This window comes from Armigeres subalbatus, chromosome 2, assembly GCF_024139115.2.
Source record: "Armigeres subalbatus isolate Guangzhou_Male chromosome 2, GZ_Asu_2, whole genome shotgun sequence".
Taxonomy (NCBI): domain Eukaryota; kingdom Metazoa; phylum Arthropoda; class Insecta; order Diptera; family Culicidae; genus Armigeres; species Armigeres subalbatus.
In genome coordinates, this window is record NC_085140.1 from 235027401 (window position 1) to 235171579 (window position 144179).

The 144179-nt window shown below is 40.6% G+C and overlaps 3 long non-coding RNA genes across 3 annotated transcripts; 1 reads left to right on the top strand and 2 right to left on the bottom strand.

The window, feature by feature from the left end:
• Positions 1 to 4858: 4858 nt before the first annotated feature.
• On the bottom strand, positions 4859 to 6261 carry LOC134216033 (uncharacterized). The gene is made up of 4 exons (XR_009980445.1): positions 6204 to 6261; positions 6062 to 6139; positions 5932 to 6002; positions 4859 to 5859 (listed from the first exon to the last, which is right to left on the bottom strand). It is a non-coding gene; the product is annotated as an uncharacterized LOC134216033 (long non-coding RNA).
• A 34058-nt stretch (positions 6262 to 40319) lies between these two features.
• Positions 40320 to 110469, top strand: LOC134211911 (uncharacterized). Its single transcript, XR_009979148.1, has 4 exons — positions 40320 to 41049; positions 54069 to 54289; positions 61003 to 61925; positions 110342 to 110469. It is a non-coding gene; the product is annotated as an uncharacterized LOC134211911 (long non-coding RNA).
• On the bottom strand, positions 48461 to 54053 carry LOC134211913 (uncharacterized). Its single transcript, XR_009979150.1, has 3 exons — positions 53916 to 54053; positions 53234 to 53730; positions 48461 to 48574 (listed from the first exon to the last, which is right to left on the bottom strand). It is a non-coding gene; the product is annotated as an uncharacterized LOC134211913 (long non-coding RNA).
• Positions 110470 to 144179: the final 33710 nt, after the last annotated feature.

Sequence of the window (144179 nt, forward strand, 5' to 3'; positions counted from 1 at the left end):
CGCCCTATGTCTTCAACATTCCACTAAAAGCTCAAAATAATCTTCTTATCGTTTGATTTATGATCAATCTTATTATTGACAAACAATTCATTCAGGTTAGTTATGAAATAGTTAGCGGTTTCTAATTTCTATGAAAAATACCAAATAAGTGCAGATAGAAATAATGATCTGAAATGAAACATGTTAAAGTTCAAAACATATTGCTCATGTGGATTGATTGTACAGCTACTTACGGAAGCTATGGGGCAATACGACACTGTAAAACATCCCATTGCACGAACTTCTGTTCTAACAGTCCTTAACTGATAAATACAACACATTGTCTATTTGAAAATTAAACGGTTTCAAAGAATCAATTCAGGTACAGGTTTTTATCTTCATTGTATAACACTTACCAATTGGTTTAAGTAGTCTTTAGAAGCTCGTGGTTTAAATTGTTGATCCTCGATTTTTATTGTAATCAGTTGATGAACGTATCTCAACTGCTCGCAAAATGTATGCATCAGCGCCAAACTCAGGAAATTACTTGCTAGAGGGAGGAATTGAACTATTGAAAAGCTTTAGCAAATTTATATATTTTAAAATAAATGTGATAAAAACTTACGTATCGTAAAACCTCTACCGTATACGGTTATGGAGTATATGAACCAATACGAATTTGCAAGCATATCAAAATGCCATACTAAAAGAACTAAAAGGAGTGATTTATTGAAAATCTTTTGAAATAAATCCGTTATAAAAAACAGTTGCAGATGCATTTTCTTAACACAGTGCAAATATATTTGCTGGGTATCTTTAGAAAGTTGTGATTCAATTTCGTTCAAAAATATTGTGATTAGTTGAATATACATTATTATATGAAAATGGCGAATTCTAATAAAAATTTTGAGAATAGACATCTCTAATATAGCAATGGCTGTAACGTAATCACTGGCAACAACCACCAAAATGTAAACGACGTTTAAAATGAAACCCAGTGGAACAACACAAGCGAAAAGATAGAAATATCGTCTACGAAACCTTCTGAATATTATACACAAAAGCTTTTTTCGTGATTTTCGAGGCATTTGACTATACAAAACATCAAGTTTCGTCCAAAAGATTTGAAAACGTGAACGGTTGCACAACGATTCAACTAAAATGAATATAAAAGTAAAACTGTAGGCAGATAGTTTGCAGAAATCGTTCCATCTACCAAAGCTATCGTTCAGTTGAGAAATTCGTATGGCAAAAACGATTATCAAAATTAGTAAGTATATCAACAACTTCAACGACAGTTTTAACTTTCTGTGACCATGACTAATACTGTAATCGTATCCCAGCCAGGCGTATAGGCGAAGGTACTCCACGAAAATATGCTGCATTCTTTTAATGAGCAAATGGAAACCGTTTGTAATTTTGCACACCCCATAGCCAAGTATATTTGTTTGAAAAATATAATCGCTATTACATCTATAGAGGCATGACAAATGATGCTGTTAATATGTACTCACATTATATAGTGGATCACAGACGAACAGACATGACATAGACCAGTAGTACGAAGCCTGATTTGACGCTAGTTTCGCAGACTTCGAAAATGACCTCAAAGAGCATTGGAACATTGGAACCGTTTCAAACACTCATAGTCGGCATACTGTTTAAGTCTATAGTTTTTTGATTCAGTAAAGATAAATAAGGAACGGCCAAATCCTTGACCAAATCCGTTCTTACTCAAAAATAATTAATCTTTGGAAATACAACATTGCCCTTGACCTTGACCTTTCTCTATTAATAATAATTAATGCATCGGAATTTGCTCCGCTCGTTGAGACCATCGCAGACAGATGGTTTTGGATGACTTTTTACCAAGTAGCTGGGTTGTATTTTGTACACCACGTTAATCATTGTCGAAAGCCTTCTCGACATCGAATAAGGGCAAGGTAGAGGTTTTTGATTCAAACTTGTTCCGTCTGAGGACGTAACTCGGGTCAGTTGGTGCAAGGTTGATCGACCGACGGAAATTAAACTGGGGCCTCATTGTGCATCTTGTACCAGTCAGGAAAATTGTAAATAATTTTGTATATAGTTTATTATAAGGTAGATTATAAGCATTTCCGTCTTTCAATCGCCAATAAAATGTTCATAATTATCCCTTGACGTAGGCAAGCGGGCATTGGTTGAGTAACCGAACTCTCCAAGGTCGAGGCCGTTTGTTTTCCGGATAAAGTGGGAAAGGGATAGCAGTGCGACTATCTTGTCAAATTATCAATCGTGGCGATAAAGTCACGATTGTACACAAAAGGGGCGGGAAATGATGTACTTCCGGTTGTGTCCGAGTTACACCTTCCTTAAAATGAGGATTCACAGACTCGATCATTTTGTCCGTGACTTTCGTGAAGTTAGAAGTGTTCGTGTTTGTTAGTTAGTGTTTCGTTTGCCAAAAGTAGGTCCTATTAGTGACGTTAAATATAATTGATTAATCAAATAATTGTTCGTTCAACAGTAGGTTAAAGTTAAGTGTGCGGTGTGAAATTGTGTGCGATAGTGGAAATCAAAGCCAAGATAGAAGGTAGTCCATGGTTCTCTAATTGTGCTAGTTGTGCCTGTGCTTATTTGTTTCGTCTAGCCAGATTGGCTTGTGCTTCTCACCCGCAGAAATTCCACGCACCAAAGCGCGATACCTGTTCCCCCAACGGAAGGAAAATTCCCGACCATCGACTACCCGTCAGAAGTAGACTGGTCCGTCACCATACTGGTCTAAGGGAGCTCTGGGACTTCCACGTGGACGAAGTCCACCAGCCGGTTAGGGTTCTTTCGTAAATTACATAACGCTGAAGGGGGAGGGAGGGGGTCAAGCCGAGCGTTACGGTCCATACAAAAATATTAAACCTTAAACCTTCAAAGCAAGCAACCGTCATCGCTTCATTGAGTAGCGATCGCCAGAAGCATCGACCCCACCCCGTAGGTCATTGACTGTAGTAAGTCGTATCGAATCGGTGAGTCTCCAACCTATTTTTGCATGGAGTGCGGCGTGGGAGAAGGGCGCCCCGGAGGGATATTTTTTGCCAGTCGTAGACTGAAGAGCCATCAAATGTGCTACTAGGGCCGCCAAATCATTTTTCGCGAGTCGGAAAGCCTGCCGACTATTGTTTGGGTCCGCCATCACGGACCCGTGAAAATATGGGTGCGTGAGCCGTTTTTCGCCACCACCTGAATTTTCAGGAGCGCAGACTTGATAGAAGGTTAGGGGCTATCCATATACTACGTGGACAGTTTAGGGAGAGGGGGGTGTCTACGGTTCATACAAATTGTTGAAAATTCATATGAGCAGTTGTCCACGCTGGGGGAGGTGGTATCCTAAACTAATTAATTGAATTTAGATTTACGCTCTTTTTGGCATTCCCTTTATGTGCATTACTTTCGTGTAAATTTCAACAACTTTTTCTATCTGTGTAGGGAATAAAATCATGAACGAACACAAACACTAATACCGAAAAGCCGGAGGCAACTCTGTTGAACATGCCATCCTGTTAGTATTGAGACAATAAATGTGCCATTCGTTAATCATAAATAAAATGTTTCTCTATAGTCCCCCTAGCCATTTGATTGATTAATTGTGTTTAACGTCACAGCGCGATATTGTTTGTTAGTTTTCGAGTCCCGTCCTCTCTGCGAGTTTGACTGTGGTGTGTTATGTTGCTTCCAACTCATTGATGGTTGTTGGTGAGAGGAGAGAGTCTGCCGATGATGAGAGTGGCACTCAAGCTTAGAGTGTATTAGGGGCCGTACACATATTATGTAAGCACTTATGGGGGGAGGTGGGGTCCGTCATTATCTTACGCACCATATAAATAAAAAATCATTTGTATGAAAAAAATCTTACATGGGGGGAGGAGGGGTCGAAAAACTCAGAAAAAATGCTTACGTAATATGTGTACGACCCCTTAGGTTCTGGCTCTAACCGACTCTTTGAGTGTATGAGGTGACACCTTACATATTATAGATAGATGGAAGATATGGTGGACCCAATTTGGCACGTTTCGTTGTTGCTGGCTGGACCGATCCATAAATCCTATCTGGGAAAATTTAAATGGACTCGCCTTGAAAGAGTCTCATCCGGGCAAATTAACTTCTGTTGCCACACTTGGGCTAATTCCATCTTGTCGCACTGGTTGGTGAGGCGAGGGTCACCACACTTGTTAAAACGTGGAGTCATATGGCGATTCCGGGTACCATGTTTAAAACAGCGTGATCTAGCGAACACAGGCCTGTATCGTACCCAGCTGACGACGATGTTATTAATTACCACGACCAGCTTCAGATCCTTAAAAATGGTAGAGCCTTGCTCCAGATGGACGTCGTGGCAAACGAATTTGTGGACGGCTACAGGTTCGAGACCACGCCATTTCGGCGATAATCTCCTTCTAGTACATCTAACAATCCGTTTAATCCACCCCAGCAAGGCCTTGAACGGTTGAAACGGTGAAAAACTCATATTTTTGGACCTCGAGAAACTCTACGATGAATTGATGATGGTCATTGTCCCTTTGCAATCAGCTAACAGATTTTCGGGTGCAAATCCGGCGAATCGCTCCTAACCATTGCGTGGCCGGCAAAAAACACCCTTAACAGACCGACAGGGTACCCGGTTACCGACAAAACTAAAATGCTTATATCTCAGGCAACTTTTAACCACTCGCAACAATTTTGAACTCGTGCGATCCGGTCACTCTGTTCAAGACTTTTTCTCGGGAAGCTCTCCAGGGATTCCTCTGGAAGTTTTTAGGAATCATTTATTATAGCAATCTGAATGAACTACGGAAAGTAATAAGATCTATAGAACACTATCACATGCCTGCGAATTGGTAATGTATAACTCCTTTGTAACGTTCCTTGATTCAAATGTGAATCGGAAACTCCCAGGGTCGTTTTATGCGAATTGTTTACATTTAGGTACAGGGAAGCCTCAGCATAATCGCAACATAATTTCTGATGAACTCTCGAGGTTCATTTACCAGGGTTGAAACCAACTTGCTATCTCGATCTTACCTTTTCTACCCTCTGAAAGATTTCAGGAAACGAGGGGTGGGAAACTATTGGATTAAGAAGTTTGCATCGAATTTAGGACGATATTAACCAATAAGTGTGATTTCTAAGAGCTTCAAATTTCCTTTTCTAATAGAGTGCTAGGTATCCTTGGGTGAATACAATTGGTCTACAAACGACATGCTATTTATTATGCTTTCAAGTAACTAGCTATTGTAGCCTAACCTCGTGATCACGATTTCCTTATTTTCTATTGCACAAATGTGTTCCTAATAAAAAATTAACCAGCGCGACTTACGGTTTTCCTGTTGCTGTGGATCGTAGGCTCACTTACGGTGATGGTGGGGAACCTCTGGATCGATCTGCTACACATAAAAGTCGCCCGAATGAACCAATAGTGATTGGCCAATCAACCGACTTGACGGTGGAGCGATGGTGGAGAACCTCTGGTGCGAAGCGCAACAATTATTTTCTCTGTCGCTGCGTGGGGGGTGGATCGGGCCTATTATCGCCGGGGGCCGGTTCACTTCCAAGATATTTCAGCGATCGATTCGGCCTGTCGATTCAAGATGGCGTCTCCAACAATGGCGTCGAACTCCGGATCCGAATGGCCTAACAAAAGTCCCGAAAAACGTGGTTGGACAATTGTCGTGTCGAGAATCCCTCTTCTGCTGTTTACCCCAAAGGAGTACCAGCAGGGAAGATTTCTGGCTCAGGGATTTGATTTGTTCCGTAAAATTCCAAATAAGATGCAAGTGGGGCGTTTGGGACCAGTTTCTCCCGGAAATCCAAACGACTGGCCTAAACAAACGGAAAAAGGCCTCGTTAGGCCTGTTCAGGTTGATATTAGTGACCTGATAAGATTTCATTCGACGACTTTTACAATCATTTTGATCCATTTACCTTTTTCCACTAGGTTCAGTGGCACGCAATTCCCTTGGAATGCGAACCGCTTTTATTAGCCACACAGCACCCTGTATATAGTACATTTATTTTAGGTTAAGTTTCTCTAACACTATTAACATTTCTTTACCTTTAATAATTTACTAACTGCACTACTAACACTTTATTTTAAGCTTTTTAACAATTAGCTTTTAAGGAATAACTATAACTAAAAGAATTAGAAACAAGAATTACTCAAAAATCACACATGCTTTTTAAACAATTTTCACTACCTCGACTTTTAACACGCGCCGCGCACTTCTAACTTTCTTGAAGTCTTGAGCCAGAAAGAAAGAATTAGTTCAATCATGCTAGCAAGAAGTCTATATTTTATAAGTATTGGTAATTCATTTGTATTGTATAATGATTTTGACAGTCCCTCTAGTGTCCATATCGAGAACCATATTGATTTTATGAACTAAAATTCCCATATACGGTTTACCTTAAATTTGTTTCGAAAATGAACTCCCGCGACCTCAGGCATAGATGGCAGCACCTATTCCATTAGACCAGTGGCGTATAAAGGAGGTCGCCCAAATTCCCGCATTTGGTGGAGCCAATGCGATAATTTTGAAACCATCGGTTACAAATGATAAAGCGCACGTTCATATCGATCGCATAGGCACGACATACAAGGGAACATGGCAAACACACACCAATTATCAAGCTCTTGTTCCATCTCCCTCACTCAGTCCCTCGTTCTCTCCCGTTTAGTAAGTGGCGTATGAAGCCGTTCATTTATTCTCTCAATTTTTCGCTAATGCTGACCGAAATGCTACACTGAACTTTCCTTAGGGACTGTATACTTATTACGTAAGCACTAATGGGGGGATGGGAAGTCTGTCATTTTCCTTTGCCTCCCATAAATCAAAAATAATTTGTTCGAAACAAAAATCTAGTGTCCTGTAACTAGATGCACTCTCACACTGGATGTAGAAACTAGCTATTCTAATCATTTTCTTCGTTCCAATTTTATTATTTTATTTAAAAAAAACTCACAGCTTTCTAGTACGTTAAAAAAGTCGCAATTTTCTTGGGCGAAATTCCAGAATTGAAGTCTAGAACGATTTCGGATTTGGTTACTACTCCGGGAACTTCCATAGGACCACTTTATGGCCAATCGGGATCAATTCGTTGTCCTTGCAATGATTTTGCTCTCACAATGCTGCAATAATCGATGTTTGAAGTCGTAGTTTACTAGGACGGAATTCCAGAATTGTTCACTTCTTCGAATGTTCTGAAGCTTCCTGAGAACCACTTATCGGCCACCCGGAGTCAATGAGTGTTCTATGCATTGATTTTTCTCTCACATTACGTCAACCAATCAATTAACAAACTTTTTCAACTGACCATTTCTCCGGATGTTACAAAACTTCCAAAGAATCACTTTGTGGCCATCCGAAATGAATGAGTCCTTGTATTGATTTTGCTCGCTTATGGCTACAGCACTCAAGTTTTAGAAAGACGCAGCTTTCTAAGACAAATTATTGGAGTCGGCAGGCAACTTCTTCTGATGATTCGGAACTTCCGGAGCACCACTTAATGGTCTTCCGGGATCAATGGGAGGTCCTTGAAAATGATGTTGCTCCCATATTGCTTTTCAAAAAATGAGCACTGCCTCGGATGTTCACGGAGGACCTCTTGACGTCAATGAGTGAGTGACTTTGCACTCACATTGCTACAACAAACGGATTAGAAAAAGTCCCATCTTACTGGGGCAAATGGGACGAATGGACCATCATTATTGCGGATCTGACAGAGTTTCGACGTCCTACCATGACAAATCAATTAGGTATCGTGAAGATATCGAAATGGAAGCCAGCCACATAAGGGTTAACAAACACAGGCGGGCACTTCTCCTTCAGAAGATGCTTGGAGGGACTTCCATCGCTCTCATTGTGGTGCGCTTTGACTCCTTTCCTGCGATCGGGTTGGTCTTCGAATTTCCCATACTGAGACCGGGAGAGAAAATGCCTAAGAGAGAACGGGATCGCGCGAAAGAAGGAACAGTCGGAAAAACTTGCGGCTGATGACTTATCACTGCATTAGTCCGGTGAGATGATCTGCAGGCATTTTCGAGATGAAGTGCGCGAAGTCCGGCTGCATCAGGGCTCGGCCACCGGCGGAGCATTCCTACGCGTTCGAGAAATCTTCCACCAGCAGGTGTGTCAGCACGTGCACGAAGCAATCCCAGAGAGATTCTTTTGTAATGTTAGTCTGCTGTCCGGGAAGTTCCTCCAGTCACATGGAAAAGTGTTGAAATCCCCGATTAAAATGTATCTTTTCAACTAATGTTGAAAATGCCGGGCGTACATGGCTGGTGAACAAGGTTAGAATGCCGGTTAGGACAGCCGGAGAGTTCCGCTAGCGGAGAGTGCCGCTTGTGTATGCAGCAAATGTGACCGACAAATGTATCTCAATAGCCACATATGTACTTGGTACTAATAAACGGTTAAATAGACACTTTCTTGTGCATTATAAAAAATATATAATTTGGCCATAACTTTTAAGCCGATCGGGCCAATATTCAATACGGAACTTCCCATCGTTCGAATAAATATCATTTGAAGCGATATTTCCTAGACCAGACCGGCAATCGAATTTAGTCAACTTTAAGGTTCCCCCAAACACACGCGACGCGACAGTCGCGACGCGGTTCTATCGCTTGGCGACAGCGATTCTGTCGCCGTTAGTATGGAAGCGTAAATAGAACATTGCCTGCAGCGAACCAACGATAGAATCGCGGCGACTAGTTGTCGCCGTCGCGGCGATGTAATCGCTTAGGTCTGGGGGAGCCTTTAATCTTAGGATTCTTTCTAAAATTACGTAACGCTAAATTTGGTGATTTTGTGCCCCCACCTTCCGCCTCGTAACACTTTTTGTATGAAAGGTTTAATTTTTTTGTATGGGAAGATCCATTAATTACGTAACGCAAAAATTGGCCATTTTCAACCCCCTCCCCCCTATGTCACACTTTTTGTATGAAGCATCTAAACATTTTGTATGGGTCTTCAAACTTCTGGTAACCCACCTCTCCCCTCTAAGCGTTACGTAATGTATGGATGTTCTCTATGGATCGTAACACTCGGCTCCTACAATGAATCCATAATGGATGCTTTTTCTTCATCAGAAATGCTTTTGAACCGCTAGTTGTTTTAGTTGTATTATTGTGAATTTTTATAAAGTTATAAGTTCATGACCTTAAGCCTTAACCCTTAAGGATTCACAAATATATTAATTTTTCATGGAATGTTTGAATAATAAATTTGATGGACTCATTGATATTTACAACGATAGCAATCTTTGGACACTTTCCATTTTCTTCTTTATTTTTTTTTATTTTCACGTCTTTTGCCTAGTACAATATTCATTGTCAATCAGGAAAACTAGTTATTACTCTGGTGCGTAGTTAGTCTGGTTATTACTCTGCGCATAGAAGGGCAGATACTGAAAAATGAACCATTTGAAAGCTCTCTGCTCCTCGATGAATCAATCAGATCGCCTTATCCTGTTAGTTTTCAAATTGATTGGCTTGATTCCGTTTAACGTTGAGTGCAGCAGCTTGAAGCTGCAGCTCAAAATGCAGCGGAATCAATTTAATTTCAAATGGATTCTGGCGACGTTGGCCTTTTTCTCGGCCGAGGTAGCGGTTGTGGCGATTTTCCACGAACGAGTGTTTTTCACTTACTATGCCGTGGGTTTGATCAACGACATGCTGAAGTACATGGCCGAGATGGTCGCTGTCTGCATTACGCTGATGGAGATATTTACGCAACGGAAGGAACATATTCAGATATACCAACGTTTGTCGGATAGTGACTTGAGCAAATTGAGTTATAAACTTCGAAAAGGGAGGGAATATGAAGTTATTTCAGGGCGTTTTGCTTGCAAGTTCTATTCTCATTTAGTTATTGTGCTCATTATTGAGCTAAGAGTTTTTACAAAGATTGTCCACTACAGTGATCAGTGGAGAAACATTTGGATGGTTAATTTTCCTATTTTATTCTATTTGCGTTTCAGAGTACTTTACTATATTTTCATTGTCGATTTAATTAAAGCACAATTGACGTCGGTTCATAAACAAATTCAGGATATTTCAGAAACTATGAAATGGATAAGAACTTGTCACCCTGGCACAAAACTTTATAGACAAACAATGGATCAAGTTGCTGATTCTCTGATATATTTAAAGCAATGTTATAGCGAAATTTGGTACATCCATTTCTATCACAACTGCAGCTCGGGTTGGAGTATCTGCTTCATTGTGGTTAGTTGTTTTATTCAATTTTCAAGTGACCTTTATTGGTTGTATCTCACTGTTAGTGAGAAAGCGCCTGATGGCATATACGGTATGATTGTGGAACATCTTTGAGCAAATTAAAACATGAAAAAATAACTTCTTATCTATTTCAGATATACTTCTTTGTCTATTGCCTTCTCCAATACTGATTTCTCTTATGATATATTCAACAGAAAATTGCATGAACGTTGTAAGTTTTTTCAATTATATTATGACAAGTAAAATCTCATCTTACAGTTATTTAAATCCACAGTCTCGAACTATTGGAATTTTGTTACATGAGATTCCGAAATATGGCGACCGAAATTTATTTCAGATAATATATCGCTTCTCGAGTCACATTTCGCATCAGCCTATCAAATTCGTTTCACACAGCTTGTTTGACGTCAGTTATAAGCTTGTTAAAGTGGTATTTAAGACCGTTTTCAAACCGTTTTCATATGAATTGACCGAATTTCTCTCTTGTTTCAGTTATTGACTGGTGTTGCTACTTACATGTTTATTTTCATTCCATTTACGGCGGATGTTCCTGAAGTAAAGAGTTACATGACAACAACACCTACAAACAATCCCGTTGAAATAAATTAGATACGTTTCTGTGTGAAACATTTTTAGCGACGTATCACTTTTATGAAGTCCATGATATAAACAATCCTGACATATACAAACATGTTTCCAGAATAACATGGAAGACAAAAACTAACTTCATCATTGAAACAGCTTATGCTGAAGTACAAAACATCAAGGGCGTAGCCAGAGGGGGCAGGGGGGGGTGGGCGTCGTAAATTGTGGAATTATATAACGGGTACTGAAATGAATTCGCTTAAACATGTGCACTTTACAATCCAATCATATTCAGAAATAGGTTTTTGAAATTCAAAAGATTCTCAAAAAACTTATAAGGGTATCCAGGATCCATACTATATGAAAGTCCAAAACAACTCGAAAAATTTCGGGCTCAAGAATTCTCCTAGATATCCTTCTAGAAGCTCCCCTGGGAACTTCTAAATTCCTCCGGAAAGTTATCCACAAATTCCTCTGAAAATCGTTTGAAAATCCTTCTCCTGTAATTGTAATTTCTCCTTATCTAGAAACCCCCAACTAAATTCAAAAGGAAGAAAATTCAAGAGGAAGTTTCTTGAAGATTTCTTTTCTTCCCTTCAAGTTTTATTTCTAGACATTTCTACGGCTATTCTTCCAGGAAAATCTCCGGCATTTCCTTCAGGAATGCATTCTAGAATTCCTCCAAGAATACATAGGCCCTATTCAAATATTACGTAACGCGAAAAACGTTGCTTTTAAGAATCCCCCACCCCCTCGTAAAAATCTGTAACAATTTTCAGAACCACCCCCACCCCTATGCGTAACGCGTAACAAACGCTATTTTTTGAAAAAAATCTTAATTTTGGTAAAATTTGAAGGACGATGCAATAAATTATTGTCTATTGTATATTTCATGATTTTTTAAAGACAATGAATATTTTTTGAAAAAAATATTAAAAAATTTTCTCTATGCAAACAACTTGTTACGCGTAACAATATTTCAAAGAAACCCCACCCCCTTTATTTTGCGTAGCAAAGCGTAACAAAAATCAAACAACCCCCCACCCCCTATTGCGTTACGTAATATTTGAACAGACCCATACGGAATTTCCTCCCTAAAATTCCACTAGAAGTTTCTTCAGTAATTTATGACGGAAACCCTTCCCTTCCTTCAGGAATTTCTCCGCGAAATTGTCCTAGAATTCTTTCCGGCCTTGACTCAGAATTTACTCCAGAATTTCATTCGGAAATTAATTTGGGAGCTCCTCCAGGATATCTTCCAAGAATTCTTCCAGGAATTTCTTCAGAACAATCAAAGAACAGAAATTCATCTGGGAATACTTTCAGGATTTCATCTGGGAATTCCTGCATTAATTCCTCCTGGTTTTTTTTCTGGAATTCCTTCAGATATTTCTCCACAAATTCCTTCATGAACTTCTCCAATAATTATTTCAGTACTACCTTGTGAGAATTCCTCTGGAAGTGCTTGTAGGAGTTCCTCCGTTTTTTCAAAAGTTCCTCAAGTAATCTCTCCAGGAACTTTACAGGGGATTCTTTGAGGATATTTGGCAGTAATTTCAAGGGAAATGGGATTTTGGAAGTTCCTCTAGAAATTCAACTCCGGGTATTCCATCTGCTGTTCCTCAAATTTCTCCGGGAGTTCCACTAGTAGTTACTCCGGAAATTCAGACTTTCTTTCAGGAATTCATTTAGGCTTTCTTTGGGAATTTATCTACAAATTCCTTCAGAAGTTCCTCGAAAATTTTCTCTGGGAGCTCCTCCGGGAGGTCATTTAAGAATTCTTCCAGGAGTTTCTCCTGGAATTCTTACGGAAGTTCGTCCAGAAGTTCTTACGAGAGTTCCTCCAGGATTTCCTCAGGAAATTATTCCTGTAGTTCTTCCATACATTCATCTAGAAGTTCCTCCGGCAGTTCTTCCGAAAATTCCTCTGATAATTTCTTCGGGAATTCCTACAGAAAATTTTCTGGGAGTTCCTCCGGAAATTACTCCGGGAGTTCCTTCTCAAAGGAACACCCGGAGGAACTGCCGGTGAAACTCCCGGAGAAATGCTCTTAAAAACTGCTGGTGGATCTCCCGGAGGAATGCACGTAGGAACGGCCGGAGGAGCTCCCGTAAGAACTCCCGCAGGGATTTCAGGAGAAACTCCTAGAAAAATTCCTAGAGGACCTCCCGGAGGAACTCCCAGAAAAACCATCAGAAGAACTTCGGAAGGAATTTCCAGCTAATTTTCTGAAGTAAGCCTAAATGATTTCCTGAAAAAGCCTGAATGATCTCCTGGAAGAGCTACTGGTGGAACACCCGGAAGAAACTCCCGGGAGAATTTTTAAATGAACCCCCGGAGGAACTGCCAGTGAATCTACCAGAAGACTTCTCGGAAAAAATCTTGGAGAATTCATCTTATAGACAAATCTCGTCTAGCTGAAACCTTTGTAGGGGTATGTAGCAGGAGCATCATCATCATCAGAGGACCTCCCGGAGAATTCCTTGAGGAGCTTCTGGAGGAATTTCTGTATAATTCTCGGAGGAAATTCTGGAGAAATTCCCGGCAGAATTTTCAGAGAGCCCCCGTAGGAACTGCCGATAGAACTACCGGAATAATTGTCGGAGGTAATCCTGGAGGAATTCTTGGAGGATCTGCCGGTTGAACTCCTGGAAGAATTCCCGGAGGATCTCCCGGAGGAATTTTCGAAGAAACTTCTGGAGGATGTCCAGTGGAAATCTTGAAGTATCCACCGGAATTCTTTCAGGATTTCTTTAGGAATTAATCTAGCAATTCCTCCATTGTTGATTTTATTTTCGGTATAATTTCTGTATAAATTTTCGGTGGAATTCCTGGAGAAATTCTTTGAAATTTTCACAAGAAATTATTCGAAACTTTCACGGAAAAAAATATGGAATTTACACAGGAAGTTCGAAGATTTTTCGCGAAATTCTCAGGAATGTTATTGGCAATTCTGCGGAATTTCCACGGAATATTCTTAGGAATTCCAAGGTACAATTTTTCAGATTTTTTTATGAGAAACAGCACGAAAGAATTATCTGAAGGATTCCCTGCAGAACTTATAAAGGAATTCGTGGAGGATTTTTTGGAGTAAATAATGGTGGAATTTTTGGTCAATTCCCGGCGAAATTGATGAAGACATTAGCGAAGAAATTGCTGGCGGCATTCCTGAAGAATCCGGGCGTGAATGCGTCACGTTTATTGGCATTACCTTTTAGTACAAAACGCTGACGCGCAACGTGCTCTTGTGATTCAGCCTTTACTGTTGGTGGATTTGGTTTCATAGTGTTTGGAGCTTAGAAGGAAAAAGTACCAAGCACTAATGTTCATGTGTTTTTATAAAACTACTATAAAACTACGATTTAGAAGACCTGAAAAATTTGCCCCCCCCCCTTAATCGGAATCCTGGCCACTCATGCAAAACATGAGTTGAAAACTAGTTCCAGGTCTAGCTTTAGATTTATGTACTATTTTTGGTAGTTGACCCTTCGAAAAAATCTACAAAAATTCATAGAAAAATCAGGGGTGGCATTGCGCACCTTGACTCGAAACGAGCAAGCCATGCAAACTGTCATACGAAAGTGCTGTCGAAAGGAGATGTGCAATATGATATTTTTTTGCCCCAGGTGATATTTATTTAAGAAGTTGTAGGAATTGAAAAGGTAATTTATCTCCAATAGGCTTGCGAGCAAAAGCGTGCGATTGCCAATCCGGAGATGGCGAGATCGATTCTCGGTCCGGTCTAGGATGTTTTCGGGGTGGAAACTTTCTCAACACCCTGGGCATAGTGTATCCATTGTACTTGCCACACAAAATGCATACTCATGCAATGGCGGGCATAGTAAAGCTTTCAAATAATAGCTGAGGAAATGCTAATAGAATACTAAGTTGAAAAACAGGCCAAGTTCCAGTTGGAATGTAGAGTCATTGAAGAAGAAGGAAATCTATAGATGTATACGCGTATCCCAGTGAATTTTATTTGTGAGTATGTGGCAGAACAAACCGAAAGTAAGACACAAATTTGTTATCAAAAATCGAACGTCTTTTGGATTTTTAGTCCAAAACGGATCCTAATTTCATTTTGGATTGTCAAACGTAGGGTTGTAAATATCATTGACAAATATTTGTATGACATTTTGGAGAGATTATATTCTCTAGTATCATGATTATTGCATGAAGTTTATTTTTAGTGGGACAAACAATGAACTCATTTTAGTAATTGCGCCGATTAAAAATTTGTCGTCGGCGGCGCGATAGATCATTTTCAGTTACCAGCCATTTTCAGTTACCAAAATTCTTCCACAAATTCCTCCGTTAATTCTACCAGGAAGTGCTCTGAAAGCTCCTCCAAGAATTGTTTCGATCCGGCAGTTCCTCCAGAAATTCCTCCGGAAGTTCCTCCAGGAATCCCTCCGGAAGTTCCTCCAGGAATCCCTCTGGAAATTCCTCCAGGAATCCCTCCGAAAGTTCCTCGGGGTCAAATTACGTATCTGGAAAGATAACAAAACGTGGTGGAATTAAATGGAAAGCACTAAACTCGTCTTAGACAGTTGAAGACATTCCACTTGAAGAGCTTAAATTACTTTTTTGAAAATATGTAGGGGAAAGAAGGCTTTGGCAGGTTTTGTTCTATTATTGGCAGGGGGGTTTTTGTCGACCGAATTTTATGAAATTTGGCTACAATATTCTTTGATATGCAAAGTATGTTTAGGCCAAATTTGAGCCTAGTGAGTCATAAAAAAACCCCTGCCAATAATAGAACAAAACCTGCCAAAGCCGTCATTCCCCTATCTCCGTTTCATTCATTTATTAAGTTTACATCTAAATAGATAACACTGAATCAACAATTTCGCCATTTCAACGCCACAATACACGGTTAGAGGCCGCATTTCTCCATGCTCGAATGCGCCCACGCTCGCCAAGTCGTTTTGTACCTGGTCCGCCCATCTCGCTCGCTGCGCTCCACGCCGTCTCGTACATGCCGGATCGGAAGCGATCACCATCTTTGCAGGATTGCTGTCCGGCATTCTTGCAACATGCCCTGCCCATCGTACCCTTTCGGCTTTAGCTACCTTCTGAATACTGGGTTCGCCGTAGAGCTGGTCGAGCTCGTGGTTCATTCTTCGTCGCCACACACTGTCTTCTTGCACACCGTAAAAGATGGTCCAAAGCACCCGTCTCTCGAGTATTCAGAGTGCTTGCAAGTCCTCCTCGAGCATTGTCCATGTTTCATGTCCGTAGAGGACTACCGGTCTTATCAGCGTTTTGTACATGACACATTTGGTGCGGTGGTGAATCTTTTTCGAACGCAGTTTCTTCTGGAGCCCGTAGTAGGCTCGACTTCCACAGATGATGCGCCTTCGTATTTCACGACTAACATTGTTATCAGCCGTTAGCAAGGATCCGAGGTAGACGAATTCCTCGACCACCTCGAAGGTATCCCCGTCTACCGTAACACTGCTTTCCAGGCGGGTCCTGTCGCGCTCAGTTTCGCCCACAAGCATGTACTTTGTCTTCGATGCATTCACCACCAGTCGATCTTTTGTTGCTTCAAGTTTCAGGCGGGTGTACAGTTCTGCCACCTTTGCAAATGTTCGGCCGACAATGCCCATGTGATCCGCGAAACAAATAAATTGACTGGATCTGTTGAAAATCGTACCCCGGCTGTCTATACTGTCGTATGCCGTCTGCAGTGGTGATCTCCAGGTGTACCGACAGGAGCTAGATAAATCTAGACTTGCCATCGGCGTGGTAAAAAATATTTGGCGGCGTGGTCAATTTTCATACGGCGGCGCGTCGATTCATTTTTCACGGCAGCGGCGGCGTGAAAAAATTGTCAGCGGCGTGGCGCGGTGGCGCACAGGTCTACAGAAAACAGATTACACCCGATTCTTTTTTTACACGGGGGATGCGTTCCGTGTAAAAAAAGTTTTCAGTTCAAAATTCGAAAATCCGTGTAAAAAAAGTTTTATGATTTCTCGACGAATCATGCAAAATGGAGCAACTTTGCAAAAATTTTGTATGGGATTTTTTCCACACGGCCGTGTAAAAAAAATCCGTGTAAAAACAGAATCGGGTGTACTGATTAAAAAATAAACTATAGAAATAGTATGGGATTCCAAGACAAATATGCGTCTCTGTCTAAATGCCTTCCATGCATGGTATTGCTAAAGGGGAGCAATTCCATCTTATTGAAACAAATGCATCGTAGGGTAAATGATATATTTTGGACATGTACATATTTTGGACAAGCCTGAGCTTCTTCGATCAATTTTAGATAATGTGTAGGAAAATTTTTATCGAAAGTATGATCATTGCATACTTTTACCTCAACTCTAGCGACTCCTAATGAGAATTCACAAATCAACTATTATTTATCTTTAAAATTACCTAAAATGTAAAGCTTTCTACCAAAGTGCCTGCTGGACGCCAGTATGCAGGAGAACATGCATTATAGAACTCTTCATAACATGCACCTGAAACACGTTTAAATTGGTTAAAACGGCAATCTTGAGGTCTTGCGGCCAAAGTTTGATTGTAATTGAGATGCTAACATATTCCAATCGCTTAACATGAACTTGAGACGGGTGAAAAAGGAGTGACCAAAATGAAGTTATGTTTTTATGCATCAGACATTTATTGGTCACCCCATGTACAGTACATGGTAAGGGTATGCGATAACACAATTTTTCCTGACGAAACGAAACGAAACGAAATTTGAAATGCAACTGTTGGATCGGAACGAAGCGAAACGAAATTCAAATTTTCTTCCGAAACTTCGAAACGAAACGAAATCCGGGTCCATTTAATTCGAAATTTTACGAAACGAAACGAAATTTTATTTTTTTCCGCGAAATTTTTATTATATTCTCTAAAATAAAATGTTAATGCGACAACATTAAAAAATTCGGAAAATTATTTGTTTTGGTGTATGAATGCGTCATTTTATCCACGGATCAATCCACTTTGCAATTACGGCACCTTTCTCGGCAGCAACAAAATGATTTGATTAAATTGAAAATTTTTAAAACATGTTTTGGGAAAACCAGCGAGTTCGTTCTATTTTGTTCCAGATTCAAACTAGAACAGTGATCGAACATTTGAAATGAAACTGAATTTGTTGCGATTGCAATCAAAACTGTTTATTTCCGATTTGGTGACGTCACGTAACCGGTGACGAAAAGGTTAAAAATTCCTTTAATGACAAATTCAATAGAATACATTAGATCTATGCTAATTTTAGTTTAAGTATTTTAGATTTTGATTTAGGTTTAGACGATTTCATTGTGCAGTATATAGGTTCAATAGTTCTAACAACTTATAATTATTTACTCACGTTTAGTATTACTTGCTGCAATAACAATATTCTTGGTTACTCGTTCTGCGGGGTGGGTCTGCCTAAAGGAAGCAGGTTAGAATTTCACATCGCATATGCACTACACATTTATAAACAGATTTACCTGTATTTGTGACTAATTCTAGTTAGAATCCTCTAGTATATAATTCAGTTAAGGTAGATTTTAAGTTTTAACTAGATTTAGGTATAGAAAATAGCATGATGTATAGTAATTAGGGCAAATAATTAATCTTGAAAATCTCACCGTACTCTACGTTTCACTTATTCGTAAACTTACGCTTTATCATCGTTATCTGCATGACAACTGATGACAACTTTCATACTTCGTTCAAAGTATTTCGCACAAGGGAGGTTGGTCACATTCTGCAGGGATGTAACAACTACTGATTCCATTCTACACAATTGTTAACCAAATGCCATAGGGCTGGCTTAATTTTACAAAAGGACATAGGTAAGTAACAGATCACTTTGGATTTATTCACCATTTTCAAAAGTATGCCCCTCACCATAAACAACGTGAGAATATTCATCGCCTAATATCGCTCAATATTTCCAACAGATTTCATATTGATTAGATCTGTTCATCATTTTGAAAAGTATTACAGATTCAAAGTGCCACCCCTCCATTTCAATTAACATTTTAAATAAAGTTCCCAGGTAAATTTTCGACCAAATTCATGAAGATTTATTGAATCCGTAAAATTTTCCAAAATGGTCTTTTCAATAAATCTAAGCAGTTGATTGCAATACAAAACTCGACTTTTTAAAATTTTTTACTAAGGTCTGTTGGAAATATTAATTTTTAAATTTAAAGTATTTTTTTTACGTTGTGAGTTTCTCATGATGAGGGGCATTTTTCATCCATCACTTTTTTATGGAGTTAGCCTTGGAAGATAAACGTGACTGCTAGATGAAAACCTTTTTTTGTTCCATGGCTTTTTCACAAATTCTTTGGTGTGTGGGATGCGCTGACTCTAATAACACTTTCAAGCTATCTGCATATAGGCATTAGCTTACAGTGGCTAAACGTCCCGGCTAAAGTGGAACAGTTTACTTGTCTCGCATTTCCTGGTGCCCCGGAAACGTTCCGAATTCCATGATGAATCTGTAAAGCCGTTATTTCTGCAGCTCAGCAAAATAAAGAACAAATTTCCGTAAAAAATACGGTTATTTGCTGATTTTAGCAATAAAATGAAAGCTAGGCAGAGTCGTAGCGTGGACTTCCAGCACCCTTGGCGAATTGTTAATTGGGCGCCCATTTTGTACTAAGAGAAATCAAATACGTAAATTTTACATTTGGAGAACAATTTGAATATCAATACCTAAAAAATGTTTAATGGTTTAAACATACTTCAAATAGCATTCAATATTCAGAGATGTATTGGAAGCAGATACCTGAAATCCACAAAGAAGGATTGAATAAAATACCCTTAAATTATTTGAAATTTTGTTGTACTTTTTTACGCAAATAATGTAAGGAAACTTACAGAGTCGGGTTAGAATCTCATAATAAGGCTACGTTTTGTTGTATAGCCTCTAAATCCCTGAAGAAGGTAATGAAATATACACCGACACGTCGGAAAATAGACGTAACAACGTTTCAGCTGCTTTATAAGACTGAAAGAGACGATAATAGTCATACAAAATAGAGCATAACAGTCGGAAGCATCCCATTAAAAAGATAAACATTTAGATATTTAGACAGATATCGCGGCCAAGAGTTCCAAGGGAGGAAGTTCAAAATCAATCATTTTACTGCCTTTATGGTTTTTGCAAGCATCTGTAATCTGTGTTCGGAAATGAGATTGCCAGAATTGCTATCGGAACTAGTCGAATTATGAAGAAAAGTAGATTGGTTGAAGACCGGAATCGCCATCTGGAGTAAGCCCTTGGATGGTTTGAGATGCCACTGGACCTAGTTGGGTCAATGAAATAAGGTAGGTTTATCGGTGTTCGGAGTTGGTTGGAATCACTATTAGACCTCTTCGATCAAGTGGGTTGGATGGTGGATGAAATCAACATCGGATCTATTCAGATAAAGGAAAATCCTATTCTGGATTGGGGCGGTCAATAGAATACAACTCTGAAACAATTTAGTCGAGGGCCGGAAACGCCATCGGAAGCAGGAAGACGAAGGAAAATATCCAACTCTCGATTTGATTAATATTTAAAAAAAAAAAGAAGAAAATCCTCCTAGCAACAATTCTAACAAAGCAAATATTTAGGAGTTATCAATATTCCTCGATACAGCCGCCGATATAACTCAATGTCATTCAGACTACATGGAGTTTTTCTAAATTAAACAAGCAAATTGATATCAAATCTCAAAACCAAACCACTACCACTACAAACCTAGGAGCAAAAGGACCATTCGAAATTTGGCTAATCGCTTATTTATGAATGTATTCCTTTGAAGGAACCTACATGGAAAAACTGAATCATTTCTTCACTAATCATTCCTCACTGCTGAAACATTACGGTTCCGGTGGACTCTCGATGGCCTTAATAGTGCCCAAAAGCATTGCCAATCGCAACATTATAATTTTCAACTTTATAAGATACTATCAGATTTCTTCTTATTAAATTTCCTTTTTCAACCCGGTTTCAGAAGTCCCTGAGAATCCTGAATAGTAGTCAAAACTAAAACCAACATATAACATTTATTTTTTCATTCATTTAGTTTACATCTAAACAGATAACACTGAATCAACAATTTGACGCCACAATACACGGTTCGAGGCCGCATCTCTCCATCCTCGGATACGCCCACACATATAACATGTGGATGTGAAATAATGAAAAAAATATTCTTTGTTTGCTCTATAGATTACTAGATTACACATCTTTGCTATATACCCACCCATGGATCTTTGGACCAACCCATACTCGGTTTGATGATTACTAGACCTATCAGGAATAAAACTGTTTTATTTATTATAGAGTAAGCATTGATTTTGGCGCCCCCCTGAAGGCTGGCGAATCACCATAAAAAAAAATTCTGCAATTAAAAAACCTATGTTTTATTTTACTTGCAGCGGTGTAGTCAAAAATCATTTAGAAAAAAAAAACCCTGAATAATCCACCTGCGGTGACTTTCTGGTGTATTATGGAAAAATAGTATTTTTGCCATAACTTTTGAGTCCATAGTCCGATCCAGCCTACTTTCAATATGAAATGATAAGACAGGATTTCCATTTGAATGCAACTTGTTGGTTGAGAATACGTGCAAAAAAATGGCTGGACTATTTACGCGCTTTTTGTACAAAAAATAGTATTTTGGCCATTACTCATTTTATGCCAACAACTCGAACGCAGACCTTTTCGAATATTGCTAAATATTAATTATTAAAAGCAGCAGCACGTCCAAACTAACAACAAACTGCCCTACGGTAAACGCACCGTACCGGCACGATTGTGACAGAAAATCGGTACGATTTTGAAACAATTGAATATCTAGGATCTAGAAATTGTGAGAAAATTATAGATTTCCATAATGTACGGAATCAAAAATATCTGAAGGTAGAAGTTTAGGTCGTGCCAATGATATCAATCGGAAAGATATGAATCAGTTCCAGAATACGAAATAAATGAGATACCAGAGAATGTCTCAAATCTGGAGCAATCTTAAATCTGCAAATATCTAACAATCTACTAAATCAGGAAAACTTCTGAAACGTCACCATCTCCAATTCATTGCTTTCAAACAATGATTGTTTAAACTGAATACTTTCAAAAGACAATGGAATACGGACAATACTCAGTAGTCCAGTGAGGATTATTTCGCTTATCGAAGAGTTTCTACAACTAGAAGAACAGAAATCGAACAAGCGCCTCATAATACATTACATATTTCATACACAAATCAGTTAATTTGATAAAAAATATAGCGTACAAAAACAATGAGATCTACACATTATTTTATTTCACTGAACAATATTATTTAAATTAACAAATTGAAAGCTAAATACCTTTCTGTTGAAGCTACAGAATTGTATTACGTAGTGAGATTTAGTGAAAGAATTTATATGTATAAAATATTGAGTAGAATTTGAATGGTTTTATTCAGCGGCGCAGCCGATTTTTTTTTATTTTAAGGAAATTGGAATTGTTAAAAATTAATTTCGAAATTCCGCGAAATTCCGTTTAATTTCGTTAAAAGAAAGATTTTTCAGCCGAAATTTTTGAAATTTAACGATACGGAACGAAATTAGAAAAACAGATTTCGCCATACTCAAATTCCGCGGAATTCCGCGAAATTTCGTTTCGAATGCCCTAAAACGAAATTTTTCGAAATACCGCATATGCTTAGGATGAACCATTAATTGCCAACTTTCAGGCTGTTTTCAATGATATCGATAAGATTGCGAAACAATGTTAATTTCTGGTTTAATCTATGTCAGTTAAGCAAATAAATGCATTTAAATGAATGTGGATACGTGTAGGTAAGTCATACCATTGAGATCTGTAGGTGGCCATTTTTAAATTAGGAGAAAATGACTCTGTCCAAAATATATGCATTTTCTATGTCGAGATTATATATTTGATGTCCAAAAAGAAAATATTTCAGTTCGCAGTATATCACAGTTTACACCTAGTAAACGTAATTTACTCAAAAATTGGACAATGGAGACACAAGACTAATCATAGGTTATGTATTTGGATGAACCTAGTGGTTTTCAATTGTTTTATACTATTCAATCTCGATATATTTTCTAATGAATGTCCTGCGCTTGTCCAAAATACATCATTTACCCTATCGCTGAATAAAAAATGAAGTATCGATTGTATCGATTATTTTTGCTCATATGCGTGCACCCTGCTGAACTACAAAAATAAAAACACACTGACTTTTCACTTCTTTAATTATGAAAAATTTGTTTCCTCATCTTTATTTTAGTTGAAAACAAATTCGTCACCTGAAGTAATAGAATGAACGTGGGAGCTATTAGATGAAAAGCCGAAACAGTGACGGTATTCACAGCAGCAGTAATCTTCAGTTGCTTGTCGAATGAGCATCACATGATTGAAGCAAAATGTTTGAATTGCAAATTGAAAATTCTCCGTGCAAACAACGAGTTTCTGCTTTTCGAATCACCTTCATCAGTTCCACTTATGCTACGTTTAGACAAGGCAAGTGAATTGAGCAAGTCACTTGAATCGAACGCAAACTGAACGTGTAAACACCTTAATTCAATTCACTTGAACGAAAAGAGAGTTGAACATGTTCAACTTTTGGCAAGTCAATTGAATTCAACTGAGTTGTTCAATTCACTTGCCCTGTCAAAACGTAGCATTAGTCATCAGTCTATGTCACACTTAATTAATGTTATACGGTGCCCTATTTGTCGCTTCCTGTCATCCCCAGTAATCGAGTGAAACATCTCACGAAAATCGCCATACACGTTTTGGAAGTAAACACGGTTAATTGGAAAAGGACTCTTAACACTCCTCCGACCGTGATAGGTTTTACTTACACGAACGACCATGCCTCGAATGACACTATTTTCAAATCGCTATATCTCAGCCGTTAGTGAACCGATTTGAACAATTTAGGGACTCACAAATTTTCCCGTCCATCAAGATTTGTCTGAGATGTTGAGACCTCCGATCGGACCAAAAATGACCTCTGTGGAACTCCAAACGTCGGAGCAAGTCGTGATTTTCATACAAATTGCGTGGTTGGTGCTCACCAGCTTGATGTTCATGCTAATATTAGTAAGATATTTCGAAATCCGTGAGATTTAGAAAGTTGCCGTCTTCTACAATTTTGTTCAGGAGGCCAAAACCATACTGTCGCAGATCATATTATTTCGGAACTCGTCCGCTTGGCGGCGCTAGTGTATATGAGAAAGATCGCTGGGTCAAATATTTCGAAATCTGTAAGATTTAGAAAGCTGCCGTCTTCTACAATCTTGTTCAGAAGTATAAAACCATACTGTCGCAGATCATATTATTTCGGAACCCGTCCGCTAGGCGGCGCTAGTGTATATGGGAATACTCGTTGGGTCAAATATTTCGGAATACGAAAGATTTAGAAAGCTGTCGTCTTCTACAATTTTGTTCAGGAGGCCAAAACCATACTGTCGCAGATCATATTATTTCGGAACTCGTCCGCTTGGCGGCGCTAGTGTATATGAGAAAGATCGCTGGGTCAAATATTTCGGAATCCGTAAGACTTAGAAAGCTGTCGTCTTTTACAATTTTGTTCAGGAGGCCAAAACCATACTGTCGCTGATTATATTATTTCGGAGCTCGTCCGCTTGGCGGCGCTAGTGTATATGAGAAAGATCGCTGGGTCAAATATTTCGAAATCTGTAAGATTTAGAAAGCTGCCGTCTTCTACAATCTTGTTCAGAAGTGTAAAACCATACTGTCGCAGATCATATTATTTCGGAGCCCGTCCGCTAGGCGGCGCTAGTGTATATGGGAATACTCGTTGGGTCAAATATTTCGGAATACGCAAGATTTAGAAAGCTGTCGTCTTCTACAATTTTGTTCAGGAGGCCAAAACCATACTGTCGCAGATCATATTATTTCGGAACTCGTCCGCTTGGCGGCGCTAGTGTATATGAGAAAGATCGCTGGGTCAAATATTTCGGAATCCGTAAGACTTAGAAAGCTGTCGTCTTTTACAATTTTGTTCAGGAGGCCAAAACCATACTGTCGCTGATTATATTATTTCGGAGCTCGTCCGCTTGGCGGCGCTAGTGTATATGAGAAAGATCGCTGGGTCAAATATTTCGAAATCTGTAAGATTTAGAAAGCTGCCGTCTTCTACAATCTTGTTCAGAAGTGTAAAACCATACTGTCGCAGATCATATTATTTCGGAGCCCGTCCGCTAGGCGGCGCTAGTGTATATGGGAATACTCGTTGGGTCAAATATTTCGGAATACGAAAGAATTAGAAAGCTGACGTCTTCTACAATTTTTCTCAGGAGTGTAAAACCATACTGTCGCAGATCATATTATTTCGGAACTCGTCCGCTTGGCGGCGCTAGTGTATATGGGAATACTCGATGGGTCAAATATTTCGGAATACGAAAGAATTAGAAAGCTGACGTCTTCTACAATTTTTCTCAGGAGTGTAAAACCATACTGTCGCAGATCATATTATTTCGGAACTCGTCCACTAAGCGGCGCTAGTGTATATGGGAATGCCCGTTGGGTCAAATATTTCGGAATCTGTAGGATTTGGAAAGCTGCCGTCTTCTACAATCTTGTTCAGGAGTGTAGAACCATACTGTCGCAGATCATATTATTTCGAAACTCGTCCGCTTGGTGGTGCTAGTGTATATGACAAAGATCTCTGGGTCAAATATTTCGGAATAAAAAAGATTTAGAAAGCTGACGTCTTCTACAATTTAGTTCAGGAGGCCAAAACCATACAGTAGCAGATCATATTATTTCGGAACTCGTCCGTTTGGCGGCGCTAGTGTATATGAGAAAGCTCGTTGGGTCAAATTTTTCTGAATCCGAAAGATTTAGAAAGCTGACGTCTTCTACAATTTTGTTCAGGAGTGTAAAACCATACTGTCAAAGATAATATAATTTCGGAACTCTTCCGCTTAGCGGAACTAGTGTATATGGGAATGCCCGTTGGGTCAAATATTTCGAAATCTGTAGGATTTGGAATGCCGCCATCTTCTACAATCTTGTTCAGGAGTGCAGAACCATGCTGTCGCAGATCATATTATTTCGGAACTCGTCCACTTGGCGGCGCTAGTGTAAATGGGAATACTCGTTGGGTCAAATATTTTGAAATCCGATAGATGTAGGAAGCTGGCGTCTTCTACAATTTTGTTCAGGAGGCTAAAATCTAGGATAGGATGTGACAATTGAATTGCGACTGCCTTGTTGTTTCCTCAGTCAGTTGCTTCGACGAGGTGGTGGCCAGTGCTTCCGAATAATTTTTATGCAAAATCCACCAAACAATATATGCAACAAATTCATGTTTTCTCGTTCATTTCTTTCATTATTCGTATAAAAGATGCTATGTGCTATCAGAAAAAAGTTTTCACATGGAATTAGATGAGTTTTATAGTGAAATGGTTAAAAAGTTGATAAATAATGCTTCAAATCAAGTGTTTTAAATAAGCATAACATTTGAGAATCATGCATACATCGTTTGTAGTCTAGCCTAAATTAATTTTACTGAAAAAATCAAAAATCAAACTTTTGAATTTTTCCATAAATTTCAATTTATTTACCCAGCAACACGGCCAGGGTAATAACAAGCTGCCCTTTTGAAAATGTGATACCGCCGATCGAAGTAATCGATTGTCATTTTCACCTGAAGGAACTTCCGGAGGAATTCCTGGAGGAACTTCCGGATGAATTCCTGGAGGAACTTCCGGAGGAATTCCTGGAGGAACTTCCGGAGGAATTCCTGGAGGAACTTCCGGAGGAATTCCTGGAGGAACTTCCGGAGGAATTCCTGGAGGAACTTCCGGAGGAATTCCTGGAGGAACTTCCGGAGGAATTCCTGGAGGAACTTTCGGAGGAATTCCTGGAGGAACTTCCGGAGGAATTCCTGGAGGACTTCCGGAGGAATTCCTGGAGGAACTTCCGGAGGAATTCCTGGAGGAACTTCCGGAGGAATTCCTGGAGGAACTTCCGGAGGAATTCCTGGAGGAACTTCCGGAGGAATTCCTGGAGGAACTTCCGGAGGAATTCCTGGAGGAACTTCCGGAGGAATTCCTGGAGGAACTTCCGGAGGAATTCCTGGAGGAACTTCCGGAGGAATTCCTGGAGGAACTTCCGGAGGAATTCCTGGAGGAACTTCCGGAGGAATTCCTGGAGGAACTTCCGGAGGAATTCCTGGAGGAACTTCCGGAGGAATTCCTGGAGGAACTTCCGGAGGAATTCCTGGAGGAACTTCCGGAGGAATTCCTGGAGGAACTTCCGGAGGAATTCCTGGAGGAACTTCCGGAGGAATTCCTGGAGGAACTTCCGGAGGAATTCCTGGAGGAACTTCCGGAGGAATTCCTGGAGGAACTTCCGGAGGAATTCCTGGAGGAACTTCCGGAGGAATTCCTGGAGGAACTTCCGGAGGAATTCCTGGAGGAACTTCCGGAGGAACACCTGGAGGAACTTCCGGAGGAACTCCTGGAGGAACTTCCGGAGGAATTCCTGGAGGAACTTCCGGAGGAATTCCTGGAGGAACTTCCGGAGGAATTCCTGGAGGAACTTCCGGAGGAATTCCTGGAGGAACTTCCGGAGGAATTCCTGGAGGAACTTCCGGAGGAATTCCTGGAGGAACTTCCGGAGGAATTCCTGGAGGAAACTTCGGAGGAATTCCTGGAGGAACTTCCGGAGGAATTCCTGGAGGAACTTCCGGAGGAATTCCTGGAGGGACTTCCGGAGGAATTCCTGGAGGAACTTCCGGAGGAATTCCTGGAGGAACGTCCGGAGGAATTCGTGGAGGAACCTCCGGAGGAATTCCTGGAGGAACTTCCGGAGGAATTCCTGGAGGAACTTCCGGAGGAATTCCTGGAGGAACTTCCGGAGGAATTCCTGGAGGAACTTCCGGAGGAATTCCTGGAGCAGCTACCGGAGGAATTCCTGGAGGAACTTCCGGAGGAATTCCTGGAGGAACTTCCGGAGGAATTCCTGGAGGAACTTCCGGAGGAATTCCTGGAGGAACTTCCGGAGGAATTCCTGGAGGAACTTCCGGAGGAATTCCTGGAGGAACTTCCGGAGGAATTCCTGGAGGAACTTCCGGAGGAATTCCTGGAGGAACTTCCGGAGGAATTCCTGGAGGAACTTCCGGAGGAACTCCTGGAGGAACTTCCGGAGGAACTCCTGGAGGAACTTCCGGAGGAACTCCTGGAGGAACTTGCGGAGGAACTCCTGGAGGAACTTCCGGAGGAATTCCTGGAGGAACTTCCGGAGGAATTCCTGGAGGAACTTCCGGAGGAACTTCCGGAGGAACTTCCGGAGGAACTTCCGGAGGAACTTCCGGAGGAACTTCCGGAGGAACTTCCGGAGGAATTCCTAGAGGAACTTCCGGAGGAATTCCTAGAGGAACTTCCGGAGGAATTCCTAGAGGAACTTCCGGAGGAATTCCTAAAGGAACTTCCGGAGGAATTCCTAGAGGAACTTCTGGAGGAATTGCTAGAGGAACTTCCGGAGGAATTCCTAGAGGAACTTCCGGAGAAATTCCTGAAGGAACTTCCGGAGGAATTCCTGAAGGAACTTTTGGAGGAATTCCTGGAGGGACTTCCGGAGGAATTCCTGGAGGGACTTCCGGAGGAATTCCTGGAGGGACTTCCGGAGGAATTCCTGGAGGAACTTTCGGAGGAGTTCCTGGAGGAATTTGCGGAGCAATTCCTGGAGGAACTTCCGGAGGAATTCCTGGAGGAACTTCCGGAGGAATTCCTGGAGGAACTTCCGGAGGAATTCCTGGAGGAACTTCCGGAGGAATTCCTGGAGGAACTTCCGGAGGAATTCCTGGAGGAACTTCCGGAGGAATTTCTGAAGGTTCTTCAGGAGGAATTCCTGAAGGAACTTTTGGAGGAATTCTTGGGGGAACTTCCGAAGGAACTCTTCGAGGAACTTCCGGAGGAATTCCTGGTGTGAATTTTTTTGAGAGTTTGCTATAACATTTAGAAAATTCAAATATCTCTCTATTAGTTAAACTTACTCAGTTATGACTATAAAATCGTTCAGATGGAGTAAATCCAAAGAGCAGAATTTTTTCCCTGAGCGTAGGACAACCTGTGGGACAGTATGGTTTTGGCCTCCTGAACGAAATTGTAAAAGACGACAGCTTTTTGAATCTTGCGAATTCCAAAATATTTGACCCAACGAGTATTCTCATATACACTAGCGCCGCCAAGCGGACGAGTTCCGAGACAATATGATCCTCGACAGTATGGTTTTACACTCCTGAACAAGATTGTAGAAGACGTCAGCTTTCTAAATCTTACAGATTTCGAAATATTTGACCCAGCGATCTTTCTCATATACACTAGCGCCGCCAAGCGGACGAGTTTCAAAATAATATGATCTGCAACAGTATGGTTTTGGCCTCCTGAACAAAATTGTAAAAGACGACAGCTTTCTAAATCCTACGGTTTCCGAAATATTTGACCCAGCGATCTTTCTCATATACACTAGCGCCGCCAAGCGGACGAAATCCGAAATAATATGATCTTCAACAGTATGGTTTTGGCCTCCTGCACAAAATTGTAAAAGACGACAGCTTTCTCAGTCTTACGGATTCCGAAATATTTGACCCAGCGATCTTTCTCATATACACTAGCGCCGCCAAGCGGACGAGTTCAGAAATAATATGATCTGCGACAGTATGGTTTTGGCCTCCTGAACAAAATTGTAGAAGACGACATACTAATTCTTTCGTATTCCGAAATATTTGACCCAACGAGTATTCCCATATACACTAGCGCCGCCTAGCGGACGGGTTCCGAAATAATATGATCTGCGACAGTATGGTTTTACACTTCTGAACAAGATTGTAGAAGACGGCAGCTTTCTAAATCTTACAGATTTCGAAATATTTGACCCAGCGATCTTTCTCATATACACTAGCGCCGCCAAGCGGACGAGTTCCGAAATAATATAATCAGTGACAGTATTGTTCTGGCCTCCTGAACAAAATTGTAGAAGACGGCAACTTTCTAAATCTCACGGATTTCGAAATATCTTACTAATATTAGCATGAACATCAAGCTGGTGAGCACCAACCACGCAATTTGTATGAAAATCACGACTTGCTCCGACGTTTGGAGGTCCACAGAGGTCATTTTTGGTCCGATCGGAGGTCTCAGACAAATCTTGATGGACGGGAAAATTTGTGAGTCCCTAAATTGTTCAAATCGGTTCATTAACGGCTGAGATATAGCGATTTGAAAATAGCGTTCCGACTGTTTGGGAGGCACGGTCGGAGGAGTGTTAATATACAAATGCATATATGTAACTTAACTGAGAAACTTCGCAGTTAATAACTGTGGATGTACTAAATGAACAATAATCTGCGAGGCGGCAATGTCCCAGTGAAGGATGTAATGCCAATAAGTAGAAGAAGCAGGAGAAGAAGAAGAAAAAAAAACCAGAATAATCCACCTAGCGATGGTGATGCCTTTCTCGTGCGTTATAAAATGAAATAAGAAAAACACATTAGATAGGTCAAAATAACACTTTAGGGAAATAGATTTCATTATTTCCATTATTTCAACGCATTGCAGCCACTCCCAAAAAAAAAACTATATTTTGTCAATAGGGTCTAACTAGGCCACAATCTGCGTCGAATGCAACTTGTTATGAGAAAATCGGATAATGCTAAGTACAAAAAAGTTTGTCTCACATTTTTTGTACACAGACACACACATACACACATACAGACATCACCTCAATTATATAGCCTTTCCGCATACTCAGTATACGAGAAAGGCAAAAAGATGAACAAAGTAATTTTACTTGAAAGTACAAACTCTCCTGGTTTTCTTCCACCGCAGGAAGCTAGCGTTGGGGACGAAGCTCCCGACCTCTATTCGGCTGCCTCTTGTTTTATGCTTCGTAGTGCTGGACAATCATCTTTTAAGCAAACATGACCTGAGCGGCAATCCATCTGACCTTTAGTGATTCGATGCTGGATTCGATGGTGGAAGGTTCGTCTGATCACACAATCTTTGAGAACGAAGAATTTAGATCCTAGAAACTTTTATTCGACGGCTTCAAATTAAACTATCCAGGTGGTATAGAAAGGCACAAAACTACAGCAGATGTATCCAGTATTGATCAAACAAATGAGCACTAAAGTGACCTAAAGCATTACGGATCACGAAGCTCGGCAATTTTTTAAATAAAGCTCAATTGACGATTGATTTACAATGTTATGAAAACTCATATGTGAATATGAACGTTATGTGGAAGATATTGGATTTGAAAAATGTATTGGAGGTAACCACTTTCCCTTCGATGGGACTCGAACCCATGACCCTACAGTACGCTAGACTGGTGCTTTAACCAACTAAGCTACGAAGGACCTCCGTCGGCCTTCGCAACCTAGCGGCTACTGAACGAGCTCGAGATTCCCAAATTGGACGCATAGTCAAATCACTCGCAATCCATTTATCAAGCCAATACTTCCACATGTGTATTGTACACGTCCACATTAGAGGAGCGTGAGTATTTAGAATGTCTGGCGGCTATACACATTCTTCATCAGCAACGGTACTGATCAAGTGAGGTTGTGTAAGCTATTTGCCAGTCGGTCGTCAAGCTCAGACCCGACCGCATTGCGTAGGCAAGAGCACGCAACTCAAGTTCAGTTCAATCAAAGGTAATTGCCTATTTCCGGGGATTAAACCACCCGACTTGGACGTTAATTTACAATGTTATGAAAACTCATATGTGAATATGAACGTTATGTGGAAGATATTGATTTGAAAAATGTATTGGAGGTAACCACTTTCCCTTCGATGGGACTCGAACCCATGACCCTACAGTACGCTAGACTGGTGCTTTAACCAACTAAGCTACGAAGGACCTCCGTCGGCCTTCGCAACCTAGCGGCTACTGAACGAGCTCGAGATTCCCAAATTCCCGGAAATTGCCTATTTCCGGAGATTCCCAAATCCCCGGAAATAGGCAATTACCTTTGATTGAACTGAACTTGAGTTGCGTGCTCTTGCCTACGCAATGCGGTCGGGTCTGAGCTTGACGACCGACTGGCAAATAGCTTACACAACCTCACTTGATCAGTACCGTTGCTGATGAAGAATGTGTATAGCCGCCAGACATTCTAAATACTCACGCTCCTCTAATGTGGACGTGTACAATACACATGTGGAAGTATTGGCTTGATAAATGGATTGCGAGTGATTTGACTATGCGTCCAATTTGGGAATCTCGAGCTCGTTCAGTAGCCGCTAGGTTGCGAAGGCCGACGGAGGTCCTTCGTAGCTTAGTTGGTTAAAGCACCAGTCTAGCGTACTGTAGGGTCATGGGTTCGAGTCCCATCGAAGGGAAAGTGGTTACCTCCAATACATTTTTCAAATCAATATCTTCCACATAACGTTCATATTCACATATGAGTTTTCATAACATTGTAAATTAACGTCCAAGTCGGGTGGTTTAATCCCCGGAAATAGGCAATTACCTTTGATTGAACTGACGATTGATGTTGACACTTTGTTTGCAATTCAAACTTTTGATTTCAAGCCATCAAGCTTTGCACGTAATTGGCACACTCTGGACCCCCGGTGACTATCTTCCCATAGTTACATCTCCGTATACTATATCAAGAAGACTCTCATAGAACGCATCCTTCACGTTATCAGGATTATTATTCGTTGGGGCATAAATGTTGATCGGGCTGTACTGTAGTTGAAGTGCATTCTCAACGCGCCAATGCGATTACTAATCGGCATCCACCGGATAACTCGCTTCATCTGCTTTCCGATCACCATGAAGCCGACCCCACGTTCAGCTCTGTTGCCGCTATAGCAGAAGTGGTACTTTAATGAAGTGTTTGCGATGGGATCCCCCACTCGGAATTCAGGTTCTCCCGTTTGGGCCAGCGAATTCCATGGGTTGCTACCACGATCAAGTCGATCTTCTGCAGGTCACGAGCTCTCATAGTTCTATTTTTAACACAACAGACTAAATTTTTATAAAAAAGTAATACTAAGTATTACTAACACGTTAAAAATCTTAAAATATTTGTTCCTATAGTCGTCCTACATAAGCTAATATCAAATGCATCAAAACACTTACTAAATACACGACACATACTAATTAGTGGTGCGTTATATCCATAATTGGTCTTGGTAGCTGGAACATTTATAAATGCGTTCTGAACGTTCTGAAAAACGTGACTGGTGTGCCCGAATCCGTGAATTAAATCACGGTGTATTTTTGCTGGTTCACGAATTTGAGAACGTTTTTTTTTTGCGTGCAGCAGAAAGATAAGTGGCCCGAGGTGACGGCCCTGAGGGACCCCTGATGTGACATCAAAAGAAGATGATGTGCAATGTGCACATTGTGCATGCAGTCATGCACCTTAACCTGCATAGTTCGGCCAGTCAAGTATGACTCAATCCATTTCAGGAAGCATCTGTTGAAGCCTAAGCGGGAGAGTTTAGTTACTGCGATTTTATTGTTTATTTAATCAAAAGCAGTTGAGAAGTCCGTGTAGATAGAGTTTGGCTACCAAGCTCCATTCCCTGGATTATTGTTGTCGAGGTTGTGTAGAGAACCAGATTAGTTAAAGTTGAACGTTTCTGTATGAAGCCGTGTTGAAATACAGCTGGAGCAATGGTGCTACGTGATATCGAGGATAAGTAGCTCAAACAATTTAGAAGTTGCAACATAGCAACATACTGGAAAAATACCACTAGATAGTGACAGATTCATGAACCAGATCAGAGAGATCAGAGACCAGCGATAGATGACATACATTTTTTTTTAAATCAATGATGAAATTTTGTCTGGGCCTGGATTTGTAGAAGATTTCAATTTTTGCAGGCCGTTACTATTTGTTCAGTGGTAATTGATGGAAAAGGCCCAGTGTCCAGCAACGAAGAAACGTTTGAAGCAGCCGCGTGGATGTCGCCATTTAGAATATTTTGGCATTTTGACGATGGTTTTGGGAACGTGCTGATCGGATGCGTACAACAAGATGTTAGAAAGTAGAGTTGTTGCTTCGTTAATATCACAGTCCTGCAGTAGTATGCTTCATTCAATTTCACGTAGAAACTGATTCAATGATATGTAGTTCCCGTTTTTTTGTAGTTGTAGGAAAACTGTGAAATTTTTATTCCTTCACTATGATTATTTGGAAATGGTAGGGTCATCAACATGGGAGGGTGATGCCTAACGTCTTTAACTAAAGCAGCTGGTGATTCGTCACATGAGTGAAGAAGTTCACGGTTTACGAAAGTAAGATCAAGTGAACGATAGTTTTTGTTGACAACTCCGTTGATTTGAACGAGTTCAGCAATGCTGTAAGGCTGTTACCGTACAGGGTAACAATGGTCGACGCACTTGCTTGAACAAAAATATACTAATCAAATTGACAATACAAAAAAAAAACATTGTGAGACTATTGCATGAAGTACCCTAAAGGTAGAATATGCGTATGCGATATATGGCACACATCTCGCCATCAAGCACGGCGATGGCACCCCGTCTGGTGAAAGAAGAAATGTAGGAGAAAAGAGAGGAGGAGAGGGGTGAAAAAAAACTGGACTGGACGAGGAGTCGTGGAAAAGACACCGAAGAAGGAAGACCTTTTTTCCGTAGTGAGCAAGTTCCCCAGAAAGTTTTTCCCGAAGTCAGCACGTTTTTCTAAAATTTGGCCGAGGAAGTGGTGGCCTTGAACCTGAGTGCGAGACGCACGAAAGCTGCCGGTAGTTTTGCCGTGAGATCCAGGTGTGCACTACCCTACCTATCCGACCCAAGATCCCGGGTGCCACGTGTATAGACGAATTGTTAGATTCGAACCCTGGGGAAGCTGTAAGCTGTGAGTGGCCGTTTTCTTGAACTCCCGATACGAAGCACGGTCCGCTGGGTTCCAGATTAGATAGTTCGTACTGGGAAGCGGAGCCATTTGATCGGAGAAAAGTAGCCTTCGAACCGGTTTCTGCACGGGGACGGCCGCCATTGCTTCGACACCCCGGAAACCACGAGGCGCAAGTTCGTTTGGCCGAAAGAACCGCAGTGCGAGGAGACAAAACGCTTGGAGGTACGGAGCGTCGACACCGGATTCATCGGCGAGTTCCACACATCAAGTCAAGCCCAAATCAAGCTATTCCTACCCAACTCCACGAGGTTCCCAAGCATTCGTCGTCGTATCGTTGACCGTTCATTTGCATCCCTGTGGAAGTAGTTACCAGCCCGCTGTCCGCTTCCGCCGGACGGAACTCACCCTAAGGAAACCGAATCATCGTCCAATTCCAGACAGTCCAGTTCAACATCGCGGAGGGGAGCCGAAGAGGACTATCGATCTACGGCACGCTCCCTCCGGTTACTACCCGCACTATTCATCGACAGTTCAGCGACAGCACCGAAGATCGACAATGCCGAGGGCAAGGCTACAAATCCTACCCCGCCCGAAGTGTAATCCCAACATCCAAAGGTATGTCGCTTGTCCACGTCAGCCCAAAACAACACCATCTATCGGCCGCAACGCTATACTAATCCTAAAACACTAACCTTAACCAACTAAAATGATAAAATTATAATAAAAAAAAAGTAAAAAATGTACACCTCATTCCTTTTTTCTGATCATTGAAAGGTTCTTGGTGCATGCAAGTCCGTTGGTTTTCCCTGTACCGTCCACTTCAGCTACATCTTGGTCTGTGTGTCACTTGAGCAGGTAGTAAGCCGACTCTGAGTACAAATTCCCCAAAAGGTGAGCTAGTTTGGGACGTGTGGACGTCCACTGCATAGACGTGTGGACGTCGCCGGCAGTTACAAGGTGCTGTAAGCAACGAGTAGCTTGAATTGATTGGCTTAAATTGGGATGCAAAAAGCCAGAAAGATTTTGCATCCATTCAATGAAAGAAAAGTTAGAGCCCAGAATAATGATATCATTATTGACGACCATTTCATCTCAAGTACCACTTTCCAATCGTTGCCTAGTAATAGGCGAGTCTGTGCCGTTGAATCTATCTGGTTGCTCCACTTTGCCTTTTTTGATAAGTATTGAACCTTGGTAGGTGACCTTACCATGGTTGCGCTACCAACATCGCGTTAAAGGAGCTGCTTTCTCGATGCTGACACGATGCAGCACAGTATTAACAGTTTTGCTTAGAGTCCCTCATTGGCACTCGGACGATGATCAGCCTAACATGGCAGACAGACGCTCGATCAGATTGGCATCTACAAAGAGGAGCAAACCTCCCATTCCCTGCCAGCCAGCATACGACCATAGTTCCCACTAGGATTGATTACCCGATCTTCCCCAAGGTTGCTCGTACTCCGACCGGCGCAAAGAGTAGGTAGAAGTAAAAGGCTAAGGACCGCGAAATACGGTCATTTTTATTCTAAAGGTACGCGAAGTACCAATGATACACATTACTCATCGTTTGCCATACCCTAATGTTATTCATTTGTTACAATTAGCTAAGCGCAGCGAGTAATTTCGTAAAAAAAAAAACAAAAACGTCATTCAGCTTTTTCAAAGCGCTAGAAATATTTGCGAACATCGCACTGCCCTACATAACTGGAGGTCTCGCAATCCTATATTTTTGGAGAAATTCTTCCACAGGAAATATCTTCTTCTTCGGAATACTGAGGAATTCATACTCTTAGAAATCTTGGTTTTCCCACCTACAACTTACTTACTTATCCTGTACACCTCCGGTGGTACAAAGGGCCGACTTGAAAGATCTCCGTTCTGAGAGATGTCCGGCTATCGTTTTAACCTGTTGCCAGGTTAGATTTCTCTCGACTTCTTTTATTTCTTTATTGAGGATTCGTCGCCATGAGCCTCTGGGTCTGCCTCTGCTGCGATGTCCCGCTGGGTTCCAGTCTAATGCTTGTTTACAGATTTCGTTTTCGCCCCTACGTAGATTGTGGCCGATCCAGCCCCACTTCCGATCCCGAATTTCTGTTGCTATCGGCCTCTGATGACAACGATGATGGAGCTCGTTGTTTGAGATCCTGTTGTGAGGCCACCAGGCCCGAGTTATATACCTCAGGTATCTGTTGATGAACACCTGCAGCCGTTGAGTGTTCTCCACAGATGCACACCATGTTTCACTAGCGTATAACAGCACAGATTTCACGTTAGAGTTGAAAATTCGTATTTTGATGCGTTCACTTATCTGCCTGTTTTCCAGATATTTTTTAAACTCACAAAGCCAGTTCTTGCTTTCTTGATCCGTGCGCCTATGTCAATCTTGGTACCGCCGTCTGACGCCATTTGGCTACCAAGATATTGGAAGCTTTCAACATTCTCCTCTGATTGGCTGGCTACTGTGAAACTGGAAGGAGTTACCATGTTTACATCCAACGATTTGGTTTTGTTGACGTTGATGGCTAACCCTGCCGAAGAGGAGCGCTTGGCAAGGTCGTTGAGCTTACTCTGCATATCAGAGCGCCGTTGAGCGAGGAGTCCAACGTCATCAGCCAATTCGAAGTCGTTTAGGTGCTTCATGGTTATAGGCTGCCATAGCAGCCCGCGGTTTGGTTGACGGTCAATCGCACCTACCAACCAGAATCGGACAAGACCCCATTGTGCAGCACTCTACACGAGAAGGCCTCGTACGATAATTTTCTCAGGAACCCTTTTGCGTCTCAGGGCGCCCCACATATTCTCGTGATTGAGACGGTCGAAAGCTTTTTCGTAATCAATGAATACCAAGCAAAGGGAATCTTGGAATTCGCTCCAGAATGATGCGGAGTGTGACAATAAGGTCCACACATGATCTTCCGGCACGGAATCCGGCCTGCTGCCGCCGGAGACTCGCATCGATCTTCTCCTGAATCCGGCCTAGGATAACTTTGCATAGAACTTTGAGAACGGTACACAGCAACAGAATTCTGGAAAATAAAATGTTTCAACAATTTTGAAAAGTTCCTTCTCCATAAATTCTGCGGATTTTCAATTCAAGGATTTAAGATAATTTAGCCCCGCTACTGTTATTCCGTTCTCTTGAATTGTGAGGAAATATTCTACTGAGAAGGGACTGATTTGCGATTTCGCAAATTAGTCCCGAGTTGTGGATAATCATTCTTCACGAATTCTTCTCCACCACGAGTTCTGAGACCTTACCGCTTCAAATGTAATAAATTCTTCATTCAATGATTCTAAGGAAATTCAACCAATATCCACCCCTCGCTGGTTTCGTAATATTATGACGAATTTCAAAAAAAAAATATTCATGTCCAAGAACTATGGATTATTCTTTTTCCAGGACATTTGGAGAATTTCTTCTTCAAAAAATTAAAAAATATGAAAAACTTCGCCTCCAGGAATTCATTAAACAGGGAATTACTCTTTTAAGAATTTCGAGAACTTCCCTCCCACAATCACACTACCTCCCCCCTTCTCCACAGATCCTGGAACATTCAATATCTAGAAATGTTGGAGATTTTATTATCCAGGAATTCTGGAGAATAGATGAGAAATATTCCAGAATGTCTGGAAATGAAAATACTACCAATCACAACTTTTTGAATGCTCATATTTTCAGCGTATAGCTCTCGGTAGGTAATCTCTGTATTTTCAATGCAGATTATTACCATGTAATGTGGGTGTGCGAGTAACATCATGACCCCATATCTGGTCCAAGGAAACAACCATTTTCTCTTCGGGTGGGTATCTCGAATACAAATCAACAATAGAATTAACACCATCATCATAAATTCAGTGTCCTGAATATCTTTACTTTCCCACTGTAATGTTGGTTCCATACGACTAATAATAATGAGTAGGAATCCAAATATAAAACTGTTATCCAGCTTAAATCGTTATTTGGATAGTAAATCTGTGAGACATCATTTAAGACTATTCAACTGATTCGACATTTTTACGTTTTAATCAAATGAATTGAATTCTTCACTTTGTTTTTTTTATTAATGTGCCACTCGTTTTACATTGCCAATGCATATCAGTTACATAAGCAATAAACGGAATAGTCAAATAGAAATGCAGCATAAGTGTGATTGAATAAAGGTCCAGTTAGGACACGACTCGCTGATGGATAGCTGGGAGGCTGAAAATGGAACGATGGTGTCCAGTTTTCCGTTGTTTGATCAGCAGATTATCAATTTGTAGTTTAAACAAGAGCTTAAAATAGGCAGGGAATGGATGTTTTTTATCGCATTATAATTAGGTGCAAGGATAGAGTACAGTTCGGGATTACTGAACCTATATTATTTTTACGCTAATCTCTTGTACTCTAAATCAGTTTTTCTTGCTGTTTGCGAGGTTCACGAAATTTCCTCCATGAACTAAGCTGTCATAATCTGGCAGAGTAACGTTTACACCATGTTGACAGTCTAATATTCTTTTAAAGAAAGAATAACAAACAGATATGTTGAAGTTTGTTGCATACATCACCTTGTCGCCAGATTAAAACAGTAAGCATTTAACTGTCCGGTTTTGGCCATGGCTTCTTATTTGGCCAATTTTGCGAATAACTCCAAAAATAAAAGCTTCTACCCTTCAACATTGTTGAAACTGATCGATTGTTCTCAAAGAATATGCATTTTAAAGTGGCCAAATCTGGTTCACTTCACCAAACTAAGGGGTTTTCCGAATTCATTTTGAACCATAAGCGGCCGGACCTGAACTCTATGAATTTCACTGTCTGGAATATGTTGGAGGCAGCGTCTGCTCTAAAACGTCATGTTTTTAGCAGGTCCCGAAGCATGGCATTCAGTGGTTAAGCTCAAGGACGAAAAAGATGAACTTTAACAGTGAACTTTCAAAAAGTCATGTATTTTTTTTGTTTATTCTAATGTAGCACTTCAATTGCAGGATCCTGTACAAATGTCCCATAATTGATTTTAGTATGTATATACATAACTAATATACGTCATCGTCAATTTTCATACGTATCGTCAATTTTCAAGTCTGCATAAAGGTGTATGACCACAAGTTGGCAAGTTTCTATTACATATGTCGAATCGATAAAAGCTACAAAATTTAAAAACAACTTGCAATACAATTATTACTCTGACACCATGTTCTTTAGCTTGGCCATTTGTCTGTACCACAAATAACTCCAAAATCTGCACATCTGAACTATAGTCACTTTATACTGAACTGCTTACTTACCAACCTGAACCACAATTCTCCTACAAACAAAGCAAAGAATAAACGCGGAATAAGCCAAAATAAGCTCGTAGCTCCCATATCTCACATGAATGCCTATCGCGTATTGCGCTTAATTGCCTCTTGAATGGCGTCGCGTCTTTCTTCCATCCAGCCAGTGTGCACGCCGCGAGACCGGTCCAGACCGCGTGCCCGTCTGATGGAGGGTCCGCACGGCAGTCAGCTGATGGCGGGCGATGCGCATGTGCATTAACGGCGCAAGTTGCCGTTGCATGGTATCTGGCACTCAGAGAGACACCGCGAACGAACTGCTTGAGCGACCACAACAACGCGAGGAACGCGACGCCGCCGTCGTCCAATCAGTCCAGCTTGGAACGTGAGTCGCGACGGTCGGATTTTCGGAAGAACCCCAACTTGTTTTGCGTGTTTTGTGCCGTGGGAAGGTTTCTTTTGTCAGTGTATTCGTGCGACTGTATGTGTGCGTGTTTATGTCCGGCGTTAAGGTGCACGGCCGTTCTCCCCGCAGTTGATTTGTGCGGTTTCGTTGGTTCTTCTTGGGAAGGAGCTGCAGGCCTTCGAGCCCGCCGTCCTCCGGTGTGTCCCCAATCGCGCGCGTGAGACGACGTCTTGTTCCGTGCAAGAGGACGGGACGACGACGAGGTCAAAGGGGATCACCATCTCTCGGTCGTGTTGAGACTTGGGAGTGCTGTGCGTGTCCAGAGAGCGGAACAAGAAGAGACTTGTGGGAAGTGTTTTGGGTTTGGGAAAAACAGAGGGCTGATGTGATCTTGGCTCCAGCAGGAGAGAGTTTGGTGGAACCGTTTTGACGTTGTGTATGTGCATTTGCTAAACTGGCATCTTGTTTTTACCCCATTCTGTTCTGTGCCGTATTTGATGAACATTTTTGACACAATCTCCGCAGCTATTTACGATAATCTTTCGTCTTCTGTGCGACGAGTGTCTGTGTTTTGTGACGAGCTTCTAGCTTAGAAGACATCGCGGCGGAGTGTGCAAGAAACGCATCAACGATTTTATGAGTGCGATTTAGCTGAAGTTGAATACATGAGTTTTCCGGCTGCGCTCGTTTGACAGATGCTGCATTGAAGGTGAGTTCTGATACACATCTTCCTATGAGTGTGAATGTTTTGGTGTTGAATGGGAGAAACATTGTCCTCGATATTATCGGATGTATCCACATGGCTCTGGCGGGGTCAACATAAAAGTATTGAACACAATTGGCATTCATTTTACTAGCTCTTCATTCAGATCAATGATTCTCCATTTAAAATACTCGTAGCACACACACTCCCGAGTAAAGCTGTGAAAGTAAGAAACAAGTAAAAAAGAAATATTGTCTCTGCGAATCTGTTTTAATTTAATGACGAGCATGATGAGAAGTTGATATAAAGTAAACGATTTCAGGCCACCTTTCTGGACTGAGCTATATATGGATGGATATAGAACATAATGTGTTACACTGCATATTTATTGATTGGAAGAACATATTTTCAACATTATTTGAGCAACTTAGCAGCGCAATGTGAGTTTTGTGTATGAATGACATACCTTATTCCTTAGATATATGTTTTTCAAACATTTTTTGTATGAAACGTGAGTAAATGACAGATCTCAATACTTGCTCACTTAACCACTTACTTACATATATCGAAAGTGGCACCTGTTTGCAATCAATGAGATTCAGTGAAATGTCTTCCCATATTAATTGTTGACCTTGGAGGAAATCCTTACAGAATTTTTGGAACTACTACTGACTAAGTAGTTCCAAAAATCCAGTAAGGATTTTCTTAAAGGCCGTGATTGTCAAGAGACAGCTAACAAAGCGCATATTTCTATCTCAGAAAACCAAATGTATGATATTGGGCTCTTTGATCTTATTTCGCATGACAAGCACTCATGAAAAGAATTTGCGCTTTGTTTTCAACGCAAAATTTCTAAATCTTTTGAATAGAATTATTGCAAGTAACAATGACTAGACAATAAGTGGATCACATTTCTTCAAATTACCGAGTTGTACACTTCTATCCCCCTGAATAAATTGAAAATTTATTAGATTTTTGTAGAATCGAAACACTTACATTGTTCATGTTTGTGAAGAGAATTGATGAAGACATACATATGTAAACTTCGCGTGACTATTCTCATTGGAACTGTTTGAAGTCCGTGAGCACTACCCTTGCAGGAGATCGTGGACCTCCTGGAAGTTCGTTACAATTTCTCAGAGTGAATTCGTAAGGATTGGTAGAAGTTTGCAAGTACTGCTGAAAGCTGCTAAGGAAGTTCACATAAATCATAGAAGCATGAAATAATTGCTCAAATCCCATAACTTTTCGGTGCGAGGTTCGTAATGATCAAGGAATGTAATTTGTCGCTGAAAAATGCAAAAAATAAGCGACAAAAGAGAATAGCGATAACTCCGATAACGCTTTGTCCTCATCTGCAGAGGATAAAGACATTGTTGCGTTCCATTTTATTTGCAACAAACATGGAGAGGTAATTGTTGTGAACTTTTCAAACTGCGATAACTTGTATATTTCAGAAGTAAAACACAAATCATGTCAACAGATGGTTAAGTTTATGTCTAAGCTATGATAACTGATACTTATTTAACCAAAAACATCATCGGAAACCGACTACTTCTCAAAATGCGCGGCAGGCGATCATTGTCCTATTCTGTTGCAGTTTGGGACAAACGCTTATTGCGAGTTGAGTTTGTACCAACATTAAATTTTACAAGAGAGGGCAATGTTGTTGTCATTGGCAATGTTGTTATTTTACATTCCTTGGTAATGATTATCTAAACCCGTAAATAATCCAGGAGCTTACGCCAATTAGAGGAATTCCGGAAATGCTGGGGTCACTTTTCACGCGTTTTTTTTTTCACCGACGATCGTTCTTTACTTGACTATTTTGGCACCAACATTTCAAAAGGGCGAAACTACTTTTGCAAACAAGGGCCAATTTGTACCTACCCACGCAATCCAGCACCATTGAATGAAAGAAGAGGATTCACTTCTCTAATTAGCCCACCAGGCAGCGACGTGAGAAGCTCTTGTTTACAATAGCAGTTTCGCCCTTTTAAAAAGGTTGGTGCCATAAAGGACATAAAGGTCCGAGAACACGTGGAAGTCGCTAAAAATGGATATTTTTACTGGGTTTTTATTAACACGGAAGTGACTTCTCGCTTAATCCGATTTTAGCGTATAAAATTCTCAAAATGTCATTAAAACTACAACCCTCTCTCATTTATTTAATTTATTTTTCTACATGAAAATGTATACGCTAATGCTAGGCGTAAATCACGAGCATACTAATATGATTGAATTTATTCGGTTTTGTGACAAGATGCTGTAATGGTTGACGTACTGCTAATGTGATCAATTTGTATCCAAAGACAGTGAAGTTATTTTGATTCAAATACTGCAAATATTTATTTGAAACAATTTCGGTTGGCAAAAAAACAAGAACAAAACAGTAATCAGATGTTTTAAATACGATGACATAAAAATTTTACAAATTTATGGCCTGTGATGTGTCCTTCATTTAACTGAGAGATGAATCAAGCTATGAAGTGTCCCTGGATTGAGTATTTTAGATAATTGAGTAAATTAAAACGTCCGTGAGTACAGTAAATGGCGAAATCAATAGTTACGACAAAATCTTTATGTAGGTCCCTAGTGCTTTCGACAAAGAAGTTTTTGAATTTTTGACTTACAAATTTTAGACAACATGTTTTGTTTTCAGATATTTTACACTCGTTTCCTACGTAATTTTTTTATGATTATTTAGAAAGCGGATTTTTGAAATAATAAGATTTTTTTACAAGGTTGGTGCAACAAAGTTAAGCGTTCGGTCAGTAAAAACGTTTTTAGGTAGTCTCAAATTATTATAATATTTCAATTGTATTTTAAAAATTTATTTATATTAGTGATCCAGTTAGCCTTGCGTGCAAAGGCGTAGGATTGACAATCCGGAGATCTATAGTTCGATTCTCGGTATGGTCTAGGATGTTTTCGGGTGGGAAACAATATCCACTCCCTGGGCATAGTGTATCCATTGTACTTGCTACCTGGAATTCCTTGGATTTCCTTGGAAATTTCCCACCCACCCATTTTTGGCCATTTATACAGGAGTTTGGAGAAATACGAACAACTTATTGGCCACCATAACCTTCTATTGTATTATGTTAGTAGTGGAAAAATACTAAACTGCAAATATTTCACTCTTCAAAAGAACGTGGACAAAACAAAAACGATGTAACAGAAAATTAAGCAATTTTCAATATTTAAAAAAAATTGGGGTATTTTGAAATTTCATTTTAATCTACTCTTAGACATGCATTAAGATTTTTTTATTGATCAATATCAAAAACTTTCCCAATTCTGAACAATTGAAAATACCAAACAATAGTCAAAATACCACAAATCTAATCAATTGATCCTTATGGATCGAAATTGATTTAAATGACGCGAATAGTACCCTCACGTACCCTTGATTTGGTTCCCATGTGCTCCCAAAAAAGCGGGAATCATGCGATTTCGTCGTGAAAAGTTAAAAAATCTTGGCCAATTTATAGTCTGGTTTACAGCTCGGACTCTCGGAGAATTTCGCCGGATTGTATTTTTAATCGATCCGAATTTCTAATTGTTCATAAGGGAATCCCATAAATCTCGTCCAGACGCATGGGAGCGAAATTTGCAGGCAAGCTCCTGATGAACCAGCCTTAAAGTACGCGGGATCTTTAAGCCCCAAACGCAATTCAGCGAAAATATATGGGCTAACTGTTAAATCTGCCGTTTCCGCTGTATTGCGTGGGGGTCTTAAATCTAGCCTTCAATCCAAAAACTCGGTTTGAAGCTGCCTTAAACTTGATTTTGTTCGGTTGATTTATACAGTCGCCTCTCCACATCTCAATATTGAAGGGACCATCGAGATAGGGAGAGATCGAGGAATGGAAGGAGAATTGAAATGGATACTAGATCCAAAAAAGCTCGTTGCTATGAAAAACGACCACAAAACAAATGCCATTTCTTGTTGTTGATCTGTTTGTTATTGTCCAAAGATGGTCTAGTAGCCTAAAAATTTGAACATATCGACATAAGGATAGTGAATCCAGAACAAAATATGATCAGAACACATCGAGATAGAGAGATATCGAGATAGGGAGGTTATCGAGATGTAGAATACCCAAATTTATGTAGATTGAAGGGACCAAGGAAACCATCGACATAGGGAAAGATATCGAGATGTAGAGAGTCGACTGTAATTTTTTTATACCGTCTTTTTTTTTACAACCGATAATTTCGAAATATTCAGAATTATTTAGAAAAACTTTGAATGATTCGAAAAGAATCAAATGATTGAACAATACGTGTAAAAAAATTGAATTTCCTTTTTCGGAACATTCAAAAAGAATAATCGAAAATGAACTAAATCTGAAAATTAGAATGTCAGTCCCTGCGTTTCTCTCTAATCTCTCCAATAAGGACGCAAAAAAAAAAAGATCAATGTAGAATCAATGAAAAAACGGGACAAATTGAGAATCTTGTAGATTACGACGGGACAGAACGATAAGGTCTAAAAAACGGGACTGTCCCGTCAGCCCATTCTTTCAGTAATTCCTTTCGGAATTCTAGAACGAAATTTTAATTTAGAATCAATGTCTTATGGAATTTGTGAAATAATGTCTTATGGAATTTGTGAATAAATATCTTATGGAATTGTGGATTCTCCGACATTCTTCCTTCGGACATTCCTCTAAGAATTCCTTTAGAAACTCTTCCAAGGATTGCTTAAAAAAAATCCACCGGAAATTTATTCGGAAACGAATCTAAGTATTCCTTCATAAAATTTTCCTCCAAAACTTTTTCCAGGATTTTTTTTATTATTATTAGAGAGGATTGCAGCCCTGTGCTGACTCACATCTTGTCGCAAAATTCCAGGAATTCATTCGGACATTTATTTACGAAAACTTTAGAAAACACCTCAAGGAACTGTTCTAGAACCTCCTTTAGAGATTCCATTGGAAAGCCCACTACGTTTTGTTGTACCGAAAATCTATAGGATCACTCCAAAAACACTGGGAATAAATCTTAATGAATGCAAACAAATGTAAATTGATGAAAATATTGGAATCAATCACTCTAAAGATTTTTTTCATGTGTGATTTTTTAATACATTTCACAATGCACTTCTTTTAAGGGATCCTTCGCAAATTTTCTGAGAAATTCCTTCTTAGAAAAATTGTTGAAGATTTTTTTTGAAAATGTGTGCAGGAATTCATTTGAAAACTTTTGGATTTTTGTTTTTGAAAATGTATTCAGGAATTCATTTGGTAAACTTCAGCAAACTTCCTAATTGTTCCGGATTTTTCATTTCCTTTAGCACTCTCCTACGATAATCCCTTCAGAAAATCATTTGCGGGTTCGTTTGGAAGTACTTTCGAAAATCCTTTTGAAATTCCTTGGGATTGTTTTTGCATTTCTCGTAAAGGCTATACGTTCGCACCAAAAACAAACTTTTTATAGGAGGTCAAGGGTCTGCTCAAATATTACGTAACGCGAAAAACGTTGTTTTTAAGAGCCCCCCACCCCCTCGTAACATTCTGTAACAAAACGTTGAACTTCCTCCACCCCTATGCTTAACGCGTAAAAGATACATTTTTTTTGAAAAAATCTGGTTTTTGGTAGAAGTTGAAACACGATACAATAAATTATTATTCATAGTAGATTTTAAGTTATTTTAAAGATAAAACAATTTTTTTCTCGATGCAATTTATTTGTTACGCGTAACAATATCTCGAAGGACCCCCACATAATTTTCCATTCTCATATCTTACTTACTTCTCGCTTCTCACTTGTCAAATCTCACTTTTCACTGCTTTCTTCTCACTTCTCACTTTTTACTTGTTACTCTTCACTTTTCACTTTTCGCTTTTCAGTTGTCACTTGTCATTTGTCATTTGTCACTTTATACCTCTTACTTCTATCTTCGCACTTCTTATTTCTCATTTCTCCGACATTCTGGCTTCGTGCCCGACCCACTGCAGTCTTCCGATTTTCGCGGTGTGAACGATGAATGGTTCTCTCAACACCTGTTGCAACTCGTGGTCCATTTGCACCCTCCATTTACCATCTTCCATCTACACCCCGCCATAGATGGTACACAACACTTTCCTTTCGAAAACTCCCAATACGTGTTGGTCCTCCACGAGCATTGTCCAGGCCTCGTGTCAGTATAGAACTACCGGTCTAATAAGCGTGTTGTAGATAGTCAGGTTGGTACGGCGTTGAACTTTATTCGATCGGAGCGTTTTGCGGAGTCCAAAGTACGTACGATTTCCTGCTATGATGTGTCTCCAAATTTCTCTGCTGGTGTCGTTATCGGCGGTCACCAGTACAGGAATTCTTCAACCACCTCGATTTCGTCACCACCGATAGAAACTCGTGGTGGGTGGCTTACATTGACCTCTCTTGAGCCTCTTCCTATCATGTACTTCGTCTTCGACGTATTGATGACTAGTCCGATCCGCTTGGCTTCTCTCTTCAGTCTGATGTAGGCTTCCTCCATCTTCTCGAAGTTACGTGCCATAATATCAATGTCGTCGGCGAAACTAAATAGGTGAACGGACTGAACGAAAAAATCGTACCGCTCGTGTCAATCCCTGCCCTTCGTATTACTCCCTCCAAAGCGATATTGAATAGCAGACACGAAAGACCATCACCTTGCCCCAACCCTCTGCGTGTTTCGAAGGGACTCGGAAATGTCCCTGAATCTCGAACTACGCAGTCGATTCATCGTTGCCTTGTCGCCATTAGTTACATTAGTTGCCATAGCTGATCTCGATCGATTATATCATATGCGGCTTTGAAATCGATGAATAGATGATGTGTGGGCACGTTATATTCGCGGCATTTCTGCAGTATCTGGCGTACGGCTAACACTTGGTTCGCTCGTGGTGGAGTGTTCGTCCATGAATGCTGCCTGGTACTGCCCCACAAACTCTCTTGCAATTGGTGTTAGCAGTGTTGGTAAAATCACTCATAAATCTCAATCAACGAGCGCTCCCGTGCGAACGAAATCGTCTGCGATTGAAAAGGAATGCATCATGCTTGAATTTTTCATGCTAAAGCGCATCATTTTACTCATTTGCCAAAAAATCATTTTGGTTTAAAAACGCATTTGAAATCAATTTGGGGACAATTTATTGCTTATACATAAAAGAGTGTCTAATATTTTATGCGACAAACGTCAATTCACTGTTTTTAACGAAGGAGAACAAAAGAAAATCTACGATGATTCAAATGGATGATTCAACTCATCCATGAGTTTTGAGATTTTGAGTTTTTACCAACACTGGGTGTTAGTCGACGGCATCACATTTGGGAGCCTACGTTGTAGGCGGTTCAGCAATGTGATTGCGCGGTAGTTGCTACAATATTGAAAATCTTTTGTAAATTCGTGACGCATTTCTTATCCTTAAATCGCGTTTGAAGTTCATCATTGAAGTGCCGTATGGTTTTTAGTTTTTTTTTTTAAATGCCACTTTCTTCCGCACTCCGTGTAATCCCTGCTACTATCTTGTTTCTTGTTTTAAAACCGTCGGATAACAACCTGTACTTAGGGATGAAACGATACCACGAAAGTATCGATATTTTTACTTCCAAGTAGTATCGTTCAAAAGTATCGATGCCACTAAATATCGAATGAAAAGTATCGATACCTACTCGTATCATATAAGAAATCATATTTTTGAAGTAAAATTTCATCACTGTCAAATGACACAATCCACGCACTTCTACACCAAGGGACCAAAATTTCAAACTAAAAATTAGGATGCAATATCTGTAGGACATGAAAACATACATATTGAATTACAAGAAAAACATTACTTCCACTGAAAAATGTTTTGGGAACATTGTTTAATATCCAATTAAAGTAGAAGACTTTTAGTACGAAAAAAAGACTCCCGAATCATTTTTTACAAATGTGCTCTATCACACCTATTTGGATGCAAATGTATTGGTAAATACGTAATTAAATATAGTTTTTAATGATCTTTTTGTGTGCACATTGTATTGCTTCGAAAATTTTAGTTTACATGAAATATTTGTACTTTAAAAACAGTGACATTGAAATGGTGTCGCGTTACGAAAATAGTCGTATAATTGATACTAGACAAAAGGTACAAACATTGAAAAAGTAATATTTCGGATTCTCTTAGTACTCGTCAAGAGCTTTCTTTTCGTGTATTAAGATCCAAAATCGGACCATTTCCCATGAACTTACACTAGGTACAAAAATATGGTGTCGCGTTACGCGAATTGAATGTGCTTCTATAATAAGGGATAAAATGCTTTCGGTTTATTGATACAGTATCACAATGGTTTCTTTCAAGTAATTTAGGGCTTGTACATGAATAGCGTAACAAAATTGGGGGTGTAACGGGGTGTGTCATTTGGTAACTCTCCATGCTACAAAAAATAGGTTACCATACAAAAATGTTTGGTTACCATACAAAAAAAACGGAGTCGAGAGGTGGGAAATTACAAATGTTTGGTGACCCCTTTGGGGTCGTCCGTTAATAAGTCACGTGAAACTGAGTTTTTTTTTTCGAACAAATTGTGAGGCTTTTTTAATCCTCTCTCTTTCCACGCAATATCACCATATGAATAAACGCTTGAATAAACGTAACTAACAGTTTGCTGACGAACACGGTTTCCTTCTACCATGTCACGAACCGTCAAACTTGTTTGTGGATGCCAAGTATGTTTATATTTTTTTCAATGGTTCATTAATTTGAAAGGCTCATCTGACGTGAAGCGTTACGGAGCCGCAGTTATGTTTTTTAATACAAGTTTAATTTTGATTTTCAAATATATTTTTTGCTTTGAAGAACCGAAAAACTCGTGTTTTCTTTTCTCCATTTAATTTGATGATTTTTTATATTTTAGTTAATTTTCCTTTCGTTCGCTCTCACTAGCTCGGCATTTTTATTCTTTGACCAAGATCGTCATAGCCGAGTACGTCAGCGCTCAAAGAAGATGCCGTGAACATACGTCAATTTAGTTGATATTTCATCTTAAGAACTTTAACAGAGATTTTCACAGTCAATATCGGTGAAATAATTTAAGAGTGTTGGTCACCGGTAGTCGAAAATATAATGAATTGCGTCAGGCAAAAAACTTCACCAAACCAATGCAAGAATAAGGGCCTATCGAAAAAGGTTAACAGAGAGTTGCTGAGTGATAAATTGAAAAATAAAAATATTTCCATTTTATGTTAATCGAGATGAGCATTGGGCTGGTTAGTTAATAAAGACATATTATATCAGACATCCTAATGAATTTCGCTTTGACCTGAATGAATATACAATAATAAGACAATTATGTTACACCAGGATATAAACACTATTTTCAAAATTGAGTATTTATTTTCTGAGTAGTGTTGATGATAGCATAAAGCCCCAAACGCAATACAACGGAACGGCGACGGAAACGGAAAATTTGACATATATTTATATAATATATCCCATATATTTTCTGTCAAATTTGCCGTTTCCGTCGCCGTTCCGTTGTATTGCGTTTGGGGCTTAAAGATTGAAAATGTAGTTAAAAGTAGTGCACTCAGGGCACGACGCATACGTTCTTGTGATAAACATTGGTTGAGACATGAGACGTATTCCAATCTTTTCGGAAATAAATAAAAAGTTGAAAACAGACAACGATCCAGTAGAAACGTAGAATAAAAAACGACAGAAATATTCATCTTCAACATTGCTGAGCTGCTTGGGCCATCATTACCTTTCAAAATGGTTAACGTAGATAAAAGGCAATATAGAACTTTTCAGTGTAAAAAAAACTCACTTCAAGGGGGATCGATCGTCTGACCACGTACTTAAAAACCGATTCGGGTCATACTTGGGTGTGACTAATATAAAAATAGGAAAACCCATTACCATTTAATTTGTTTCTAAAACTGAATATGTGATACGAATGGAATTGGTTCAGTTCTATATTTGTGCCGGTTAGTCCCTCAAACTTTAATAACTGAAACTCCAGATCGTAACCACCAACTCGAACTACATTCAACGATAGATAATGTGATAATATTCTGTGTCGAATATTACATGTCGCATCGAAATCGGCTGAAATTACGTATTCTATCAACGATAAACACGTTTGCGTAACGCGACACCATTTGCAGGAGACTGTTTGTTGATCAGCGTAACGTGGCGGTGTTCATATCAATTCAGTTATTTTCATTAAAATTTTCGTTTTTTCCTGCGATTTTAATTCACAGCCTCATTTCTGTTGATGTATACGAGAAATGCTTAGAATAAATCGAGACTTCAAACCGTATACCAGAGCTGAAAAACGCAATTGCATTTCAAAATGCGAAAAAGTGCAATTCAGCGACGGTGTCGCGTTACGAAATGCAGCGAGCTATATTTATCATATTCAAAGCGAAAAATCTCAGAATGAATATTCTATCAGAAAGGAAATTTAGTGAGGATAATTTTACACCTGTTCAATCATATGTCCCCGAGGCTAATTTTCGAAAGCAGACCTAATTTCTCTCTGAAAGTCGGCTCCTCATGGTGTCGCGTTACGCTGGAATGTGTCAAATAGTCATCCATAATTTATGTTTTGCAGAATACTAAGCACTTTTCATTACTATTTTTTCATCGATACCATAATTCGCTAACCCCGAGAGCAAAGTGGGCAACATTTATATGGAAAAGTTCAAAATCATTTTTTCTAGACGTTACTTACCTATCAAAATGAAGTTTTTTGCTTCCACACGGACAGATAAATCAACCCAAACTTTGAGTTCAATATACGCACTATTGAGAATATCGCACAAAAAATTTACCCAAATTTGGGTAGTTTTCCCTTTCTTTCCCATGATTGCTATCAAAACTAGAGCAAGATGCAAACACCTCACCGAGCCCAATAACCCAAATTTGAGTAAATTCAATATTCTCTATTTTGGGTTGATCAAGGTCCGCTTTGGATAAATTAAACTCAGCTTTGGGTAAATTGTTTACATGGGATTAAAGGCAAACTACTCAGTGCCAGAAAAGTCATTTTACTCAAATTTGGGTTATTGGCCCAAACCACGGTTTTGAGTGCAAACAACCCACTTTTGGGTAGTTTTGGTTTTCAGTGCAGAAGCCACTGTAAAAAAATCATCCAGATCCGTCAAGTCTAGGTGGGAGCTTAACAAGCATGAAATTTATATGGGAAAAATCGACAATATATGGGAAAATTCATACCTTCCACTATTTTACCTCTAGGTGGCGGTTTTTATAGTAGCTTTTTGAAGCAAAAAAACTTTATTTTCGGGGCGTATAAGTTTCGCCAAAATGATTTAGAATTTTTTTCATAGAAGTGTGGTCCACCCTATCCGAGATTGTAAAAGATGTTAAACGTTATTACATGTGAAACACATTTTAAATGCTAGAAAGTTGTTACTTCAAATAATATCATTATTTTCAATAGATTCATTTTTTTTATTCATGTTCCTAAGATGCGAATCTCTTTGATGCTTCCTTAATGGGACTCTTGGAACATGACTGCAAATATTAATGCTAAGCTGAGATTAGATTGAGTAAAATGTTATCAACGCTTCTCAATTTCAAGTGAAGCATACGAAATCTAAAATATATAAATAAGTTCGTTTTTGTGAGTTTTAATAATAATATATAGCAGATTTCACAAACTGTTATTGAGCAGAAAAAATGAATGTTGGACATGGATAGTACTTGATATAAGTGAAGAACTGATCCAAATATCAAAATTCACATAAATAAAGGAAAAAAGTACTTGGTATCATTCATTCCTTTTGAATGTAAAAAATCAAGAGATTATTACGGAAAAATACGATTCTTTTTGTATAAGGCAATCCATAAGACAGCTGCGAACAGCTGACGATTTTTGTTTACCTTGATTTTTTGACAGATTCTGACCGGACTGACAGAACAATTCAAAGGAAATTGTTAAGCGCGGTTTACACCAGAAGTGAGTTCCGTTCAACTGCATACACATTTTATTTTGATTTCGATTGTCAGTCCCATCGCTGAATGTCCTCATGGATAGCCTAATTATATTTATGATTACTAGATTTTGAATGAGGTACTAAATGATTCAAGTACTTCAATTCGATACTTACTTGGTATCGGTTATCAAAGTATCGATACCAAAAGTACTTGGTATCGAATCAAAAGTATCGAGTATTTACTCGAATTTACTTGTATCGATTCATCCCTACCTGTACTGCATGTAAGGAGAGTTGTTATTAGCTGATTAGATGAACCGCTAATCTGTTAAGCTGTGGTAACTGCCGATACAGTAATCTACTTAGAATAATTTCTTAATACGCTTGATCCAAATGCCGACCAAACAATAAATGTCAACTCAAATCAAATTTCCCTAACCTAATTCTATCCAACAATTGCGTATTAATACGCATGTGTGTTGGCAAAATTGCTACTAGAGGCAGTGGAACCTCGCCCGCCACTCGTCGCCAGGAAGAAGCGCACAGCATCCGCTCCGCTGCCCTGCTGTGTGGTGCCACATCTTTCTCTCCCGAACCGTCGGCCTTGTGGCGAAATGGATTCTCATTTTCATCTCCCCCTATCATAATCATCATCGCCGTACGTGCGGTAGCAGTACGGTGTTGTTGGTTTCGGGTGCCACCGTGATATTATGGTGACCGTGGAAAAGAGCGTAGCGTGTAGAATGTCTCTCGTCTCGTCGCCATCGTCCCTGAAAAGATGTGTATATTTACGTACATTGATTTGTTTTCGCTTCAACTTGGACACCCGTCCTAATTAGTAAACCATATTTGACACGAAACCGAACGATATACAGTGTAAGTTGATACAAGTAAACCAAATTTCATTTAGAGTGCTTAACACCTCACTTCATCCTTTTCCGAATCCGGTTCTCACCCATTTCCTGGAAGGCGATGACCTTTAAGGATGATTTTTCTCCCAGCATCCATCGATGTTCCGACTGTAGTCAGCTTTGTTGATATTTACACACTGTGTTGAACATAACAATAAACATCAGGACTAAATGGCTCTTTTGTGGTCTATTTGCAGGTTGGCGCTATAAATAGCAAAGGACTCATCCATCATAGGGAAAATCGATCAGCTGACATTGCGTGCATTAGTGGAGGAGTGAAAGTGTGTGCGAGAGAGAAGAGAGAGTGGCGGTGCGTATAATTTATATCGTGATTTGGATAGTCTCGAAAAAGCTGCCGGAACCAATTAGCGGTAGAAACATTCGCAAAGTGATTAATGAAGCCCTAGATTACAAAAAGGTGTGTAGAACGAACGTATCATTAACTATCTGCGTGTACAAACTTGTAGTGTAGCATCAGTGTTTCCCATGCGTCTTTATTCGGACAATTAACAGTGAAGTATTCTGGAAACTTGGTATGATATATTGGTTGCGGGTAATAAATCGATTCAAAGAAGACTTTTGATATCTCATTGTCCATAATGATATCTTTAGGTTGGGAGACATCCAGTTTTCATATAATTAGTGAGCCTTATAAGCATTCCACGAAAATAACAATTTTGTTTATTTATTTATTCATTTAAAGTTCATTTATTTATTCACTTAAAGTTCTTAAAGTATATTGTCTTAAATATGGTTCTGTCTTTCCAATCGATTTACAAACTGGGATGTGGAAACTCCAAAATCGAAAGCAGATTCAACGGATGAAAACAATAGAATATGTTGCAAATGGGCTGAATCGTTTTTGGACACGCTTTGCTCTCAGTTTGAACGCGTGAACAATACAATGTCTTTAAACAGTGTGGATTGGTGAATTCTGTAATTATTTTAGTCACGAAGCCAAGTTGACAAATAGCCTTGCTAATAATCGACGAATAATGGGTGAGAAAGATGGGCTTTGGATTCAACACAATGCCATGATCTATGATGTGATTCACTATCTTGAGAGGGTAATTATCGATGTGGCAATTAAATGTTATCGGATCCTTAATTAGGCGGAAAATCTTCAACGCACATTTTGAAACGCTGATCACTAGCTTATTTTATTGACATCAGAGAGCAAACATGCTGACTAATGTGCAAATGAAAACATTCCTTAATGTTGCAACGTACCACCACGTATATTTTTAGATCATTTGCATAAATCAGCTTGCATCTTAAATCCTAGAGAAGTTGGCTTGTTGTTGAAAAATATGACAAACAGTATAAGGGTCCCTAATTTCTTCCTTGCGAGACAGCAGGAGAACTGGTGAATGAGAAAACACTAACTCTGACATCATGGGCGTAGCCAAAATTTCGAGCAGGAGGGCCAACTCTACAAATGATTTGTGTTGGAATTGTTGCATATTCTGACCTTCTATAAAAACACATTAGCGCTTGGACACAATTTCTATCTATGTTCGAAAAACTTTAAAACCAAATCCACAACCAGCAGTGACTAACCAACTGAGGGCAGAAGAGACTAGCTATTGGGTAATCAAGGGTTTTCCGCAACGCTTCAAGGAGAGTCGATGTGTGCGTGGTTCTGGGCTGTACGGTACCTACGTCTTTTCTTCTTGAAACAATTGAATGACCCTGGCTTAGCCACCTTGGCTGGTCGATAGGGGACATCCTTGGCGATTAAAACCAACGGCCAGCAGATTCGTCAGATAATGATCAACGGAATCCTTTACAGTGTATTGCAATTGTAACCTCATAAACCTTTATTTTGATTTCTATCGAGCTTTTGACACAACATGGAACCAGCTATGATTTTGCAACAATACTGTGCCCACCAAAGAACATATCGTCTAAGGATTTGTAATCAAAATGCTTTGTAGAAGAAATATCAATTTCAGTTTTGTAGATAATTCTTAACCCTCGAGGACTCGCACCGTAGTCAACAGACAGGAACACCGTCTTCGACCAGAAGTCGTACAGACTGAACAATTAACACCTAACATGAAACAACGGACAGGACACATAACACCCAGTGGATTAGTAGAGAATTTTTCGTTCACGAAAAATTTCCTCCTTACCGGGCGGGAATCGAACCCACACTCCCTAGCACATGCGTTTAGACGATTAACGTCGCTAACCGCACGGCCACGAAGCCCACAATACTAGCAAAAAAACGTCTTGTCGTATACAATGGAGGCGAGACTGCATGAGTGATTCAGGACTAAGCGCGTCCCGAATCCGCATAGTGTCCATAAATTCAGAAAATCATGCTGATGTAGGAATCTTGACGTATTCCTCGCAGGTTTTTTTTTACAAAGTTATAGGCATATTTGTTTGTTATAGGAAAAAAATAGTCAAAATTCTTCTCAAAAAGGTTTTATTTTTAACTTCTCCATCGATCTGATGTCTTTAAAATGTGTGTCTTGAAGTCGAGTAAAAATTTGGTGAAAAAATAAATATGTGATTTTAAGATATTTAAATTTTTACATTGATTATCGACCATTATGACATTAATATTTTGACCAAAAAGCCCTTTTAGCCCCCTACAATTCGTTATCAAACAGTTTTTTCGTACATGAACGGTTTCCAAGTTACAATTTTTCTAAATTAATTCGCTCGAAAACACATACGACCTTTTTTTATAAATTACTCGAGGGTCGATTTTTTTTGAATTAGTGGAAAATGGTCAGTCTGCTGTGCCGAAAAGGGGCAGCAGGGACTATGTCCAAGGGCTTGACGACCCCTCCCCATGGCCACTGCGAGTTAGGGGGCCTGCCTAGGATGTGGTGGGGTTTGACAGTGGGCTCTGTTAAACCTCTACAAAAAGCTGCATGTGTCTGTAAGCAGGTCCTATCAAACCCAGTCAGCACATGAACGTATATGGTGTCGTGTAGGATGATGAAGTGCAGGCGATAGAGGTACTTTTCCACACAACATGTATGTATATCGCCTCCAATTTAGCATCTTGTATTGCACCATGTGCGATTTTATGTAGACTGGGAAGCGACCGTGTGCCGCTCAAAGCGCACAAGCCCAACACGAGTGCCAACCGGCACATCAGGATTAATACCAGTGAGATCCTGATTACGGTATATTGATCACGGCAAGCGACACACACCCGCGCGCGAATGTAATGCAAAATAAACGACATGTAAAATTAACGTAAATTTACATTCTTATTTAACCTCAAATAGAGATAAAATAAGGGTTGCTGAATGACATTAGCTTTCCGATTACTATCAATTATTTTCAATTTTCATTCTGTTTCTTTTTTTTTACTTTTCTTACGTTAAAGAAATGATGATGCGGGGGCCTAATCCGTAATTCAAATGAACAATCACAATCACTCACTTTGAGCGATTGATTGTTTATTCTCGCGAAGAATGAACAATTGAACAAATTATGGGAATGCTAATACTGCTGTGTAGAAGTTGCATAGATCACATCACTTTCCATGGTGAATCCCGATCTATGTTACAGATTACCCCACCCAACTAACACTTCTTCCTTCCCGTGTTAATTGTGGAGATGCAGAGGTATTCTCGGTCTCTAGTAGCAACAATTACCACACACTCAATTCCCTCCCTTCCCCAACTGACTGTAAGGACTTGGCCGGCGCCGTTATTGATCAACATTTGCGAGCTGCTGAAACGTGCAATCCCCAGTCGGAACGAGTCTGAGGTATTTGGAGTGGGGCAAGATGATGACCTGGATTTTCACCGCGTGGATACAAATCTTCCAGCTGGTGAGGTAGCTTGTCAGTACATCCAGAAAACGTTGGAGTTTAGCCACAAGGGCTTTGATCACTCGTCCCTTATAGACGATCGAGGTGTCATCTGCGAACAGTGACAAAGTGCCGTCTTCAGGAAGTACTGACATGTCGGAGGTAAACAGGTTGAACAACAGAGGCCCGAAGATACTGCCCTGGGGGACGCCTGCGACGATGCCGTGCGCATCGGAAGTCGCTCCGCGGATTGTGACTTTCTGACAGATAGTTTTTGATAATCTTTACGAGGTAGCGTTGTAGTTTGTACACCAGTCCGTCATGCCATATATTGTCAAATGCCTTCTCGGCATCGAGCAACGCCATGGCGGAGGTTTTGAAGACAAACTTGTTCCGTCTAAGGATGTTGGTGACTCGGGTCAGTTGGTGCTCAGTCGATCGACCGCGTCGGACTGTTCCTCGAGCATGATGTTGTTTTCATCGGCAAAATCAAGTAGCCGGCAATGATTTGCCTTTTCAAAATGCTTGGATAACGCTGAGAGAAGGCTGATGGGCTCTTGAGCTCCAAGTTGAAGATGTTGTCGAAACCTGGGGCCTTCATATTTTTGGTTGATTTGATATAGGCCGAAAATTAACCAACTGTTATCTCCAACTCCTCCGGGAAGTCGTTGGGAATAAGATGAATGTTCACTGACAGCAACTTCGTGTAGACTTACGATGTTTTGCCCAAGATAATGAGAGCTGACGAAATGCCGACCTATCTCAGCAGCCTTCTCACCAGGAGTTATCAAGCGATCCTTAGAGCCATTATTGTCTGGAGGGATCAAGGGTGGAACTTCCAAAACGGCTAGGCACAATTTGGGAGAGCGCGGATCTTACTGGAAAAATCATTATTTCTAAGGTCCACAATTCTGGCTTTGATGATTTTGGTCATGCGATTGCAACGGGTTTTGAGTGCAGGCAACCCAGTACGTTGGTACTGTTTGCGAACCAAATTGCGAAAACGAATGAGATCTTTGGTGAAAGTGTCGATGGTTAGGGTGTTGCTTACCTGACGAGCCGTTGGGACATGCTGGTCTCTGACCATAGAGATTGTCTCTTCTATGGCGTACAGCTGGCGGTCGATACTTTCCAACGTCTCCGGACGCACCTCGTAGTAGATGGTGTTGTCGACGCTCTGCTGGAACCGCTGCCAGTTCACTCGATGATAGTTCCTTCTATAGAGTTGGTGCCGGTTGATCGCCCTAGTAGCACAACTCACGCTGATTTGGCTGTAGCGACTCAAATGTGACCAAATTTGGTTGTGTTACTCGGGCGAAGAGCCGATTTCGGGCACCACCGGGTAGACGACAGGCTGCGATATTTGGTTATCCATGTTCGTGGTGAACAGATCGAGCGTCGAATGTACCTTGGATCTGCTCAAACAGGTGGGTGAGTCCGGGCTCAGGATGGTGTAATGGCCTTGTTCTAGATCGCTACTCCAGATCATGCCGTTCCGAATGCTCCTTGAGTTTCCCCAGGCTCGATGTCTTGCATTCAGATCGCCGGCGATGATGTACTACCCTTGGCGCCGCCTTAGTTTGACGACGTCTCTGCGGAGGCGGCCGATGTCCCATCGATCTCCTTGGCTTGCGTTGGGCAAAATGCCACGATGCGGGTGATGACGCCGACGGAAGTAGTAACTTCTACCCCAATGGCCTCGATGGAATATACACGCTCACCTCGGGCTTCAGGTGTGTTTCCGTGATGAAAGCCACGTCGATCTCCCTCTCGTCGAGAAAACCAACCAGCTCAATAGTTTTGCTCTTAAGTGAGCAAGCGTTCCAATTGACCAGACCCACCCTAGCAGCCATTTTCGATGACGAACTCGATTTTTTCAGAACTCGTAGTATTTATCCAGCATATGCACAGCCAAGATATTTGACAAAAAAATGATTTTCGTACGGCCGAGTTGCCGAATAATATGCAATTAATTGTAATCAAGTGTCGGTCCTCCATCGTCCTTAGTCGTCTGAGTACACGCGACCGTATGCGTAGAAAACAATCATGCTCACCAAATGCTTCGGGGCTGTCCAAGTCCATATACCACGTGGACAGCTTACGGGGAGGGGGAGTATGTAAAAAATGATTTTCGTACGGTCGAGTTGCCGAATAATATGCAATTAACAGAATTTTCATTCAAACATTAATCTTTGCTAATATCAGCCAATTGTCAACAGTCCTGTTATATCTTCTATTGGGCGTTATGGTTTATGGTAGTTAGGAAAAAGTGTTCAAAATGTAACGGTAAATGCTTCAAATCAAGATAAGATTTTCAAACGATTCTTAATCGCTAGCGAATTTCTATCACTTGATTATTTAAAAGTGAGTTTGATCATCCTCGATTTTTTGAAAATTTAATTTTTCCCATCCCTGATTTGAGGGATTAATCTAATTAATTCATTGAAACAAAAAAGAAAAACACATCGCCATAGAGTAAAACGAAGGGCGGAGATTGACACGAGTGGTACGATTTTCACGAAGTCCGTCCAGTAATTTGGTTTCGCCGACGACATTGATATTATGGAGAGTGTGGAATGGTGAACGAAGTCATTGTTTAGTCCGAGAAGGTTTTCATCTTTTCACGTACCCCATATTATGTATACGGACTGTACATCTTTTACATCGTATACATCCAGCCAGTCGTCCTTATCGAAACTAAGGTCAGCTAGAGGTTGCAAGAGGATATATTGTTGGATGATCAATGACGCATGTTATGCTTGAGATGGAATGTACTAATTAATTGTCGACACATGGTGGAGTCATCAAGTCATTGAAAATTCTTCAAGGCCACTCTGCCTACTTCCTGTACTTAAACACTGGAATTGAAAGGATGATCAACTGTATTATGGCATGATGCCCGGATAAGGCGTGTCTCGCTCAACCGAATAAACGCTCGTGATCAACCACTCGAATCGATATTAGAAGTTAGTTAGAGATTGTAAACTGTAACCAACCATTCGTTCAATCAACTCATATCTTTGTCAACTCTCTCTTTGATAGTTATCAAGAATTGAAGAGAATTAAAATCCAAATTGTCAAACATAGTTCAACAAAGTCGATATCCATATCCACATCCATATGATATGTATGTATCTTCCATCCGTTGAACAAGATTTAACCTTCATACTGTAAGACCTTCGTACCGTGTTCAATGAAGCATTGGAAACTACTGGCGCTACTATAAATATCTAAAATCCATTAAATTTCCTTGCAGACCATGCAAACCACGCGTGCATATCCATTACCGCTCCCATGAACCCCATAAACGCAAACTAAAATAGTTCGTTATCTGTTTCTTTTTTTTACAGGTCGGCCTGGAAAACTGCTATATCGAGTAAAGCAAAAAGCTATCCCCATTCCAAGAAGTAAGACAAAACCCGAGTTGACCTAATATCTCGCGTTTTGTTCCGTTCGTGTCGCGGGTTCACTGTACGCGTGGAAGAAACTAAGTCGCCCGGAAGTAAGGTGGCGAAAAAAGAACTCGTCAGCTAACTTTTTGCCCGCATCGGGGATAAAGTGGGAAGAAGCTCCGAGCAGGTGATGTGTCATCCACCAAAGCAAAAGAAAGCGAAATTATAAATGATTAGCATTATCGCCGTTAAAAGTGTGAAAAATCTCGGAAGCGAAGAGGAAGAATAAATAAAATAAGTGTCGCACGGAAAACAACAATCATAGGTGTGTCAACAACGACTAATCTTCGTACTGCAGCGGTCGAGTCGGCGTGACAAACGGTGCGTGAAAAGAAGCGTAGAGAGTGAGTTCCAGGCGGCGAGGTGCCGATTGTTGCGTGATTTCAGACGACTGATCATTTGGTGCAAGTAGGCGTAGGAAAAGCGTGTTTAATAGTGTTGTTTTTTTTTATTGTTGTTCGTTGCCATCTTAGAAGGCGTCCATCGATTTGCGAAGCTTAAATGTGCGATCCATTCGTGGAAGGGACGATACAGGAGAAACGATAAAACCGATAATCATGTGTCTGTGACGATATTTTTTTCCCCTGGTGAAACTTCAGATATTACCGCGAGTGTGGCAAGTTGGCAGCTTGGCCATTGAAGGAAGAAGTGAAGTGAAGGTGGTGTGCATAGTGAACTCGAGTGTGGCAAATGGTTGACGACGACTATTCGCGCCTCGGTTTTTTGACATCGCGCTGGATTTTGGCAATGCTGAGTTGCCTTTCTCGGTAGATCCGTGTAAGCCATCCACCAATCGGACTGCGAGGCGACTAATTTGAGAAGTAAGTGAAATCGATACGATTGCGTATGGGTAAGGGGTTTATTATGCAGCTACGACTGCAGGTTTCATTAAGCGTGTAAAATTAAACGGTTTCAATGGATCACATCCAAAAACGGTCTTATCTAATGACCACTAGTTTCACATGGTTCAGAAACCCACATTTTTTAAAGTGCAGGTCAGAATTACATTAAACCATGCACTTATATTATTCGTCGCTTCTTAATTTGAATGACTTTTCACTTTTGCTGCAATAGTTAATGACTGAGAAATATGTAGAACATTCAATTCATTTATTATTATTTTTATCTTTATTACCGAGTCCGTTGCTGGTTCAACTCGATTAAATTCATTGATAAAAAGAGAATCTGCTTGTTTCAAAAATTTTAATTTTAATTATGATTTATATTTTGCATTTAAATGTAGAAAAGTCGAGTCAAGTACGAGACACTGAAGACCGCCTCGCAGTTGAGGTCGAAATACGTATCTGAAAAGATAACAAAACGTAGTGGAATTATATGGAAAGTACTAAACTCGTCTTAGCCAGTTTCAATGTAAGTTAGAGCCTAACAATCAAATTCTATTTAATGATATAGCTTCGTATTAGGATATAAATGTGGGTTTTTGATTAAATTATGTGTTTGATTTCAGTTTAAATATGAAAATCAATAACTACATGAATGTAATTTTGGTATTACATATTTTGTACTTGGATATCTTGTCAATTTGTCTTTGGTAATCTTATTTTGTACTAATGACACATTAAGTGGATTTATAAAAAAAACATTGTTGTTTTGAAGTTTTTCTCACATTTTCTCACCATACCACTTATGATGGAACACATCTTGATGATATGTATCTGGTCTCTCGATTTTCCAAAAATAATCAACCAATGAAACGAGATAAAATAGTTGATAAACCGATCATCACCGCGTGGGAAGTGTGGCAAGCTTTTTCTCTATGCGGCTTTTTTTCCCGTCCATGTTCATAGACATGGCGTTCACGTTCGGAATGGAGTAGATGACAAAGAGAATTCCCATAAATACTTAGCCCAATTCAAGTAGCAGCACTCGAACACAAGACTTTGGAAACACCACGAGAGCACTTCCCATCCCAATCATCATCATCATCATGGTCGTTCCCATCACCCGTCATGTCATAATGACGTGCGACGAAGATGATTGGATTCATCAGCTGTTTTGCTCTGTCGCGCTGCGAGGTGTGTTGTTCATAACAAATGTGGCTTGGGCTTGCGTGAGATGGAAACGCATCTGCACGCAAGAAGAGAGTACCGTTCGTTGTCGGTGTGCCGTCGATGGAAATAAGAAGCGACAGACACGCGATTTAGCGCGACACACTGGTCTATTTTTGACGCAATCGACGAAAACATACGCCCGATATGGCAGCAAAGCAACAGATACTCCAACTACATCGTTGAATTGGCAGCCTCCGACATTCACCGATCCGAACAGAGTCACCGAGCATATGAAGTGCATGTTTGAAGGAACGACTCCGTCAAAACGCCAATGCAAACAACCGGTGGCGGTACCGGGGCCTGTCGTTGCTCTATATGAAGTTATTGCGTGGGGCTGATTGCGTACACATTTAGATGAAAGAAACATTCGACTCGTTCGTGGGCTGGAAGTTGTGATCGGTTCATATGTTGGTGGGACTTTCGATCTATGAGTGGTGGGTGTACCTATTTCTAAATGTCTTTGATGAATGGAAAAATACTACCATTGAAGCGCTTTGTCAGCTAAAAGATGCTTTAAAATAATGTTGTTATTTGTTAATTCCCTACGGACTGCGTTGCATTTTTATGTCCTTCTGGCCCTTCATAATACGCTAGGAGAACCAAATGAAGCAGCAAATGGAATTTGAAAATATTTAAAAAATCACTAGCTTAGATTTATTGAAAATGATTTAAACACGAAATTACAAATTCAATAACCATGAAAACTAGGTCCTTCTCCGAAATCAATTCAAGGCAAAACTTTAAAATCATTGAAAAATAAATAAATATATGTATAATGTAGATGATGAAAATTCTAACATCGTTCTTTCAAATAAACATAATTTTTATTTATTTTTTTAATGATTGTACATTAGTACATTCTCATCAGATGATTGTCATACAATTCGGCTGCATTTGATGCGGTTTCTGACATCTGATGCAACTCGTGATTCATTTGCCTCCTCGTAGTACTCCACAAGCATTGCCTAGGTCTCGTATCCATAGAGGGCTACAGGTTTAACGAGCGTTTTGTAGTTTAGTACATCGGAAAATTGTATTCGATCGAAGTGTCTTGTGAAGTGCAAATAAGGACAATTCCCTGTTGTAAGATGTATTCGAATTTTTCTCATTATTTGTTTATTTATTAAAGTCTGGAGTGGCCTATTCCGTTCAAAGTTCTCTAGGTTCAGCTCAATACAGGTAAACGATGTAACGTACACTTTGATTTCAACGTTGTACGTCAAATCGAAGCATGAATAATAATGATTATTTTTCACTACTTAAATGTTGTTCTACTATGCACTGTAAGTACCAGCAGTGTTAAACAGCTTTTCTTGTGAACAATTCCTACAAACTTGTTTGTTATTAAGAGAAATTGAATTTCTTATTGTTAATCCATAAAAAGTATATCAAATAGCTTGTGAACACAGGGCTTGCTTCTCGTAACACTGTTTGCATGAAAATTTATAAATAGTGTATCTGCGATCACTGACGACTGTGTCTCAACATATTGTGATATTCATTTATATACGCCAATATTGTTCTGCAAAACTGATATCCCGACAATTTTAATAAATCCTGGGAAAACTTTTGAAGGTATTCCCGGATAAATTCCTGAAAGAACTTCATCTGAGAATTTCTTCGAAAATTCTATTAGGAATTCTTTTGAAATTCCCTTCGGGCTTTCCTTCGGAGATTCCTTCAGTAAAACTATACAAAATAATTCTATCTAAAACTTTGTTGGAAGAATTTTTCCGGAAATTTACTGTACTGAAGAACGGAATAGTTTCTGATGGGGTTCCTGAAGGAATTTCCGAAGGAGTGCTTGAGGGACTTTTCGAAGGAATTTCTGAGGGAATATCGGAAAGCACTCATGAATTCACTTTTAACTAAATGTTTGGAGGAATTTCCGATGAAGTCTTAAATAAAAACCTGAATAAATTCCAATAGGAATTTTCAAAAAATCAATTAAAGAAATTTTTGAAACCTCTAAAGGAATTCTCGAAGGTTTTTCTAAAGGAATCGAAAAAATTCTTAAAGGAATTTCCGAAGTATATTCCGATGGTGTTTCCGAAAAAAAAATCGAGGAATTTCTTATGAAATTTTTAGAGAAATTCTTTGGAAATTGTGAATAAATTGCCTGAGTAATTCCTAAAGGAATATCTTAAGGAATTACCAAAGAAATTTTTGAAAATATACTGAGTAATACCTAAATGGATTTCCTGAAGGAAGATTTGCTGGAAAATATTCCAAAGGAATTCTTAGAGGATTTTTCAAAAATTCCTGAAATAGTTTCTTAAGAAATTCCTTAGGTATTTCTTAGGGAGTTCCCATAGGAATTTCCTAAGAAACTCCTAAATAAATTTTCTAAAAAATCCCTATAAAATTTGTAACTGCTTGTGACGTCCCTACGTCTGGGCAGTGGACGTCCTTACGCCCCTAACTAGCTCACCTCTATTGCTCAGGGTCGACGATTAACCGGCTCGAAGGGACACACAACCACGAAGCGAACAGAGGAAAACCTTTAAGGACCAACGGACAGTCATGCACTTCATGAACGAATAAGAAAAGCTTGTGGATACATTTTACTTGTCTTTTTTATTGAAAGCTCATGTTAGTATAAGAAGGTTAGTTTTAGTTCATTTGAATAGGGTTAGTAACGGTTAGTATAGCTGATTCGGCCGATTGGTGGGCTGGGGCCCATAGTGGCATGCTTGATTTACGCCACATGACGGAGGTACGAAATCTGGTCCGTACATACCTTCGATGGCCCGAGAATAATTGGGACTTGGCGAATGCACCCAACACTGACGTCACTTTGGCCGCTGCAAGTGCTCTTCAGGTGAGCCTGGGATACGTAACCGACGAAGGGAACTGGTCGGCTTCTCGGCCCAGCGGGGCAGGCTCGGGTCGACACCGGGTCTGAGCTATTAAGGGTTCGGATGTGTAGCTTCGCGGACCCACCTTTCGGGGCTTTCGAACGAGGAGTGGACACTTGTCGCTGAAATCCACGTGGGTGTGGGTTCGGTGGTTTCGGGCACATTGCTTCCAGGATCCGCGGTTCCGGGCCTCCGAGCGAGGATGGGTTTGGCACTTGCTGCAAGACTTCCTTCGGTGGTGCTTGATAGGTTGGACACGATGATATTTCCTCGTTCGATGGCTTTGCTTCTCGGCGACGGTGCCGGGAGGAAGAATAAATCTTCTTACGTTCGGTCGGCGGGATTGGTATCTCCGGGCCTCCTGGAGGTGGATTCGGCAGGCCTGAAGCCGGAGTGGATTCGGCAGGCCTGAAGCCGGACTGGATTCGGCAGGCCAGAAGCTGGGTTGGGTTTGGTTTTAAAACTGTGCCGGCACGTGGTTTTCCACTTCGCCAGAGATGGCCGTCCAAAAACACCGAATTTCACCGTCTTCCAGGTGCAAGAAACACTAGGTCAACCTTTCCGGGCACTTCGTCGATCTTCCTATCGTATTGAACACTCGCACTTCACCGAAATTGTCACGGCCAAGGAAAACGATGGTCAAAAATCACCAACCAAGTTTTTTTTCCGTCGTTGAAGCACGTCTGACGTCGTTCACGTTCTGAATCGTTCTCCTTTTGAATCTCCTCCGCCCGTATTTCTATGTTCGGCTTTTCTTTGTTCTTCGCCCCGGAACTAGTGGGGTCTAGATGGAGATTTCGCCCTTGATAAAGCCCAGAGTCGATTTGGTTTTTTTAGTAGGTTTTTTTTTGACAATTCTGAAGGGGTTTCTATTCTACTGAATAAATGGTCCATCGTGGACGGTAACAAATTGTAAACCAATTTCTGAAGAAATTAATAGCATAGCATAGCATTTGTGATTGTACAAATCGTGGGTGGCTATACAATGCTCAATTGAGCAATCTACTGTATATTGTCGCAAATTGGTACTTGTGATAAGTACCTTTTCCTATACAGTAGCGGTTGTATACCTGGCCACGTCCTTACAATCACGGAAGGAAGGGAAGGAATGTTAGTTCAACATCTACAAGTGAAGATGCAGGGAACCCATACTACCTTCATAGATGTCTCGGGAAGGAAAATTTGTGTTAGTGGGTAAGGTGAATAATAGGGAGCTCTATTCGACAATATAGAGCGTTTGTCAATAACAGTATATGCTGAAAAAAAATTAAAATATATTCATCAATTTACTTACGAACCGTACCAATTTCTGAAGAAATTAATACGCAAATATTCTAAACTTAGATAAATTTCCGAACGAATTCCCAAAGGAATTTTGGATGGAGTATTCGAAGAAATTCCTTAAATATTTTCCGTGAAAATGTGAATAAAAGGTTTTTTATTTAGGTTTACAAACAAAATTAAAATATGTTGGAGATCAGAAAAGCATGCTCTTTATGTTAGACTATAAAACAAACTTTTATTTTTCTTTGCTAAACAACTCAATTGCGGAAGGTGCTTTTAAAGGAATTCGTAAATGGGATTCTAAATGAATGATTTATGGAGTTTCCGCAGGAATTCCTAGAGGAGGTTATAAATTCAGAAGGAATTCCTGAGGCAAATTGTAAAGTAATTTTTAGAGTTTCTTCTTTCAATTTTTGAAGGAATTTAAAACATAATTTTCAGATTAATTTCCGAAGATATTTCCGGAGGATTTTTCGAGAGAGGATCCATGAAAAAGTTTTTGTAGGAAGTTTTGAAGGAATGTCTAAAGGAATTCTTGGAGTAATCTTGGGGGAATTGCTGGAAGGAAGTATTCCTAAAGAAAATGTTAATGGAATTCTTGTAGGATTTTCCGGCCGTCCTAGGGTCTTCCAAAGGAGATAGTTGGGAAAGTTTTGAACTTATTTCTGAGGGAGGGGTATCGTCGGTAAGTCGGAAATTTATTCAGGAATTGATTCGGTAATTCCTCCTTAATTCAATTTAGAGATTCCTGCAAAAAATCGCCTATAAAATTCTCCGTAAATTCTTTCGGGAACTCCCCCAGAGATTACCTCTGGGATTAATTAAAAAAAATCGATACGCAAGCTCGATTGGAGCTACAATACCAATACTTCACTCAACATTGGCTGAAATAGACCCAAAAGCTACCCGACATCAACTCTGTCTTTGTCAGAACTTTTGCCCAATATCTACTAGACATTTGTTCGACACAAAACAGAAAATGTACTGTATATTAACTTAATATTTTCCAATTTCTCGTGAGAATTCTGAGGATTATGTGATTTAAAGAAAACAGTAACAATTAGGGTGATGAAATTGATTAAGCTGATAAAATTAGATTCCATAAGACGATGTGATCCCTACATGAATGCTCATGACCATTTACTATTTTTTTGGAATAACTAACCAAATTAAAATTATTTTCAAAGTGTACGTTATATCGGGGGAAAATGTACGCGAGTGATGTTATATCGAGTGTACGTTAAATCAGGGGTACGTTATATCGAAGATTATGTGCACAAAACCAACCATGCAATCTACAGAGGTTTGTTATCTCTGCAGTTTTTTGAGATGAGCGCTATCGACACTAAGTCAAAAGGCGGCTGATGGACTAAATCTTCTAAATTGAGGTGAACATGCCCCTGGAGTAGACGTTACCTGATGGGGCCAATATTTAAAAAAAATGTTGGCTTAATAGCCGATTGATACATATTCAATGTTGCTTGGGCTGAAATTAATTGGAAAACGACCAATCCTCTCATTGTTTTCTGTCAGGGATATCCCTTCTCAAACCCTTGGAACAATAACGGGATTTTTTTCCGAGCCGCCATTATTGGCCTGAGCTTAAAGAAAGAAAACATCTTTCTCCCAAAAAGGCCGATTCCGCGTTTAAGTTTACAAAATGGCACACATAAAGGGCATTTTTCAACAGGATGGAAACCTGCAGCCAGACACCGGCGGACTAATCGGCGAACCGAGCTGGCTAATGTCGATCGGTTAAGCTGCCCTCTCAAAGGCCCTTCGCCTATCTGGTGCAGCCTTTTGACATTACTTCGGGAGGACGCCAGTGCTACTATTTTAATTGCTCACTTGTAGAATATTAAGCTCGTTTAGTGGAATGTATTAAACCGTCTAAGACGAATTAAGTACTGTCCATTTAATTCCACCAGTTAATTTTCGTTATCTTTGCAGATACGTATTTCGACCACAACTGTGTGGTCGTCTTCAGTGTCTTGACTGACTCGACGAAGTCGAAACGAAAATTAACGAAAATTAACTGGTGGAATTAAATGGACAGTACTTAATTCGTCTTAGACGGTTTTGCTTACTTGTAGTTGTTGCTGTTTAGCGCGCCTTTTGCGTTGCAGCTCTCGGGCAATCCGAGCCGTAACCGACAAAGCCACACTCCATTTGCCCGAGTCCAGGCACATGCTTTGGATTGGGTTATCCGGCGCAGCACGCTGTTGTTAATGCGAGTCTGTCCATGAATGCGGACAGGCAAAGAGAAGATGCTCCACTGTTTTGTAGACTCCAGGAAACTCAGGTCATTGCGGGGACGACGCACGCCTAAACATGTGAAGATGTTGCCACGTTCTGAACCTCTCTTTGTTGGGTGTAGTCTTTCACGGAACGGCAGAACACTTATTGACAGCAGGAATTCGTCGACCAGCTTCAATGCTGTAAATTTATTCCATCAAATATAATCAAACTTATTACTAATTACAAAATATTTCTAACATTATAGTATTCCGTATTTTTCCGAAGGACAATCTCCCCAACACTCATCACTTTTCTTCCAATTTTTACTCCTTCAGTGTTGCCAGTTGCTCCGCAATAGTCTTCTCAACACTCCCGCCCGTGAAACTGGTAAACAGTCGAGTTATCCAACTTGCTAATTATCCGTGGAATAGTTTCTACTTTGTAGTCCGCATCTATTTACATCAACAGTAATAGTTGCAACCGGTAATCATCTTCGTTGTATTTTTCTGTGTACGTTTTGAAAGTTCTCCATCTGATCGTTTGCCAGGATCGAATATCTAATATGATAAACACAATTCGAAATAATTCGTATCTACTTTGCGTGTATTCCCATTGATTGAGGTAGACTGTTGTGCTTTATGTGTATAATGAAGACGATAACGAATGATAACTTTTCCTTTGTGATGATCGTTGGCCTCTTCATAATCATTTACTAGTTTTAGAGCAGATTGAAGATCGTGTAGAACGGTTGCATTGTAATACGAAGGAGTGTGCACAGCAATAACAGAAGGTAATTTTGAGGATGGATGACGTATTGAAGCTTCACTAAGATTCACGCCACTGCACAGTGGCTAAAATCGTGTTTTAAGCGCGTTCAATTAATAGTATCTTTATTATGTGACTTAGCGTAAAGGCGTCTTCGAGACAATTTATCAGTAAGTCGTTGCGCTTCTTTGGAGGTATTCATCCTTTTGATCAATCCCCCTAAAAGTGAGATGAAAAATTTATTTTTTGCAATACACAACATATAAAGTTTGATTCTTCATAAAAGTTGTAGCAAAAGCTCTCCTGAAATACTTTTTCAAAGACACCAAGTTCGTAATTTCATTACTTTTGGAGATTTATTGATTTTTATGCCAACAAGTTTTGAGCATGTTTGATGTACACCCGATTCTTTTTTTACACGGGGGATGCGTGCCGTGTGAAAAAAATCCGTGTAAAAATAATCCGTGTTATTTCGAGAATCCGTGCAAAAAAAATCCGTGCTATTTCGAGAAACCGTGTAAAAAAAGCCGTGCAAAAAATATCCGTGTAAAAAAAGTAACCGGGTCTTTGTTAATATGGGGGATGCGTTCCGTGTAAAAATAAATTCGTGTAAAAAAAATCCGTGTTATTTCGAGAATCCGTGTAAAAAAAATCCGTGCTATTTCGAGAAACCGTGCAAAAAAAAATTCGTGTTATTTCAAGAATCCGTGTAAAAAAATCCGTGTGAAAATAATCCGTGTAAAAAAATAATCGGGTGTATAAGCATACAAGCACATGGAGACGCATGGTGCATTAGTTCATCAACTCCTTGAAGGGTGATTGATTTCTACCTTGCATAGTAGGAAATGTTTCTTGATGAAACATTCCTTACATTCACTTACAGCTCTACAGTTCAGGTATTAATTTAAAGTTCATTACTTGTACTTTGTTATTCGTATGAGATTGACTGCCACAATTTGCCCCTTGTCAAGTTGCAGTTATATCAAATATGACTAAAAAATCCAATAAAACTGTTATAACTATATTATTTTCAAAATTTTAAGTCACAATAGCCACCAAACGGCGTATTTGAATGTTATCAAAAAATTTCTAGAACATGCACAACATGTAGAAATTAAAGTGCAAAAGATGATGAAAAAAACATTTTAAGGGTTGTCTGCATAAAACGTAAAGAATCTCCAAACGAAACGGAAGTACGAACTTGGTCTCTTCGACAAAGTTTTTCAGGAGAACTTTTGCTACAAGTTTAATAAAGAATCAAACTTTATATGTTGTTAAGTGCAAAAAAAAAATTTTCATCTCGCTACTAGGGGGATTTATCAGTAAACTGAATACCTCCAAATAATCGCATGAATTTACTGATAAAATGTCTCGAAGACACCATTACGCTAAATTGCATAATAAAGATACTAGGGGAGGTGGTTCGGTTGTGGGCACCCTTTTGTGTTTGGTCCATAACTTTGGCCCTGGTTGATCTTATGTCGACATTTGCATAGCAATCGAAAGCTAAACTTATAACCTTACTACTAGCAAAGAAATTAATATGATTTCATCGATTTAGAAAAAAATATTGACAATTTAGAAAATTTGACATTTTTGGACATTTTTATTTCGTGGTTCGGTTGTGGGCACCCTTGAAAACTTAGCTAAAAATAAAGAAGCATGAATAAAAACCACCCAGATTTAAAGACAAGGAATAGTTTATTCATTCTAAAAGACAGGAGACGCTAAAAAAACTCAAATCAATTCACCTAGCAGTGATGATGCCTCCCTCGGTGCATTAAGGAGGATGTTAATAAATCACATAAGAAAGGTCTAAATAGCACTTTGGGTAAATGGGTTTTAATTTTTCATTGATTTACGTTTCATTGGTATGCATCACAGTCAAAAAAATCCTGATTAATCACCCTAGCGGCAATAGTGCCTTTTTCGTTCATTTCAAAAAATAATATTTTGGCCATAAATTTTGATCCCATAGTCCGATCTGACCAATTTTCAATAGAAAACAATGGGAAAGCATTCCCCGTCGAATGCAACTTGTTGCAAGCAAATCGGTCAACGCTTTGTTCCAAAAAGTGTGTATAATAACTAGGCATGTCCAAAAAACAAGAATATTAAATAAACACATTATTTCAATCAATTATGTCAAACTAATTATAAAACTGCCTTAAAACGTTATTAAAAATAAGTTAAGGGCAAGTAAAACGATATTGAATGATTTATCAATAAAATGAGGGTGCCCATAACCGAACCAATAAAGGTGCCACAACCGAATTTCGCAGCCTTTTTGGAACGAGAAGAAAAAAAAATCGCGCTAAAATTTTGATGGCAATCGACATTGGGCATCAAAATAGATTAAATTTACTGTGTAAATACGCATTAGAACTCACTTTTTGAATTAAATCCTTTAATTTATGACACTTTGAAAAAGGTCAAAAAAAACTTTCGTGTTGTTTTTCTTGTACGAAAAATTAATTTGTTTCTAGTTCAAAGTAGAGATGCCCATCCGGTTTGATATTGAGCACAAAACATCATGCTATTATAGCAAACAAATGACGGTTGTCAGAATGACAGCATCTCTTATCTGTCAAAAGATACATAGGGGTGCCCATAACCGAACGGTGCCCACAACCGAACCTCCTCCCCTATTAATTAAACGCGTCAAAACACGATTTTAGCCACTGTACACTGCCACAGACAGACAAGGATGTGGTGATCTTGTTTTGACTTGGCTCTGCTGATATACTGCAGATATTTGTCTCACCACATTGCTTTGTCACTGCTTCCTTTTGAACAGCAAAATCTGACCTTATTTTTCCGCAGCTATTTTGAAAGCCTGTTCAATTTCTATCAAACTCTGTTCATATTCCGTTCGGTCGATGCGCCGCTCTTCTGCTTCGTAATGCAATTTCCATAATTTGCCCCGCTTTCCTTAAGTGCTCCAGACGTTGTATTGTTTCTTCCATTTTGCGCAATACGACACTTCATAATCATTGAAGTTTGTTGGGTGTAGTCTTTCACGACTCCATTCCATAGACCGAGTGTCCTCCAAAAACCTGACCCGATTTTTCAAGCACAAGCTGTTTCAAGGTTGCATGGAAAGCAGAATGGGGAAACTAAACTTTTCACTACACTGACTACAGGGCCTCCCCACCAAACGCCGAAAAAAGATAACTCACATAGCATGCAGCAGTCCAGAACCAATCATGCCAACAAGGTCACACTCGGTGCTTACTACTTTGTCCCCGCTTGAATTGGTATGGTCAATACTTATGTCAATTGAGTCCCTGTAACAGCAGCTATTGAATCCAGGTGAAGTAGTCGCCTTCATAACCGAATGGTTGTCTATATACATGTACAAGGAAGGAAGGTCATGCGAGGGTAGATACTTGTGTGCACTGGACCAGATCGGTATAATTAAGAAAACCTATTCTGGAGAAAACATAATAATAGACTTAATTGTTTATAAACTATGCTATGCACTCCGGATTTTTTTGATACCATTTAAGTTGTTGTTGGTGTTGTTTAAACCTGAGAAATATGCAAGGATGCTAACGATCATTCAGTAATCTGTGTTCGATCATTTAGTAGTTTGTCAATAACACATTCCAGAGACTGAATTTCAAAATATGTTGTATGGTGGACTTCTAGTGCGAAGGTTTTTCTACAACTTTGCCTAATGGTTCGTTATTAGAAATCAACTAATAACAGAGTTAGAGCGCTAGTTGCAGTAACTCAAACTAAATGATTGGAATTTTGTTATCATTTAGTCTCATTTACTAAAACTAAAGCTATAACTCCGTTACTAGTGGAATTCAAACAATGAACCATTAAGCAGAGTTGTAGAAAAACCTTCGCACTAGAAGTCCACCATACAACATATTTTGAAATTCAGCTTCTTGAATGTGTTATTGACAAACTACTAAATGATCGAACGCAAATTACTGAATGATCGTTAACATCCTTGGAAATATGAATTGGAAATCTAGTGAATACTTGTCATAAGACGAGTACATAAAATTCCATTACTCGGTTGTACCTTGACAGATATGTATTTCAACTTAAACAGATACGTATTTTGACTTCAAGTACAACCAAATGGTGGAATTAAATGGAATTGTACGAACTCGTCTTATGACAAGTAAAGACATTCCACTAAAAGCTCAAAATAATTTTCTAATCAACCTAATGAATGTTTTTCGAACGATTATTTTCCTAACTTTTTGTTGTAGGACCATATCAAAAGATAGATGAGCTGACTGTCGATCCATTATCAGTAAATTATTTCAAAAGTTCAGCTTTATTCCGCACAAAAAAGGGTATTTCTACTCTTCAGCAGTGTTCCAAATAAATACCACTACTTTGCCTTATCCGGAAAGAACGCATGGACAATTTCCTCAGTGTAATTACTTCGAAAAAGTTAGACTAAACATACGTCATTTCAGTAAACCCAAGTCAATATGTACAGGCTTCAAAACTATTAGTCAAACCATGTTTGTACCGATTATGTCTGACTACAGATGTGGGTTCACGGCAAAGCAGTTTTATTTGTACTTGTTCTCATGATATGTATAACATCGACCATTTGGAAGCAACTACAGCTACGACGTTTAAAATATGTAACTGTTTTGGGATGTTTTCGGCGCAATGGTCGTTTGAAGGAAACAACGCGGTAGTATCTCGTTCGGAGTAATGACACTCGAAGTGCGGCAGTCATTTCGTAACATTTATGGCATGTCTAGCAAACACCTGCTCCTAGCCTGTCTGGTGAAGTTCTCATACAAATAAGGGGTTCTTGTAATAGTAAATTCTGTTTAGAATTCTTTAATTTCGAATGCGTGATTTGCAGAACTGTGATTTCTTTTCAAGAGGAGCATCGATGAAATGCGGCACGAATAGAATCATAATAGAATTATAATTGTACTTACCAAAAGCCAATGTGTATATACCGCTATGACAACCCGTTAAGAAATTTACTTTCAATTAGAATCCAGCACTCTCATATGCAATAAACATTGTACTTCACCTAACCTCAAGTGGACGTTGAGTTAAATCTTAATCATCGTTTTATTTTTGACATTCCCTTCACCTCACATAGCGCTGAAGGCGTTCCATTTAGTCGTATTTCGTACCAAGTACAAAGCTGTTCATTTCTCAACAAATAACCTAAAAGAGGATTGATCTTTCTTATTTTATTTGTTTGAAACTTCGTCAGCAAAACATGGCCGTAAACTCACTGATAAGGGAAATCATTTGACTCAGTGGTGATCAGATGATGATTTAAGAGTTTCAAATTAAAATACAAAGTAATCAAGCCGAGATGCCCCACAGAGTAAGGCACGTAACTTTCTGGCCTCATATTTTTATGATGTGCATTTACCACCGGCATGTTTTTTTCCTGGTACAAAGTGTTACATAGTTTACAACACTTATGTTAATTTTAGAGTGGTTCACTTGACTAATTATGCATGCACCTACGACCTACCAACCAACAGAAAACAGCATGGTCTACTTTCGTTGGCATTTTCTTCACGATGCTTTGTGAATCTTCGTTGTGTAACATTGACATTACGTTATGTTTTCCCCGGGTAATGCGCTCATCTGGCTGAGCAATTTAAATCCGATGCGAATCGCTCGACCATACATCCATCTCGTTTGACCACCAGTTCGATGAGTACAGACTTCACCAAACTCCCAAGGCATGGTGAGGCATCAGAAAAATAGATTTGATTTCTAATTGCAAAATAACGACCCGAAAAATCATTTTCCATCATCATCTTAATTGTGCACTTTTCTTTCCCACTCGTCTTCGATGAAAGCAAAAGTACGATTCACAGCACAGCAGCCGGGCAATGAGGCACGTCTCCGTGTCGTCGTCGTCGTATCGTCTTCACTCTTTCTTTCTGCGCCCTCCCGAAGTGACGCGCGCGTGGACCTTTGCCGCGAGGAGGCCCAACAACCCACCAACAATAGAGCAATTGCTCTATATAGCGACCGATTATAGCAACACTCGCCGATTGGTCGGCCGGGGCGCTGCAAGAAAGTGATGACTCCGGTGGAAACGCTTTCCCTTCTGCGCCTCATTAAACAGAGAAGATCGGTACCGCTCTGGATGGCGAGAAGGGGGGGGATACTAACAATCGGACGGTGCATGAAAATTGATCCCATGCTCCTCGCCCGGCCTCGGCCCCAAAGTGGACCGAGATGATATGGAAGACTACTTCTGCTGGTCCGGTCGTCCATTTCATCGCCCCGAAGCCAGCTGTTTCTTGAGTGCAGGAAATTCGAAACAAGTGGAACACAGTTCGGCACGAATCAATTAAATTGGATAACCTTTGCAAACTGTCGATTTTCGGGTCGGCTGGTGAGGAAAGTAATTTTCGCTGTAAGCGACCGTGTGGGTTATCGAATACTTTTCATCGGTAGTCATTTATCTATTTTACGCTCCTTGTGGAAGATGTTGTTGGATTGATTTTTAAATATGAAATTGATTTCCGGATTTTAGAGGGGTACTGGGAGAAAGTTTTATTTTAATGACTTGGGAGTTTCGTTTCCATACATTTTATTATTTTTTATATTTGGTAAGGATTGATTTGTCCAAGTTTCACAAACTAAATCAAATGTGCTTAATTCGATTGAATAATATTTTCTTCAAAAGCTCGTTTTAAAAATTTTTCAAGAAAACAACTAAATTATTTAGTTAAATTCGGATAAATGATTGTTCATTAAAAACGACCCATAGACAATGGGACATTTCTTTTAACCCGACATTTTTTGCGTGACATGGCCAGTCCAACCAATTGGAGGCTCTTGGGTAATGTAGGTCCATAATTACACATCTATGCCGTTTCCTTTTTAATTACATTATCCATTACATATTCATATAGGGCTCTCACTATCATGTGCCAATGGACGAGCCTAATGGTTTGTTACTGCGGGCTTCATGGGATGAGTGTTCAGTGATTAGTTTCGCCTTACTCCTGGGAGAGCTCTGTGTTAGAGTGGAAGTGAATGGATTGCTCCATTCATATTATCCGAATTCCACCACTTGATATTGAAATTTCATATACAGATGTGTTCGACTTGCGGTTAGCGGCAGCGTGCTCACTGCTGAAAAAATCACAAAAATTAATAACAAATCAAATACGTTTTCATTGCTTTGTTTTTGATGGGATGGAAATGGGAGCTATGAGATGAAGTGCCGAACCGTTCCCCTATACAACATCACAATATCCCAAAACGATATCCCTTAAAATTCCCTGCAGGGTATCTGATAATTGCTCTCTGGAGACGTCATTTTCATAGAACCCAACTAAGTGATCGATGTAACCGATGTTACCGGCTCCGCTATCGACAAGGTTTTTTTTCTGTAATGATAAACCTCGACATCACTCCGAAAAAGCCTCGACTTAAGTCCTCACCTCTGAACCACGCTCGCACAGAATCTTTAGGAACTATGGAAAATAGCCACCGTCCAAGTTCGTTGTATGTCCAATTCCTTTCCCAACTCTGAAGAGTTTTTTCACGGACTAATGGGAAAACTCGTTTTCCAAGAAATGACGATTATAAACCTTACCTTCCTGTGAACCTACCTTTGCTAGCGAGTCCACCAATTTTAATTGAAGAATTTGGGAATCTGATAATTTTGAGCAACAATTTGACTGGCAACGTCTCTCCCCTACCACCTCAAATGTGCCGCGAAGGCGTTATGATGCCGCCGACTGGGAGTCCTTTGATAGCAGCATTCAACGCTCGATGGAGCACACTTGCCAGCTAACGCTTACCGATTTTTCCAAGATCATCCTCGACACCGCTGGTCTATCTATTCCTCAGACCAGTTCTTGGCCAGAATGCAAAGCCCTTCGTTGGTGGTAGAACGAAACGCGTCCTGTTGTTAAGGCCAGATGGAAAGTCATCCGAACGCTCAAGAAGGCACCCAATAAAGGTAAGCTACAAACAAAAACACTATGAGTGCCGAACGGACATACAAGTCGCCAAAAGGAAGCAGGAAGGAAGGACTTTCTTGACTGTGGGAGCGTAGATCTTCCCCAATCCACATCGTATCGCAAGACCATACTAAATCATTATTCGGTAATTAGCTACCCAGTCGATTTTTAGATGCTCATAGCCACTATGGCCCTGACTTCTCTGAGCTTTCCTCGATCCAGTGTATCAAGTATGTATTAGTCAACCTTTCCCAACGAGTAGTGGATTACTCACGTCATCCCGATATCTAGCTTTTGATCACAACTTCTTCTCCCGCCGGTCCTTCTGGGTCTTTATTCGTATCTTCGCGTCCAAGATCTTGGAAAGGAAATGAGGTGACGCAGGGGTCTGTTCTGGTGGTGACCCTTGTTCTGGTTGACTTGAATGGGATTTCAATGGCATTGCTGAGAACATCTACATATTCGTCTACGACGCGGACGACATCCTACTTATGGTCGTCGGAGACACTTCAAAGCGAACGCGTATCCGAACCCAAGCAGCGGTTAGTGCAGTCCATCGGTGGGTCTCGTAGCTGCACCATCCCCGGCCTTAGTCTCAAGATTAATGAGCAGGCGATCCCGAATCGGAAACTCATCAAGGTCCTCGGAGTCTCCATCGATCAACGACTGTCGTCTATGTCTCATTTGAAGGGCGGTCAAAATCGGCTGCAGATCGGGGAATAACCATGTCAAAACCTTCTCTTAGCTACATAGGACAAATACCTGCTGTGCTGACTGGAGCTGACTAGTTCAGTACGTCAGGGGGTTAGTGACAAAAGGTCGAAAGATAAAAAGTCGAAAGACAAAAGGTCGAAAGGACAAATGGTCGAAAAGGACAAAAGATCGAAAGCTGGTCCCTTTTGATCTTTTGTCTCTTTCGACATTTTGTCCCTTTCGACCTTTTGTCCTTTCGTCCAAGATGAATACATCAGTAGGTGTTCCAATCTGCCATATTCACGATTCAGCCATCTTGGATTTTAGTATGAGAGAGCCAGCCGGTTTGTTTTCGCTTTGCACTGAAAATGAATGTTTCACCCCCGCCTTCTTCTCTTCCACAAACTTGGCAGATTGAAGCACCTAGTACTGTATTCATCTTGCTTTCGACCATCTGTCCCTTTCGACGTTTTGTCTTTTCGACCTTTCGTCCTTTCGATCTTTTGTCCTTTCGACCTTTTGTCCCTTCAACCTTTTGTCTTTCGACCTTTTGTCATAGATTCACGTCGGGAGCTTGTCAGCATACTCTGCTCAAGTCGAAACAGCTGACCTCCTATATCGCTATCGTGCGCAGGCGGCTATTTGCTAGGGTCGGCTAGGGTCCAGAAACACAGAAAGGGGAGCTGGCACTCCTCCACAGTGCCTCCATTTATGCCATTCATCAGGGTCTATCTACTTACCTCACTTTATGTTGTTGAGCTATAGGGTAAGACACCTTGAAATCGCCCTCACCCCAGTTTTCGCCCATCAATTTTAAAATCTTCATTTTTCGAAAACTACTTGTTGGAAACAGTTGAATTTCTAATCGTTTCATGCAATTATCAAACAATTATAATAAAACTTGAATTTTAACTGTTTCCAACTACTAGTCAGGTAATAATCCTATGAGAAACCGAAAATTTTAAACTAATAACATTTATTACGCTTTTTACATCAGCCGTTGGGAGAACCAACCATCGTTCTTACTCACTTACTTACTTACGGATCCTGTACACCTCCGGTGGTGCAAAGGGCCGACTTGAAAGATCTCCATCCTGAGCGTTGCCCGGCTATCGCTTTAACCTGTTGCCACATATTCTCGTGATTGAGACGGTCGAAAGCTTTTTCGTAGTCAATGAATACCAAGTAAAGGGACTCTTGGAATTCGTTGACCTGCTCCAGAATGATGCGGAGCGTGACAATATGGTCCACACAGGATCTTCCGGCACGGAATCCGGCTTGCTGCCGCCGGAGAGTCGCATCGATCTTCTCCTGAATCCGGGCTAGGATAATTTTGCACAGAACTTTGAGAACGGTACACAGCAACATAATGCCTCGCCAGTTATCGCATACAGTCAGGTCACCCTTTTGGGCACCTTTACTAAGATACCTTGCATCCAGTCGACCGGGAAAGTTGCGGTGTCCCAGATATTATGAAATAAACGATGCAGTAGTTGAGCGGATGTCATGGGGTCAGCTTTGAGCATCTCGGCTGATATGCGGTCGACCCCTGGGGCTTTATTCGATTTCATGCTTTGGATGGCTGTTTGAATCTCTAGCAGTGATGGAGCTTCGGTATTGACGCGTGTTATACGTCGGATCCTAGGCAGACCATGCCGAGGTGGTGATGGCCTGGCTGGCACTTGAAAAAGTTGTTCGAAGTGCTCGAACCAGCGTTTCAGCTGGTCAGTTGGGTCGGTCAATAACTGATCATTCGCGTCTTTCACAGGCATCGTTGCATTCATCTTCGCCCCGCTTAAGCGTCGTGAGATATCGTAGAGGAGGCGAATATCCACGCTTAAAATCAATAACACAGATATGTGTTTGCTTCACACAAAACGGACCTAATGCAGAACATCACCTAGATGAGCGACAGTTACACAGGCACAAAAATGCCTCGTACGGTCGTGATAACGGTCCTTTTTAACATGTAAACGTTTGTACAGATTCCTTGTTTCATGACGAACCAAATACTGTTGAAAATATTGAAATCCAAGCTTCAATAAAACCACACGAGCTATTTTTGTGGCTGTGTAACTGTCGCTCATCTAGGTGATGTTCTGCATTAGGTCCGTTTTGTGTGAAGCAAACATATCTCTGTGTTATTGATTTTAAGCGTGTCCCCGGTTGCGGCGGCTCTCTCTCCTTCGTCGGCCAGAGAGTCTGCCCACGCTCGCTTGTCCCGTCGACATGAGCGTTTTACTTCCTTCTCAAGAGCCGCGTATCGTTGGCGGGCTAGAACTTTGGCTCCTCTGGTTTTTGATCGCTCTATCGCGGCTTTGGCTTCTCTTCGCTCCTCTATCTTCCTCCAGGTCTCATCGGTGATCCATTGTTTTCTCTGGGTGCGTAGCTCGCCCAGATTGTTCTCGCTGGTGGCGATGAAGGCATTCTTGATGGCGGTCCATTGGTCTTCCACGCTGCCACCTTCCGGAATATCTGCAGCACGCGTCTCCAGTTCTTCAACGAAGGACCGTTTCACCGTGGCATCTTCCAGTCGGCGTGTGTTGAATCGTCGTCCAACTCTGTCCTCCTGCCGACGAATCCGCGCAATGCGCAGGCGTATTTCGCCGATGAGGAGGTGATGATCAGACGCGATATCGGCACTACGTTTATTCCGTACATCAAGAAGGCTCCGTTTCCATTTTCGGCTGATGCAGATGTGGTCGATTTGATTTTCTGTAAAGCCGTTACGGGAGACCCACGTGACCTTGTGAACCTTGTCGATGACCATATCGTTATTACCACAAAATTCTGCGAACAGCTCTCCGTTGTCGCTCATTTCTCCGAGACCATGGCGTCCCATAATGCGCTCATGGTTCGAGTTGTCGGATCCGATCTTCGCATTGAAGTCGCCCAAACAGATCTTGATATCACCCTTCGGAATTCTATCTACGACGGCATTGAGTTGACTGTAAAAGTTCTCTTTGTCTTGCAGATCGGCAGCATCGGTTGGCGCATAACATTGGATTATAGTAAGGTTTCGGACCCGTGTTCTAAATCTGGCAACGATTATCCTTTCACTTATAGGTTCCCACTTCATAAGCGCAGAGTGTGCCTGAGCGCTTAGTAGGAAGCCAACTCCGCGTCGAACCCCACCACATCCTAGGCAGACCCCACAGGACGCACCCTCTCACTCTAGCTGATGTCAGAAGGACAACAGTGCCCAGGCTGCACTACCAGCTAAGTACGCAACCCTTAGCTGGCGGTCAATTGTCATCGGAAGACCCGTGGAAGCGTGAGTATTGGAACTTGTGAGGACCAGAGCTATGTTAGGCGCCCCTTCCCGGATGTCAACTCACCATTTCGCAGCCCCCACATCCATCGTTCACACCGCGAAAATCGGACGACTGCGTTGGGCCGGGCACGTAGCCAGAATGTCGGACAGTAATCCGGTTTAAATGGTTCTCGACAACGATCCGACGGGAACAAGAAGACGAGGTGCACAGCGGGCAGGGTGGATCGATCAGGTGGAGAACGAGTTGCGGACCCTCCGCACCACGCAGTGTGCCTTCCTTCTAATTAAATTAAGGAATTAAAAAATAAAATTAAAAAAATAAAAACACTCCTCGAATTTGTTAGAAAATGTTTTGAAAATCCTCAAAATTTTCCGAATTTTATTTTGCTCAAAATACTATTTTTTGACAAAAAGGGAGCATCCACAAATTACGTAACGCTTAGAGGGAGAGGGGAGGTTGCCCAAAATGTGACAATCCATACAAAAATTCCATATGATTCATACAAAAAGTGTGACAAGGGAGAAGGGGCGTGGAAAATTGCCATTTTTTGTGTTACGTAATTAAAGGATCTTCTCAAAGCTCAAGACTAGTTAGAATTGAGGGGTGTGGAATCCTAGGCAAAAGGTGCGAAGTGAGAAGTTAAATGACAGAAGTGAGAAAAACAAAATCAGAGAAGGAAGAAGGAAAAAGGAATAAGAAACATAGAATGGGTGGGGGGTGGGGGCGATGAATGAAGGAGAAAAAAGAATAATGAAAAAGGAAGAGGGGAGCAGGAAGAAGAAAAGGTGAAAAGAAGAAGATAGAGAGGGAAGTAAGGAGGAGAGGAGAAGTAAGAAAAAATATAGAAGAAAAAATAAGGAAGGAGGAAGCAGCAAGATAGAAGAATGAATAGTAAAGTAAGAAGGAGAAGGGAGGAAGAAAAAAAGAAGAAGATGAAAGGAAGAAGAAAAAAGGAAGAAAGAAGGGGGAACGAAGGATGAAGGAAGATGGATGAAAAGGAAGGAAGAAAGAAAAGAAAATAAGGAATAATGAATAAAAAGAAGGAAGATGAAAGAAGGAAGAAGAAAGAAAAAAAAATAAGAAGGAAGAAAGAAAGAAGGAAGAAAAGGAAGAAGGACGAATTAAGAAGGACGAATTAAGAAGGAAAAAGAGAAAATGAAGAAGCAATATGTCAGAAAGAGTAACGAAAGAATGAATATAGAACAAGGAAGGGAAAAGAAGGAAGAAAGAAGAATGTAGGAGAGAGTAGGATAAAGGAAAAAAGAAGAAGGAATAAAAAAAGTAAGACGAAAGATGGAAAAATGAAGGAGGAAAAGGGAGACTTAAGTAGGGAGAAATGGTAGAAGGAATATTAAAGAAGGAAGACAGAAGAAGAAAAGAAGGAAGTAGGAAGATAAAAGGAAGATGAAGAAGAAGGGAAAAAAGAGAAAATATAGATTATTTTTTCACTTTTCACTTCTCACATCTCACTTTTTATTTCTCTTTTTTCATTCTTCGCTTCTCACTTCTCAACACTGCATCGTACTTTTTATTTCTCACTCCTCAAGTCACTTTCTACTCCACACGTCCTATTTCATATGTAAAGTGAAAAATGTTTAATTCCTCACTTCTCGCTTCATGCTTTGCAATGCTCATTACTCACTTTCTATTTCTCATTTTTTCTACTCGCACCCTGAGGATTTTTTTCAACTATTTGGCCAAAGATCCGTTCGGTCAAACGTCCGTCGACTAAATGGTGTTCGACCAAACGGCATTCGGCCAAATGGCCTATCTCCGCAATATTCACCTATTCGTATGTTATTAGAAACATTAATTCAAATGACATTGAAACAACTAATTTTTCCTTATTTGCTTGATTCAAAATTATTGTTGTGAATATTTTGCTTTCTTTGGTAAACTTGAACTCTAAGCGTGTGCTGAAAGCTACCCCACATGTGGAGTAATTTGCATCAAACATGTTTTTCGTTCGTCCGAATCAACCTAACCGTTATTTCAGAGAAGTTTGATGCCTGATGGAGGAGTGGGCCCTCTTTAGCCGTACGGTAAGACGCGCTGCTACAAAGCAAGACCATGCTGAGGGTGGTTGGGTTCGATTCCCGGTGCCGGTCTGTGCAATTATCGGATTGGAAATTGTCTCGACTTCCCTGGGCATAAAAGTATCATTGTGTTAGTCTCATGATATACGAATGCAAAAATGGTAACTTGGCTTAGAAACCTCGCAGTTAATAACTGTGGAAGTGCTTAATGAACACTAAGCTGCGAGGCGGCTCTGTCCCAGTGTGGGGATGTAATGCCAATAAGAAGAAGAAGAAGCATTCTGCATGTCCTCATTAGGTAGAGTACTTTACTTATCTTCTTCAACTTATTTATTTGTAGTACAGCAACTTTGGAAATGCTGCAAGTAACCCAATTGATGGTAATTTAAATTTATCATCGCTGTTATGGTTGATCATGACTCCAGGATGCAATAACAACTCGGGAGAATTTTCAAAAGCAAACAATAAGGTTCTGTTCCCTGTCGAACTCAGTCCAAATCAAAGGTTAGAACGATTAAAACAACCAATTGAGACTTTTGTCATAATTTTAAAGCGTTATTTAGGACAAAAAAATCTTTTTCTAGCTAGAACCGTGGACGACAGCTCGAATTTATGAATACTAAAGTGTGGCAAAGTAGTTGTGCGTCGGTTGAGTTGAAACATCTACTAACTCTACCCGATAGTTTCTACATCTCCGTAAAAATTAAATGTTCATATTATTTTGTGAAACGACAATAGGCAGCCATATTTACGCTTCGTACATTTTTCCCAAGAATTAAACACCATTCCAATCTTGTTTGGAACATAATTAGCCAGAGTGTACAAATAGCTAACATTTCGGTTCGCGTTTCTGGCCGCAACAATCTACCCGCAACAATACGAGGTACTTCGTTCTGGTCATTAATGATTGAATCACTTCAATATGCTCGAGTTATCCAACTTTGAGCATTGCGCTACCGCACTCGGGCTGAGGAGATTTTTCACGGTGTTGCGATACCCATCTGAATGCATTCAAAGCCACGCTTCTATAATAGACCACCCCGATCTTAACTGGTGTAAGCAAAAGCTGGATGATCGCATCAAAGCTTAACTGAATTGATGTTACGTACCCAACAAGTACAACGGTTATTGTATGCTCGTATCTAGCACAAATGTGCGCGCTTGGAAAAGCATTCGTGGAACTCGAAAATGTTCACGCGGGAATTCAGACTGAAATTTTCATCCGACGACAACGATGGCTCTTGTGTGCGGGCTCACTGCTGATATAACAAGCATATAGTTTAGTGTTTTATTTCCGACCCGCCCCGGGGTCGTGCCTCTCGTCCCATCTAGTGCTAGGCCGAAGCCGTTTGCAACTACTATGTCGGGCGAACAACACAAAAAGTTGTGCGTTATGTTGTTTGTGGGAAACCCAGGAGCTTTTTGCAATTGAAGTTGCTTAACTGTGTAGATGTTTGCGAATTATATGCGACTAAAAACACTGTTGACCAAGTATCTCACAGTGTTATGTCGTCAGAGGTCGTGCTACTCGATACTACTGAACCCAGAAGCAAAACTAGGTTGGGAATTGAAAATGGATTAGTTTTTAAACATGTTTTAATATAATTGTCTTGCGCATATTAGGCACATATTTATAAGAAATTTAAAGCAGGTCGTTCTAAAATTAACGTGATTGAAATAGATTTTGAAAACGAGTATAATACCATCGTTTTGTACTTCCACTGTCTACACATATTGTATAAGTTCTATTTTTAATGGATGAACTAATCCCACATTATGTTGAATAATTTTCCGCCATGGCTATGCATATAGAGAGGTATTCACTTGCTTCGTTGACCGAACGAACGCTATTGATGCAGTTATTGAAAATTTTAGTACTTGTTGCAAGTACACACGCCTATGGTTGAAGATTATAAACCTTAACATTACCAAGAGCTGATGGAAACTGTATGGCGCCTTCGCGTTATTTATGCCGTACGCATTCTATTCGCAATGTTTTCCACATGATTGGAGTTGTCTATGCATTTGCTCCGATCCGTAGTGCAAAACTTTGACTCCACAGTTTTCAGAAAACGCTGCAAAACATTGCTACGATATGGTTCTCGGCAAATCACTATTATGTTTATCAATTTTGGGGCGTTTGGTTGTCTGAATTAAAGTGCATGATTAGGTGATTACGGCTTCAAGTACACGCGAATTAGTACCCTACAACGAATTAGATCTACTTGGATGGTTAACATCCTCTCTCCAACAGCAAGCAACTTGAAGTGACAGACCGACAGTTCAGCCTACGGAGCCGGTCACTTTTTAATTACCGACAGCAGCAGCAGCGCCTCCATCCTCCGGTGACGTTGCCATCATTACTAGCGCCACAGGTCGCCGTTTCCTAATGAGCGATTTATTGCAGACAGAGGTGAGCAGCAGCTCCGGAAAGTGCCAGACACCACTCTTGTGCTGGTGGTAGAGTGTGAAAAGCGAAGACAGCTTGAGATTAATTACTGGCATCATCATCCATCGTCGTCGTTTGCTTTACTTAGTCTGCAAGCCCTAGCAGCGAGATGCACTCAGCAGCTAAAGCGGGAAAAGTGTCATCATTCAAAGTAGTAATCGCAATTTACAAATAGGTTAATGGTCATGAATGGTGCGGGTACCACATCATTTTTTTTAGGTTCGGGTATCATCATTATTAAAAGTCAAAAATGAATGTTTGCTTTTTTATATATTTTGCATAATTTAACCAGAAATGTTTGTTCTCTGTATGCTAGAAAGAGAGTTCCATTTTTTGGAATTCAATTGGTCAATTGGCTTGGCACTAACATCTTTAAAAATAGTATTTCTATATGTAACTAGCTATATGTCTCTGGCCTCTCAAATCTTCCGAAAAAATCGATAAAAATTGGTAAAACTAGTTGGTCAACAGCGTAGTTATTTTTTGTTAAATATCTTGGCTGTGCATATGCACAGCACATGTTTCGTAATGGACGAATTGATATGAATTTTACGAAAAAGAATTCACGCGTCTTGAAAGGGCTCGAACCCTTAAGGCTCAAGAAACAATTGGACAATGGAAAGAGGTTTCCGATCGAACCACCATCGGCAGTGTGTCGTTTGTCCCTTTTCGTCTGCCGCAAATTTATAGTTGTGATAGTGCAACACCGAGTGGCAGCACAAACAATCACTTGAAACACGTGGTTGTTGGTTGCCAATTTCACTTCCTCCTTAAGGCTCTATAAACCGTAATCAATCCGATGATGACGATGATTTTATTCGAATCCGCACTAATACTAATAAAGTTTTGAACTAATTTCAATATTTTGGGGCTATTTGCCGACTTACCTCAATCATTCCATATTCATTACATTTTCATATTAATTTTTCACTTATCCAAACTAACAATTACTGAGGAATTGCTGGAAAAACGCCGAAAACTGCTTTTTTCCTAGACCGACATTCGCATTTTTATCGAACGCATACTAACTCCGAACGTTCGGAGCAAACACATACACACGCACTTGACTTTTCACTTGATCTTTTCCCACTGTTTCCTTGATTTAATCACTCCTAAAACATATTCACTAACTGAGTTTCACCTTTTTATTCAATCTTGACTACCGATTAATTCACCTCACGTCCAAAAACTGTCGAAAACTGCTTTCCAAAAATCGAAGTGAGAGAGAAATTTGAGAGAAATTTGACGACCGTATTGTGAAAGCAATAAAATGCGGAAGACTCAAATTCACTAGCGCAATAAGTGAAATGGTGAGAACAAAATCTACGCGATGCAACTTCATTCAATCCGAACAATACAACGTATATGCCAGCCACGTCCACGCCAACAAGCAAACAAAGGTGTGCATACACAAGAAAATAATCATCTCTTCACCGTTGCCAGATTTATTTATTGGAAAAAATCATTGCTGTTTGTCGGATTGAGCAAATAAACCAAAAATAAATATTTAAACATGTTATATAAGCTTCTGTTACATACCAAGTGGTGTATAAAAACAATTTAACCGGTAAAAACCCATATATTTGATACACCGTGACCATGTGTTATGATATAAAATAAACATTTCGTCAAGTCTGGCAACATTATGCATCAGCTGGCATATTTTTAACACCCCATTTCCACCCACCCCAGTTGTGAACAAAATTTATTTCTCGCTGCTGCATTTTTCCATACCAATTGCCTCACTATTACAACCAAGCAATACAGTCATTAATTTTCAAAACATTGTGATGGAGTCTTGAGCCTTAACCTCCTACTCTCTAGTTAGGCGTGATAATCCTTACACAACAAGACCACTTGAATATCACGTTTTGCGGGTAAGCCATCCATGATACTCGGATACCAACCTCCACGGCGGTTAGCTCGTTTTTTTTTGCAAATTGAATATCGGATGCTTTGCCCAATCGTCTCATGTGTATTGTATATCCACGGTCAATCGAACCCACATTGTTTATTATCGAGAATTTCACACACTATGCCCCCAGCAACAGGATGGGCGGATTTGTATTTGTATTTGCTAAGCAACTTCTTTGAAAAGGTCGAATAGATCGAGCACAAGCGGTGCACTTTTCCCAAAATTCTCTGAGTTAGATGGCGAAAATGAAATGTGGAAATCGGAGCAGTTTGTAGTGTGATTCGGAAGTATGAAAAAATCTGGACATAAATCGGTTTCCGTCAACCATATTCTGGATCTGGATCTGGATCTGGATCAAGCTATCTCCAAAAAAATAGTTCTTCTGTTCAAGATGGTTAAAAATCTAAGAACATCGGAGAGTACAGCCACCGAACAAGATACACAATGCACTACGGACTTTAAAGAAGCAAAAGAAGAAAAAAGAAGTGGGAAACAAGACGTATATGTCAGAGCAAGGGCCCATAAGTTCTACGATAAACTTTTGTGCGAGAAATCGTTTTGCAAGGTAACGGATGATGAATTATGAGTGAAATTCGTTGATAAAACGCTTCCGAGGGAGCAGTTCTACACGATCCGTGCTGGTGAAGTATTGACGATGGTAATAATTTATTTTTTCCATATAAAATAGGAAAAAGAATTTTTTTTTCACAAATAATTTGTAAATGTCAGGAAACATCTTAATCCAGTACTCGTTTGACCGGATTTGGCATCAGTACGCTACAAAACAATCGAAGTCGAATACGTACCCAAGCAAATAAATTCTCAAAACTGTTTCTGTTTGCCGATTTACTTTGAAGCAGCAGCGGCATGAATGCAATTTTCTAACGGCAGCGGCTCAAAAATCCTTCAAACATTAAATGTTTGCATTTCTCGAGTACTAATGACGATAAGCATAATTTATATTGCCTTCCTTCCTTCCTATTGGCGTTACATCCCCAAACTGGGACAGAGCCGCCTCGCAACTTAGTGTTCATTAAGCACTTCCACAGTTATTAACTGCGAGGTTTCTTAGCCAAGTTACCATTTTGCATTCGTATATCATGAGGCTAACACGATGATACCTAATGACCAGGGAAGTCGAGACAATTTCCAATCCGAAAATTGCCTAGACCGGCACCGGGAATCGAACCCAGCCACCCTCAGCATGGTTTTGCTTTGTAGTCGCGCGTCTTACCGCACGGCTAAGGAGGGCCCCTTATATTGTACGCTGTTATATATTTCTTCAGGAATACCATAAATTGGTTCACCCAAGTGTTCATAAAAATTTCCAGGACTTTTGTTTCGATCTTCGCTAGTGATTTTTGCAGGACATACGAAGCTACAAAGCAAGGCCATGTGGAAGGTGACTGAAAACTGACTGATATGGTGTACATTTCATAAATTAAGGTGTACATTAATTGAGCCAGGAATCGATGCTTTGACACACATACGGACCATTGTGTCCACTGGGTGGTCCCCTGGAAGATCCGGAACATCCGTAAAAATTGACAATTCGTAAATTCCATCGTACAGCGACGGGATTTTTTAGAATCATTTTCTGCCGAACCCTGAGCATGGAATCGATGCTTTGACCCACATACGGACCATTGTGTCCACTGGGTGGTCCCCTGGAAGATCCGGAACATCCGTAAAAATGGTCAAATCGTAAATTCCATCGTACAGCGACGGGATTTTTTAGGATCATTTTCTACCGAACTCTGAGCATGGAATCGATGCTTTGACCCACATACGAACCATTGTGTCCACTGGGTGGTCCCCTGGAAGATCCGGAACATCCGTAAAAATGGTCAATTCGTAAATTCCATCGTGAAGCGACGGGATTTTTAGAACCATTTTCTGCCGAACCCTGAGCATGGAATCGATGCTTTGACCCACATACGGACCATTGTGTCCACTGGGTGGTCCCCTGGAAGATCCGGAACATCCGTAAAAATGGTCAATTCGTAAATTCCATCGTAAAGCGACGGGATTGCTTAAGAACCATTTTCTGCCAAACCCTGAGCATGGAATCGATGATTTGACCCATATATGGACCATTGTGTCCACTGGGCGGTTCCATGGAAGATCCGGAACATCCGTAAAATGGTCCAATCGTAAATTCCATCGTACAGCGACGGGATTTTTTTAGGATCATTTTCTGCCGAGCCCTGAGCATGGAATCGATGCTTTGACCCACATACGGACCATTCCGTCCACTGGGTTGTCCCCTGGAAGATCCGGAACATCCGTAAAAATGGTCAATTCGTAAATTCCATCGTGAAGCGACGGGATTTTTTAGAACCATTTACTGCCGAACCCTGAGCATGGAATCGATGTTTTGACCCACATGTGGACCATTGTGTCCACTGGGTGGTCTCCTGGAAGATCCGGAACATCCGTAAAACTGGCCAATTCGTAAATTCCATCGTACAGCGATGGGATTTTTTTTAAATTATTTTTTGCCGAACTCTGAGCTTCCAGAGGACCACCCAGTGGACGCAATGGTCCGCATGTGGCTCAAAGCATCAATTCCATACTCAGGTTTCGGCAGAAAATGGTTCTAAAAAAATCGCGTCGCTTCACGATGTAATTACGAATTGACCATTTTTACGGATGTTCCGGATCTTCCAGGGAACCACCCAGTAGACATAATGGTCCGTGTGTAGGTCAAAGCATTAATTCCATACTCAGGGCTCGGCAGAAAATAATTCTAAAAAAATCCCGTCGCTGTACGATGGAATTTACGAATTGACCATTTTTACGGATGTTCCGGATCTTCCAGGGGCCCCCCAGTGGACACAATGGTCCGTATGTAGGTCGAAGCATCAATTCCATAATCAGGGTTCAGCAAAAAATAATTCTAAAAAAGTCCCGTCGCTGTACGATGGAATTTTCGAATTGACCATTTTTACGGATGTTACGGGCCTTCCAGGGGACCACCCAGTAGACACAAAGACCGGAAGTGAGTCAAAGCATCAATTCCATACTCAGGGTTCAGAAAAAAATAATTCTAAAAAAGTCCCGTCGCTGTACGATGGAATTTACGAATTGACCATTTTTACGGATGTTCCGGATCTTCCAGAGGACCACTCAGTGGACAAAATGGTCCGTATGTAGGTCAAAGCATCAATTTCATACTCAGGGTTCAGCAAAAAATAAATCTTAAAAAATCCCGTCGCTGTACGATGGAACTTACGAATTGACCATTTTTACGGATGTTCCGGATCTTCCAGGGGACCACCCAGTGGACACAATGTTCCGTATGTAGGTCGAAGCATCAATTCCATACTCAGGGTTCTGCAAAAAATAATTCTAAAAAAGTCCTGTCGCTGTACGATGGAATTTACGAATTCCCATTTTTACGGATGTTCCGGATCTTCCAGGGGACCACCCAGTGGACACAAAGGCCGGAAGTGGGTCAAAGCATCAATTCCCTACTCAGGGTTCGGCAGGGAATGGTTTTAAAAAAATCCCGTCGCTGTACGATGGAATTCACGAATTTGACCATTTTTTCGGATGTTCCGTATATTCCAGGGTGCCACCCAGTGACCTCTAAAACACACACCTCCAAAAATATGTACATGCACTTGAGCAGCCTTTGTCCCAGTGACATACGCAAAGATTCATATAATCAAACACTCATATAAATATACAGGCCATCTGTTATATGATTGGGTACCCAGGTACCCCGTCACCCGTTGAAGGGGTATAAATAGTTTTCGACCCCTAATAAGCGCTCTAATCGCAACCTGAACCTCAAATTTTGCCCGTCGCTTCGTCTCAACATTCTACGAGATGTCAGAAAGTTTTATAGTAGGGGGAATGACGGCTTTGGCAGGTTTTGTTCTATTATTGGCAGGGGGGTTTTTTACGACTGACTAGGCCCAAATTTGGCCTACACATTCTTTGCACATCAAAGAATATTGTGGCCAAATTTCATAAAATTTGGTCGACAAAAACCCCCCTGCCAATAATAGAACAAAACCTGCCAAAGCCGTCTTTCCCCCTATTTGAACTTATCTACAACAAGTTATTTATGTAACTTCCAATATCAGAATGGGTACCCGGGTACCCCGTCACTCACATAAGGGTTAAGAATTTTGCGAACTTCCTTTTTCTCGAATTCTGAGAAAATTCTCCCCCATTAAATCTGCAAAATTTCTTTCTCCAGGAATTCTGTGAAACTCATACATAGAGATTAATTCCTTCTCAAAGAATTCTGGGGAATTCCTTCCCAGGAGTTTTGAGGATATGCCCCTTCAGAAAATACGGAGAAGCCTTCCTCCACGGATTTTAGGTTTTACTGGGTCAGGTAAGAGTTACATGACATACCCATCCTCACACTACCTGGCTTAATCTCCTCAGGTGTCTGGTTGTAGATTTCCGTTTACCCTTGCTCAAGGAAAAAAAAGACCGCGTGCTGATCAACGGACGACATTTCTCAGATATTATAGATGTAAGGTCCTTCAGAGGTCCGAACATTTACTCGGATCACTACCTTGTAGTTGCAAAAATTTGGGCGCGACTTTCCAGCGTCACGAGTTCACGAAACAACAGAACGATGCGTTTCAATATCCAACGCTTGTTAGTTGAAGGAGTTGCTGAACAGTACCACCAGAAGCTGGACGAGCGGATACAAGATGCCACCGGATCTGGCGAAGTCAACAGACTACAACAGCGCAAGAAGTGTTGGGCACTGCACAGCGACGCCAACGAAATGGTTTGTTTGATGAGGAGTGTCAGCGAGTGACGGACGAGAAACATTTGCTAGGAGTCGAATGCTAGTGGCTCGTACCCGTTCCAACAGCGGAAAGCGGTACAGTGTAGCAAGGGCAGAAGAGAAACGAATCCACCGCAAAAAAAGGCAACACGAAGAGAGTGTGATAGCTGAAGCGCAGGAGAAAATGGATAGAAACGATATGCGGAGGTTTTACGCAACTGTCAATGGCGCGCGGCATAAGACTGCGCCAGTGCCCGTAATAACCGAGAGAGGAATTGGCTGACAGACAAGACTAGCCAGGTTGAAGGAGCACGAAGATTTGCTGAACGGTGAAAATAAAGGTGTATTAAATAGCAGATGAAAAAACCTTTTTTTCTTGTTTTTAAAATTAAGCATTTATTCAGCATTTCGGATGCTGAATTAATGCTACTCAGCCAAAGCTCTACTTTATCGATAACGTAGGATAAAGCTCTTAAGAAGCCATATATTGAGCCAAAACCTGCGTTATAATAGCATTAAAAGAGCTATTTCTCAAAATTCATAGAGTGGTAATTGTGCAGTTATTTTTGGCAATCGACCCGGCAACGAAATAAGGACTATGATTGGAAGCTCGGTATCTGGAATAAATGAACCTGGACAAGTGAGTCTTCTGGCTCGTGAACTGCAGTGAACGTGGCCACTATACAAGTAGTCCGGTGGACTAGATCCGGAGAACGTGAATTCAGAGCCGTGGATCTTTCAAATATAACATTTATTACCGCGACGAGAGCATGGAATTGGTTTCGTAGTGATGAAGGGAGTAATGAGGTCGCAACCCATTAGCGATCGGATATGCTTGTTAAAGATGCTGGGCATTTTTTTCAATTACAGCCTAATCAAAAATACGCAGGGATGGCCATCAGTAGCACCTACTTTGCATGAAAGGATATCCGAAAGCACACCTGGAGATACCCAAATGGTGAAACTTGCAACCAGATAGACTTTAATCTGGTAGAGGGACGGCATTTCTCGGATGTTCTACGATCCACAGTTGCTAACTGCGAGGTCTCTATAAAGCCAAGTCACCATTTTTGCATCCGTATATCATGAGGCAAGCGCGATAAGGTACTTTTATGCCCAAGGAAGTCGAAAAAAAATCCTACCCGAAAATTTCCTGAATAGGAGCGGAAATCGAACCCAGCCACCTTCAGCATGGTCTTGCTTTGTAGCCGCCATCCGGATAAAAAAGACTCCACAAGGTACAAATTCATGCAATAACAGGCAAGTAAACGGCAATCAGAAACAGAATTGTAAAGCCATGGCAAAAAAGCATAGTATTTAATACTTCAAATATATACGAACAACTGAATCTAGTTTTTAAATTCGTCATCATTAATTTAAAGCAGCATGGTTACAAATTGTCCGTATCTTCACGCTTATTTTCCTCCCGATAATAAAGAAAATAGCAAAAGCAAAATATACACATGTTGCATATCAATGTATTCGTACGTGTATGTTTTTGACATTGCTTTTCTTAAGTTTACGGATTTCCACAAAGCATCGCATTGTGACAAATGCAAACACACACATACAGGGAAGATACTGTCGGCGGATTGAGGCAGGAAGCGAAATGTGACTCCGTCATTCCATCTCGCAGAGAGAACAAATTGAATCAACACGTCGTAGTTTCCCTTCTTCTGGTTGTATCTTCTTGGTAGAATCATTAGGGTTGTGGCAATACTGCAAAATGGCAGCCCATCTATTCTGGCGAACAGCCTAATTGCGCCACATGTGGGAAGGCAATTAATGGTGATCCAATAAAATTTTACGGCTCCGTATCAGCTCCTGACGATCTTATCGAGCCGAACTTCCTCGGAGGTGTTCCGAGTATAATCATTACCTACTCCAGAGTCGTTAAATACCACCCCACTACAGCGGGCACCGCCGCTCCGAAAGGGGGACCACGTTCGCTTGACATGGCCCCAGTTTTCCATCCGCGGGGTGTTTGTGCGAGCGAGCAATTCAATCTAAATCTGGAGCTGGCGGCGGATTTGCCCGATTACGGCTGACTGACGGACGGCTTCATGCCATGATTTATTTGCACCATAAACGCTCGCTGATGTACAATTTGTAAATCGCTTCACATCATTACTGAATTAATGAAATAAGATGAAATTGCGAGCCGCGGTGAGCGATCTCCGTGAGCTTGTTGAAAAAAAGGTGCTTTATTGGTTAATCGTTGGTTTCGAGTGCCTTCCCCTGCGTCGACGCCAATCAACGAGCACCCAGACTGTTGTTGGCCCCAGATAGTATCTTAATTGAGATATTTACCACCATGAATGGACGAGGAACAGAGCCAAAGTATGCAAAAAGCGCCTGGATAAATGATTCAATGTGGAAATTATTTCCAATTAGCATATTTTTTAATGTTTCACAGAGCGTGTGCTCTCAGCAAAACAATGTTACAATGTATTGCTATTTCAAAGAGTTGCTTTCGTCTCTTTTGCTTTCATATGATATGTGTTCATACAACAGGCTTCCACGTCTTGTATTGATTATCATGGAGAATTTTTAGCGTACTTCTACGGATTTTTTTTCTGGGTTGTAACGGGAAATTCAATTTAATTTCGACTGCAGTATCTTTTGAATTTCTATGGAAATTCTTCTGAATTAGAACTGGAAATTCTTCTATATTTGAAAGAAGGAAAAATGAAGGACATTTAGTCTACGAAAAACATAGTACACATTTACGGATTGTACAAAATGAAGTGGCGCGCACACCTACATATGACAGGACCTTCTTTGATCAACGCCTTAGCCTGGATTATTGATTAAAACTAGATTTCAATAGAACAAATCAAATGTTGAAGGGCTGACAAGGCTGATCACATAGACGTAAAAATGTTTGTTAAAAAGAATAAATGTAAATTAACATGATTTTACTTTAAAAAATCAGGCGTTATGTATAACTCGAACATTCATTTTTGAATGTCAAGGTCAAAAAAAGTCAACAACAACTTGAAACTTTTGGCCTGATTTGACTTTACATAAAAAATGCTTTTCATCTAATCTAATTTTGTACATTCTTCCAGATTATCGTCTGTCATTTATTTTTCTACATCCTCAATTCTCATCATCAGCGGCTGTATCATCAATTTGATTTTTTTTTATTCCAGTATCTCAGTTTGGAATTTCGATTCAAATGCTTGTTTCCCCCTCGAGCATTTCGAACATTCCGCGTCGTCTGTACAGCATTGCATTCGCAAATTACTCTCAATCTGCGTACATTTGTATCTCGCGCATCCGTCGGTTACGCATTACATAAATTTAATGTTGTTGTTTGTTACTCCATGCGATGCCAAAACATCCAGTGAAACCCGCCAACGGCCTAGCCCGGCACGGTGATCCAGAAAAGCAAATAAGTTTGATGTTTCGCTGGACTCCTTAGTATTTATATAGAGTAATAAAATAAAATAAGCTTTTTAGTATAATTGACACAACTTGGAACTCTAAACAATTTCTTACAATGTCACGAAACTGAAAATTTCTGAAAATAATATATTCAACTTATATTTTAGGGAATGCTTTAAAGATGACAACGTGAAAAGCAAGTAGACCACATTATGCACCCACAAGCACAAGAAAACGTATGGAAATTCCACATCTGATGTTTTCCATATTTTCCAATAAAACATAAATAAGTCCCTTCTGAATCATCATGCACAGTCGTTTTACTTACTGGATGCTTACAAATTAAATTATTTACGAATGCGGCGAGCCGTGTAATGGAATCGGAGATGCCCGTAAGAAGCAGAATTATTTACGGCCAACAACGAATGTTTTCCTGTTTCCCATACCCCAGACCCGCGCTGCGCTGATTTGCGATGTTTACCGATCCCGGCATGAATGGACAACTTTGGGATGCAACTGTTCTACACCAACTTTTTAACGAACCGTCATCTGATTGGTTGCTGATTGGTTCGCTACGATGATGCCGTTGGTGGAAAGTGAAAGTCGATTTCAGCTTATGGTTCTTCATGATGATGGGCATTACCATCAGGCAGACAAAGGCACGAGAACGGGCGTAAAATACTCACCTAATTGGTTGCACAGTTGAATGGCGCAGCCATTCCGTTTATCTCACCTTGCCATTCATTGGGCTTTATTACTACTCGTAGGCTCACAATCGGGAGACCAACTGGCCCACAGGCCGGCGACAAAAAGAGGCAAAACATTTTCGTTAAATGCCTATTTTCCTCCGCTTACCGTTTATGCATTGTAAAAGGAATTATGCATGGCAGTTTTCCGCCGCTAGTGACGCAAAACAGCTGAGGGTATATTAATTAAGTTGGAAATTTGTTTCGACATTTGACACACTTGAAACGCCATGAAGGCCACTGAAAATAGAAGCCGTCCATTTATGACATCTTCAAACAATTCTTTCAGTTCTCTAAAATCGATCTGCTCCTTTGAAATGATTTCTTTGTGGACGCGCCAGCTAAGGGCGCCAGCCTTCAGGGGGCGCCAAAATCAATGCTTGCTACACACTTAGAAATTTTTACAGTATACGGTAATTTTTTACCGAACTTTCAACAGCTGAACGTTCGGTAATCTGTTCGGTAATGTAAATTAACAAGTACCGAACGTTCGGTACTTTATTTTTCGAACCATCTGTCAAATATTACCGTACTGTTCGGTAATTCGAGTAATGCAGGTACCGAACCTGTTCGGTAATTTGTTTTTTTAGTTAATGTTCATCTCAAAATTTTCGAAGCTATTATTTTTTCCATCATAACACCACGTACGCTTTTTAATTGTTGCTCAAGCATTTTATTTTAAATTCTATTTTGGTTTACATAAAAAATGAACCACACGTGCATGATTTCCATTCCCGTTGAGCTTCATATGGCGTAAAAGGCAGCTTATAGGATGCTGCGCTGTCTGCTACATGACCTGTAGATAGATATAAAAATCATTGTTCATAAAAATAAATTGTTGATTTATGTGGTCGGAGTTCGCAAAATCACGCCTAGCATTAAAAGAATACATTGATATCAACTAATTACCATTTTGCTTCCACGAACAAAGTTTCACAAGACAATTAAAATGCATTTGATATGGTTGCACTGAGCTCCGATCATAATATTTACGCTTTCTTGCAAGTGCTGATTAAATCTGAAATTTTATAAACAAAAATATTGTCTTGCGAAAACTTATGGGTTTGATCATATTCGTCCCTTTATCTACTTACCTGTTCCATCGTCACACTTCGAGTTCCTGCCACTATAAAACCGCGCATATATTACACTATAAGCGTACCTCTCAAGTTCATTTTTAGCATGACTGCCAATCTGACAGATCGTTTTAGTTTACAGGATTTCGGTATATTCAATTCAGTTTTACGTTTTGTTCGGTAGTCTATTTACCGTATACGGTGATAAATTGTGTTTACCGTACGATTTGTATTTTTTCTACCGAAAATTGTAAAAAATGACAGATCTCCCGAAATTTTTTACAAAAATACGGTAAAATAAATCATATAAAAATCTGTAATTTCTTATGTTTACCGATATACTTCGTCAATTTTTTTACCGAACAGCGAAATTGATTCTAAGTGTGTAGAGGTCACGTAATAACCAAACTGGCTATGAATTGGTCCAAAAGTCCTTGTGGATATGCACGGAAGCTTGGGAGTACCCATTAATGGGTATTTTCGTACCCATTTTAAAGAAAAGCGGCATAACTCATTTAATGGGTAATTAATAACATTCTGTATTTAATTCTACAAGTACTGAATGAGTATCATTGTTCTTGATCGTAAAATGTGCCGTCCAACTGCAAATCACTGTTTTTGGATGTTTCTGCATACATTTTTGCATATAAACTTCCAACGAGTTTAGCACCGCCCAAACGTTAACCGATTTGGCTGAAATTTTGTCAGAGCATCAGGGCATCATATAGAACCGAATAAGAGGGCGGCCCATCAAGTGTTTTTTGAGCCACCCTAACCTACACATATTTTGAAAATAACACGTTGTAGGCCCAATCAAAAATTAGTTTTTTCTAAGTAATTTAATTGAAGATGCGGAACATTTTTATACTATTAGTAGCTACTAGAGGATACTATCGAAGGGTGTTAAAATTGAATTTGTTTACTTTTCATTGTAGGCCAATTGTTAAGTAATCAATTGTTAAGCGAGATTTCTTCATTTGCACATCAACATTTTATAAGGAGTGGTTTTAGTTTTGATTGCTGTACCCGATTTTCAGAGATCTACAGGATCGGCCAAAAAATCCGAGAGTATCTCATTTAAAAAGTTATTTGACAATCATGAAGTTTGATACCCATATTGTAATTGGTTAACTTTTGGTCACTAAGGGACTTCCGAAATCGTTATGATGATGAAGAGGGTTCGATTGATGTTGGTATATCGGAACTACTTCTAACGGCGTTGCAGTCTTGGATAATCAAAACAAATGATTGAGATTCTTTCCGTCGTTTCGACTCTATTTCGAGTCTTCTTTAAGGGGAGAATTCTACTATATCGTTTGTAGAATTCTGCCCATGTAGAGGACTCGAAATAGAGTCGAAATGTCGGGAAAAATCTAAAACATTCGTTTTGATTATCCAAGACTGCATCGCCGTTAGAAGTTGCTCCGGGAATCGTTATGTTTAACAGCAGTGAAGATTGAATAGTGAAGAAATGATGAAGCATTTCCATGTGGTTGTCTTCAAAGAATACATCCACTACTAACCGATTGAGCAAATTCTGAAGGGCCCTTTTGCTCCTATGACTAATACCAGGAATAAGGGTTAGGAGGCTTTGGAGATTTGAGATTAATTTGCTCATTTAATTGTAGTCCATGTAGTCCGAATAATATAGAGTTTCAACGCCATTTGCATCGATGGATATATGAATATGTGGTATGTGGGGCAATAAATGATTGCAAAAGAATATTCGTAATGCCTATCTGTGTTCATTGCGGATTTTACTTTTTTTCTTCAATATGTTTTAATCAAATCCAGAGTTGGTTTTTTTTTTCTTTACCCTCCTACATCCAATGGTGCTTTTTTATTAACACTGACGAGAAAATACTCGGAAACACAACCGCCCATCCTCGCCGTCTCCCTCTTCAGTGAGACAAAAGCCTCCACTACTGCTCCTGCGATCGATTCCAACGAGGTCAATTTCGTCCGCAAAGCCCAGGAGCATATGCGACCGTGTGATGATAGTACCGTTCCTCTGCACACCAGATCTCCTAATAGCGCCCTCGAGTGCAATGTTGAACAATAAATTTGAAAGTGCATCACCCTGCTTCAATCCGTCTAAGTTCACAAACAAGGTTGACACTTCGTCTGCAATCCGAATACTTGATTTCGAGTCATCCAGCGTTGCACGTATCAGTCTAATCAGTTTCGCCGGGAAACCATGTTTGGACATTATCTGCCATAGCTCATTTATTTTCACTAAATCGTACGCTGCTTTCAAATCAATGAACAGATGGTGAGTCTACAAGTTGTACTCCCGAAATTTATCAAGGAACATCCGCAAGCTAAACATCTGATCCGTCGTTGATCGGCCCTCACGTAAACCTGCCTGGTATTCGCCGACGAAGGACTCCTCAAGCGGTCTCAGTCTGTTAAACAGGATACGCGACAGGATTTTGTACGCCGAGTTCAGAAGGGTGATCCTAGTCTGTGCCCTTTCTTATAGTTTGGGCATGTGAGGCCATCCAACTAGTTGACAGGCAGTTCTTCATCCTCCCGTATTTTCTGGATAATGTGGTGGATTGATTGATGGAGCTGCTCACTTCCATGTTTGAGAAGCTCGACCAAGATCTCGTCCTTCCCAGCAGATTTACTGTTTTTCAGCTCTTTTAGAGCCTTCTTTACCTTGTCCAGCGTTGGTGGTTGCACAGCTTGACCATCGCCGACTATGTCCAGCCTGCTCCTTGATACACCTTCATTTTCCAGGCTACCTACAGAGTGCAAATAAGTCAATTTGTTGTTGCTACTTCATTGGGGAGTGTATTGAAGTGTTTTTACGCTGTTTCTAAAACAAATCTACCGTGAATCCGTACAGCACTGAAATCTGTCCACTTTCATTCATTTATTTAGTCTACATCTAAACAGATAACACTGAATCAACAATTTGACGCCACAATACACGGTTCGAGGCCGCATCTCTCCATCCTCGACTACGCCCCACGCTCGCCAAGTCGTTTTGCACTTGGTCTGTCCATCTCGCTCGCTGCGCTCTCATCCCTGCCGGATCGGAAGCGAACACCATCTTTGCAGGGTTGCTGTCCGGCATTCTTGCAACATGCCCTGCCCATCGTACCCTTCCGGCTTTAGCTACCTTCTGGATACTGGGTTCGCCGTAGAGCTGGGCGAGCTCATGGTTCATTCTTCGCCGCCACACACCGTCTTCTTGCACACCGCCAAAGATGGTCCTAAGGACCCGTCTCTCGAATACTCCGAGTGCTTGCAAGTCCTCCTCGAGCATTGTCCATGTTTCATGTCCGTAGAGGACGACCGGTCTTATTAACGTCTTGTACATGACACATTTGGTGCGGTGGCGAATCTTTTTTGACCGCAGTTTCTTCTGGAGCCCGTAGTAGGCCCGACTTCCACAGATGATGCGCATTCGTATTTCACGACTGACATTGTTATCAGCCGTTAGCAAGGATCCGAGGTAGACGAATTCCTCGACCACCTCGAAGGTATCCCCGTCTATCGTAACACTGCTTCCCAGGCGGGCCCTGTCGCGCTCGGTTCCGCCCACAAGCATGTACTTTGTCTTTGACGCATTCACCACCAGTCCAACTTTCGCTGCTTCACGTTTCAGGCGAGTGTTTAGTTCTGCCACCTTTGCAAATGTTCGGCCGACAATGTCCATGTCATCCGCGAAACAAATAAATTGACTGCTGTCCACTTTAGTATTTATGATTAAGTTCAAAGAGTTTACAAATAAATAATTTGCAAACTTTTTATCTTATCATGTGTATATGCTTGGTGTAATGTTTTTTCCTGCTTCAGAAATAGGAAGTAGGCCTTAAATTTTAAATAACAAAAATAAAAAACATTACGTAATCCCGCTATAGCACCATATTACAAGTTCAATTTAGTACATTATTTCATTTTGCTGTTCTAAAAATGTGTGTTGCGAACTAAGCTAGTAAAGTTAATAATTCGTTATCATCCTCATACAAACATCAAGGATAGCATCTAAAGGTACGTGTTGAGCAAATTAAAGTGTCATTGCATATTTCTAGGAACTTTTTTCAAATAGGCGTAACTGTATTTGACCTTGAAATTGGAAACGACTCCTACATATCCTACATATTTCGTTCAACTGAAGTTACTACCTGATAAATCGCAATCTATTCTTTGTGTTGGGTAAATTAGTTGACCATAATAGATTGAATTAAGAGCGTGATCGCCATTTCAAAAATCAAGGTCAGAATCAATTACGCCCATTTGAAAAAAGTTCCTAGATTTATTTGTGGCGCAATTAAGATATCAAGTCATTAAATAGGTGTACGGATTTAGATTCCATTTCATTCGTATTTTGAATAAGCTTCGGATAATAAATAGTGTGGAAACGTGTCGCATCAGAAGAATAGAGACCTAGAGACAACAATACTTCCCCTTACCAACAAGCATTTTCAGAAAAATATATTAAGCTCTTTTAGTGGAATGTATTGAATCAGTTCAAGACGACAGCATCTGTCCATTTACCCATGTTGTCAGTCCTGCATCTGTCCTTCCTGGCATCCTTCAGCCAGTCCTTCTGTTGATCCTTCTTCCCACTGATTCCTTCAGCCTGATCTCAGTTTTCAACTTTCCGGTTCATCCTGCTTCAGTCTGTCCTGAAATTGCTTTCAAGACGAATTATATTGTCTCATTTAATTCCACTAGTTAATTAGAAAATTAACTAGTGGAATTAAATGGACAGTACTTAATTCGTCTTAGACGGTTTAATACATTCCACTAAAAGAGCTTAATATATTTTTCTGAAAATGGCATCCGAGCGGCATGAGCGAAATACTTTTCTCAATTTGAGGAGAACAATCGCTAGTATTAATAAGGACGTGGCCTTCCTTAAGAAGTGCCTAAAAGAGAAGCTGACACCCGTCAGCCATAAGATTAAGATGGATCTCATGTACCAAAAAGTATTAATAAGAAAGCAGAGTCCGAGTTCATGAAGACATCGATAAAGAGGCATTACGCTAAATTAGAACGAGTGACTTTGGAGTGCTACAATATGCATTTGAAGTTAGCGAAGGATAACCTGTAATCATTCGACCTGTTTTTGAAGAAGGTAAAGAGGGCAGAAGAATGTGAATCAGACCGGAAGCGGAGACTGCACAGGAAAAACTGAACAAATTGCGAGTGAAATCAGCAGAGGAAATCCGTACTGACAAACCCACCGTACAGATCATCGAAGGATTCGTCGAACCGTTCGACACAGCAGTTTACGGAGGAACAACTAGCTCACCTCAACAAGGGACTGGGGTATGCGATCACACAGAAATCAGACGTGGAACAGATCATCGTGGACATGGAGACAGCGATTTCCCGAAACATCGAGCAACAGGATCAAAATACAGCGAGGAACATCGTGGCAGACGCCATCAAAGAAGGACGGCACGGGACAACGAACCATGACGAAAGGAGGATTCTAAAGGAGCTTAAGGAAAACCAGTATACTACGTAAAAGCCGATAAGGGAAACGCAGTAGTGGTAATGGATAAAGAGGACTACGACGAACAGATGACGACGAAAATCAACGGAGGACCTTATAGACATTTGAGAGTGGATCCGCTACCAGCATTAATACGACTCACGGACAAAACAATAAAGGAGTGTAAGGCGATCATCGGAGAAGCCCGAGTGAAGACAGTAAACCCGGTTCTACCTAGGATTAAAGGACTACCAAAAATCCATAAACCCGGCAAGGAGATGCGAGAGATAGTTTCATCAGTGGGTTCCCCTACCCAAAACATAGCCAAATGGTTGGTAAAGGAGTTCCAAAGTATGCCGAAACCATTCCCCAGCAGGTCAGTCATCAACACCCAGGAGTTCGCCCAGAAGCTGTTGGAATCAGGACACATCGAAGAAGAGGACATAATGGTATCATTCGACGTAGCGGTATTGTTCCTCAGCGTTCCAATGAAAGATGCTCTGAATCTTCTAGAGGATTGGCTGCTAACACAAAGGACGGAAACAACATGGCGAGGAAAGGTGAAGATGTACCTAAATCTGGCAAGGCTATGCATGACGGAGAACTACTTCACATTTCGTGGCAACTACTACAAACAGACGAAAGGAGCACCGATGGGAAATCCGCTATCACCGTTTTTGTGCGAACTGTTCATGGCGAATCTGGAGAACAACCTACAAGAACAAGGAATACTACCCCAGAAGTGGTGGAGATACGTCGACGACATTTTCAGCATCATCAACCGAAAGGATCTACCCAGGATTTTGGAAGCGATAAACAACGTGCATAAGGACATCAAATTTACCTTCGAAGAGGAAAAAGAAGGTAAACTACCTTTCTTGGATCTACTAGTCATCAGGGAAGCAAATACAACATTGAGCCTCGAAATCTACAGGAAGCCCACGAACACCATGAGAGTCATCCCATATACATCGAACCATTCGTACCAACATAAAATGGCAGCATTTCATCACATGATCCACAGGATGCAGACGATAACCCTGAGCGAAGAAGGAAAACCAAGGAACTACAATACATCTTGGAAACAGCGAAGATCAACGGATACCAGGAGAGGACTATACGAGCGATCATCAACAAGAAGGAAAGGACCCTACGACGAAATGGACATACAACGCTGACACCGATAGAGGAGCCGCTGAAAAGAGTTTCGGTCCCATATGATAAACACATCACCAACCAGCTACGCCCTCGACTAAGGAAATTCGGCATCGATCTAGTATTCTCCAGTAGAAGCAACCAACTCAAGTCTCTATTGGGTTCAACGAAGGATAAAGTAGAAATGTTGAATAAGGCAGGCGTTTATAAGATAAGTTGTTCCCAATGTGAAAAAATCTATGTAGGCCAAACAAAAGATCATTAGATATAAGGTTCAAGGAACATATGGCGGAAGTGAGTAAGGAAAAGAGAAAACGATAAGGGATTACATTACGAATTTAGATCTAAGGTAGCAGAGCATGTGTATAAGGAAAATCACCCAATTACGGCATCAAATATTAAAATCTTAAGAAATGTCTCTTCCCCATGGAAACTCGATGTAGCTGAGAGTTTGGAAATCCACCGACAGGTACAAACAGCGCTGTTGAATAAGGATCAGGGAAATGGCAGCTCTTGGCTTTTCAAGTTTCTACCTAAACAATAAAGTAATTTACTGTATAGGTAAATAAAGTAGGCAAATAAGATTAGATTAGGTACCTAGCGTAGTATAAATAGTGTAAGTTGCGATTGTTTTCTTCAAGTCGAGTCAAGTACAAGACACTGAAGACGACCACACAGTTGTGGTCGAAATACGTATCTGCAAAGATAACGAAAATTAACTAGTGGAATTAAATGGACAGTACTTAATTCGTCTTAGACGGTTTAACAAGCATTTGTTTACTTTGCTCGATAGGTAGACGGTTTGACAGTTCAATAGGTAGATTTGGCTTCACTCTTTGCGCAATTCTATTTATAATAGACTCTGGACTAAACCACATCAGAGTTGCATTTATCAACAGACCCAATTGGGATTGGATTTTCCAGATGGCAGATGCTAAGATCAAGAACATCGGAGTGATTTCAGAAAGCATTGGAAATATGAACCCCATTCGATTTTGGCAACACGTTCGAAACATGTATGTTGCCAAAATCGAATGGTTTTTTCTCATGATATTTCACATTGGTTTCTTCCCTTATTGTGATACTGTTTTTGTTGGGGCGTAGAACCGCTGCGTCCATTGAGTTGAACTTTTGTGGTATATTGTGATACTTACTGTGACACTTTTTTACCCGGATTTTGAAATCGAAGCGTTTACACTGAAAAAAATGCGCGATTTTTAACGCTGGTTTTGGGGTCTAACAATTTTTTAAAGAGAATTTTGAAGTTTGACCGTTTTCCTTGAAACAAAATTTTCACCCGATTTTTTTTTCATCGGCTAACAAGGGCTTTAACCAGTTTTTTTTACAAAGACGTGCAAGGACTATGTGATATATGTGGTCATGAGCAATATCGAAAGTAAAAAAAAAGTTTCCAAAATCGAATGGTTTTGTTGTAAAATTCGAATGTTGCCAAAAACGAATGGCTTTGTTGCTAAAATCGAATGGAGTCTGCGGTTGTATAGGCCTTTTCATGTGACACTGTCGAGACTGCACTTGTTTACAACCGCTGAACAGGCCCGCAAACCCGAAGCTGTCACTTTTATAGAAGAACTGTCAATTGACGGTAAAATCAGCTAATTTTAAAGGTCTCATGTAAAGGCCTATAAACCATTTTACGAGAAGTTTAAACACAGCTGATTTTATCGTCAATTGACAGTTCTTCTATAAAAGTGACAGCTTCGGGTTTGCGGGCCTGTTTAGCGGTTGTAAATAAGTGCAGTCTCGGCAGTGTCACATGAAAAGGCCCATCGAAAAAGCTTTAGTTGGCACATGATCTTCCGTTCGGCTTCGATTTAATGGAACAGTTGCTTGGCAGGCATTCGTTAGAGGTAACAGGAGGACTTCGCTCCACTCTCTAGGCATCATCTTTGGAATACTTCGCACGGTTCATTTGGTGTGTCGACCCTAGCTATGATCAAGATGAATACACCACAGTGTATCCCAATCTGCCAAATTCACGATTCAACCATCTTGGATTTTAGTATGGGAGAGGAGTGTGGGAGGTTTGTTTTGGTTTTGCACTGAAAATGAATTTTTCACACCCGCTTTCTTCTCTTTCATAAACTTGGCAGATTGGAGCACCTAGTAGTGTATTCATCTTGGTTATGAACGTCGACGATTTCAATCGGTTTCTTGTCGATTATCGTCATTGATCTGGTTGCCACCATATGGCGTGTATGGTAGCGAAAACATCTCTGCTTGATAGCATTCTATTCTGATATCTGGTATTAATGGTGGGGAAGGACTCCGAATAACGTTACCAGCAGCACACTAACATTGATGTGAATGTCATCGAAAAGCTTGTAATGTTCATCCAATTCTTAGGTAAATAGGTATCAACTACTTAATCGGGTGTTCAGATCAAAACGAAGAATTATTTAAAAAGTTGATACCGTTTTCAAATCCTATAATTCTTAATTACTAGCGAAAAATACCCTGCTTCACCCAGGTGTTTGTGTTGCACATGCAAGGTGGCCAGTGAGTTGGGAAATGCGGGAATTGAAAGTGCATGCGGGAAATGCGGAAAAAAGTCGGAAATTTCTAGAAATTATACAAAAAAATCGGGGAAAAATCATCAGGCTTTTATTTAATAAATTCATGTATAATTATTCTAGTATAAAACATGTAAAAATATCGTTTACTATTTTAAATGCATAGGCTTTTCTACGTACCGATTGAAACTCTTTAAGGAACTATCCGACTTTGTCAGAGATATAATGTATGATATGAAAATAATATTGAATCCTGATTCCTGATTCGTCAAGTCTAGTCTACAACATGCCACCTACGCTTCGGAAGGTTTCTGAGACCAAGGATATCTCCGAGAGTTCTAGAAGAAGCTAATTAGCATTTCGTTGCAGCTTGTGGATTCCTGGAGCATTTGCTTGATCTATATTCTCGAGTTTTGTCCGGAGCGACTTGTCGACCGAAGTCGAGTATATCCAATTATGTTCAATTCCAGGCGCACATCTCAACAATCTCTTGTCCTTCGTTGTTAACATCTTGATTTTATCGCATAATAACGCTGTACAGAAGAAGTGCTTTAGATCATTGAACAGAATTGTTCGTAAACCAGCATAAGGATAAAAAAAAGACTGGAATAAATAATAAAGTATGATGTTATAATAAGCTCAGGATTCGTAATTTCGTAACTCGTAACTCACTGGTCAAGGTAAAAGAATTGAAAATAAATTGAGGAAAAAATTAGAGATAGGAAACAAGCAATGAAAAACATAAAGGTTATTGTCAGGGTTTGCAGAAATCGCTCTTAATAAATGACGGAAAACGATAAAACAAAGGCAAAAACATCTTCGAATCATAACAAGAGCCATGAAAACAAAACTATCGCACTTGTATACAAGTTGGAAAAAAACTGATTCGGATAAGTGCCCCCCATCAGGAATGCATAATAAAATTAAAACTCAATTCTATCAATTGTTGTTATTTAAAACAACGTGTGTTGAAATTAGATAATTCGATAAAAATGTGTCTTCGGCCAACATTAGTTATGCATATTTTCACAAAATAATTGCCTACATTTTTTGTAGATATTGTAAAAAAATCGGAGGTTATCACCTTCAGTATAACTTAAACCCACTCGATATTAATACATAGCTGGAACAAAGTTGATTGCCTACATTATAGATGGAAATGTGTCGTGGTAGCGTACCAGATTTCTATCCGTGATGTAGATCAATTTTCGTGCAATCACTAACCCAAAGTTGAATTCCACCGGTTTTTACCTTTTCATACAAACCTTACAAATCCCAAGACGAATCGATCAGAGAGAAAATATTGAAAATAGGTCAACGCGTTCGTGAGTTTAATTGTCAGGAAGGGAATTCAAACTCATTTTGATTTATATAGATTTTGAATAATGATGGGTGTTTCTGTCAGCAAACTCAAGTAGCCTTGCGAACAAAGGCGTAGGATTGCCAATCCGGAGATGGTTAAATCGATACTCGGTCCGGTCTATGATATTTTCGGGTTGGAAGCTTTCTCGAGATCTTGGGCATAGTGTATACAGCGTACTTGCCACACAAAATACATACTCATGCAATGGCGGGCATAGAAAAGTTGTCAATTGATAACTGAGGTAATGCTAATAGAATACTAAATTGATAATCAGGCCAAGTTCCAGCTGGAATGTAGAGCCATTGAAGAAGAAGAAGAAGAAGATTATGTCAGCAAAACTAAACATTTCGCAATCCTAAAACATTCAAATGAACATTTACATCTCAATATCCAGCTGCCAACGGATTGTTTGAAGAGCAACGAAAGAATGAAACGCAAAACAAAAACACATTTGTTTCGGATTGTTGCTGCCGGCATTCGATTCAATTTACACCCCAAACAGCAGCCATGAGCCTGAATGGAAAGTGGCACCAACTGCATCGTAAACTAGCTATTTTACGAGTTTCAATTGATTCGACCAAAATCTGTCAGCCCGGGAGTAGAACCGATTTATTTGGCGTCAGTGTGTTTGGGTAATGTTTATCTGGAGGTTTGTTTTCCACTTCATAAATTTCAGATCCTACTTTTTACTTGTATCCTTAGCCCTGCTTGTAAACCAAGGTGCACTGAAAGGCTAAAGTGTCGATCAAAAATGAGCTCTGCACACCCATCGCCTCAACTTGACGAATTGTGTACTTGTCTGAGGCATAGTATGTGATTTTATTACTTTATAACACTATATTGCTTTTACTAAATCAAAACTTTGACTTTAATCTCAGGCACTTTATAACTCTGAACTGACTGAACCACACTGGATCAACCAATTACTAAAACTTTTCGTGACGCTAATGTAGACGTCTCTGCAACACTCCTCAGTCAACGATCTGCGTAACATAATTTTCAATTTTCCAACAGCTAAAAAGACGCTAATCAAACAGCTCTCGATTGTTGGAAAATTCCTCACATTTGTCTTAGGACAGAAATGTTGTGAGCCTGACAAGCTTCAGATAACAGTCTAGGACGGCACCACCTTCAGAACTTGGCGTCATACTATTGCATATTAATGAATACCGTGACCTATACGAATTCAACCATTACTAACTAAGCTGTTTTAAACTTTATTTTTTTTCAGGTAAGTTCCAGATATGCCATCATGTGATACCAAAGCACCGATCACCTCTAAACACTGATCTACATGTGAAATCAAATATTCCGGTCACAACTTCAACCCAGTGCAAATCCAACAAATCGTGCAAACAGGTAAAAATGCTTATTTGCAAGTACCGCAGGCTTGAAACTCGTCTTAACAGAGCACGCACGTTGTACAATAGGGGAGAGTTGTACAATACACTACCCTTGGATAGCGTCGTATGGAGTCCATCGAGTATAACTTTCTGTCAACAAATCGTTGAATACGCTTTCATGTGAATTTTTTGTCTATTTAAGCGGAAAACAGAGTCAATTAAAGTTATGCATAAGGCCTGTAGCATAAGCCAATGCTGTTTGAACCATTCTCCCCTATCTGTTTATCACCATTGCATTGTTGCGGTTTCCGGACGAACGGTGCGCGAAAACGCCTCTGTAGCTTTCAAACAAACAAAGTCTACGTCCTACCGGCAACCAGACCTACTACCGACCGACCGACCGACACCTACCCACCAAAACAGACATCCACAGATTAGCAACATTGCTCACGCCACCGCCATTCATGTGGATGCAAGGCTTAAGCCGTTGGTTGTTCGCCCGGCTTCGGAATATTTTAGGTGTGGTTTTGTTTCAGTTTTGGTTTCGCTGTCCATCCTCCGCACGCGCTACAGCTGCTGGAGCTAAAATTTCAGTAAAGGTATTCGTATTGGAGAATGACTCAAGCTCTTTGGAAACGGTTGCCGGCTGGCCGCATTGCGTCGTTGCCGGGCTTGTTTACATGAACGCGGTGCCGCCCAAACAACGTATTTTTGCAGTCATTTAGCTAATAGTCTGCTTGAATGGCAAATTGTGCAATGTGGTCGCCTGGGAAAGGGGTTAGGGAAGAAGTTGTTAATGAAAAAGTATTCCAAATGTAAAAATGATAGGTTGCGATTCATAAATTGTTGTATATCATGCCCATATTTTGTATCGTTGTATAGGATTGAGAATACATTTATGGTAGTACTGATAGAACGTTAGAAATGTACGTATAAAAATAGAATGTTTTAATGTGACGAAGACGATACTCCCTAAGTAGCACATTTCAGTCAAATATCGTCTAATGAAGGTTTGACGGTGCGGCAAAGATAAAACATTCCTATGACATTTTCGGATAGATAGAAATATAGATTGATAGATAGCTGAATAGATATATAAAGACGTCAGACTTGCCAATTCCAACTTCTCATTAAGCGAGAAGTTCGGAGTTTTTTTTTTCTTCCTAAGCAATGGAGGGGGAATATGCTCAACAGACATCCTGGGTTGACCAGGAAGTGCGGGGTTAGGGATCACCGAGGGAGGCAGGTCTACGTCCCCGACCCGCTAAACCGTTTCCATTGCCGCTAAGCCCATAGTCCCTTCGGTACAACCAGAAAGGAATGCTTCAAAGGGGGGCCAGTGCACAACGCACCCTCGAGGTTAGCTGCGTGTCCTTGCAGCACCAAACATCGTAACTCGCTTTTTTAGAAGAACACCATGGTATCGTGCCAGCGCATTGCCGGCTTTCCAGGTGGCCTTACCACGCCCCATGTCCTCGGAAGGTGGGAAGGGTCGACTTCGTGCCTGCTTCCCTCTGCACGACTGGTATCAAGAATGATGATGCCGCGTGCACCCCAAATTGACCTTTCTGCGATAGGGCCTATTCGCCAGCACACAGAGGGACTTGCCGACGCGGTGCCTACCCCTGCCCCAGCCTTGACGAGGACCCCTTTCCGTCCTCGGGCTCGGAACCCGCCCGGTTGAACGACGCCGCGAAAGCGACGATACCATGTTTTTCTTCGCGCGGCCACTTGTTCGATGAAAGGATCGAGTTTGACCACAGAGCATGACCACCGGTATGACCCATGAAGCCGACTCCGATCCCTTGGACCACCTCTTATTTGCGCCTGAACTAGCCATCCTTGAGTCCACGCGCCACCTTCTGTGTAGCTCCGAGACGATTTGGGCGATAGCCGATAAAACGGCGTTCCAGCCAACTTCATCTTTACATATCCTCCGAACTAGGTTGTCCGGGGTAGTGTCCAGATCACATGTGGCAAGCATGTGGTCACGCATTGCGCGAAAACGTGAGCACACGAACAACACGTGTTCCGCCGTTTCCTCTAAACCTGCGCACACCAAACACTCGGGCGAGGCCGAGCAAGCCAGCTGCGTTACCTGCACTGTGATTTTGCAGCACGCTTAAACGCCGGGCACATCGAACCCCCATGGGGTGCTTGCTGTTCACAGCTTTGCTGGAACAAATCAAACAATTGGGAGGGTTCGTGCAGCATTGTGCCTTATGTCCCTCCAATCCGCAGCGTCGGCAGAGATTGCTTCTGTCAGGGCCTTTGCAGTCCCATTGCTTGTGCCCCGGTTCCAGGCACTTGAAGCAAACTTCGGGTTGCTCGTATATGCGCACAGGGCATACCGACCATCCCACCTTGACGCTCCCTAACTTGACTACCTTGGAGGAGTCCGTTGCAGATAGCCGAACCAATGCTACCTGCGTCCCTGCCGGAGCTTTCCGTAGCCGAACGGCTGCGGTGGGCGTCTCCACTTCACACTGTCGCCGCAGTGCCGTGACGAGCTCTTCGACTTCGGTGATCTCGTCCAGGTCTTTAACCCTTAGATTCACCTCCATAGTGAGTGCCCTCACCTTGACCGTCTCGCCTAGAACTTCCTCCGCCAACTTCTTGTAGGCGGCGCCCTTTTGCGAGACGCCCCGCTTCAGCTCGAGGATCATCTCGCCCATCCGGGTACGTCTTATTCGACGTACGTCGGCGCCGAGTCCACTGAGCTTTACGTCACTCCTCATCGCCTTCAAAACGTCCGAGTACTCAGCCTCGTCCGCCGTGATGACTAGGGCATCGCCCCTGGAGCGATTGGCGCCTACCCTAGACTTCTTGCTACCTTCATTCGCCTGGGCCTTCTTTTCGGCCCTTGACGTCTTCGGTTTCCTCTTGTTCTTGACCAGGGTCCAGGAGGCGTCATCCCCCTCTATTTCCCTGGTCTGGTGCGGCTGAGAACTTTCAGCCTGCCGTAACCCCATACCACCGTCTTTCCTGAGTGGACGGACCTTTCCAGGTCCTTCCTCCCCCGGTTTTGGAGGTACCTGGCCGGGGTTCAGCTTCCCAGCCCCACAACCTAGCTCATCCCCTGGAGACTGTCTCCCCCGTTTTTGTGTCTGCTCCGTTGCAGCAGTCACCCCCGACGTTGCCGCAAATACTTGAGCCTCAGTCTGGGTAGACTTTGGCACCACCGTCTTCGCTGGCACGCCCTCGGTCGATTCGACCTTGCCCGAGTCCGCGAATCCTTGGGCCTCAGTCTGGGTAGACCTCGACTCCACGGATTTCACCGGTTTAGACTTGGCGTCCCGACCGCCCTCTCCAGTTTGGCGTCCAACATCGACTTACGAAGTTTCAGCAAGCTCCTCTTGAGGTCCGTACTGATATTATGCTTCGATGACGCAAAGTCGATGATGGCGTCCAGCTGTTCCGTCGCCACCTCGAAGGCCGAAAGCCCATCGCGTTTGCGGTTCATCGTCTCCACAAGCCATGGGCCGCCAATAACCCCTACCGGCGTTTTTTTAGCCGAGAGGAAGTTTGAGTGACCCACGCTGGTGCTGCGCACTGAGCTGCCGACTATTGCCTCTGGCCTCCTAGGCGGAGACCTGAACAACCCACCTCTTGCGAAGGGGTTGTCGCCTACACTACTACCACTAATTGAAGAATTGACTTGGTTTTCCATTTTTGTCCCACGAGTTGCTCGGGAAAAGAGGTCCACCACGCCAGAGCCCAGCATGACGCGGTAAGGGACAATTACTGTGGGGGGTGCCCAGGTACCCCACAGGCTCCGTTAAAGGCCTAGCTCATTATTTCACCCCCCTGGCCATGCATCACCTCGGCACGGGTCGCTTGACGCCTTGGGATTAGAGGTTAGGGACGATGGTCCCGGTCTAACTCGCAGTGGACATGGGGAGGGGTCGTCAAGCCCTTGGACAAAGTCCCTGCTGCCCCCAGAAGTTCGGAGTGGGAAGAGAGAAGAATGTATACGTCTATCTTTTCAATTCGCATGAGGGGATGTGTAAAATGCGAAGTAAGATGTCTCACTTGAAACCTTCTCTACTCTCACTGTGAGAAGAGAGAAGTTAGGAATCAAATGAGATGTGAGACTTGAGAAATATGACGTTTTATTAATCACTTTTCACTTCTCATTTCTCACTTATATATTCTCACTACGGGCCCTCCTTAGCCTAGCGGTAAGATGCGCAGATATAAAGCAAGACCATGCTGAGGGTGGCTGGGTTCGATTCCCGGTGCCGGTCTAGACAATTTTCGGTTTGGAAATTGTCTCGACTTCCCTGGGCATAAAATTATCATCGTGTTAGCCTCATAATCTTCTTCTTCTTCTTTTTATTGGCATTACATCCCTACACTGGGACAGAGCCGCCTTGCAGCTTAGTGTTCATTAAGCACTTCCACAGTTATTAACTGCGAGGTTTCTAATCCAGGTTACCATTTTTGCATTCGTATATCATGAGGCTAGCACGACGATACTTTTATGCCCAATGAAGTCGAGACAATTTTCAATCCGAAAATTGCCTAGACCGGCACCGGGAATCGAACCCAGCCACCCTCAGCATGGTCTTGCTTTGTAGCCGCGCGTCTTACTGCACGGCTAAAGAGGGACCCCAGCCTCATATTATACGAATGCAAAAATGGTAACTTTTAGCTTAGATACCTCGCGGTTGATAACTGTTGAAATACCGAATGAACGCTAAGCTGCAGGTCGGCAATGTCTCAGGGTGGGATGCAATGCTAACAAAGAAGAAGAAGCATTTCTCACTTCTCATTTCACAAAATTCTTTAGGATTTGCTCTGGAAGTTCCTCAAAACATTTTCGGCATTTTTTTCCTTGTTTTTCCTTGTTGAATTGATCAAAAACATCCATGGCGATTTCTTCGGTTTTCGCTCCTAAAGATCTTTAGAAATGCTTTGGGATTTTCTCAGGAATCACTTCGGGCTTTTCTCGGGAAATTTTTCAAAATTTACTCGGCAAGTTTTTTTTTTCAGAAATGTCTTTGAAATTTCCTCGGCCAACTCGTCAAAATTTCCTTGACAACTTCTTCGGACTTCAATCGAAAATTCTTCGAAATATTTTTCGGAAGTATTTAGGAAACTCTTCGCAATTTCTTCGGGATTTTTTTCCGAAATTTCGTCGGCAATTTTTATCGTCAGAATTTCTACGATTTCTTCGAAATTTCCTTAGAATCTTCTTCAAAAAATATCGCGGGAAATTCGTCATAATTCTTTCAGGAAATTCTTCGTCAAATTGTTCAAAATTTCTTCGGGATAACATCGGGGATTTCTTTGAGATTTCCTCAGGAATTTCTTTGGAATATGCTGTTTGTATGGCGACTCATTCTTTGGTATTTACGGCCACTCAGTTTTTAATTTAGTGAAGTGAGTATTTTCGTGAACTTTATTTCACCTCAAATGAAAAGGTTACAAATTCCTTGGAATATACTGTAGTTAACATTACTATTTGTTTTACATGCTTGTCTAGTGTAACTCACAACATTGTCGTGTTTTGTCTATTATTTGGTCTAACTTTAACTGTCATGGTTGAAAAATTGTTGGTACATTTTATGGATGATATATTCCTAATAATACTTGTAATAAAGTCTTGATGTCGAATGTAAGTTCGGAAGCAGAACGTCGGAAGCCGAAATTCAATTTAGCTCTTGTGAGATGTCGGGTCATTATGACGAATGAGAAGTGGGGAGTGAGAAAAGAGTATTGTGAAGTGAGGAAACAAAAGTGAGACTGAAAAAAAACGAAGGAAGAAAAATTTGGAAGACGGAAGATGAAAGAGGGAAATAAAATAAGGATGATGAAAAAGGAAGAAGAAGGAAGGATAAAAAATAATGAAAGAGGGATTAAGAAAACGATACAAGAAAAAGGAGAAAAGAAAGGAGGAAGAAGGGAAAAGGACGAAGAAAGAAGGAAGAAAGATGAAGAAATAAACTAGAAGAAAAAAGGAAGAAGAAAGAAGGGAGATAAAAGAAAGAAGAATGAAGATAGAAAAAGGAATAAGAAAGAAAGAAGAAGAAAGAAGAAAAGACGGAAGAAGAGAAAAGGAAGAAAAACAGAAGGAAGAAGAAAAAAGGACGGAAAAGAAGGAAGATGAAAAAATAAAGAAGGAAGCAGGAAGAAGCTAGATAGAAGAAGGAAGAGGGAAAGAAGGTTATATCTCTTTAGGAAGAAGGAAAAAGGAAGAAGAATGATGATAGAGTGAAGAAGAAAGATGAAAGAAGGAAGTAGATAAAAGGTAGAAGGGAGGAAAAAAAATGAAAAAAGAAGGAATAAGGCAGAATGAAAAAGGGAAAAATGAAGAAATAAGAAGAAAACAAGGAAGCAGAAAGCAGGAAGAAGGAAGAAGAAAGACGCAAAAAAGAAAAAAGAGGAAAGAAGAAAGAAGGAAGAAGAACAAGGATGAAGAAAAAAGGAAGAAAGAAGAAGGATGAAGGAAGAAAGAAAAAGGAGGAATAAGCAAAATGGAAGAAAGAGGAAAGAAGGAAGAGCTTGAGCTTGATTGACTGCTCGTAGTTGCTACTCCATTATGACCAGATCAGCTGTTCTTGCACAGGGAACCAACAGATGTTTGCTTGGGACTAGCACACATCTTCAATGTACAAGTACTGGTGATCTCATTTGTTAGGTCATACTGGCGCCTGCCACGTCAGAATGCAAGTCAATGTAGGGAAGGGGGAGGAAATGATGATGCAATCACTCGCCCACTGCAAGCCGAATATACCTCTGCACTTGCCACGAGTTCATGCGGAATTTGTTGGAATTTATGGGTTAGGTTGGAGAGGCAGAGGTCCGTCTTGGTTAACGAGCTGCCAATGTGATAGATAGGAGAAGGTAACTGATGGAATTTCTAATTGTATGTAGGAAACGAGCTCTATAGTTCATTTCCAATTCTAGCAGATTACTGATAGAATACTCAAGTTGGAGGTATAGGAATAGTAATGGAAACGGTATGGAAGTCCATTTCCAGTTCTAGCGATTGCTAGAACATGAGGAATAAAGAGAAAGATACAAAGTAGGAGAATGGAACGGACCTGGGATTTAACCCACGACCTCCTGCGTATGAGGCAGAAGCAGTAGCCATATGACTACCAAGCCCGCTAGAAGAAAGAGGAAAGAAGGAAGAGCTGAAAAAAAGAAGAAAGAAAAAAAGAATAAAGAAGGTAGACGGAAGAAGAGATACAATGAAGAATTAACCTTTCATTTATCTCTTTTTGCTTCTTTCTTTTTATTCGTCCTAATGGTCATTCGACCCAATGACCAGTCGGTCTAATGACGTTCGGCCAAATGACCTAATGGCCTGATGCTGATAACGTTTCTAACTTTCGATTCCTTTGGAACATTTCTTGAATATGGGACTAATTGGACTAATGGCACACAACATTATGTTAGGCATTTTACGTTTGTTCTCTTATAGAGAAGAGTGAGATGTAAGAAATGAGAATGAAAAGTGAAAAACCTTACTTCTCATTTCATACTTCCCGAGTAGCACACATGTTGCAAAACGATTTCAGCAGCCTTTATGTGACTGCATTCAGTGACAAAAAGTTGCTGCAACACAATGCGACTGAATTGTTACACTTGGGTTCTTCTACTTGGGTAAGAAGTCTAATTTCTCGCTTCTCACATCTCACTTCATATTTCTCAGGCGCCCGTCTTGATTTTCGCAATAAAAAGTGCAACATGGGAAGTTAGAACTGAGAACGAGAAAAAGTTATGAGAAGTAAGATATCTCACTTCTCACTCCTTATTTTCTCATTTATCATATGTAGTTCAATTCTCGCTTAACATTTTTCGCATTAACTATTGCTCGGTGAAACAACATTGTCGATCATATATCTTCAGCAAACGATATTTGCTTTCGTATAATCCGTTCGGCTAAGCGACGTTTTCGACCAAATAGTTTTTTTTCTGCCAAAATGGTCGTTTCTGGTACTTATTTTGGTGAAATGACATGTCAAATTGGACTAGTTAAAATTTAAAACGAATCTGTCGAAAATTGAATAAGCTAGAGCAAAAACATCAATGATATTCGGGGAAATGAATTTTCGAGGAATTGTTATTCTCGTAGTATCAATGTTTTCAGGAAAATGTTATTTTTGGGGAAATTTTCAATTCGAAAATTTGTACAACTCCAAAGAACATCCTATGATATAAATAATAGGAAATTTAAACCACAGCTAACGTCTTAACGGATGGCCACTAAATAGCGGAAATGAAAAGAATGGCTCAGGAAGAAAACTACAAAGTGCAGTTCAATCTGATATACGTCATATAAAGAGTTGGCCTTAGTCTGTAAGCTTAGATTAATGAATAATAACATATGGTGCGTGGTCCGCCGTGCGACGTAGTTTTATCTTGCAGGTATCACATGACCGTTGGACGGTGGCCATCTCCGGATGATGCTTCTGATCCGTTGATGAGTTGCTTCGTGTCTCTGGTCTTCTAATCTCCTTTTAATACAATGGAGCTCGGTCTACTTAAAATCCTTTAACAGTTTTCGAAACATTTTTCCGTTCAAAATTGTCCACCGTGTTCTTTTCCCACGATCTTTGTTCGCTTGAAAAAAATGTACAATGCGACGCACCTCCTTCCTGTTTTGACGGCATGTTTGAAACAACTCAACATGTTGGAGTGCAAGTGTTTGGGCGACAATTTCCTGAATATTCTAAGGATTCATTTACATAAGGAAATATTTCTCTGAAAGCATTAATGTTCTCATAGAAAAGTATTGAACCGTTTGTTTGAGAAACTGCATATGAAACATTTTTGGCCAAAATGAGATTTTTATATATTCTGAATCCTCGTCCAAAAATACGTATTCTAGCAAAAAACACGAAAATTTTTTTTTTTTATGTATGAAAAAAAATCATTTGTTTGAGAAACTACATATGTCCACGTACTTTGAAGAGCAATTGTGGGGTACTGCTTACATTTTTTGCACCGAAAGTGCCCCAGGGTGTCGAGTTTTGTCAAAAACTATTGATCTGTATCGAAGAAATCGAAAGATTCGTTGCAAATTTGTTCAAAAACAGTTTTTTGTTGATTTCTTGAACAAGTGTAAAATGGACTTATGCAGTTTCTCAAACAAATGATTCAATTACAAAAATGTTATGGGAAAAAATCGATGATTTCGACATTGCGCATAAATTAATCTGTTTTAGGGACCCCGGTGAGTTTGGAACGGGCAGCACTTTGATATGAATATGTTTCAAGACTTTATAATTCTTCCATTCACTTCCACAATAATCTATAGTGGCTTATAGTGGACGTAACTGGGAGAATTTCAAAGTCTCATAACATTTTCCCTAAAACGATCTAAAATAATTATTCATGAATAAGTTGAAGGCCTGGGGGGGTCCCGTAGCGTAGTTGGCTACACGTTCGCCTTACAAGCGAATGGTCATGGGTTCGATTCCCAGCCCCTCCACCAAAATCTTCGTCAGTCGCCGGATGCGCAGCCTTATACGGTGGCGTATTGGGGAGCGCTCTTGCCGTTACGACTGCCTGATGACGACTGACAAATTGTTCTTCTCGGAGGCATTCCTCCAACGTATCCGGATAAATGGTAACCGAACAATGCGCAACGATCATTGAATTCACGACACGGACAAATGGACACAATGGACTCACGGTGAGATGGACCAGCAACGACAACAACAATGAATAATGGAAAATCTAAAAATAGATTCTGTGTGGATTTTGGCAGCAGAATACCACAGTAGATCACGGCACAGTAGCGGTTAAATAACACAGAGTGCCTACCAAATAAATAAAGGAATAAAAAAAAAAGTTTAAGGCCTGTAGGATATTTTGCGACATTTGAGCTGGCAGGTCGCGTCGGAGAGCATTGTTTGAGCAACTTTTCTGCCGTTTTTCAGATAATCCTGTGCAGCTACCTCTGAAAACTAGAATGTGGAATATTTTAATATCCAATTTTCGAGCCACAAATCTCAGAAAAGCAACGGACAACAATGAACACAATTTTTAAATCATAATGTACAGATTTTGATAGATATAGCTTCCATCGAAAACGCAAGGTCAATTTCTTTCGCATTCAGATGTATGTATTATTAAATTGACGTAGATAGAGATTGAACTTTTCAACTTTATTGCTCAGTGGCTGCTGCAACTTTGCTCGGAATTCTACAACATCCAGGAATCATAAATCATTAAATGAATTTCCTTCCTGGTCCGATGTTTATATATCTGTTGTTTATTCCACTTACTATTAACTTGCAAATGCCCTTGAAAGCTTCGAACTTCTTTTTCAATTTCTAGTTTTCGTTTGGCTACCGCATTTTATGACTATCCTATAAAGTTTACTCGATTTCACATATTTCAAATGCATTGTCCCAATATTGATTGCAATAAAATTGAACGGTTCCCCAACATTGTGGCCAGACCCTGAAGTTACCAGACTACATTGTATTCCCAAACCGAACTGGACAGCCGAACAATGCACTGTCAAAACTGCCGTCACCATAGTCATTGCCTCCGTCCTCCGTCGTGGTCGTCATCATCATCGCAATATAACGTCGGTGGCAAAAGTTTACTGTAATTAAAAGTTTTACGACCCTGATGGTCCCGTTGCCGTTGCATTATTTCAGCTCTGTTCGGAAGAAGTGGAAATGCACAACACAACAACGCGACGCCGCCGCTGCCATCCAGGTCCGGTAGTGTTGTTTGACTTGGACGAAGGTGTTTTTTTATGTGCTCGTCTTGGGCGAAGAAACTGCTGAGCACAAAAGCCAATTGGAGCTGTTGCTGGGTTTCATTTAAAGGGACTGCCCTACCGCCCATCCATCGGCGGCAGCAGCAGTGACATTAACCGTGAAACTCGATCCGTGAGGTGTAAATTTGAGAGGCATGCAGTGGTGGGTAGTTTATGCGGTCGGATTGGTGGAATTAGTTCGTTGGAATCCAATATTGTTGTTCGGTTGCTTGAACTATTTCAGGCTTCCCTCGAATGTAGCAAAGCCATGTTTGTATAAGCATTAGTGGGGTCTTCAACGGTGAATGTTCAAATTATCCAACACAAACATTTGTTTGTAGAATTTTCTACGCTCCATCTTGAGCAGAAGAATGACCGATACAAAATTACATCATCCTATTTGAGATTGGAACCGGCTAATCTGAATACGAAGTATCGGTCTCCAAAACAAATCTCCGTACATATTTGATGAGATCATTCTTCGGCGACGACAACGACAACGGCGCTGTCATTGCACATCGTTCATCGTGTTGCCTCCGAGGGCGATCGGTCACGTAAATTCGATTCTGCCAAGAATGCCGATTCTCTGGTCTGGCCATTATTGGAACGAGTGAAAGGAACGGTCGACCGCAAATGGCATTTGAAATCCGTCGCTGGAATTGTATTCTAATGGAACTGTGCTCTCGTTGGCAGACATCGATAAATCAAAACATCACTCCCCTCCATCCGAGAAGCGAAATGATGTTCAGTTGCAGTTCTTCTGAAAAGGTTAAAATCATTTAGTTCGATAATAGATAATAGAATAAATACGTATATTACAGTAGTTGGCCTGAATAAGTGCAAAAAGTGGCAGTGAGCACCCAACTACATTCGAGCAACGCTTCGCGTCAACAAACTGCATAAATGAAATTAATTTATAAAGCGGTGTTCCACAGGGCAAAATACAGATATGAGGTCACCGTATAAAACCGGTCAATGTGGCCAGCGAGAATATGATTGTGGCAGTAGTTCATGCGTATCAGATGATTTTATTTATTCTGGGAAATTTCTTGCTAAATGCAAGGACTCCGTTATAGAGCTTTTCTACCATCTACTCAACAGTGAATATTTCCCACGCATGAAAACACCTGACACTATCCATGAGTATGGCGTTTACCAGTGCAAAATTGGGTAAATTCGAACATTCGTAAAATTGAGCGTACATTTTCTGGCCCTATTCGCTCCTTTCTGGAGCAAAGGTGTGCGCCGGTTCGGGAATCGTCTGCGATGTTGTTTGTCGCAATTTTGCCCGTCATTTCGAAAGCAATTCTGCTAGTGTCTGTAGTGTAAAACGATGTTTCTCCTCGTTGTGCAATGTTCCTCCAGATTCTCCAAAACGCTTAGGGTCCCCAGCTCTGACCCCACTGTGTGAAACCACTAAGTGACCAGCCCACTGAAGTCTGCCGTATTTTAAACGATTTACAAAATTTATAATAAGAGTACAACTTGATACAGCTCGTGATTCATGCGTCTACGCCACACACATTTTTTTATATTCTGATCGAGTATTGCACGCTGAATTTTTTGCTTTCCCCGAAAACTGTCCGGTCCGCCTCTTTTAACGTTCAAGCTTCATGGACCACCCACTGGTAAAATCAGAGTTTTATACAGAATAAATTTCGTTTCCAGCTGCATGTTGCGCGACCTAAGCTGGCTACGTAATCTGTAGAAGGCCCTATTCGCAGCAGCAATATGTATTTTCACTTAATTGGAAACGCCATTGTCACATCTTGTAACCTTTTCCAAAGTTTTCAAACTTATTTTCAAAAATTTGATGAACTTTTAATTTGAAAATAAATAGATATGTATTTAAAAGTAAATTTCCTCATGCAATATAATGATTTTTATTATATAAAAAAACGTTCAATTTAAATCTAAATCAACGGAATTCGTTCACGAATCATATGAAGTAGATGGACTTAACATTGCTCCACTGTAATCCACACTAAAATCCAACTGCTCGAAACAACGAAGCGCGCAAAGATCCGAACACGATGATCGTTTGATGGGGTGGACGAACCGAACGGACGACTCAACCCGACCAGCGCCCACTGAGCTATAAAAGCCCCATCCCAAGGGAGGAAAGCTCTCTTGATCCTGGGATAGCGTGAAGAATAGTTCGACGAAGTTAATTTTGCAAGTTTTAAAGTGCTAATAGTTAAAGAGCTTGGCTCGCACATTATCGCGTTTTTGAGAAGTGGAGCTAAACGTTAAGGAGCAACGACTCGCTCAGCTCAAGTGTACGCTTTAGTATCGCGTGTGATTAGTGATCCACGAACAAAAGTGAATACCGTGGTGATATAATCACATCAGTAAGTGGCACCACCCACGTGGTGCAACGCCTCCCAGAAGGTCGAACGGGACTGTACGTCACCAAACAGTTCCCCAAGTCCGTGTCAGAATAATTTCTCACGGTGAAGCCCGTCGGTAGTTGAAACCGACATCGCAAAGCTGGTTCCTGAGTTCGGTCAAGCTAGATCCCATCCCTTCCGACAGAACGCGCCGGTACTCCGGCCCCCACAACGTCGCCGGCCCATCGCAACAGTGAGTTTGTAGAGCAGTGAAGTGTACTCTTCCCAAAATTAGTCCTTTTAATAAATGCGCTTGATAAAACCCCTAGTAACAAATTACCTTGTGTCGCGAACATTATTTGCATGCATCAAACGTTTGATTTTCAGGTTGAGAACAGATCAAAAAAGAGGTAAGTCTTCCTTAGTGCGGTATTGTGCCGGCCCTGAGATCCCCAAGAGGTGAGCTGGCTCTGGACGTACGGACGTCCATGCCACAGACGCATGGGCGTCGTAGGTAGTAACAATTGGCGATCCTCGTAAAAAAAAAATTGATCTTAAATTGTGCGGCCATACCACACAATTTAACCGCACTAGGGGAGACACACTCTGAACTCCTCTGAGTTTGTCGTGATTAGACCAATATTTTATTTCAATTTTGATAGCGTGTGGAGTGACAGAAAATTCGTTTGATCTTTTGCAAAACGGCAAAAAAAGAAGCTACCGACGGTGGCAAGCCAGACAAACATCTATTGTGTTCTGGTACAGCGTGATACTCAAAAAAAGATAGATCACTTGGCTCGATGCGAATGCCCATCCATCCATTCTTTACAGCGATACGTGCTCTAGTTTAGATCGATTGTGCGAGGTAAAATATTTTTGATTCTGCTTTGGTGCGTTTCAAGGTCTCTGATCGTATTATTAGCAACTTGATAATTCCTTTTTTGCAACAATTTCGCTCGTAATGGATACTGTAGGTAGCAGTCCAATCACTTGTGTAGAGGACTTGGAGGCACATTTTTGTGAGCTCCGAGTCGACTTTTTGAATGAAGATGAGCTCGATTACGAGTTGCAGATTAGAGGAATAGTGTGTGAAGAAGGCGCGCAAATGGCTAGAAAGCGTGGCAACCTTAGAGAAGCTTTGAAAAAAGAGAAGGAATCACGCGTACCTGTTCAGGTTAAATACGAATTAAATCCAGCAAGCGACTTCGAATGTTGTGTAGATAAATATCATCAGATTCTCGACAGTTTGGTTGGCGCGAAAACTGCTCCACCTCGTTGCCACTCAACGTTGCTGCATTTAGGGGTTAGAGTAGGTAGGCTTATGCCGCACGTTGAGATAACACAGCGTGACACGTTGCAAGTATATCTCGATAAAATTATCGAGCTGTTGAATTATTTCTTTTATCAAAAGCGTAATAGACAAAGGGAAGCTAGCGAAGATGACGAGATGATTTTGCCTGAATTATTACAGTTTCCGAACACTCAATCAGTCGGATTTCCAGTTCCAACTACTACATCTAGTTCCGATAATGATTACAGAGAGAATAGCGACGGATTGTTGAATCCAGAAGACGTTGATATGATTCAGTGTTTACAGAGATTAGGTTGCCTTGATCCCACGAATACTTCAGGTAATCAAAAGAAAGATATTTTGAATGCAATGTTGAGTTTTGAACATGAACTGTATCTTTTGCGTAGGTTTAAGCAGTCTTCACAGGCAAGAAGTGCTAATGTTATTCTCACCACACCCGTCGTTACACAAACTGTTAATGTAACCTCAATATCTAAATCGCGATTATCGAATCCGTCTACAGCGGTGGTTAACACAGTGGCTTTTCCTAGAATGACTTCATCGATTAGTGGCACCACGCCACCGGTAGTAAGCTCGGTTTATGAACCTAGTTCAGTGTGCACAATTCCAAACGTTTCGGTTCCGTATTCAATGCCCCACTATGGTGGTGGACGTCCTCCGGTATCAATGCCTTTTGGTTATCCGACACCGTATTCAAGTACTTTGCCTGAATTGAACTCAGGATGGTATCCAAACTTTTATGGAACCAATCGACTAGAATATTACAATTATACACCAATCTCATATTATGCTCCCCATGTTCCATATTCGCAAACAATTCCGGTCGTCTCTTCGACACCGCCGGCGACAATCACACCATCAGTTGCAAATCTTAACCCCATCGCTTCATCGTCAGCGAGGCTACATGCAGCACCGACTCCCATACAATCATCTCTCTTATCGACGGTTCAACCACATGCGTCGTACAGTCACAAATCGTTGCCTGTATCCAAATGGAAATTAGACAAATACGCAGGGACAGACCAGGGCAGTGGATTGAATGAGTTTTTGGTATTAGTTCAACAGCTTTCGCTCGCTGAAAGGATTTCAGTACAAGAACTTTTTGATTCAGCTTTCCACCTGTTCACGGGTCCGGCGTTAAATTGGTTTATGTCGATGAGTTCCCAGGGACTTTTGAACGACTGGGATCACATGGTTGAGGAGTTAAGAAAGTCATTTGTGCATCCAGAGTTAGATTCTCTAGTGCGTTCGAAGGTATATCAACGTCGCCAACAAAGGAACGAATCGTTCCAAGACTATTATTATGATATGGAGAAATATTTTCGTTCAATGACAGCTCAGATGACCGAATCTGAAAAGCTGGACGTAGTTAAGCGTAATATGCGAGGAGATTATAAAAAGTATTTATTGTGGAAGCCTATCGCAAATCTTCAACAACTCGTTGAAGCTGGGCGACAGATAGATGCTTCGAATTTTTCGCTTTACAACAAAATGTTCGGTTCGGAAAAATCCGCGAATGTTGTAAATGAAATTAAATCTAGCAAACAGGAAACTAAACCACCGAACTCTCGACCAAACGATAAGAAATGGTTTGATAATTCAAAATCAAAACCGAGCAATAAAAGCTATACCAAACCGGTAAAGGAACAATCGAAACCCCAACAAAATCCAAAAAAGTTTCCCTTGAATGATTCTGCATTTAAGCCAGAAGTGGGGAAAGAGAATCCTCAAGAGGGGAATCATAACAATATTCGATCCTTAGACAGTCTCATTGCGGCTCATAAACCCCCTCAAATGGATCAATGTATATATTGTCGGTTCACTAACCACACTGTCGATCAGTGCAGATCAAGCAAAGGTTTATTCTGCCGAATGTGTGGGTTTAAAGGATTCGACACGCAAAATTGTCCGTTCTGTTTAAAAAACGGATTCCAGACGGCCAAAAGTCGCAGGTCGTCGACGTCCTCCGCGTAAATTCGTTTGCAAATTCAGTTACTCCTTATGATTTCTGGGAACCAACTCAAGATGATATGTATTCTAGAGAAAAACCAGAAGCACAGGTCATAACGACCTGCCATCCAAATGATAATCGACCGTATGCCAAGATTAAGTTATATGGTCTTATTACGAAAGGATTATTAGATTCTGGAAGCAATAAACCACTAATTAGCGATCGAGTCTATCAAACCTTAAACAAGCCTAGATTGCATACATTAAGAACCCCGATAGATTTACGATCTGCTAATGGTACACAATTAAATGTACTAGGGAAATTGTACATACCCATTTCATTCGACAACCAAGTTCGTATAATTTCTATTCTTGTTATCGAAAATTTAGCCTTGGATTGCATCCTCGGAATGGACTTTTGGAGGAGATTTGGAATATCCCCGTCCATTAAGAGATGCGCCATGATAGAAGATGCACGGAACTCTATTCCTGAAGAGTCAAAATCATCATTGACGGAGACCGAGAAGAAACAACTAGAAAAAGTAAAACAACTTTTTAAAGTGGCGGTACCCGATGAAATATCATCAACCCCGTTAATAACCCACCAAATTGAAATATTAGATGAGTGGAAGAAAAATCCAGCAGTTCGACAGTACCCTTACACGGTATCGCCGAAGGTACAACAAAAAGTGTCAGAAGAACTGGATCGTATGCTTAGAATTGGTATCATAGAACGATGTCATTCAGATTGGTCTCTTAATGTAGTCCCCGTAATCAAACCCACGGGAAAAGTACGCTTATGTCTTGACGCTCGCAAGATAAATGAGCGCACCGTTCGGGATGCGTACCCGTTACCACACCCCGGTAGGATCTTGGGACAATTACCTAAAGCTAAATATCTTAGCACTATCGACCTCTCTGAAGCTTTCTTACAGATTCCACTTGAAACTTCCTCACGCCGTTACACCGCCTTCAGTGTACAAGGAAGAGGGATGTTTCAGTTTACCCGCCTTCCCTTCGGCCTGGTCAATAGTCCGGCGACACTGTCCCGTCTTATGGACCAAGTTTTAGGGCACGGGGAACTGGAACCCCGAATTTTTGTGTATTTAGATGACATAGTCATTGTGAGCGAAACATTTGAAGAGCATGTCAAGTTGCTCTAATATGTCGCATTTCGCCTACGAGCAGCAAACTTAGCAATAAATTTAGAAAATCTAAATTTGGCGTCAACGAATTGCCCTTTTGGGTTATTTATTATCCACTCAAGGATTGAGACCGAACCCCGAGAAAATAAAAGCTGTTGTTGACTATGAGCGCCCGACAACAATTACGAAGCTACGAAGATTTTAGGATGAGTAACTACTATCGTAGATTTATTCAAGATTTTAGTGGTACTACAGCCCCACTGACTGAGCTATTGAAAACCAAAAGTAAAGTTTTGGGATGGAATGAGCAGGCTGAAGATGCTTTTTGTAGCATCAAAGAGAAGCTCATATCCGCTCCCATTCTTGTGTGCCCAGACTTCTCTAAAGAGTTCAGCATACAAACAGACGCAAGCGATGTTGCTATCGCTGGCATCCTTACACAAGAGCAAGATGACTCAGAACGAGTCATCGCTTATTTCTCCCATAAGCTCTCTACCCCACAGCGCAACTATCACGCTTGTGAGAAAGAGACGTTAGCGGCGTTGATGGCTATCGAAGCATTTCGAGGGTATATCGAAGGAGCCCACTTTACTTTGATAACCGATTCGTCGGCTCTAACACATATTATGACCACCAAGTGGAAAACAGCTTCTCGTTGCAGCCGTTGGTGTTTAACATTACAGCAATATGATATGACCATTTTGCACCGCAAAGGAAAAGATCACGTAGTTCCAGATGCTTTATCTAGGAGCATAGCTGTTGTTCAGACTCGTTCCGCTTCGGCATGGTACGATAGAACATTAGAGATGTTAAAAACAACCCTGACAATTACGTTGATATCAAAGTTGAGGATGGAATACTCTTTAAATTTGTTTCCACCCCAAATTTGCCCTATGACCATAGATACGAGTGGAAAATCGTACCACCCGATATGGATCGGAAAAGCATAATACGGGACAACCATGATGGATCAATGCATCTTGGCGTTGACAAGACGGTTGATCGCATAAGACAGCGTTACTTCTGGCCCAGATTAGCTGCCGAAGTACGCGAGTATATACAAGCATGTACAACGTGCAAGGAGGTCAAAGGTGCAACTGTACCAGTAGTGCCTCTTATGGGTGATCAAAGGATAACCAAGCATCCATGGCAGATAATAGCGGTGGATTTTATTGGCCCTCTTCCCCGCAGTAAGAAGGGACACCAACATATTCTAGTAGCACTAGATCTATTTAGTAAGTGGATCATGTTAACCCCTGTACGCAAAATCGATAGTAGCGCCTTGTGTACTATTTTGCGTGATCAGTGGTTCTTTAGGAACTCGACGCCTGAAGTAGTAATAAGCGATAACGCATCATGCTTCCTATCCAAAGAGTTTAAAACTCTTCTTGATCGTTATAATATACGGCACTGGTTAAATGCCAAATACCACTGCCAAGCCAACCCCGTAGAAAGAGTTAATAGAACGGTAAATGCGGCAATTAGAACTTACGTTAAATACGATCAAAGAGATTGGGATTTAAAACTATCAGAAATAGAAACGATTCTGAATTCATCGGTTCATTCAGTAACCAAGATGACCCCATTTTTCATCACCCATGGTCATGAACTGTTCGTCCGTGGCTCCGACCATAAGGATCTAGCGAACGAACAAGACCAAACGAAAACTGATAAAATTTATGAGGTTGTAGAGAAAAACCTTAAAAATGCCCACGAAGTCGGAAAGCATAGGTATAATCTTCGGCATAGAGTGCATGCTAAAAGTTACGAAGTAGGACAAAACGTCTACTATCGTAATATGAAGCAATCCAGTGCATTTCAAAATTACAATGCTAAATATGGTTCGATGTATCTTCCCGCACGAATCAAGTCCAAGTTAGGATCTTCTGCTTATGAGATCGAAGATTCTAAAGGAAAATCTTTAGGAATCTGGCATGCATCGCATTTAAAACCACCCTAGAATGAATTTTCCATTGACCAATAACGTTCCATTAAATATAGGATAAATACAAGCATCTCACTGAATAACTGAATCATCGCGTTCTTTGTAAACAAATCACTACGTCAATCTCAGGTATACGGATCGATACTCTTTGTCGTTTGCTAGAAGAAAGAAGAATAGTTAAAAGGAGTAGTCAGTTCGAATCGTGTCACGATTTCCGTGTAAAACAACAAAATTATCTCTATTTTTCCTCACGAGCTGGAAAACTCAGCTGTTTTGTTGTTGAATCTCGAATACGATAGAATAGTTGTCATCGTTATGAGCTAATTAGTCCAGAATTCGAACACACATATTGGCTCACATCTCGAGCACGTGACCAGCCGTCCGAAAGTTGCACACAATTCAAGATTATGTATTTACTGGCATAGTGAAAACTGTGTCTGGCGCCTAATAATAATAATTAATTACGATAACTTTTTCCAAACTTAATTGAATATTTTATTAAGTTTTGCCTCTAGACAATTGCGTCTTAGGTTTCAATATGATTAGAATAGAGATAGGGTTAGTTTAGTATTAGGGATTGTAAATATTAAATACAGGGTACAGATAGTAGTGAGCCTGGTACCATATTGAGCGACTGAGAAAGAATGATAGAAGATGAATGAAAATGTAGAGGGTACCCGCTTGAAAGATTGGTGAATGAAAGTATGAATGCGAATCAGTATCATTGGAACGCCCCAATACTTGCTTTTCCTCACTGGATGAGGGAGTCCTAGAATACCCCCTTTTGATTGAGAGAGCCGTATCTCACAAAAGAATAAATGAATGGAACAAACCGTATTACAGCTATAGATGATTTAAAAACAGATGAGTATCACAAATAACCTCAAAACAATAGTATAATATTAGTTTAACGGATCCGAATAGACTGTCCGAAACGTGTTACCATTAAAGAAGTTGGTATTGAACTAACTGACAAGAAAAAAAAATTACCCTTATAATGTAATTTTTTTACCCGAAGAAGAGGACATTGTAACCTTTTCCAAAGTTTTCAAACTTATTTTCAAAAATTTGATGAACTTTTAATTTGAAAATAAATAGATATGTATTTAAAAGTAAATTTCCTCATGCAATATAATGATTTTTATTATATAAAAAAACGTTCAATTTAAATCTAAATCAACGGAATTCGTTCACGAATCATATGAAGTAGATGGACTTAACATTGCTCCACTGTAATCCACACTAAAATCCAACTGCTCGAAACAACGAAGCGCGCAAAGATCCGAACACGATGATCGTTTGATGGGGTGGACGAACCGAACGGACGACTCAACCCGACCAGCGCCCACTGAGCTATAAAAGCCCCATCCCAAGGGAGGAAAGCTCTCTTGATCCTGGGATAGCGTGAAGAATAGTTCGACGAAGTTAATTTTGCAAGTTTTAAAGTGCTAATAGTTAAAGAGCTTGGCTCGCACATTATCGCGTTTTTGAGAAGTGGAGCTAAACGTTAAGGAGCAACGACTCGCTCAGCTCAAGTGTACGCTTTAGTATCGCGTGTGATTAGTGATCCACGAACAAAAGTGAATACCGTGGTGATATAATCACATCAGTAAGTGGCACCACCCACGTGGTGCAACGCCTCCCAGAAGGTCGAACGGGACTGTACGTCACCAAACAGTTCCCCAAGTCCGTGTCAGAATAATTTCTCACGGTGAAGCCCGTCGGTAGTTGAAACCGACATCGCAAAGCTGGTTCCTGAGTTCGGTCAAGCTAGATCCCTTCCTTTCCGACAGAACGCGCCGGTACTCCGGCCCCCACAACGTCGCCGGCCCATCGCAACAGTGAGTTTGTAGAGCAGTGAAGTGTACTCTTCCCAAAATTAGTCCTTTTAATAAATGCGCTTGATAAAACCCCTAGTAACAAATTACCTTGTGTCGCGAACATTATTTGCATGCATCAAACGTTTGATTTTCAGGTTGAGAACAGATCAAAAAAGAGGTAAGTCTTCCTTAGTGCGGTATTGTGCCGGCCCTGAGATCCCCAAGAGGTGAGCTGGCTCGGGACGTACGGACGTCCATGCCACAGACGCATGGGCGTCGTTGGTAGTAACAATCTCCATCAAGCACTACCTCAGCACACTTCTAGTCCTACATCTATCTCTACCCACAACCATGTACTTTGTCTTGATAGAGTTGATCCTATCCTTGCCGTCTTCTTCTTCGCCAATTTCATGACTTGACTTTTGCAATGTCTTCATCATAGGCATATACTCAATCGGGTTCAAAAAGCATATGACCCCATGTAAACTGAATTTTCTCGAATACGAGATGTTCAAGGTACTCCAAAACGTTCTCGAGTTCAGCCCACGTTATCTACCAGATCAACCAAGACTTTTGCAATGTCCTCAAAATCGGTATATACCAAATACGGTTCAATAAACATATGCGCATAATGTATAAAACCCAATGTATGTAAACCCAATTTTCTTGAATTCAAATTGTACAAGGTACACTTAAACTTTCTCGAGTTCATCTTATGGTATCTATCAGATCAACCAACATTTTTGCAATGTCCTCATCATCGGCATATGCCCAATCCGGTACAAAAAGCATATGCACACCAAGTAAATGGAATTTTGCAATTCGGCTCGTGGTGTCCATGCCATTCTTTCTGAATCAATAGATTAGAGGCCATTCAAAGAAGATTCGTCCGGTACGTCTTACGTAATCTTCCATGGAACGATCCAACAAACCTTCCTCCTTATGAAGAACGCTGCCAGCTGCTCGGTCTAGAGACCCTCGAACAAAGGTGATCTATCGCTCAGGCGGTGCTCGCGGCAAAAAATCCGACGAGACCGATTGCCCTGAAATCCTGAATCAACTGAACTTCTATGCCCCGGAGGGAACACTCCGGCCAAGGAACATACTCCAGCTATAAGGTCGATCATACAATTACGGAATGCACGACCCTATACGGTTTATCTCTGTTCGATTTCGATGGCAATTCCGTGACAATCATCGTCCATAATAAGTTTTCATTGTTAGTAGAGTAATAACTGTTTCAGAATGCTATATTGTTTGTATCTTTGTTTACTGTATGCTAAATTCGTATAAGAAAAGATATGAAGTTTTTACGCCAATTTGAGCATAGCCAACAATGTCAACTCAAACATGCTTTTTCCCTCATCAAAAGAAAAAAAAATCATTAAGACTTCAAGCCAGATGAAAATGTGGCAAAAAATAAATGAATTATTGAGTGAAATCCTATCGGCTCAATGGTCCTGCTGGGATGTTCAACGATGCTCGGATACATTGTTCAGGACTTGGATGATCGGGTATGTTCTTAACATGTTCTTTACTCCTGGACGTTTTGGAAGATCGTCTAGTATCTTGAAAAAATAATTAGTAAATTCCTATCGGCTAAAAGGACCTGCTGGGATGTTTAGCGATGCACGGGTACATTGTTCACGACTTGGTTGATCGGACAGATCATATGTTCCAAATTTCAAGACGTTTTGGAGAACTAGAAAGGGCTGTATTAGCTTAAAAAAGTAATCAGTGAAATCGTATCGGCTCAATGGACGTGCTGGGATGTTTAGCGCAGAACGGTTACATCATTCATGACTTGGATAAATCACATATTCTGAACTCCAGGACGTTTTGGAGAACCAAAATGGCTTGTAGTTGCTTGTAAAAGTCATGAGTGCAATTCTATTGGCTCAACAGACCTGCTGGGATGTTAAGCGAGGCATGGATACATCGTTCAGGACTTGTATGATTGGGTAGATAACATATTCTAAACTCCAGAACGGAGAACTGCCTAGGGCGTGGTGGGATTTAGCAGTGGGCTCTGCTAAAATCCCTCCCAAAAAACCACAAGTGCCCGTAAGCGGACTCTATCAAAGCGACTGTGTGCCGCTTCAAAAGCACAAGCCCAGGGAGTGCCAATTGGCATGTGGAGTGTCCCTACTTCGGTAGGGTAGTGCGTGAGCTGCTTCGGCAGGGAGTGAGTGATCTGTTTGTGCTGAGGCAGGAGTGTCATAGCGCGTCACCGCTATTGTCACCTCGAAGCGCAGCAGAAGTCTGAGTATGGACTGCACATGCATAGGTAAGAGTGTCGTAGCGTAGTATCGTTGATTGGTCCCTACATACCGCTATCGACACCTCGAGGCATGGCAGTGGAGTGTTAGAGTGAGTTGGGGAGTGTCCCTACTTCGGAAGGGTAGCGCGTGAGCTGCTTCGGCAGGGAGTGAGTGATCTGGTTGTGCTGAGGCAGGAGTGTCATAGCGTGTCGCCGCTATTGTCACCTCGAAGCGCAGCAGAAGTCTGAGTATGGACTGCACATGCTGAGGTAGGAGTCGAGGTACCTTCTCGACACCTCGAGGCATGGCAGTGGAGTGTTGGAGTGAGCACCCGAAAAAGGGTCACATGGAGCGAATGGTCTTTGGAGAAGCTGCTTCGGCGGCAGGGTAGCAGTGGGTTGTACCCACACACCTACAGTTGTGCACATGTGGTGCATGGGGAGTGTCCCTGCTTCGGCAGGGTAGCGTGTGGTCTGCTTCGGCAGTGGTGTGATTGATCTGCTCGTGCTGAGGCAGGAGTGTCGTAGCACAATATCTGTAGGCCCAGGCAGTTACCGCTATTGACACCTCGAGGCATGGCAGCGGAGCGCCCGGGAGAGCATCCAAGTAAGACTCAAATGGAGTGAATGGTGTGCGAGCACCCAAGTCAGTCTCGCGTGGGACGAGTGCCTGTGTGAGCGATAATGAGCGAGTACGCTTAGTACTGCCGTCCCCCCCGAAGGAGTACTGCGAGGTAGTTCCTGGGGGAAACGATGGTGGAGCCCAAGGGAGTTTAGTCGGTATTACCGGTATGGTCGAGTCCGACACTCCAGTACACTTCCGTGTGGTAGTTTGGCAACTACAATGCACGTGTACTGCGTGTACTGGGTTAGTGTGTAAATGCATTCTCCCTTGTAAAAAAAAAAAAAGAACGTTTTGGAGATCCTGAAATAGTTTACATTTATTCAAAACTCGATTAATTTATGTTTTATGATCACATGGATATTTTCTGACATTCATCTCGGTTTAAGACATTTTGTTTCTAGACATATCTTCTGATGCACTCGAGGATATGTACTCCAGAATAGACCTGCGGCGCGGTCATATAATCGGCGGCGGCGGCGTATTGGTCACTTTTGCCCCGGCGGCGGCGGCGTCACGGCGGCGCGCCGTTGGCTTTTATCGGCGGCGGCGGCGGCGGCGTGAACCGGCGTGTATGAAAAAATCAATGGCTAAAAAAATAAATTTTAACGCGGATTTTTGAATTCACGCGGTTTTGATTCGCACGGTACGAATCGCTCGTATAAAAATCGAGGAATAAAATTTGCAGTGCTACTTCGTTCATCTGCTGTGACCCTTAGATCCTGGAAGGACATTCACGATGGAATCCACTAATGACAACCACAATGGACATTTTACTCCCCACATCGCGTTCTTGTATGCACAAATCTCAATAGATGATCAACATAACTTAAATGAGCTCGGCTGAGTAAGACTGGGGCACGATGACCAACCAAATTGAATATTTTCCTCAAAAGTTGGTAAAATATGCCAAAAAAGTTCTTGGTGGAGTTCCTGAAGGCATTTCCGGAGGAAACTACGATTCTTTTTTCTAAGTTTCATTAGAAAATCCTTTGTAAAACCCTATAAGAAATTCTACAGTTCCATTAAGGCAAAACCATAAAATATTCTTCCAGGATTAATTCGGAAATTTATTCAGGAAAGAAATAGTTTCCGAAAGAATTCCTTAAACAATTTCCGAAGAAATTGTTGAAAAAAATCTTCGAAGGGGTTCAGAAAGGACTCTCCGATGGAATAGCGAAAAGAGTTTATAAAGACATTCCTGACAAATTTTTTTTTATTATTTCTTTATTTATTTGATAGGCACTCTGTGTTACTTAACCGCTACTGTGCCGAGATCTACTGTGGTATTCTGCAGCCATAATCCACACAGAATCTATTTTTAGATTTGTCCATTATTCATTGTTGTTGTCGTTGCTGGTCCATCTCGTCGTGAGTCCATTGTGTTTGTTTTGTCCATGTCGTGTATCCAATGATCGTTGCACTGTCCGGTTGCCATTTATCCGGGTAACGTTGGAGGAATGCCTCCGAGAAGAACTAGTTGTCAGTCGTCATCAGGCAGCCGTGACGCGGAGGCGTGCACCCCAATACGCCACCGCATAGACTGCGCATCCGGCGACTGACGAGGGTTTTGGTGCAGGGGCTGGGAATCGAATCCATGACCATTCGCTTTAAAGGAGAACGTGTAGCCAACTACGCTACGCGACCCCCCATCTGACAAAATTTCTAAAGAATTTTTCGAAAGAAGTTAGTGTAAAATATTTCGTCCGAACTTGGCCAACTTCACTATTGATCCCACAACTGACTTCCCACAAATCATACCGAAGAAATACAAAACCAAACTAGTTTGTTTGCTTGCTAAATGTAGACTCGTTTATTCGTCATAAGGAACAAAGGTTCGGGCACGCAGACACTTATAGGTATTATATAATTTTGCCCGGTAGCACCGACTTCAAAAATAGTTCACATTAGGAAACCGAAGGAATTCCCGTGACGGAATTATCGGGGGCCTTTCACAAATTACATAACTTTGAATGGGGAGGGAGGGGGTCAAGCCGAGCGTTACGATCCATACAAAAAAATAAACCTTCCATACAAAAAGTGTTACGAGGGGGAGGGTGGGGGTCCAAATATACCAAATTTAGCGTTACGTAATTTTAGAAAGAACCCTTGAGGAAAATGTCCAAGAACTACTTCCTAAAGTTACCAAAGAATTTTCAAAGGATTACCCGTAGAAATTCCCAAGGAATTGTTTAAGGTAGCTCTGAAAGAATTCCTATGGGAATTTGAGGATAAGTTGTCAAAAAACTTGCTAAGGAACCCCTAAGGGAATATCTAAAAAAAATCCGAAGGAATTCTTAAAATAATCCTCCGTATTAATTTCCGAAGAAATTCCAAAGCAAACTTTCAAAGGCTAAACATATTTCCGATGGAATCTGTGAATGAAATTCTGAAGGAATTTTTAGAGGAATTCTAGAATATTTTCTGTCGAAATTTGCGAATGATTTTCGAAAGAATTGCTAAATGAATTACGAAAGAATTCCTGAAGGATTTTATAAAGCAATTTCCTATGAAATTTTCAAAGGGATTTCCAAAAGAACGAAACTTAACGTTCCTAGAGGTTCTTTTAAGCAAAGAAATATGTGAAGCAAATTCTGACGTTCCTGAATTCCTGAGGTAAATTTTAAGGAATACCCGAAAGAATAATGTCTGGAATTCGTTTCAGGAGGATTTTGTGTAGAAATTTTTGAGGCAATTTCCTGGATGAATCTTCAAAGCAATGTCTGGAAGAAATTGCGAATAAATTACTGGGAAAAATTCCAAAGGAATTCTTGAAGAAACTAAGGAATTACATCAGAAATACAAGTTGGCATCTTCTCTGAAATTCTATTAGGAATTTCTTCGTGATTCCCTTTGAGAATTCCTTCTAAAATTCCATCATAAAAACCTTCAAAAATACCTTTATCGATCCCTCTAGAAATTCTTTTAGGTATTCTTCATGGAAGTATTTTACCTTCAAAAACTCAAAAGTTCTTTTAGGAATTATTTTCGAAAATCCATTCAGGTTCTCTTTTGGAATGCCTTAAAAAATTTATTTTAAATTCCTGCATTAATCCAACACAAATTTCTTAAATAATGCCTCCAAAAATTTATTTGGAAAATCCTCTAAAATTTTATTTCTTAAATAATCAAGAGAATACCGCCCGTAATTCCTTCGTATATTCTTCCAGGGACTTGTTTAAAAGATTATTCGAAAAACCTCCGATATTTCCTTCGGAGATTTATCCAGATTTTTTTTTCTGGAGATCTTCCAGGAAATCCTTTGAATTTTATTGAGATTGAAGTTGTTTGCGATGTAGTTACTTATAGAATTTTCGAAAAAAAAATCCAAAAATAGAACACAAACACTAAAAGACTTTTGGGAAGATGCAGGCATTTTCGAAGAAATTCGTGCAGGAAGTCCCGGAAGAATTCCCGGAGAATGTTTTAAAGGAATTGCTGGAAGAAATTCTGAAGAAATTCCTTAGGCAAATTGTGGATATCTAGAAGATTTTTTTTTCCAGCGATTCATGAAATAATTGCTGAAACAATTTCAAAAGGAAAAATTTTCGAAGAAATTCTCCGCAAAACAAATGGAATTTTTTAAGAAATTCCTTGAGAAATTTCCGCAGGAATTGCTTCAGAAATTCCTCAAGGAGTCTCCGAATGTAGGAATTCAAGCATTCCTTAAGCAATTTCCGAAAAAAATCGTAAAGAATTTTCTGAAAAAATCCGTAATGAAAATTCTTAAGGAATTTTCGGAGAAATTTTGTAAGGAATAACCAAACAAATTTTAGGAAGAATTTCTAAAATATTCTTCTAAGGTTTTTTTAAAAGAAACTTTTCGGAGGAATTATTAAATACATTTCTTGATTTATTTCCGAACTAATTTCTTGAGTATTTTTAGAAGGAATTCATAAATGAATGTTTAAACGATACTTCTTCGAATATTTTCAGAAATTCCAGGTATTTTACAAAAAGGCTTTTACAATACAGTATTAAATAATTTCAAGAAATAAAAATTAAATTGTCGTAATGTTTGAAAATACCTGACGTTTAGCTAAATAATTTGACTAAATACTATGCAGCGAGGCGACAACGCCCCAGTTCTGGGTTATAATGGCTGTGAATAAGAAAATAAGCAGCGTTTTTAACTGATGCTCGTAATATTTGCTCAGCAATATTTGCTTTGCTGATGCTCAGCAAGTGGTTTTGTCAGTTATATTTAGAAATTGATTTTAAATTATAAATTACTTACTCGGGAGTCGGAACAAAAAAATCGGTAAAGCATTCACAGTTGGGATTCAATTAGTTTGCTAAATCAGTTTGCCTTATAAAGCCAACTGTCTTAATAGCACAAATCTAAAAACAAAGAAAACTATAAAACAAAATAAAAAATAAATATTGTCAAAATAGCTAATGTGCAACTTAACTTGAAATTACTAAATTGTAATAATTTTCCTGTACAATGCCAGATCCTTTAAGAATGGGGACCTTTGCATCCAGGCCCCACAAAAGCTTAACCACAACAAACCTATTTTTCGAGTCACCTACAAGTTTAGGTGCCCGACTGAATGAAGCCTTGGCTTAACGCATTCCAAAGATCAGTTAAACAATTTATGTATTATTATACTAGATAAAGTTCTAACTCTCAAACTAATCAACCAACCTATTAATTAACCAAGACAATGTCACTTCACTGACTTAGAGACACCATCGCTTGAGGTAGATTTGAAATTGAATTTTGACGAGATCCACCTTAACAACATTTATGAACTGCCATAAGACTAGTTTAGTACTATTCCAATTAGCTCTACCACGCTGTATTTCTTCACAGATACGTATTTCAACATCAAGTATTAGGTCGTTTTCAGTGTCTCGTGCTTGACTCGACTCGACTTGGCGTGGCAAAATTATGATCGGCGGTGCGCCGACCCAAAATCGTCGGCGGCGGCGGCGCGAGTAAAACCACCGGCGGCGGCGGCGTGGCGCGGAGGCGCACATGTCTACTCCAGAACAGTTTGAACGGCCTAGGAAACCCGCAAAAAAAATGCCTTTTAGGTTCTTTCTAAACTTGTTTTGGCATGATCCAGTAAAAATACTCAAAAATGCTGGTTCGTCAAATCTGCGTAAAAAAGTCGTCCTGAAAGGGTACGTTGGTTTTACTGTCTAACGAAGGTTCAGTTCGTTTTCAGTAGGAAACGTTAACTCATTTTTCGCTCAACTTTTCAAAAGGCCTAAGTAACATTTTATTCATGAATTAATTTGAATATTGCAATCAACAGGCCAATATGAAATCCTATGATTGCAGTAATCAAATTAATTCAGGAAAAAAATGTTACTTAGGTCCTTTTAAAAAGTTAAGCGGGATTTATCTAATTAGATAACACTGAATGGGCAGTAGCTGGGACGGGACTTGCAAAGAGGAAAAATGTAACTTCATCTGCAACCAGCAAGCGCTGTCACGAATTGTCCGATGCATCCATCATCTTTTTGTGTGAATGTATTGGTGTCCCTCAAAAATTTATTCCGAATAATTTTGTTTTACGAGTACTTTTTTATTTTGAAAAGTATTCTAGAATAGCCGAACAGCTTAATATTGAATAGTTATGAATACGTGTTCTATTCCCGATAGGAAAATCTTTTTAAAAATAAGTTTACAAATCCTAAAGTTGCAAACACTTTCATTGTGCTTAGAAGATTCTACCCGGGATTTAGGTGAAACACTCAAGGAAACAGTTGAGAATCGATGATCAACAGTGATGAAAAGAAGAATAAATGTCAAAACAAGGAAAAAGGAGCCGTCTTTGCAGGTCTCGTCTCAGGGCAGTAGGAAACGTAACACTGTTCACTCACAAAATAAGTCAACAACACTCTTCTTCAACAAGAAGATGGGTTTATTTTTGGTGGGAGAGGAAGGCCGGGAATGCTCAGTCCCTGAATAGACTCAGATTTCTGTTAGTGAATTCTCCCTTACTCGATGTTCTACAACTCGATAAGCTCTTTCACTCGACACCCTCTGAATGGTGTACAAGTTGAAGCTTTTCTATATAATTTTAAGAATTCAAATGCGGCAATGCAAAATGGATTCATTTTTACAAAGGACTATAACTATGAGCCTCTCGGGGCCTTCCTTAGCTGTGCGGTAAGATGCGCGGCTACAAAGCAATACCATGCTGAAGCTGGCTGGGTTCGATTCCCGGTCCGGAAATTTTCGTGTTTGAAATTTTCTCGATTTCTCTGCACATAATCATAACTTTTGAACGCAATGACCGATCATGATTATATTCAACTAGGATTTGTCCCCCGTCGAATGCAACTTGTTGCGAGAAAATCGGTTAAGAATTACCATATGAAAAAGGGGCTAATGTTTTTCGGTTTTTGTGTGCACACACACACATATACACACCAACAGACAGACATTTATTCAACTCGACGAGCTGAGTCGCTTAATATATAACATCATGCATGGGCCTCCGAGACTTTTATAAAAAGTTTGATTTTGGAGTGAAATGATAGCCTTTCGGTACAAATTTGTTGTACGAGAAAGGCAAAAAAATGACAGTTAGTTGTTGCTTCTTTTTACCCTTCTTACACCCTAAGAAGGGTATAAAGATCGCTTGAAAAACCGACTTTTTATCCGAGGCTCGGAGACCCAAGTCGTATATACCAATCAACTCAGCTCAACGAACTGAGCACATGTATGTATGTGTGTGTGTGCGTGTGTGCGTGTGTGCGTATGTGTGTGCGTTACAAAAATCTCACATCAAGATCTCAGCCGTCCGTGGACCGATTTGCACGATTTTAACACTAAACGAAAGCTATGACTTTGTCATTGTACGAGTTCAATTTTTTTTGCAATCGGACATTTGGTTCCAGAGATATGTGAGAAATACGAACATGAAGTGCATTTTCAGAAAACTAACAAAATAATGTCACATGAATATCTCAGCCGTCTGTAAACCAATTTGCATGATTTTATCTTTAAACGAAAGCTATGACTTTGCCATTGAACCCATTGTATTTTGTTTTTGCAATTAGACATTAGGTTCCGGAGATATCTCTGAAATACGAACATAAAGCATTAGACGTATCAACTTCACATATTGGTAAAATATGTCCCATCAAGATCTCAGTCGTCCTTGGACCGATTTGTGCGATTTTATCTTTAAACGAAAGCTATGTTTTTGTCATTGGACCCATTAATTTTTTTTCTGCAATCGGAAATTCGGTTTCAGAGATATCTGTGAAATACGAATATGAGACATATTTTCAGACTACTAATGAAGAATTGTCACACCAATATCTCAGCCGTCTATGACGCGATTTGAACTCTTTTGGGCTTAAACAGAAACTGTAATATTGCCATTTAAGGCGGCAAATCAAATCTGCAGTCTTTTTGTATTTTTTCAAAATTGTTAAATTTCCAGGAATATCCTTTTTACCCTTCTTACACCCTAAGAAGGGTATAAAGATCGCTTGAAAAACCGACTTTTTATCCGAGGCTCGGAGACCCAAGTCGTATATACCAATCAACTCAGCTCGACGAACTGAGCACATGTATGTATGTGTGTGTGTGTGTGTGTGCGTGTGTGCGTGTGTGCGTATGTGTGTGCGTTACAAAAATCTCACATCAAGATCTCAGCCGTCCGTGGACCGATTTGCACGATTTTAACACTAAACGAAAGCTATGACTTTGTCATTGTACGAGTTCAACTTTTTTGCAATCGGACATTTGGTTCCAGAGATATGTGAGAAATACGAACATGAAGTGCATTTTCAGAAAACTAACAAAATAATGTCACATGAATATCTCAGCCGTCTGTAAACCAATTTGCATGATTTTATCTTTAAACGAAAGCTATGACTTTGCCATTGAACCCATTGTATTTTGTTTTTGCAATTAGACATTGGGTTCCGGAGATATCTCTGAAATACGAACATAAAGCATTAGACGTATCAACTTCACATATTGGTAAAATATGTCCCATCAAGATCTCAGTCGTCCTTGGACCGATTTGTGCGATTTTATCTTTAAACGAAAGCTATGTTTTTGTCATTGGACCCATTAATTTTTTCTGCAATCGGAAATTCGGTTTCAGAGATATCTGTGAAATACGAATATGAGACATATTTTCAGACTACTAATGAAGAATTGTCACACCAATATCTCAGCCGTCTATGACGCGATTTGAACTCTTTTGGGCTTAAACAGAAGCTGTAATATTGCCATTTAAGGCGGCAAATCAAATCTGCAGTCTTTTTGTATTTTTTCAAAATTGTTAAATTTCCAGGAATATCCTTTTTTTTATTTTGAAATCGATAAAAGCATGATAATATCAGTTATTTTATATTCAATTGAAGGTCATATGCATAGAAATTGTAATATGCACTGGGCACACTCAACCATTCAAAAGTGTAAGAAGGGTTGCGTTCACTGTAGGTGGATTAAGTCGGGTTTTTAAAATTGGTGGCGCTGAAAATGCGAGGTGAAAATTACTTGGGTTCTGGACAGTTTTACCGTAAATTGGGCTTACTTATGGATGAACCTAACTTCATATTAAATCTGATTAAAGATCTTTTGAAGAAGTTTCGCGAACAAAGTGATGAATCGTATGATATCTTGAACATAGGAACTACTGGATTACACAAAGTTATGATTATGAACAAGAACATAAAAGAAATAAAAGAAACTAAATCGAATCGCTTTACTATTTATTTTGAACGCAGCGAGCAAACTTTCCATCGGTTACTGGATCTGGCCTATTTCGTTGAAGTTTTGCTGTGTCCGTCCTGTGGGTGGAGAAACAATTATGCAAATCATTCTTTGACAAGACTTAAATTATATATTAGCTCAGTATCGAATGTGGACCTAATTATCTTCATCAGCATTTTCATCACAATTAAAGCGTAGAACTTTCTTGAAAAAAAAACCCTACCCTCGTTAAGATTTTTAATTGGCTGAAACAGAAAGTTTAATAATTATACTATTTTTCCCACAGATAACACAAAACAAGAATAAAAATGAATAGTGCAAGCAAAGGGCCGTGTATACGCAGCAGCACTTCTTCATTGATGTATGTATTATTTGTTCGGAGCTCCCAGCGGTGTTGGCTAGTATTTGCGGCTAGTTGGTTTTAATTTGCACTCATCTATTATTATTTGTGTTCTTTCATTTCATTGCGCCCTTTGCAACCTGTGAATGGGTGGCACTGGCAGATCGCTACAGGCTCAAGTCGGGGAACTGTCGGACAAAGGGAAACATGGAAAGGTACATCTGAAAAAAAAACTTGAATTATTTCCCCTGAAGCGTTACATAAACCTTCTCATAATTTATACTAAACAATGATAAAAAAAATTGTTGCTTTAAAAATTGAATGAATTTTATTGAATCAAAGATTGAGAAAGATGTTTGCTTAGTCTCAGTCTTATTCAGCTTCCAAGTCTTTCCTTGAGCAAGTGAGAAGAATCGTTACCGCAAAAAGCGAATCATCATAAATGAACATGCAGAACTTGCCGCTGAATGACGGTGTATTCAATTGATACTAATATATTCAACTGCAGTGGATTGCAGTTCGTAATCTAAACAGACAAACAAATAGGGCCCTTCATTGGCAACACTCCACTCTGCGTC